We start from the raw sequence: 142,328 nt of genomic DNA on the forward strand, positions 1-142,328 counted from the left end.
GCCATGGGAATGGTAATGTATCTCCATCTGCTTTTTGTGCATACCTTTTAAATGCAGATTATGTTGTTTCCATTGTTAAGCACTATGCTGCTAAAATTGAACCTTGCTTGTCTACCTAGACCTGTTGCTTAACTCCTGCTGAAATCTTTAGAAATTAATCTTGCCTTGATACTAGTTGGTAATTTTCAGGAGATTGAGCCAAGTCTAATAAGTGCTTACTTCCAAGATAGCTAGAGTGCTAAAACGTTTGTTAGAAAGATCATAGCAATAATATCTGGTTATTTTTTTAAATGGCATAGTGGTAAGCACTTTGAATGAGAGTGTTTTGAGAGTAGATTCTTGCAGGTGTAAAGCCAAGCTTTCAGGAATGTTCTGTGCATCACCAGTTTTCAAAACCATTATCTCCTATGCTAATAGGCTATAAAATGGGTATGGTAATAGTGAGTATGCTAAAATGAGGTCAGCTGATTTGCTTAGGAGGTAAAGAGCAAAGAATCAGTGGAGGTTATGCTTATTTATTTGATTTTTTTATATATATTTAATTTAAAATTAAGCTTTACTGCAGAGCTTTACAATAGACCATGGCTTCTGTGGCATCTGTCACTCCTCTCTGTCATACAGAGTATCGATTCTCTTGCAGTGTCAGCACTTCCAGTCGGCAGCAGAAACAGCAGCAGTCACAGTCGAGTTTGTCCTGAAAGTTCATCTTCCTTTAGCGGTTTATATCAATTGGTCTAATAAACAGTTTTCCTGCAAACCTTCCTACTTAGACTTCTTGATCTATCATGACTGCTAAGTCACAGGAATTTTTGTGTGATAAAGGACAGTTTTATTTGGCTATAAGCTTTTGTACTTAGGGACAGTGGAGCAGCTGAGGTTAAGGGAATGCATACTACACAAGGATATTAAGGGGAAAGATGAACAGAGGAACGGAAAGGGGAGGTGAGTTCAGATCAGTATGATGAAATAATACCATTTAGACCAAAAAGCAATAAGTTATTTCTCTAATGGCCAGAAATACGTATAGTCTTTTTGGAAACTATTTATCCTGGCCATGTGCTTCGTTTTTACCTTTTCATTCATGTAGGGAGCAGTTACTTTGCATGCTTCCTCCAGCTGCTTGGAGTGATTGCAGTGTCCTTCCCTGTGGTGTGTCCTACAGGATAAGTTCATGATTACTTGGAATTTTTCATCTGTAGGGAAGTGAAAATGTAGGAGTGCTGTGTTACTGCTAGTGCCTCCCCTGCACTGCCAACAAAGTGAGCATTGAGAGTCCCTGGGACCTCCCCATTGACAGTAGAAACAGGCAATACCATGGAGTCCTCTACAGTACTAATACCAATTATGATGTGCATATATGTGTATCATTGCTGTAAACCTGTGGACAAAGAAAAAATGGAACCCAGGAGCCTGGTGTAAAGCAGCTCTGCTCTCGGTAGTCACTTAGCCCCAGTCTGGGGCGAAGGAAGAGGTGTGGTTGCCTCCAGTACCTTCCACAAAGGAAGCACCATGTCCGCCATGAGGACATTCAAGCAATGGAGCAGGTTGCCCAGAGAGGTTGTGCAGTCTTCATCCTTGGATGTTTACAAGACCCGCCTGGATAAAGCTGTGACTAACCTAGTCTGACCTCATAGCTGACTCTGCTTTGATCAGGAGGTTGGACTAGAGACCTCCTGAGGTACCTTCCAACCTGAATTATCCTTTGATCATCTCTCTGCTGGAAGGAAGAGGCTGTGCAATAGCACTAACCCAGCTGAGAGAGGGGTGAGCAGAAGGAATGGAAATAACAGGGTATGATCAGGGCACAAGACTAGTACTGCAGACTTACTTTGGAATTGGAGTATTGTGTACACCTGGATTCTGATAGTGCTGTAGTATCAGTATACTGGTCCTCGCTTGTATTCAGTTTGGGTGAAGGAATATGGTGGAAACGTGAAGTTCTCCTTTCCCAGGCGGCATTACTCACATGCTCCACAGCAGGGCACTAATCTGTGAGATGGTGCAAACTGTATTCCAGTATGCTTGACTACAAGTTAAGTGGGGAAAAAGGCTTGGACTGCAGTGGTCTTGTCAGTCCAGTTTTGGGGCTTTGGGGTTATTTTTGGTGGGGTGAAGGTTTGTAGCAAGATCAGCTGGAATTGTGGAATCCTGGTATAATTTGAATCAACTCAAATGGCTTTTAATTGCCCTTTGTTGTTCCTTGTTTTTCTTTCTGCCTCTTCTGCATTTGTCCTCATTACAAGACTCCACCACCGCCTGCAGATCGTTTTGGCCAGGGTGGCGCGATGGAAGGCCTTGGAGCGATGGGAGGGAACCCACCTGCCTTCAACAGAGGAAATCCAGGGGGTGATTTTGGCCCTAACAAGCGTCGCAGATACTAACAGGATTAAGCTACCCCCTGCACGTGCCCCAAAGAGGAAAGGAATCTTGGCAGGCCATACACTGTTCAACTTGGGTGTGGGGGGGAGGATATTAAAAATAGTTAATTAGGGCCTGTTTTGGTAAAGCCACTCTAGGACAAGGGGAGTGCAGTCTGACTGGTAAAGGTTTTAGAAAATTTCATGTGGTGCATTCCTATAATTTCAATGTGAAAAATGGATTCTGGGAGGCTGCCATGATTGTTCAGTAACGGTAAAATCTGGCAAGGACCCTAATGCCTTGACCATTCCAGGCTTCGTATTTGCAGCTGGAATCCTGAGACTAAACTAGATAAAATTGCAGTATGTCTTGGCATTTTTTTAGTGTAGTGTACCTTGCATAAGACCACAGGGAAGTCTCTGGAGAACTACAGCAGCATCTGGGTACTTTGCAGCTCCCATGATTCTGTAAATTTATATAGCTCCAAATGATCCATCATGTAGTGAATTGGGGGAGATTTTATGTTCGTTTATTTCTTTTTTTTTTCTTTCTCCTAACTTGTAGTTACTCTTTTTATCTGGACCATCTGTTTCTTTAAAGTAGTTGACCGTCATCTGCAGCCTGAATGGCTGAGAGGCTCTTGTTTGGATGGAGTTTTTGATAACGTGTTGTATCGCTGTTTATTTTTACTGGTAGTAAAGTACAATCTATTGGACAAAGATACTGTATCTCATGCTGAAGATTTAACTGAAACAAATGTTTGTATAATCTTAACCTTGCCTGTCTTACGTGTAGAAGTACTACAAGATTTTTCATTTAGTGTAAACTGTTTGAACACGAGCTGTAATTGTCCCACTAACAAGTTTGAGTTTGTCTGAGGAATGTTACAGGAATGCATTATTAAAGTGGATTTTAAGCCTTTTTTATCTGGTGTGCTTTCTCTTCTGTTTTTTGAATAAAAATGTGTACGTATGGATTGAAGTAAATCAAGCTTCAGATTAGGGTGCAAAAGTTGTTCTTGCATAGCTCTATAAAGAGGGTGTTCAACCCCTGAGTATTTTCTAACAGTTCTTGTCACAGAATGAGTTTTATTTGTTTGTTGGAATGAGACCTTCAACTTCAGCATTTCAGAATACAGTAAGGGAGCTTCTGATGCGCCTAGGATGTGTTTGTTGTGCATGCAGAGAAACGAGACGCAAGACTTCTTCAAGTGTCACTGGGAGCGTGGAGTTTGATTCATGTCTCATCTGCATAGTACAAAGTTGTCTGTCTGTGCCCTGAGTTGCCGTTGTCTCTGGCCAGGATGCAGACCTTCCTGCAAAGCTCTGAACTCCTGTGCTGGGGCAGGAAGGAGTTGTAACTGGCAGTGGCAACAGTAACGCTTTATCTTGTGTAATGCATGAGGGAATCTGTAGGGACAGGAGCCTTCTGTAAGTTGTGTTCTCGCACTGAAGCTCTTGAGTTGAAACTGGGGAGGGAGGAGCAGGGGGGGAAGCTTAGAAAGAAATTTAGGTGGGAAAGGGAGAGAGAAAGAGTTACAGCCTAAGACCATAAGGAGCTGCCTTACAGACTTGTGAAATAATAGGGAAGATAAAAACATTTGAAAATGTCTAATGTTACCAAAGCAATAACCTTAAAAAAATTAGGGTTTGGTCCTGTAGGTACTCTGTAAGTAGGGAAGGATGAAATGATCACTCTGGAGGTTTTATTGGTTTACCCCTGTAATTTGATGGCTTATAATTAGCCTGGAATGGGATGATTGATAAGAAGCTCTATTGAAGAGAGACTGCAGCTGATGCTCTTGTTTCTTTTGCTTGTTTTGTTTTGTTTTCCACATTTGAAAGCATCAGCACTAGTAGCTGGCTTGCTGAGGTGATATGGTATTTAATGGTGATTATCAGGGGGATTGACTTACCTGTATCACAGAATCACAGAATCAGTACGGTTGGAAAAGACCTGTAAGATCATCGAGTCCAACCTGAAAAAAAAACAAAACAAAACAAAAAAAAAAAAAACAAAAAACCCCAACACCAAAAAACCCACAAAAAAAACCCCACAAAACCCACGCCACACAACAACAATAACAAGCCACAACCCACCCAACACCACACAGCACCATGTCCATCAAGCTACATCCGACAATGCCACATCCACACGCTCCTTGAATACCTCCAGGGAGGGTGACTCTACCACCTCCCTGGGCAGCCTATTCCAGTGTTTCACCACTCTCTCAGTAAAGAACTTTTTCCTAATGTCTAGCCTGAACCTCCCCTGTCGCAACTTGAGGCCATTTCCTCTAGTCCTGTCACTAGTCACTTGGGAGAAGAGACCAACACCCACCTCTCTGCAACCCCCTTTCAGGTAGTTGTAGAGAGTGATAAGGTCTCCCCTCAGCCTCCTCTTCTCCAGGCTAAACAACCCCAGCTCCCTCAGCCACTCCTCATAAGACTTGTGCTCCAGACCCCTCACCAGCTTCATCGCCCTTCTCTGGACACGCTCCAGCACCTCAATGTCCTTCTTGTAGTGAGGGGCCCAAAACTGAACACAGTATTCGAGGTGCGGCCTCACCAGAGCCGAGTACAGAGGCACGATCACCTCCCTACTCCTGCTGGCCACACCATTTCTGATACAGGCCAGGATGCCGTTGGCCTTCTTGGCCACCTGGGCACACTGCTGGCTCATATTCAGCCGGCTGTCGATCAACACCCCCAGGTCCTTTTCTGCAGGGGAACTTTCCAGCCACTCATCCCCAAGCCTGTAGCGTTGCCTGGGGTTGTTGTGGCCAAAGTGTAGAACCCGGCACTTGGCCTTATTGAACTTCATCCGGTTGGCCTCAGCCCATCGATCCAGCCTGTCCAGATCCCTCTGCAGAGCCTTCCTACCCTCAAGCAGATCAACACTCCCTCCCAACTTGGTGTCGTCTGCAAACTTGCTGAGGGAGCACTCTATCCCCTCATCCAGATCATCAATGAAGACATTAAACAAGACCGGTCCCAAAACTGAGCCCTGGGGGACTCCGCTTGTGACCGGCCGCCAGCTGGATTTCACCCCATTCACCACAACCCTCTGGGCTCGGCCATCCAGCCAGTTTTTTACCCAGCGAACAGTGTACCTGTCTAAACCACGGGCCGCCAGCTTCTCTAGGAGAATACTGTGGGGAACAGTGTCAAAGGCTTTGCTGAAGTCCAGGTAGACAACGTCAACAGCCTTCCCCTCATCCACTAGGAGGGTCACCTGGTCATAGAAGGAGATCAGGTTAGTCAAGCAGGACCTGCCTTTCATGAACCCGTGCTGGCTTGGCCTGATCCCTTGGGTATCCTGCACGTGTCCCGTGAGCGCCCTCAAGATGAGCCTCTCCATAACCTTCCCCGGCACCGAGGTCAGGCTGACAGGCCTGTAGTTCCCCGGATCCTCCTTCCGACCCTTCTTGTAGATGGGCGTCACGTTGGCAAGCCTCCAGTCGTCCGGGACCTCCCCCGTTGACCAGGACTGTTGATAAATGATGGAGAGCGGCTTGGCAAGCTCCTCCACCAGCTCCCTCAGCACCCTTGGGTGGATGCCATCAGGCCCCATAGACTTATGAGTGTCCAGGTGGCATAGCAGGTCGTTAACTGCTTCCTCCTGGATCATGGGGAGCCTATTTTGCTCTCCATCCCTGTCATCCAGCTCAGGGGGACGGATACCCTGAGGATACCCGGTGTGGCTGTTAAAGACTGAGGTGAAGAAGGCATTAAGTACCTCAGCCTTTTCCTCATCCTTCGTGACAATGTTCCCCGCCGCATCCAGTAAAGGATGGAGATCCTCCTTGGCCCCCTTTTTGTTGTTAATGTATTTATAGAAGCTTTTTTTGTTGTCCCCTACCCCTGTAGGTACAGTATAAAGAGTTTGGTGATGTTTTTTGCCTGGCTTATTTACTAGGCTAGCTAAATATTGCAAAACTCAAGTTGGTGAGAATGCTGATTAGCTTCTCTGTTGCCCTGCAGAGAGGATGTATCTGTTCTTGTAGCTTGTGTCTGGAACATGGCTGGCAGACATTCACTAATGCTATGAGTGTTTGGTAAGTACACCATTTAATTCCAAAGTGTGAAATATTAGGAGAAGAAACTGAAGTTGCACACAGGTGTCTGTATTGTCTCTCATTCTCCTGCCCATTGCTTAGCTGGCTTGCTTGTTAGGGAGCAGTCAAAAGAGAAGTTGCTGCCTTAAGGAAATGGCAGAGCTCAAATGTTCAGCAGTACTCTGCCGCTGCCTCAGTCCTATTCAAGTGTAAGATAAGGATGGGTCTGATTACTGCCTTTGCCTGGGAGAGTAAGTATATAGTAACAGGGTGTGTAAAATCATGGGGAAGGAGGGATTTAGCACTGCTCAAAGTCCATCTAACAAGACCGGTACAAGGTGAAAATTGAAGATCCAGTGACAGCAAAAGAAGAAAACTACCACTACAAGTCTGGTGTGAATGTTAGAGGTAACTATTCTCATTTGCTTTAAAGGAGGAGACTGAAATCCTGTGACTGAGGTTCTAGTAAGGAAACTGTAAAGCAAACCATTACTAAGGTTTTCAGAGGCATGCAGCAGGAGGAAATAAATGGCACAAGGGACTGCTTGTAGTGCAGAAGCATTTAAGGCTGGCCACAGGAGCAATCAAGGCTGCCTCACTCCAGAGCACTTCCAGATGCTGGAGTCACTTTGGGTTTTGCTGTTGGTTCTTGCACTGCTTGGATAAGGTAGCGAGTGCAGCTCCAGAGGCTGGCCTCTGCACAAGCACTGTTGTGATGTGCTGAGGTTCAGCCAGTGTGCAGAAGGGAATGCTTTCCTCTGCATGCTTTTTCAGATTGCTGGCTATTACATAGTTGCAGACTGATGAAGTATTTTGAATATCATGAAGAGACACCCTTGCCTTTTGCTGTCATATCTGATCAGCTTGTTTCAAATGCACTTATGCAGTATCAGTTCGTATCAGGCCAAGGACTGATGAACAGTCTGGTTCTTATCACTTTGCTCTTAGCTTTAAATCCCTGTCATTTGTGGGCTTCAGAAGTTACAACTTGTGCTTTACGCAGCTTCCCCTTAAACAGCAGTGACTGCATTTGTAAGAATCAAAGATGAATCTGAAAATTCCGGCTGGTACCTGGATAATTTTGTCACACCAAAGCAGTATACAAACATTTCCTTTTTCTTCTGGCACAGTGTTATCTCACTAGAAGCTGTCATTTATCATAGAAACCTACAAGTGCTGGAATATGCTAAACTACTTCTCTAGTGAGCTGCCTTTGGGAGCTGAAAGAAGGAAGATGTGATTTTCTGCTGCCTTGCTGAAAGGAGCCATCATTCCCTCTTCTGTCTTGGTCAGGGCTTGGGTACCTGCTTGTCTATCCGGTGAGTCACTCGAGCGTCAGAGGTAGCCAAAAGGAGAGGAAGCAAGCAAGGAGCTCAGTCAGGCACAACACTGCCTTTGGGATACTTTCCCTCACTACAGCCTGGCCACTCTGCTCTACCTGAGCTCATAGTGACCATGCTTTAAGGCAACAGGACCCTTCAAAGGAAAACCTGTAAAATCCCACGCTCCCTGCCAGTTCAGGCTATTTCAGGCAGCAAGTTTTTATTATGGATGCCAGCTAATGACAAGAACACTGAGTCTTAGGAGTAGACTGAACTCTTCTTTTTGGACTGGTTCTTGTTGAGGACTGAAGTGCACTTTTTGGTGAGGAATATTACATGCATTTTCAGATCAAGCACCAGATTAAATGGGCTTCTTCAGCAGCTCAGCTCCGAGGAGATGGAATTATCTCTGGGAACAAGACACTGCCTGAACTACAGGGAGAAAATCCCCAGCAGCTGGGCAGCTGATTCCAGTTTGAAGGTGTAATTATTCAGTGAGACCAGAGTGTTGGGGCAATAGCCCTGTAATAACCCAAGCTGTGGAAGGGTGGTGTTCTTGAATGGAGAGAGAGAGATGAAGATTGCCCACATCCCCATTTCTGATGGTTTTATGGTCTTTTTCAAACCTGTTCTCTGAGCTGTTGAGTACAATCAGTGCAGACCTCTTGGCCAACAGCTGGTATGTAACCCCTGAGCAGTGCTGTCAGAAGAAGAGCAGCCAGGCAGAACTTCTGCTGTAGAATTGCTCAGCACATATTCTTATGGGGAAGATTTTATTTCCCAAATAATTAAAACATGAATCCCGCCTACTAGCTTTGTGTAGCATACATAGCAGTAATACGTATGTCGGGGATTTTCCTTCTCCTAACCATCCTTTTGTATGGAGGAACTACTCCATGCTTTAGAAATGCACTCCCTTCCCGCTACCCCAGGCTCCACGGAGCATCCTGAATGACCAAAAGGTCAGGGGTGAGCTGTGTTTCTCTCCCCAGAGGCATCCAGCATGTTCTCCCCAGGACTCCGGGGGGGGGGCTGTTTTCCACTGACCCTGATGGTTCAAGGGCAAACACATTAGGTTGGGTTTTAGAATCATTTGGTCCTCTTTTTCTACCTCCTTTTTGTTCTGTTAGATATCAAATTAAGTACACATACAACAAATGGGCTTTATTTTTAATTCTCAGCTGTCCCATTCCTTGCAAGCTGTTTCAAAGGTGTTGGTCGTGACTGTCTCTGCTCAGCCAGCTCGTACGGTGACTTCTCCTTTACTTGGAGCTCTGCCCCGGAGGAGGGCCAGACTCAGCAACGCAGCCCTGTGGCCCAAATGCAACTATCAGGAGCCACAGCTTCAAACTAGATGCTGTGTGATGGAGGTGTAGTCCAGCATGCTCTTTGCCATCACCTGAACCTCATCTCCTCTTTTTCCTAATTTTTAGAGCACCAGCTCTAGCAGGGCCTTGAGTCTGCTGGTGGCCAACTGAGCAGTTCCCCTGGAGCTCATCTCTGTTTCATGGTGGATGTCTCGTGTCTGTCTCCCAGGCTGCACCCCCTCACCTTGTCCTACCTCGGGAGCCTCCCCTTGGGCCGGGAGCTGTGGACACCCCAATTTACTATATGTCACTGTGCTATGTCCCCAGTAGGTACTGTCTTTTGAGCCACCTCATTCCCTGCAGACATTTGCAGTGGTGCAGCAGAGGAGCGAGGGCAGAGCAGTGCCACTGCATGCTCTTGGCTGCCTGCTGCTGCCCCTCGGGTGCTGAGGGGACTCTGCTTGGCTGTGCCCCCTCCCAGCTACCTGCTGGTCCCTCTGCAACGAGCCTCGGTGTGTGGGTCAGCCACAGCATCCTCTTGGCGTTTCTTCCGAGGCGTGCGAGGCAACCCGAGCTCCAGATTCTCACTGGCACGGGGATGGTGACAGCTGCAGCCTTGCTGACAGCTCGTGGAAAGGACAAGGAGATCTGATACCCTATAGCTCTGCTCAGCCCACAGGACTGCAAATTTCCCTGTCACAGGGCTCTGCTCGGGTCCTAAGATCCCTCCCAACTGAGCAGAGGCTCTGGATGCCAGCAGCATTTCTCTACCTACCTTTGGGACCGTTGGGTCATTTATTGTGTCTTGAGGCACTGAAGTCCTTCGAGGGAGGTATCAGCTTAAAGCCACGTGGCTCATGCTGGTGTGACGGTTCCCCAGTGCCCTCACATTTCCCTCCTAGCTTTTGGGTTGGGTATGGGTCTATACACAGGCTACCCAGGTATCAGGAGGCGTGATGGTGATACATGTCCTCCCCTTCAGCGGGGCCATCTTCCTTGCTAACGAGAAGACAAGGAAAAGCCCGATGTTGCTGCTGGCCGGGGCGTCTCAAGGTGGGGATGGCAGAACTGAGCGGGAGGTGGAACAGCAGGGCAGTGTGAAATGAGTCTGGAGTCACCTCCCTGGTGAGCTCCAGAAGTTTGGCAAGGGTTCATCCTAACTCCGGACTTTGGAGATCCCCTTGGGGTGGCAGCAGATCCTGCAGGTTGTTGTAGGGGGATTAATTAGGTTAAACAAACATTGTGGGACAGGGATGGGGTTACATCAGCCACAGCGGACTCTGGAGGTTCTCCTCCCGAGTGGACTCAGCTGCTGCCTGCAGGGCCTGCCCTTTGCGCTGTCTGATAGTGCCAAGGGCCTATGTCGAACCCAGTTCCTGAGCAGAAACACTCTGCAGGTGCTGTGTGCTCTGGCAGGTCAGGGCAGCACCCAGGAAACAGCTGGCTCTGCAAACAGGAACAACAAAAAGAAAATAATATTTGTTTTAGATGCTTGTAGGAATTAAGTAAAACCTTTGATCTCAAGAGGGTTTCTTGTTTGTAGAGCAAAACCCTTGGGTCCCAGAATGGGAGCAGGGAGTCTGAGCAAACCCCTCCTGGGTACGGGGGGGCCCATGTAACATTTTGCGCTCTTCTTCTGTGATGACGATCTTACAGGGGACAGATTTCATCACTGGGTTGCACAAGACCCTGCATCAAAGGATGTCTTGGCCACACGCACCGCTTTGGTCTGCTGGTGCCTCTGTCTAGCAGATGGTTGTGCCTTTTGGGACTGGGGGAGATCAGCACAGGTTTTGCCCTGGGACGCTGGGAACTCTCTTCCCTTCTTTTGCAGGAAACTTTCATCTGCTTCTATAAATGCTAAAGAAACTGAGAGCAGTTGGTCAAGAGGAGTTGCAGGTTGCCCTAAGTCGAGTGTGAGCACCGGGGTGGCACCGATGTGTCCATGCCAGATGCTGGTTGGACGGCATGCGCTGGGAGGTCCTCTGCCCACCCTGGGTGCAGAGCCACCCCGCAGCGCCCATTCCCTCTGCCGAGCGCAGGGGCAGGACAGAAATGCCTCTCAAGATAACGTGGATGCCGGGTCCCGCCAGCTGCCGAGCTGCTATGTCCATCTTTAGCCTGCTCTCCAGTTACCAGCCACCTCTTCCGGCTGCCTCCAAAGATAGGCAAAGCCACCTCCTGCTGCCTGGGCTGGAAACTGCGGGGAAGCAGAGGGGGGATCACAGGCAGTAATGAGATTGATGGGATTTTTGTGGAAGGAGTGAAGGACACCACGAATACGCCTGAGCTATGGCGTCGCTGTGCTACAACAAGGGCTGTGGGCAGAGGTTTGATCCTGAGCACAACGCCAAGGGTAAGTGGGCTTGTCTGCCTTGCACCAGGGTGAGTGGGAACGTGTGCCACTTTCCCGGTCTGCAGCCTCCGCCACCACACTGTGGCCTGAGCTGCCAAGCAGGGCTGAGCCGAGCCCAGCACAGGCAGCCCGCATGTCAGCAGCTGGCTCAGGAGCTCCGGGGCGTCATGGGTGGCTAGTGGGCAGGATTGCTCCTCCTGAAAGGTTCTGCCTGATTAACCCTTTTCAGATTCCTGCCTGTATCACCCGGGTGTTCCCATCTTCCACGATGCCCTGAAGGTGAGTGGGGCAGGAGCTGGGGCTGCAGCTGCAGGGAGGGACCTTGTGCCCGGCGGGATTGCCCACATCTGACCAGTTTGTCGTCTCCTGGTGCCTAGGGCTGGTCTTGTTGCAAGAAACGTACAACAGACTTTTCTGAGTTCCTCTCCATAAAGGTGAGCGACCTGCCAGCCCAAATGCACCTGCTTCTCCTTCGTCCTCTCCTCCTTGCCCCTGCCCTGCCCTGCCCTGCCCTGCCCTGCCCTGTCCCCATCCTGAGCCAAGGCCACCCCCTTCGGCCTCCTGGCTGGGGATTCCCTATCTGCTTCCAAGGAGCCTGCAAGCAAGGGTGCTGCTCCCAAAGTGTGGAGCACGAACTCCTGGAGAAGGGTGCTGGAAGGGGCTGGGATCCTCCACCAGGATCCTGTGGGATGAATACAAATGTCCCAAGTGCCAGCACAGCTGTGAATGTCTGAGATGTCCTAGGGGGGAAGGAGGCAGCAGAGGCCTGGGAATGTGTGGGAGACTCTTGCTGCCCTTCAGCTGCCAGGCTGGGGTGCAGCAGAGCTGAGACCTGTCTGCTATGGCCCCGGTGAGGCTGCCACACTGTCTTGTTCCCGGGAATCCCTGTGGACCCAGCCCCTGCCCTGGTGCAGGGTCAGAGCCCATCCCTGCAAGACACAGAGCCACCAGAGCACAGAAACTCGTGGGGTTTGGGAGCAGCCGCCAGGTTAGAGAGGGCAAAGCGGGCATCAGGCTCGCCTCTGCTGCTCAGGGATGCACAAAGGGGTTCCACAGCATGGAGAAGCCCCCTGAGCCTTTCAGTCAAGAGGAGACCTCAGACGAGCCAAAGGCCAAACCAGTGAAGGAGCTCATCATCCAAGGACCAAAATCACCTGGGAAGATGCAGCAGGAAAGACCAAGGTGAGACAAGCTCAGCTAACAGTGTCACCCTGCTGTGCCACTTCTTCTAAACGTGCCCTGCCCTGCTGCTTCCTCAGGAGAGGCAACAACACTTAAATTGAAAAAAAAAACCACTCGTCCTTTACTGCTGCTGTTTCCCAGCTCTGATGAGCCAAGACAACTGCTGCCAATTAAAGTATCCAGGTCTCTGGAGCAGGCACTGGAGAAACTGAACCTGTCCTCCAAGGATGAGGCACCTGAGGGAAGTTGCACAGGTAGTGATGAGCTGATGGACGGCAGTGGGGTTGCACGTGGCAAGTTCAGCGTGAGGTTTTGCATGGCAGGTTCAGTGCAGGATGGCAGGTGCTGTGTGCTCAGCCACCTGCAAACCCACAGAGCTGCGTCTCTGAGGCGCGTTGCAATGGGCTGTGCTCAAGGGCCATACGTGCTAAGCTGGGGAGCTGGCAGTGGGGCTGCAGGGAGGGTTTGGGGGCAGGTGCAGGTGGCATGTGCCCCGGGGTGAAGTTGTGTTGCTCTCACAGGGGAGGCGGCTGCCCAGGTGAGAGCTGGCACCACCTGCAAGAACGCAGCCTGCAAGGCAGTGAGTATCTGGCAGGGTTCCGTCTTCGCATGGTCTGCGCTGCATGGCCAGGAGCATCGCAAGTCCATCCTGGGGGCTCGTGGCCCAGCTGCCACCAGGTGTGGGGCAGGGTGCCAGGTGGATGGGAGGTGGCAGTGCCCATTGGCTCCATATGCTCCTGTTCATCCCGTCCCTGGAGTGGCTGCCTCTGTTGCCTCTCAGCCATGTTCCTGCAAGAGGCTTCCAGATTCCTGGATTGGTGGTACATTTGCATTTCACTGCTGCTAATTGCTTGCAAGGAAATATAGCTCATATTCAGGATATGGTCATATAGGTAAAATGCATGTGGAATAATTCCCGCCTACATTTAATTAATGCAGCACAACCCACTTTTTATCTTGCCCCAAGGCCGCCTTGTGCAGGACTGTCTGCCTGCCTCGAGGCGTGCGCGAGAGGGCCCAAGCTGCGGGAGGGCTGACACGCTTGGAAAGCAGCAGAGAGGGGAGCAAGCAGGGAGCAAACGGCTGGAGGTGGATGAGGACATGAGACTGGCACACTCTGGGAAGGAGGGGAAGGGACAGGATGGACGAACAGCCCCTTGCACCTCGGAGCAAGTTTCTGTGGTGTCCAAACTTGCCCACTGTCCTGGTGCTGCCCAGCCCTGGGCTGGGACCGGGCTGTGTTTGGGAGGGATGACACTGGGGTCCCGGCGAGGCTGGGGTGGCTGCCCTGCTGGCAGGGAGCAGGGACCAGTGCCGGGCTGCCGGCTGGGTGTAGTCCCAGAGTAAGTCCTCACTGATGCTGGACCCGGGGAAAGGGTGATGCTGGGCATCATGCTGTGCCCTGTGCAGGGGTGGGCACCGATGGGCTGGCGCCTGGCTGTGCCATGCCTTGCTGTGCCAGGGGCATAGCTGAAACTTTCCTCTGCTTCTCGCTCCACAGATCTACCAGGGCCCAGAGAGCAATACAGGGGTTTGTACTTTCCATCCTGGCATTCCTGTCTTCCATGAAGGGTAAGTAACAACCCTTTACCGGGGAGCAAACTGACCCTGCTGAGGGCTGAAACTGCCGCATCGCAAGGTTGTGTGGCCTCAGCAGCAAGGCCAGTGCAGTCGTGGGTGACACCCCCCCCCGCCACGTGACAAGATGGGCAGGGGGAGCTGCTGGTTCTGAGTCCCTCTCCCCCAGCACCCCAAAGCCCGCTGTGGTCCCCTCTCCTGCTCCTGCAGGAGCTCCCCACTCAGGTCACCCTGTTCTCCCCAGGATGAAGTACTGGAGCTGCTGTGGAGTCAAAACGACGGACTTCAGCGCCTTCCTGGAGCAGCCAGGCTGCAGCAGCGGGCGGCACTGCTGGACGGGGAAGGGGGTAAAGGGGGTCTCGGAGGGGGTGACTTGTGTGAGCAAAGGGCCATTACAGGCACCCGAGAAGTGCTCCTTCCATTGCTCCGCATTCACATGGGTTTCCGCATTTAATTCTCATAATTTTCATAATTACTGACAGATGACTGCAGTTCGAATGCCTAGTCTTCACCCATCTGCTGTTTAAAATGCTGCTCCTGCATTCACAAATCTTGTCAGCTCTCACACCCAACAGGCAGATGTGCAATAGGAAGCTGAACGAGGCTGGAGCTGGCCCTGGGCACGGTGTAGCTAGCACTGCAGGCTGCTGCACAGGGACAGGCAGCTGAGCACGAGAAAAGCCCTGCAAAAAAACCCCCAAAAGTTTTGACAGGTGACTGCAGATGACTGAATTTGGGTTTAATGAAGCTTTGCCTCTGCAACTGCTTCCCAGGAGGAACCTCATCTACATAGCAACATGGTGTTGTGGCAGGGCAATGGGAAGAAGATCCCAATTCCCAATATTGTGTGTGTTTATGTGTAAGTTTCCCCAGGAAAGCTCTTGGCGGGAAGCAGGCTTAAGCTGGGAAAGTTGCACCAAAGCGACCGAGGGTATGCATGAAAGTGCATCATGTTCCTCTGAGTCAGCACTGCTCTGAGCAACCCCCTCTGAGCCCAGTCTGTTCTTTGTCCTGGAGCAGAAAACATAGTGGATGTAAAGGAGGATGCAATGAATGAACCGTGAGATTGTGATGCAGATGCTTTGTGCTAATTGTCACCAGAGTTTGGGGCTGGCATTCCTCCTGGGGCACTTCTTTGGCTGGCAATGCTGAGGGCTGCAGGGGGTCTGTCTCCTGGTGATGCTCAGAAATGTCTGGTGGGGCCAAAGCTGCCTGTGGCATGGATGAGGTGGGGATCCTGGGGGAGAAAGGTGAAACTTGGCCAGTTGGGGCTCATCTGTCTCCCAAATTTAGCATGGTGGCATGATCCATGTCCAGCAACAGCTCCTGCACTGCCCTCCAGACCGAGTTTCATGACTGTGCACAACACGTATGAGCTTGGGCACAGCAGAGTGACCCTGGAATAAGAAGGGGATGTCTCTGGCTTTAACACGACCTTCTGGAGCATCCCAAGCACACCACAGATGCCCCATGTTGTATGGGACAGCCTGGCAGGGGCTGCCCACCTTTGCATGAACCACCTCCCCTCAAAAAACTACACAAAAGACAGGGTTTGATCTTGCTTAGCTAATGCCGACCTCATCCGGCACTCTGTGAAGGAGATATGCAAAGGAGCATTCTCTGGCACAGACATCCCCTCTGTTTGGGGTGTGCTTGGGCTAGATGCTGTGCTGTGATGGGTTCCTCTCCCTGGCAGGACAAGAAGGCGGTGTCGTGCCGGCAGGACTGGCACCAAACCAGCAGCCAGGTGGTGGTGACGGTCTATGCCAAGAATCCCCTGCCCGCCCTCAGCAGTGTGAAAGCCAACCGCACCGTGGTGAGTAGGGCGGCAGAGCTGGGCTGGGGATGCGTGCTTTCATGGCACCTGATGTTCATGAGCCAACAGTCAGGAGCCAGCTGGGTTCCTGGCACTTTTGATGGCCTGTTTGGTCTGTTGCTGCAGCCAGGGTTGGCACTGCCATCCCCGAGCTGAGAGCCCAGCGGCTTTGCTGCTGCAGCAGCATCTGTCCAGCCAGTCTGGCTCAGTGGCTTTCAGCCTCAGCGGGTGGCTTTGCTGACCTTTAATCCCTCGACTGGTGGCAGAGGTGAACCCAGCATGCTCTGAAGGGGGTGAAATGCTCGCAGGTGCCAAGGGGATCGCCAGGCCGTTACACCAGACCCAGGACATGGGATGCGTTACAGTGCTGGAAGGCAGCTGCACTGTCCAGGGGAAGAGCTCTGGCAGTGCTGTGCTACCCACTCAGATAATTTTCTGTTGATATTTCAGCTTGAGATTCACGTCATCTTTGAAGGGAATAAGATTTTCCAGGCAGAAGTGGATCTCTGGGGGGTAAGATCCTTTTAGTTTGATTTCCCTATTCCAGTAGCCAGTGTGGTGCTGGGCTGCAATGCTGCGAGGCAGCCTGTGCTCTGGGAGAAGTGTTTGCAGTCCCAAACACAGGCTTCCAGTAAGGAAAATTACACTCTGTGTTGTCAGGATTCTCAGACTTTCGAAAAAGCAGGAAAATGGTTGTTGCTGCAATTTCTGCACACCTCTTCCCCAGCTGGCACATCTGTGGAACAAACAGCCATTTCATAGTCCCTCCCTCTGTGTGATTCATTGCCAGCTCTCAAAGCCTTGCAGAGAACACAGGTCCACCACGACTGTCGCAGCAAGGAGGACCCATTTATCTCCAGAGCTCCAGTTTTCTATAGCAGCAAAGGCTGATGGGGAAATTAGGTTTTTCTCTATTGATCCCATAGTAGTAGCACTCCCTGGGAGACATGCCAGGACTGTGCCTGGGCTTGGTGCCCATCTGACTGCTCTGCAATACCTGAGGCACCCTGGCTACTCTCTTTTAAAGGCTGCCACAGCGCTGGCTGGCTCTTGTTGCGATCGTCTGGGAGCCAGGTTGCCCAGTTACTGGCATTTATAGCCATCTCTGCTACGAAATGCCTTAGGGGTTGTGAGGAGGGCTGTTTTGGAGGCTGCCGGTGGCTGCACTGATCAATGCTGGACTAAGAGCAGAGCTGGAAGTCGCTGCCAGCTCTGTAGGTGTTCTGGGTTTGGTACCAGACTTCCCCAAAGGGTCTTTGGCCCAGCAGGTCCCTGTCTTCCCCTGCAGTCCTGCTGTGCCTGTGGGCAGGCAGCGGTGTGAGGGGAGAGACGCGCCCTCTGATTTCTCAGCTGCTTGCTGGCAGCGGAGGAGCAGTGAGACTCAGGAATTTGCATGTGCATTTCTTGCCTTTATTTCTGGTGCGTGCTGCCTGCGCATGTGGGCAGCAGAGCGTGCTGCCGGGTGTGGGTATGCCTGCGTCTCAGCGCAGCTCAGGGCTGTGGGGAGAGGGCTGTACCGCAACCATGAGCGTGGCTGTGGCTAGCTGAGCTCTCCTGAGCTCTGTACCCGCACTGCGGTGCTGCTTAGATGTAACACTGTGAATCTCAGCTGGAGCCTAGGTTTCATCCTGCTCTGTCTCCTGTTGTATGAGGAGAGGAGATCTTTCCTCCCTTCTCTGGAGCCGAGGCCGGAGAGTCGTGGTGAATGGAGCGAAATCCAGCTGGTGGCCGGTCACAAACGGAGTCCTCCAGGGCTCAGTTTTGGGACCGGTCTTGTTTAGTATCTTTATCAATGACCTGGATGAGGGGATAGAGTGCTCCTTCAGCAAGTTTGCAGATGACACCAAGTTGGGTGGGAGTGTTGATCTGCTGGAGGGTCGGAAGGCTCTGCAGAGGGATCTGGACAGGCTAGATTGATGGGCCGAGGCCAACTGTATGAGGTTCAACAGGGCCACATGCCGGGTCCTGCACTTTGGCCACAGCAACCCCATGCAACGCTACAGGCTTGGGGACGAGTGGCTGGAAAGCTCCCCTGCAGAAAAGGACCTGGGGGTGTTGGTCAACAGCCGGCTGAATATGAGCCAGCAGTGTGCCCAGGTGGCCAAGAAGACCAACAGCATCCTGGCCTGTATCAGAAATGGTGTGGGCAGCAGGAGTAGGGAGGTGATCGTGCCCCTGTACTCGGCTCTGGTGAGGCCGCACCTCGAATGCTGTGTTCAGTTTTGGGCCCCTCACTACAAGAAGGACATTGAGGTGCTGGAGTGTGTCCAGAGAAGGGCGATGAAGCTGGTGAGGGGTCTGGAGCACAAGCCTTATGAGGAGTGGCTGAGGGAACTGGGGTTGTTCAGTCTGGCAAGAGGAGGCTGAGGGGAGACCTCATCGCTCTCTACAATTACCTGAAAGGGGGTTGTGGTGAGGTGGGTGTTGGTCTCTTCTCCCAAGTGATGAGTGATAGGACAAGAGGAAATGGCCTCAAGTTGCACCAGGGGAGGTTAAAACTGGATGTTAGGAAAAATTTCTTTACTGAGAGAGTGGTGAAGCATTGGAACAGGCTGCCCAGGGAGGTGGTGGAGTCACCATCACTGGAGGTGTTCAAGGAATGTGTGGACGAGGCATTGTGGGACATGGTTTAGTGGGCATAGTGGTGTTGGGTTGATGGTTGGACTTGATGATCTTACAGGTCTTTTCCAACCTTAACGATTCTGTGATTCTCCTCTGGCAGGGCTCTGCCAGTAAGGGGAAGGATGAGTGTGTGCTGCCTGCTGTCCCCTGCCCAGCTCACTGCACCTTTCCCTCTCTCTAGGTCATTGAAATAGAGAAGAGCTTTGTGAGCATGGTCCCTGCCAAGGTGGAGATCACGCTTTGCAAAGCCAGCCCTGGCTCCTGGGCCAGGCTGGAGCTCCCCCAAAGCAGGTCACGCTCCCACAGCGAGCAGGAGAAGGAGGCTGGCAATGCAGAGGAGCCCAGGGCAGCGCAGGGGGAGGACTCAGATGACAGCTTGAGCTGGTCAGAGGAGGAAGCCGAGGAGCTGGAGATGGGAACACCGAGCAACTGACAGCAAAGTGCTTCAGCAGCTGAGCAGTGCCAGCTCCTGAGCTGCCGGGGACCTTGGCACCAGCTCCAGAGGAGCAGACCCAGCCCAGAGCTGTGTGCAGGCTGCAGCACGCCCTCTCCCCTGGTCAGAAGGGGCATGTAATAAAAACCCAGAGCAAAGGTTATACTCTGAAATTCCTGATAGGCGCTTAAGAAACACCAGTGGGCTGAACCCTGCCATCTGTCTCTCCCTCTCCTGTGCCCAGCCAGGGCAGGAAAACAGGAGGAGCCCCCTTGTCTGCACCTCATGCAGCCTGTGCCTGTGCCAGGTCTCCTCGGTGCCAGGGTGCTCATAGCTTGGCGTTCTGCCTGACCCTGGCATTTCTGGGGGGTACAGAGCCCCGGAGCAGCAGGATGAGCTGAGCTTAATCCCCCCCACGCCACCTCACTCCCCCTGTGGCAGGGAAGGGGAGCAGGGCCTGGGAGGTGTTAGGAGGGAGACGGCGACTGCAGGCACGAAGGGAATGTCATCGCTGCCTGCAGCTCCAGCAGGGACTTACGGCCTCCTCTGCAAAGACCGTTATAGGCGTGGAACCGCCCGGGTGCGAGAGGTCGATGCCAACAGTCGATGGGAGCCACGGACGCTGTGGAAGCGGGAGATCCCCGAGGGGGTTTCCCTGCGTAACACCTCCCAGCGCAGGGACGGGGGGCGGAGGGCGACGCACACCATTTGTCAACGCTACTAAAATATTTAGGTATTAAAACCCGACAGCAGGAGCAGGCAAGGCCCGCAGGCCCTCCGCCCCGCCTGGGGCCTGTCCCCGTTTCGCCGGCCCCGCCGCTCTCTATGCTGGGAAGGGCCGCGCAGCCCCGCCCTCCCGCGGCGGCGCCCCCTGGCGGATCCTCCGGGGGCGGTGGCGGGGCAGACTGCGCCTGCGCGTGGCGGGCGCGTGCGCGCGGCGGTGGCGGCAGGGGCGGGCGCCGGGGTGCGGCCGGGTCGAGGGTCCGCCGCCTCCCGGGGAGCAGCGGGCGCCGGCGGCGCGGGAGGTGAGCGCCGGGCTCGCGGGGCGGGAGGGTGGCGGGGGCGCGGTGCCCCGGGCTCCCCGCGCTCTCCGCGCGCGGCGGTGCGGCCTGCGGCGGGCCCTGAAGAGCTGTGAGGTGAACTGAGGTGCGGTGGCCGTGGGCCTGGCGGCGGGGGAGCGGCCTCCGCGGGCTCCTGGCACCCGCGTAGCTACTGGTGTTTCTCCTCAGCCTTGCCGGCGGGCGGAGGCCGGGGCAAGGCGGCGCGCTGGGGAGGAAGATCCTCCGCGGCGCGCCGCCGCCACCCTCGCTGTCAGCGGGGCGGCGGCCCGGGGCCGGCGCCGACCTCTCCTGGCCTGGGAGCTGCGGCAGTCGCGGTTTTCTTCCTGGGGGAGGCTCTTCGCGCGCTGCCCGCGGCTCCTCAGCACCAGCCCTGCTGGGGAAGCAGCCGGCTCCGCAGGAGGGAAGGACGAGCTTGGGAGTAGCGCGGTAATCAGCCCCCCAGCCGCGGGGCGTGTTGTTTTCTTAGTTTCCAGAGGTTGCAGGAGATGGGATGCAGGTCCCGGCCTCTGCACTTAGCGGTGTTTGTGGAGGTGAGTGTGCTCATCTGACGGCCCGGATATGCTAGAGGCGTAGGTGAAGGGGGGTGTTTTGGAACAAGCTTCTCTCTGGTTCCATTTTTCGCTCAGGAATGTGCGGGAAGCGGGAATGGCCCCGTGGGCAGGTCTTGCTCTTCCGCTTTCCACAGTGTCTGAAGGCTGCGCTGTTCTAAAGTCAGACTGATGCTAACCCACATTAGGAGTACCGTGACAAATTTAAGGTGACCTTTGCTCCCAGTGGATATAGTAAAAGGTTGGCATATGATGAGTTAGCCTTTTTTAAAGGTCTCTTGTTTCAGTGCTGAGGGTGGATTTTCCTTTGCAGGGATACGTAAGAGTAGTTGTATTTGATCTACTCTCTAAAAACTGCCGAATTGTTGTCTCAGGAAGAGTAGAGTAAGGTAGTGACCTAAAATATTCTGAGTGCTGAGGGGTTTCAGGAGTCACAGGTATTGTCTCATTTAGCAGCTGCTACAGAGCTCTCTCTCAATAAGCTTAACAGTTCTCTTCTTGAGTCCTATAAACTTTCAGTATTTGTAACATCATGTACTGAGGAATTCCTAGCTTAACCTCAAACCCTGCGAAGCAATGCTACCTTTTATTCTGAACCTCCCTCTTTCTGATTTAATATGATGTCCCTTTGGGTATTTTTTTTTTTGAAAGAACCAATGAATAATCGATATCTTTTTACTCTTTATAAACACTTGTGATTCCCATCATATTTACTCCGAGTTATAAAAAAAGTTTTAAATGCTTTTGTTCTTTATGTGTACCCTATGCTTGCAACATGTGTCCTGTGCTGGAGTGTGGTGCTCCTTGTGTCAGCATCATTAGCTGCATGCTTTTCGTCCCAAGCTTATTTTTTGATTTTAAAAAGCTTACATTCTCTTCTGTGCCAAATGCAAAATACATAGCATGAAGGCTCTGTTTGGACAGCTTGCCAGTGTTCAGCTGCACACAAGTTTTTCTATAGGGAACGTAAGCTTATGAGACATATTTGGCATTTTAGCTTACTATTTCCATAAAAAAAATGCTTTAAATGTTCTTTTTAGAAAGAACTTTACGGAGATCTTGGAAAAACAATGAAATATGCAGTTTGCAATTAGGAGGAGGAAACTGAATGTGCAGTTTGATTTGCTTACATGATGAGGCTGTGATTCTTTTGGAGTCCAAAGTGCTTTCACACAATTTGGTATCATGTAAAGATCCATACCTTTATAGGTAGTATTTTAATTTTTTACATTACTTTCCTATGCCTGTATGTGTAAATCTGATAGACTGCTGAGAGACTCCTTGCCACTGGTAAGTTCACTTTTTACAACTGCAATACTTGATGCAAACGAGACTGGCAAATACTGCAATATTGTAGTGCACAAGCCATGATCCAGTACACACTGAGTGCATGCTTTAACTCTTGTTTCAATCATATAAAAACTGTTTAAAGACACTTTTGAAAACTGCTGTTGATTGATAAAGTGCAGGTTTGTGGTTTTTTTTTTAAACCCTGCAGTGAAATTTGGGGGTGGAGGAGGAGAAATCAAAGAGAATGAAAAGTGTCTGTGGGCTTTTTTCTCGAGGAAAAAGCTTAGATTTGCCCGGTGTACACAATGCCCTTCAAATACAACAGTGGCTTTGTTACAGCTTTTCTTAAAGAGCATTTAGAGTGCCAATGAATGCCAGGTGACAAAAGATGATAGGAAGGTAGACTAACAGGGTTTTTTTTTCCACCTCAAATAGGAATCAGGGATGCTTTAACTGGATTTATCATTCATCCTGCAATGTGCTTAATATGCTTCTTCACAGAACCTCATGTCTGAGGTACTGTCTTTTTTTTCTTCTAGCCAAGAGCAATGAATAAGGCCTTGCCAGAATCTATAAAAGGTAGGAAGGACATATGTTACTCACTTCTTATGAACTGACTGTGATACCCAGGTCCTCTGCAAGTTGCTTGTAGGTGCACTACACACCCAGGAGGCGTGTAGTGGATTTGGGCAGAGAACCCTGCAGTCCCAGTGTCTAGTCTTAACGCCTTTACTGTGCTCACCCTCAAAGCGTGTCAGGGTCTCTTGTGTTCAAATAAATTGTTAAGGGTACCTGCCTTGACGAATCCATGCTTCTGCATGTGGTTGCAGGAGGAAAATCAAGTTTGATACTCTGCAGCTTTTGATTATGGCAGGATACATGTCACATTCGTATACTGGGGATTCAGATATCTACTGAAGTCCTAGTTTTTAGTTCCTATATGACTGTGCAGCTGCACCTTGGTGTAGTGTTATTTCACAGCTGTGCAGCTGTTTCATGAGCTTGTTTCTAATGCTCTTTGGAAATGCTTGCTATCCAATAAACATAATCCTGGATTCATAGAGTGTAAGGTCATTGATACTCGGTCACTAATATTGTTGCTCTCATATAAAATTTGGAGCATGAGTGCCTGTAGTAAGAGTGTTTAATGCACTGAGGTTTGTGTGGTTGAGGTGCCCAAATACCTCATGCAGACCATTTTGTTTTCACTGTGGTTCCCTAAGAAATACTGCTTACCTGGTAAAGCTTATACGTGTTTCATCCCTGAAAAAAAAAAATCTTTAAATAGATAAACCGATTTCAGCCTAATTTGACGGAGGTAGAGGTTTTACAAACATTACAGGAAAGGTTTTGGGTGGTTTCTTTTATTTCTTTGAAACAACTTTTTGTGTCAAAAGGGGTAAGGCCTTTCTAGCATTCACGCTGAGGGAACAACCAGTGAGAATTGCACTCTTGTAGGCATCAGTAATATGTGCATGGGAGCTGAACCTCCAGGCAGAGAGCTCTGCGGAAGGCGAGCTTCCTCAGTTCTGCTGTTGATGTGGAGCTCTGGGTCGTTCCTGCTGTGCTGCAGGATTGGCTTGTTGATCCGCCCCCCCCCGCCTCCACTGCCGCTCCGGCTTTTTCAGGCTTTTGCGGTGTGTTTTTGTTTCTCGAGCAGGTAAATGGCAGGACAGAAAACTTTGAAAGGCACTGAGAAGTCCAAGTAGGTCATTCATTGCTGAAGCGTATTAGGGATGAGGTCTCCTTTTTAACTTTTTTACTCTTTCTTGGCACGCGTTCTAAAAGTCTGGCACTTGTCCATTCATTTGGTGCTTGTCTAAAACAATGGCAAGTAAGCTGAGCTGTTGTGGAGTAGTGACACAGTCTTGATTAAATTGTTGAGAGTCCCTTTCTCCTCCCTGTCAGGTCTGGTGGCTAAGGTGCACACATGAAAAGTCTTTCAGCTCCTTTGCATGGATGAGGATGGTAGGATATACTTAGAACTGCCTTATCCACCCAATTCATTGTTGAAAGTTTGTGCCCAACTTCGGAGTGAATCATCTCTGATCTAGTTTTTGTTACTGCAAGATAAGCAATTAAGTTGTTCAGATTTCTTAAGTTCTGCTTGCTCCTGATAAAGCAGTATCAAACTTCTGAGCCTGCAAAACAGGGAGGGATAGGTCAAAGGTGGTGGCTGAACAGAACGACACAGCTCAGTACAGGTGATTTCAACTGAACTGCTAGTGCGTTTTCTGCTCATTTTTGGCCAAAATGGGTTCCTATCAAACTGGAAAGAGAGATATGGAAGACCTGACAAACTCTGTGAAAATGAGGTTATCGAAGAGTGATACCACAGCTAAAACCCACCTAACAAAGAGGCATCTGGTGTTAACGTAGCAAGGGCAGAGACATATCCTGCTAAGTAGTTCCTCTGCCAAGAGTTTTTTGAAGTGCAGGAAGTATAAAAAGCATAAATCTAGAAAGCCCCAGAAGAATTCAGGGTTCATGTTTCCACTCTGTTTTCTGTCACTGTTTTTTCCCTTTTCTCAGCAGACAGGGAACTTTCCTTCAGAAGTATTAAAGGGAAGATCTAGAAGTTTTTTCTCTCCCACAAAAAAATTTTGATGCAACATGAAGTTATTCTGTGATTTCACTTATGATAGCTTTGTGGGTAGGGGGAGTGCAATCCAAATAGTGAATTTCCCCAGGAGAGCAAGCTGTCCATGTTAATGTTACCAGAAAATATGTAATCAGGTCAGAACGGGAGCAGCTCTCCAGATGATGTCTTGACATGTTGATTGAAATCTTGCACCTTCTAAAGGAAGTGCCAGGTGTGCAGGCAGCGAAGGCAGACTTTGCAGCATCTTCTGAGAAGGAAACTAACCCAAAGAGGAATGCCAGTTTTCTAATGCAAAGGCACTGATGGACAAGGTAGAAATAACTCTCATCTATGTATGCTAAGAAGCACAACACCTCTTTGTGGGGTGGTTGGGTTTGGGTTTTTTTCTATTCTTTGAAAATTATTCCCATCCTGCTGTAACTGCTAGAACTCTTCAGGTTCTGATGATCTTCCACCTTAACTGTAACGAAAGTCCTTTCTCTGGCAGGACTAAGCAGCCCAAATTACCTCTCACAACTTTGGACTTTCCATTCACTCCTTTCTCTTGCCAAGTAACCTTTAAACTTGGCTTTGAAGCTTGTGCCCAGCTTTCTGTTTCTAAATTCTAAGTCTTGTTTTTGATGTGTTGACGTGGTAATCTGTATTTTTGTCTTTTTCAGTTCTTGTTACTTGTTGTACTTGGAGTTTTTCTCTCTCTGTTTTCCCCAAAAAATCTTTTGAAGCTCACCAAAAAACCCCCAAACAAACCCTAAACCAATTTTCCTGCTCTTGGTAATGTTTGTTGGTAATTTTGTTTTTGGAGTATGGGTTTTTTTTTTTTTCAACCTTTATTTATATTCATATAGCATGCAGTGCTAAGTTCAAGGATGCTTGAGAAATAATAAGAATTTTCCATGCAAATTTGAACCCCAGCTTCTTGCTATCTTGTGAGAGTTTTATTGCTAAGCAAATTGTTTGCAAGAAAAAATAAATAGAGACTTTATACATTTTGAACAAAGCAATATGTGGTTTTAATAGAAAAGGCCTGATGGAGGTAATATTGTTTGCTTGGTTGCGGCTTAAATTAAAAAAGCCTTTGTCTTCCATATGTAAATCTTTAACCAAACTACACCTGCTTACAACATAACAGGTTTCTGGAGTGTTGGAGCTTCTTTCTACTCTTTTTTTAATTAATTTCTCTAGATTTTGTGTTTCGGTACTAAATCTTGTGTATCCTGGTGTGTGTTTGTTTTTCTGTATTGCATATGCCACACATGATTCCTTTCAGCTAAGACAACCTACTTTAAAGGAGCCCTGCAGAGAAGCATACTTAAAAGCCTACAAGCTCTTTAGTTGTGTTTGTGTAGTTCATACTTAGCCTGATGCTTTGGCCTGTTTGCATGGAGTTACTTCCTGTTGCAAATGTTGCTCTTATAAAATCCAAGCCTTAGTCAGGTAATTCAAGATATTAATGCTGTGAAAGAGCATTTGTGTTCTGTGCTTTTTTGTTACCTTACTACTATTCTCCAAATTGAAAGCTCTAATGACCTCTTAAATAAAGCCCCAACAAAATAATCTTTGGGTAACACGCTTTCATTAGAAATTTTAAATCGGGTTGAATCAAGCTATTTTAACTGCTGATGGTACGGGATGTACGTGGCTTTGTATTTTACCAATATATGAAACTGCCTGTATTCTCTTACAGTATTGGTGTGATGATCCTCCAGATATCAGTGCCTGATGCGTGCAGGTAGGGGTGCAATTCTGGGATACCCTGTCTTTCTGTGAAAAGCTCTGGACGGAAATGCATAGAGGTGTAAGCCCTTGGGGGAGCTTGTAGTTTGTGTTTTAGAGAGATTTGTTTCCAAGTCTTTGTAATTTGTTTATTTTAGAAACTAGAAGCTGGGCATATAAAAGGCTGTGTGTATCTCGTTCTCCATGAGACTTTTGTAGCTATAGTTGAGTTTTTATTGCATATATCCAACTGACTTAGTTCTGCCATCTCTGTGATGTTACTTGTTACTGACTGATCAAAATAGCAGTCTGTTGCATAAGTAGTTCATTTGGAAAAAAAACTTTTGCTCTGGAATTGTTGGTCACCGCTAAGGTTTCCGGCACAGCATCTTCTAGTACTTCAGTGGTTTGAAGTAAGTGCAGGAATAAGCTTTAAAACCTGTTCTCTGTGCTGCAGTCCAGTGATAACTTCAGCAGCAATAGCAGCGTATAGTGTTCCTCCCCATGATTCATTCCCACCATGTGTTACCACTGGCTTGATTGTAACAACACAGTTGATTGTGGTATTACTCGGTAAACTGGATGAAACAACTCCTCACCCTTTCTCAGTGTGTGGTGTGCTACCTGGGTGGGAAGGGAAAACAGGGTTTGGAAATGTGTGAAGGCAGCCTCGCTGCTGGAGAGAGCGTGGCAGTGTCTCAAAGCAAGTAGTGATCTGCCCTACAGGGAGAGCAGCAGTAGAGACTAGGATGGTGAGTTACGGTTGCATCTTCAGGTAGAACAGTGTTATGGTATTAAAATACATTGGCTCTTCTGTCACTGTTTCCTTGTAGCACTTAGACCCTTTGTGTTCAGAAATATTATGTTGTGTTGTATGCTGCCAGTAATAGTGTTCAACCTCTATTAATAATATAATGCTAAAAATGTTTAATTTGTAATGTTTTAAGTAATTTTACATTAAAAGGGGTTTCAACTTTGGGGTTTGCAAAATGCAAGAAATGTTTCTAAGCCTCTAATTTGACAGAGCTTACCTATTTTTTTTTCTTTCCCCCCCTCCAGTCCTGTTAAATGAAAATCTTGGTGCAACTGTTCTGGAATAATATATGCAGTCCTGCTGTCAGCTTTTGCTGGTCAGTGCTGTTCTTCATTTTACTGATTATCTTTACAATACGCAGTTGCATGCACATCTCTCCTTACAGTTGACTGGAGCCTTGAAATGGGATGACTTTTTTTTTTGGATGTAGGATGAAACACACATGTATGCTTTTTCTGCCAAAGCTCAAAAAGTACTTGCCAGATTTCATTTCGAGTGATTCATGTTGTCTTAGAAATGTAATTCCTGCCATTTTAAAAAAGAATAAACTGCTTCTGCATCTTCCTGCTGCTTGTTTTCCTCCAAAGTCTTCCCCTCCGATGTCCTGCTGGGTCTTTCTGGAGCAAGGTTTCTGCACTGCTTCCCAGCACTGAATGGTTTTCAATAGTGGGTGTGTACACACATTGATACTTCCTTAAGCACTGTATGTTGTAGTGACCACATTGCCTATTGCAGCTTTGTGCCAAAGCTTAAGGTAGTCTGTTTTCACTTAGTACAGAATAATCATGTGTGCTCCCAGTGGGACTACATCAGTATGTGGATACAGATAAAGACTTTGTCAAAAAGGACAAAACTGAGAATTAAATGGTAATGAGTTGTTAATTTGTTTGGATGGTCTTGAGGAAGTTGGAGGGAGGGTGTTTTATGACTTTTATAAGTGAAGTACTTCACTATTGCTTATTTTCATATGTTCCCTTTGCTATTTTGACGGTGTTGGAGCTGTGATCTTTCTGGAATATGCAATATAGTTCCTCCCACTATTTGTTTCTTCTGTTTGAAGCCGCGTATTTGCTGCTGGTTGCAAGTTGAGGATTACTGACAGTAATAGTGATAGTACTCAAAGGCATTTGGGTGAGAAGGCAGATGCAAGTTCTTTCTTGTTCAGGCTAGCAGTGGAAGCTCCAACATGCAACAAATGTACAATAAATGACTGCTTGTAGTTGTTCCATGCTATTTTCAAAGTTCCTGCTGTTCATGTGATGAAAGTTTAGAATGAATTGAGTTTTAGGCTGTATCCATTTGATTATCAAACCTACTCTTCACGTGTCAGGAAAAGGATAGGGAAGCCTGTAACAATTCCCCAGTCTGCTTAGGAAGACTGTTTGCTGATCTTTTACAGCATGTATTTTTCTAATGCTCAGTATAAGCTTTCTTTATTGTAGCTCAAGCCTATTAAGTTCTGCTTGTTCTGTCACTGATTAGTGAGGATAATCTGTTCTTGGCTTCTTTAGGAGAATTCTTTACGTATTCTAATCTGGGTACTATGGCTAGTTATATTTCAAAGAACAGCTTTTCTTGTACGTACTACTTTCTGAACCTTTTTTGTGGTGTCCTCTAAATAATGCAATTGCTTGAGGTCTGATTGATCCTGGGTTCAGTGAATTACTACAGTAAACAGTAGCAGTGCAGCCCAGCAATGGGTATCTTGGTTAATTATATAATTTTTGGACCTTTCTTTGTAGTAAACTGCTTAGGCAGTAGACTATGTAAACAAGAAGCGTGCATCTTGGAAGAAGGTGTGTGTACAGAGGTGTGTGTATGAACCTACAAATGACAGAGTGTCTTGTTACTAGGTCTGAGGTTACGATTCCTTTCCACTTGCAGGTACCTCTAAGGACTTGTCCCTTTGTCTGTGGGAAACTGTCTGGCAGTAAGGCAAGACTGTGGGAATTTGGCTAATTTGTACTTACATGGTTGGAATGCAGCCAGTTGTCACTGAGGTCTCAACTCATTGCATCTCCATTTCACTATTGTTTTTCTAGCCTGTGAGCTTCATAATGGCTTCTGACACACCGAGTGTGTCTAGCTGTCATAAGAAATCATTAGCAATATTAAAAACACTTGCTAAAGCTTATCTTTAAAATTACTATCGTTGAATGTGCGTTTCCTAATTTCTTTTTCTTGCTTTGTGCAGGACTTTGTTTCTGGGTAAAGAATGCAGACTATAAAGTGTGTAGTTGTTGGAGATGGCGCTGTGGGAAAAACTTGTCTTCTCATCAGCTATACCACCAATGCCTTCCCAGAAGAGTACATCCCTACTGTGTTTGACAACTACAGTGCCCAAATGACTGTTGATGGCCGGACAGTTAGCCTGAACCTCTGGGACACTGCAGGCCAGGAGGAATATGACCGTCTGCGCACACTCTCGTATCCTCAAACCAATGTATTCGTCATCTGTTTCTCCATCGGTAGCCCCTCTTCCTATGCAAACGTGAGGCACAAATGGCATCCTGAAGTTTCTCACCACTGTCCAAATGTTCCCATTCTTTTAGTGGGCACGAAGAGAGACTTGAGAAATGACCTGGAAACAGTTAAAAAGTTGAAAGAGCAAAGCTTGGCTCCCACTACCCCACAGCAGGGGACTTCGCTGGCTAAACAAATTGGAGCAGTCAAATATTTGGAGTGCTCAGCGTTGAATCAGGAGGGTGTTCGGGAGGTGTTTGCTGAAGCTGTGCGTGCAGTTCTGTATCCTGTGACAAAGAAGAACACAAGAAAGTGTGTCTTATTGTAGTTACCTCGGGTGATGGATGTTCAAAGTTGAATATTGACTAGAATCTTGGAGGGCTCTTTGAGTTAAATTGAAGATTTGCATCTTGCACTAACAGCTCTAAGCAGAAATGGTTTATGCAACGAATATTCTTGTACTTTTATTGCTTCAGGGAAACTGAAACAGAACGTTTTTTTTTTCCGAGAGGTCAAATACCTACTTTATTTTTAAAGTTCCAGTCTCCAGCTTTTCCACGGATCACTTGGCTTCTGTCCTTATTTAGTGGAGGAAAGTAAAAGATGGGACTTCTTTGAAGCCAGACTTCTTTACTGGATAGCCATCAGTTACTAGATTTGCTGAAAAGCACAAATTCTGATAACTTTGCTTTAAGCGTAGCTGCTGCTTTTCCCATCCCTTATTTACTGATTGAATTTGTTTTGCAAACAGAAGTCTGGCTGTCCTGTTGTTTTAATTTGTCAATTTAAAGCTTGAAAACAATTTGTTTACATGCAAAAATGCCTGAAATGTTACTGAGATTCACCTTACAGTGAACTGTGATCGTTTATATGAAGAGTTAGCATCAGGCATGTTTAATGTAATGAGCAAGACCCAGGGAACACCTGCAGTGATTTTATTAATAGAAGCAGGAGCTGATTTCTCCTAATGTAAGGAACTTAGGATAATGATGAATCACTCAAATGAGTGATTTTCATACTTTTGAATTGGAGAGGTAGAAGAGTAGTTTAGATGCAAGTCTTCCATAATCTTCTAAACTGATATTTTATTTCACTCTCCAAAGAGACTTTGCACCCTGAGAATAAAGTTAACACTTAACCTTCTCGGACTGACTGAGGTAGTTGGGACGACACTTCTCAAAACGAGATTTTTTTTTTTTCAGTGCGATTCCTTTGATGAATCCCAGAGACTTGATAGCAGCCTGTTTGCTCTTGAGGAATTCATTGCTTCACTTCTTAATGTTCTTGGGGCCACCACCTGAGATTTTTACAGCAAATTCCTTTGTTGTTCTTCTGGGAGAACACTGACAGAAAATTTGGAGGTTCTATTTACAGGATCCGGGAACCCTCGTTTCTTCCTGGCAACTCACTGATGGTTTCAGTTAAACTTGTAATAGTTAGCCAGTCACTGGATAGGTTTACCTGGGCAGTTTTCTCCTCTCTGCTAGGTGATCAGTTATAAACTTTTTTAACTGAAGTTCTACTTACGTACTTTTTAACTTTCTTTAGCAGCCCTAGTGAGTGGCAGCTGGCTTTTATTTTCAGGATGTGCACTGTTCTTTATGTGTGATTCCGGGACCAGCTGAGGAGTGAGCACATGAAACCTTCCTTAGACTTAACCTTACAGCTTGGTGGTATGAAAGCAGCATGCTTCAAAGATACTTTGTGTGAAACCAATGATGCTGGACTGGGCTTTGTTGTCTGAAGTTGACAGTGCTGTCTTTGTCTGGATGCAGCCTCAATTGGTAATTCAGAACTTGCTTTCTTGTGATTCCCACACATGCAAAACTGCACTGGTGTATACCCTGGTCAGAAAATAAGCCTCATTTTAGCAAGATACAGACAATACATCAACAAGGTTATTAGGGATCTTGTGTTAATTTGACCTTGCTTTATCTGATATGGGCAAAAATACCAGGTGGATAGAAACATTTGTATTTGTGCCCTAATTCCCCTCTTTGAAGAGGATGTGCCTTTCTTCAGCTGGTGTAACTGATGCTAACACTAACTGCAATTTTTGTATATCTGAGGTATGCTCATGCTGGTACTGCTTTAGCAAACTGCAACCCATAGATTATAAACTGCAGTTAATCCAAATACTGGTCTATGTGGGTTAGTGAACCAACACCATGTTCCAACCATTGCCTCATTGCAGGCAACACCAAAACACCCGTTACATATGATGTTTGCAGAAGCCTAGAGACTCTGCATATTTTTTCTTCACCAAGTGCCATTGCCTGGAGTGTCTTTGTGCCTTTTGCACTTGTAGAAGAAGTGCTGTTCCAGATGTGGCTCCTACCCAGTGCCCTGCAGGCTGTGAGGGTGTAGGAGTATTTCAGTGAGGTAACCTCTACTCACCATGTTCTGCCTTTACTTTAGTAGTAGGCCTTTAGTGTGGGCTTGACTTGCAGGCAGCAATTAACTCTGTGCCTTCTAATTCAAGATTATTTTCTGTAGGTAAATTTCAGTAAGTGAGTAAATAGAATTTATCATGTTTAAAATGTATTTATTTAAGCCAGTGCACATGTTTCTTTTGATGCTGGTCAGGCCTAAATCAACTGTCTAGTTACCCCGGTGCAAGCCCATAACCTTTGCTTCATTCAGAGATGTACTTTAAAAAGTTTGTGATGTGTTTGAATTGCTCTTAAATAGACTTTTAATTTCACCAACAGGCACCTCTTTTTTTTTTCTACATATATTTGCAATTTTGTACTGAAGCTACTACTGTTTTAAAAAGTTTTTACTTTTTTACATACTGAAATCTTTTAGTTCTGCATCTTTTGTGGTTATTCCTAACTGGATTACAATAATTTTGTGGAGAAGAAATCCTGTGAGCAAGTATTATTGCACATCCCCCCTCGTTTCTGTAGGCTCACAGAGCAGCCATCCTGGTGTTAACTGGAAGAGAGTACGGTGAGATAAAATTCAACTACTTAATCAATTCAAATTGATTACATTATTGATTACATTATGCTAGAACACTTTATCCCCATCTGGATTACTTAATAAATGGATTGCACAACAGTACTGAGGAGAGTAACATGATAGTGATGAAAATGGGCAGAAAGTGAACTTTGAACACTGTCAAAATCTTTTTACTAACTTTGGAGTACCTCATTATAGTAATTTAGATGCCTTTTATTTCTGTCGCTTTCTGCCAGGAGCAAAAGTCCTGACAGCTGGTTTCCTCCAGCCTCTGCTTTTCATGAGAATGAGCTTCAGGAGCACACAGATCCAAGGAGCTTTTCCATTCAGTGGGCATTCTCTGTAACCTTCCTCCCTTCCCCCCCCCTCCCCCCCCCCCAATTCTTGGTGCATTTTATTGTAAGTAGTCCAGTGCTTCAGTCTACAATCAATTCCATTCCTTTGACATGTTTTTTTTTTCTGTGGGCAGGTAACAAATACAGACTTCATACAATCTCACGGCTGGATTTTGCTATTTTCGGGAGATCAGAAAGGCTGGGTTAAGCCATACGGGTTTCCTGAACTGTTCAAGATTCCTCAGTTTGCTACTGAATAGAAATGCAGTGTATATGTCTTAATTCACAGAACAGACTTTCTATGAAGAGACCGATTTTAATCCTTCAGTTTGTGAATGATTTTCAGAAATACTTCAGTGTTTTTTTTAAATATAGCTGAAGCCATCCACAGGGAGCTGAGCAGTTCAGGAATTCTGTGTCCGAAGGTGTCCTTAGATGTGTAAGTGCTTTCTCCAGTTTACAGCTGTAGCTATTTCTATGAAATTTAAACTAGAAGAGCCTCACCGTGCTTTGTCTCCGAGTTCTAAACCTTGCTCTGTAGAATCCTCGGTGCTGCTTGGGCTGACCCCCGACAAGCGGATGGATCTCACAGGGGTCCTGACCCCCTGGGTGGGCTGCGGGGAGTGCCCGTCAGCAGTGGGAGCCCAAGACTCTCAATGTGGTACTGATACATACACTGGCGACTTGATGTTATACTATAAAAGAATTTGTATTGCAGCTAACAGTTTTAAAGGATTTTTTTTTTTTAAATTATGTGGAATTAAGTTGTAATAAACCTTTCCTCATCTCTCTGGCTCTCGTTTTAACTCACCCTGCTGTTTGTAACGCACCTGTTCTAAACGTAGTTCTTTCCTGTGGAAAGCCAGACCCTGTTTCTTCAATCCAATAAACGATTTTTCGGTGAACGCCGGAGCCTCTGCACTTCCTTTGACATGTTCCCCACAGTATTCTCCTGGAGAAGCTGGTGGCCCGTGGTTTAGACAGGTACACTCTTCGCTGGGTAAAAAACTGGCTGGACGGCTGAGCCCAGAGAGTTGTAGTGAATGGGGTGAAATCCAGCTGGCAGCTGGTCACAAGCGGAGTCCCCCAGGGCTCAGTTTTGGGACCGGTCTTGTTTAATGTCTTTATTGATGATCTGGATGAGGGGATAGAGTGCACCCTCAGCAAGTTTGCAGACGACACCAAGTTGGGAGGGAGTGTTGATCTGCTTGAGGGTAGGAAGGCTCTGCAGAGGGATCTGGACAGGCTGGATCGATGGGCTGAGGCCAACCGGATGAGGTTCAACAGGGCCACATGCCGGGTCCTGCACTTTGGCCACAACAACCCCATGCAACGCTACAGGCTTGGGGACGAGTGGCTGGAAAGCTCCCCTGCAGAAAAGGACCTGGGGGTGTTGGTCAACAGCCGGCTGAATATGAGCCAGCAGTGTGCCCAGGTGGCCAAGAAGGCCAACGGCATCCTGGCCCGTATCAGAAACAGTGTGGGCAGCAGGAGCAGGGAGGTGATCGTGCCCCTGTACTCGGCTCTGGTGAGGCCGCACTTCGAATGCTGTGTTCAGTTTTGGGCCCCTCCCTACAAGAAAGACATTGAGGTGCTGGAGCGTGTCCAGAGAAGGGCGACGAAGCTGGTGAGGGGTCTGGAGCACAAGTCTTGTGAGGAGCTGCTGAGGGAGCTGGGGTTGTTCATTCTGGAGAAGAGGAGGCTGAGGGGAGACCTCATCACTCTCTACAATTACCTGAAAGGGGGTTGCAGAGAGGTGGGTGTTGGTCTCTTCTCCCAAGTGACTAGTGACAGGACTAGAGGAAATGGCCTCAAGTTGCGCCAGGGGAGGTTCAGGCTGGATATTAGGAAAAAGTTCTTTACTGAGAGAGTAGTGAAACATTGGAATAGGCTGCCCAGGGAGGTGGTGGAGTCACTCTCCCTGGAGGTATTCAAGGAGCGTGTGGATGTGGCATTGTGGGATGTAGCTTGATGGGCATGGAGCTGTGTGGTGTTGGGTGGGTTGGTTTTTGGTGTGTTGTGGTTTGTTGTTGTTGTGTGGTGTGGTTTTTTTTGTTTTTGTTTTTTTTTTTTTTTTTGGTTGGACTTGATGATCTTACAGGCCTTTTCCAACCTTAGAGATTCTGTGATTCTGTGATTCTGTGATTCCTTGGGACGTTGCCGGGCGGGGCCGCGCGGGGCCGCTGTTTGCCGGCGCGGGGTGGTGGTGGCGGCGGCGGCGGCGGCGGCGGCGGCTCCTTCAGGTCGTGGCCGCGGTTCCGGTTCCGGGTCGGCGCCGCCGCGATGTCAGACTCGGAGAGCGAGGAGGAGACGGATGGCGGCCGCGCTGAACCCTTTTTGCTGGCCGGATTCCTCTTCGGCAACATCAATGAGGCGGGGCAGCTGGAGGGGGACAGCGTCCTCGACAAGGTAGGGCTGTGTCTCTCGGGGGAGAAGCCGCTGCGGCCCGGCCGGCGGCGCGGGCTGAGGGACGGGAGAGGAACCGGGGTCGCAGCGGGGCGGGCCGGGGAGGCGGTGTTGGTCGGCCAGGCTCCGGGGCAGGACCGAGCAGGCGGTTAGGGGGGCTCGACCTGGCTGAGCCGGCGGAGCCTCCCAGCTGGGACGTGGCTCTGGTCTCTCCAGGAATCCAAGAAGCACCTGGCCGGCTTGGGTGTGCTGGGACTGGGCAACCTGATCACCGAGATCACAGCGAGCGAGGAGGACAGCCCGGAGGCCGATGGAGCCCACCTGGACGAGGAAGGTTAGGCACTGGGGTACCTGCAGTTAAACATCAGTGGGGCTGCAGGATCAGAGTTCTTGCTGGAGAGGAAGCAATGTACCCAGGTCATCTGGGGCTGCAAGGAATATCGTCATGTTATCTGGTCAGAGGTCCTCTGGCAAAGGCCTTGCCTTCTCCTTCTTGCCAGAGTGAATCCCGCGTTATCTCCTGGTCACTTTTGCACTTGTTCTCTTTAATTTTTTGTAAGTTTTTTTTTTACTTGTCTCTTCTCCCTCATAAATAAGTTTATTCCGTGTTTTCCCTTGTGTTACACAAGCCTATTTTGTGCACAGTAATATTATGTCTCTCTTTTATTTCTGAGAGTATTCAACAGTTTCGCTGGTAAGTGAAAGGTGTTCCTTGTGCTAAAGTTGGTTACTTACCATTCTCTAGGGGAAATTCAGAGCTCTCTTAACTTTTGGTTGGAATGAGGGGGAAAATACTCTCATGGGAGATGTTAATCAGATGTTTTTGTTCCTCTAAGAAAAGGAAGCATAGGAAAGGATTCATATGTACGTAATGAGTTTGAAGTTAGTAATATATATTAGAATAAAGTTGTGTGACTAGATTTCTGTTCTTCCTAGGCTGGGTTAAGAGCACGGAAGATGCTGTTGATTATTCAGATATTAATGAAGTGGCAGAAGATGAGAGCCGTAGGTATAAGCAGGCAATGGGGAGCCTGCAGCCGATTCGAAGACCAGGTAAATGGGATTAGCGTTACAGCTCTACCTGTAGAACGTATTTTGGGCTAATGGGCCTTGACAGCCTCTTATATGGGTGCCATTGTGCCTTTTCACTCCTTGCTTCAAGAGCCCAATATAAGTCTTTGTGAAACTGTTCACTGGATGAAGCCACTGCTTGATATCTTCCTTTTTTAAGGAATTGGTTCCTCATTAGAGTTAAACTATACTCCTCCTTTTGCTCTGGGATCCCCTGCAGAGAATACCCAATACCTGCTCATATTTCTTTAACCTGTGTTCTTAGGAGGAGGGTTATGCAGGAAGGCCTGGTGCTTCTTGGAGATACTCAGAAATAGAGATAAGGTTCTGATCCCTTAGAGAGTCACTTCAGTCTTAATATGTCTGTCCTGTTTTACCCTTGAGTTCTTTTTCTGAAATGACTTTCTGCAGAAGGCACTTCGGTTCTTTTGTCAGTCCCAGGGATCTCTGTCTGGTCTAGAACAGATTTTCAAAAACATTCAGCTTTTCCCTTTCAGTAGCTGCTACTGCAAATGCTAAATCTTTGCCTGTTCCTTAAAGCTGCTTTACACTTAACCTTTCTGTTGACATATTGTGGGTAGTGGGATGTAAAGGTGATTTGGGCTTTTTAACCACATTTTTCTTCCTTGTTTAGCAACTTTGTTTGCTCTGCAAAGCATGAATAAGGGAAGGTGATAGCAGAATATAGATATATATATTTTAAGTGCTTCAGTCATCTTTCTGTCAGTTTGCTTTTTTCCCTCCTTCCCACTCTTTCTTAAATTTCAATCTTGCAAATGAGTTTGTGCAGGAAGCCGAACTTTTAAGACTTTTGCATCCAGTTACAAAATGAGAATGGTCTCCTTACTAATGAGAAGACATGGTTTTATCAGGTTGGGACAGGTATGAGATAGTATAAATAGGAAGGGTGCATGGTTCCCTTTTATTGTCTGCTTAATACGCAGTCTTGTCTCCTGACTGGTTAGATGAAGATGACGATGATTACGATGCTGACTGTGAAGATATTGATTCCAAGTTGATGCCACCGCCACCACCCCCTCCAGTACCTGGAAAGAGAGAAGATGAAAAGGATGCAGCTGCCACTGGTGAGTGAGGACTTTCTTCTTCTCTCTGGCGATATGAATGTCTGAAGGAAGCAAACACTGCTGTGTGGCAGTTCATTCTGCGGCAAGCACCACGCGTCATCAAAATTCGGTCTGCAGACTGCATCTGAAGGTGGGTCTTTGTCCTGATATGCAATGTTACAGGATTGTCTGAAATGCAGGGTGAAATGTTATATTTCCAGTGATTGTTAAAATACTGATATTGACAATGAAACTGCTTTTTTATCTCATCCTCTCAGTTGTGGCTGGGAAATTCACCTGGAACACTTAGGATAAAATGAAAGGTTAAACCAGAATGGTACACCTGCAGAAGCTTAATTTTTGCATAACTCGGTATAAACAGTAGATGTGGCATTTTAGGGTTGTACTAGGGGACAGGGAGGAAACCTGTTTGTTTATAAGGTGCTTGTTCTATTGTAGTATCTGAAGATGGAGACGGTATCATTTTGCCCTCCATCATTGCTCCTTCCTCTGCTGCCTCCGACAAGGTGGATTTCAGCAGCAGCTCTGATTCTGAGTCAGAGATGGGACCTCAAGAAGCCAGGCAGGCAGAATCCAAGGAAGGCAAACTCACACTTCCTCTTGCAGGAATCATGCAGCGAGATGCTACCAAACAGTTGCCAAGTGTTACAGAGCTCTTCCCGGAATTTCGACCAGGCAAGGTATTGTAAGAGATATGTGGAAGTGACAGAAACTATATCATGTAAGCCCTCTAAATATGAATTGTATAGTATTAAGGGTATGTAGTAAGTAATTGCATAGATGTTCTTGCTCACCTCAATACTTTCTTTAGTTTCTGTGTGCTGCTGTTTCCAGATTGCTTAATATGTAATGCTTTGCCTGCCATTTGCAGTAGCCTCTTAAAAAGCATCATACACATCAGGGTGTGAAACAATGTTTTGCTGTTCTGTTAGACCATAGCACAGGCCTTTTGTTTTGTGAAAATTGTTTTTCTGAGGTGGTAGAGAATACTTTTGCTAGATGATTAAAAACCATAAAGCTAATCTGTCTGCTTTCTGGCTTTTATGGCAAATATTTGCTCCTCCTTTCGTGCTGTCCTGAACTTGGTGTGCTCTTCTTGAAACAATTTGTGATCTGTATCCTTTACTTAACCCTCTCTCAAAACTGCTCTGAGTATGGATCAGAAATTAGCTCAATAACAAGTTGGTTGAAAGAATGATCGTTTTTTGCACAAAGCAAATTCATTACAATACTTTTCTAAATGCTCCCAAATAGTAAATGTAGTCAATGTATTTGAATAATTATTTTAAAAGTTTTAAAGCTGTCAAGAAGAGAGGAAATGTGGGAGGGGAAAGAGAATAAAAATGGGCTTATAGTTGCCAAACAGATGGTTGTGAGCCAGGATAACTTGGTTTTATGTGCGCCTCCATCACAGCCTTTGTGTAAGAGCTGAGCAATTTGCATAACTAAATATCATGTTTTAATGATTTAGCTAACCTCTGTCTATTAGAAATCTAGGTGAGGCTCTAGCACAGAAGTTAGCCTTCTGGATGCTCTTGTGGCTTTTGCAAATTTGGTGTTTCCTGTGTTACTGTTTTGTGTATTGGTGCGTTCATTTCTTTGGTGCTCAGCATGTAATGTCAGGGACTGGTTCAGTGTTGAATGTGCCCAGTGCGTGCAGAAATCAGTGCAAGCTGTTAATGCTGAGCACTTTTCATAATTAATACATGAGCACTAGAGCTGGCAAAGCCTGAAATCCTGTAGATTTGGCTGTGAGGGTTGGTTTATGTCTGAGAATGTGCATGTTAATGTAGCACTGTTTTTCTTGATGAAACCACTTAAAATAGCACATGGAGAAGCAGACTTTGTGTTTCATTAAACTGTTAGCAGCTTAACTTTGTCCGAGACCTTTGCCCTTGGTGAAGAGTCATTAAAACCAGCCAAAGGGTTCAGATGTAATCTGGGGGAGTTTTGGGAAGAAGGATAACGTGGATGTGGGCAGAGATGGATAGAGTGGTTATAAACATTATTTCCTTTGGGGATCAGCGTAACAGATTAACAGGGAACATTAATAAGACATCTCTTTACAAATCTTTGGTTCTAATCCCTGTTTCCTACATCTGTCAGTTAATTTGGGAATAATGCTTTCCCTCTTTACAAGAGTGCTCTGAAGAAACAATTATCAGTGCTTAAAAAACAGCAGTCGTAATCATAGAAGAAACAGAAGAGAAAGTTTGTCATTGTCATTAGTGCAGGTTTTGGAGGTATGCAGTATGCGTATAGGGGAACTGCATTGTGATTGAAATAAAAATGAGTGTGTTATTTCTGGACCATGGTATTTGTTTTTATCTGGTTGCTTAAGAAATCTCTGCTTTATGTAACTGTCTTCTAGCTTTGTCTCTTTTGCTAGTAATTTTATCAACTCTTCTTCAATCTCCATGTGTCTTTCTGAAGGTTGTGGATTGTTCAGAATGAAAATAATTATTTCCAGGTGGTGTCTTACCACATGCCCAATATGTAAAGGCAATCTTTCTTCCCTCTGAGTTTCTTTGTGTCTGGAATTAAGAATAAATAATTTTGAAAAGGAAGGATCCATCTATTTGATGGATCAGAAACTTTTTTTCAAGTGTAACCAAGAGACTGTTGATTGCGTCAGGTGTTGGGATTATAGTACAGGCCAAGCTTCTGAATTTCAGAGTGCTCTCTTTCATTACTGCTCTAAGGTGAGGGAAAGACAGACAAGCATTCCACAGTGGTTTTTTTTGTCTGACCCTCTTGTTTTTTCCTATTCTAGGTGCTGCGTTTCCTGCGTCTCTTTGGCCCTGGAAAGAATGTTCCATCGGTTTGGCGTAGTGCCCGAAGGAAACGCAAGAAGAAACATCGGGAGTTGGCACAAGAAGTGCAGATACAGGAGGGTGAAGTTGTAGTTGAGAGTGGAATGGAAGGAAAATCTCCTTGGGAATATGAGTTTGCTGCTCCTCCCCCTCCTGAGCAGTGCCTTTCAGATGATGAGGTGGGATATCTGAGACTCAGAGAGGGTCACCAGCTAGCACTGGGGGTAGTAGCAGATCGGACAGCGACTTTTAGAGTAAAGAGCTTTTCCTCCAAAATAAAACTGGAGGACAGGGTTGGCTTATATTGCAGCTGTGCAGAAGCTCTTCTTCAGATACTAGTCAGTGACTTCAGGTGATTGCTTCTTACTGAGAAGGCTGCGTCTGTGGTACAGGATCGATAGGAGAGCTTATCCTCTTTGTATCAAGAAGAAATCTCTGTGTTCTTGGAAGTCTAATTGCAGAACATGCTTAACACAGCTAGTAAGTATGGAAAAGCACTTCTTAGAAATACTTTTCTCCTTCGGGAATAAACTGGGAAACATGGAAGGAAGAAACCTCTTACTGACACTTAGATAGACCATCAGTGTAACCATCTCCTCCTTCGCTGTGCTTCAGATTACCATGATGGCACCTGTGGAATCAAAATTTTCCCAGTCAGCTGGCGATACAGACAAAGTGACAGATACAAAGCCTAAAGTGGCAGAATGGCGCTATGGCCCAGCACAGCTCTGGTATGATATGCTGGGGATCCCTGAAGATGGCAGCGGATTTGATTATGGTTTCAAGCTGAAAGAGAAGAAGAAGGAGCAGGAGGTTAAAGGACACACAGATGAGGGGGTGAGAGGGGAACTGTGAGGGAAGGTGTGGAGATGGCTGTGGCATTGGGGATTGCTGCACAATGAGAGCCTGGTGGTGGGCTGGTGGATGGTTGTGCACCATGCAAAATGAGACTGCTAATTTTCCTCCTTTAGTTTGAAAGTATAAGTTCAATGCAGGTCTAAGCAACTATTCTTTCCTTCCAGGATGCAGGGTTGATGGATGAGAAGGATGATCTGCTAGCTGATGAGCATTTCCTTATGGTGACACAGCTCCAATGGGAAGATGATGTTATCTGGAATGGAGAAGATGTCAAGCACAAAGGGACTAAGACACAGCGGGCAAGTTTGGCAGGCTGGCTGCCATCCAGTATGACTAGAAATGCTACTGCATACAATGCCCAACAAGGTAATCGATGGTCTGGTATGAATTGTACTTGCTGTAGTTGCATTGCATGCTTTCGTCTCAAATACAGAACATAATTCTTCCTGTCAGAGAATGTTTTTGGCAAAATCACAGCTCTGCTCAGAATTCTGAGATTCTTACTTTCTTTCCAAAAACAGTGTAGGTCCCTTCTGTTAAAGAAAATATCAACTCTGACTTGCTTCTCTCCATGTGGAATACCAGATGCTAGACCCATCTACATTAGTATCAAGCAATGCTACTCTTAAGATGTCTCCTGTTTATAGGCCAAAGGAAAAGGAATTTTTTTATATGTTTTCTTTATTGGAAGAATTGCATAAAGGTCTTCTGAAGCTTCTCCTGAACTAATAATGGTATTCTGTTTTTTCTAGATAGGAAGTAACAATTCTTATAAGCCTCAGACTTCTTTTAGACATAGATGCATTTTAAATTTAAATTGCTTGTGTAGAATCAATGTTTATCATCTGTTTGTTATATCTTATCCTGCTTCTACAAGGAAAGACTAATGGGAATGTCAGATCTTTATTGCATACTAGTGTCAATCCTTTACAGCTATGAGTACAAGACACTCTGAGGGGTTGGGTAGGTGAATTTGAGATAGCTTTTTATAACAGTTTTCATTTCAGCACAGTTGTGCCTGAGCTGTCCAGGCCTGGGCTCGCTGTGGTTGAGTCCCATCAAAAGCTACAGTAACATGTTAAGCATGGTTGGTCTGTTCACATGCGTTAGGTCTTATGCCTTCCAGAAGCATTAACTTAAGTGACATAAGTGACACGTGAGCATAAGTGAGTTGGTCTGCCCTGGGAGAAGCTGCCTCCACAGAATGATTCCTTGAGGTCTGCTTGGCCATCCTTTTTTCTATGACAGTTTGACATAAGACAGGAAGCTGCTGGAGGCCAGACTAACTGTTCTGACAATAGCAACTGCCTGCTTGAGGCCTCTCACTTTTATAGGGACCATACAGAAATGCACCTTATGCATCGTCATGCAGCATATGCAAAGCAAGCCAAATGTAACTTTGAAGAGGCTGCAGAATCCAGCAGTAAGCTGTGGGTGAATGTGTTGTAAGTCTTACCTGTACCAATGACACATGACATTCTTTGTGACGCGAGCAGTAGGCCCATCCTGGTACAGGCTGGAAATCACTCTCCATGCAACCCCCAACTTCTGATTTAAGGCCATGCAATGCCCCCTAGCCCTCCCACTCAACTTAACCTTAGTTTTGTTTTCCTTTTCTCTAGGTTTGAACCGCAGTGGCTCTTTGCTTAATCCACCAATTCCACTAGCACAGAAACCAAATGTAGCAGGAGTCCTAGGTATAGCGAAGGGCAAAGAAAAGCAGGCTCCTGAACAGCAAGGTAATGAGGGTGTCAATCTTTGGTCTATGAATAGATGCATGTGACACGTGTTTCTGTATAGACTTGTGTTCTATGTCATAGCAGGGTCCTTTTTTGGCAACAAAGTGTAGATAAAAGGGATACTTGTTTGCTCTAAAACCTGATAGAGGCCCTATTTTATTCTTGGAGGTTCTCTGTGTTTCAATGGAGCAAAATCTCTAAGCATTGGTAAAGCTGAGACTTGGGGCTCTACGTTGTCTCTGCTTCCAAGATGAGTTTTCTTTTTGCCTTTTAGAGGTCCTCCCTCAGAAAGTCCTAAAAGATGGGAAAGGTTGAGAGAGTAAGATATGGGGATGAGCTCTGAAATGGTTTTCTGCCAAGGTAGTGTATAAACTCTTAAGGATTCTACCTTATGATTGTTGCAGTTTCTCTGGATGAAGACAAGCCCTGGTACTCTATTTTCCCAATTGATAATGAAGAGTTAGTATATGGCCGTTGGGAAGACAATATCATCTGGGATGATCAGGCAATGGAAACCTACTTGGATCCCCCTGTTTTAACACTTGATCCAAATGATGAGAACATAATTCTAGGTATGATTATGGCATTCAGAAATTTGACTCAAATGGGAAAAGACAAGTGGAAATGGAAGTAAGGATTTATAGTCACACTGTGACTGGAAATAAATGGACTGGGGCAATACTTATGGTTTTTCTTTGTTCTGGCTTTTGAAGATAATTTGCAAGTACTCAAAGGCCTAAGCAGAAGGCAGCAACGCTAATAACAGTAATGTATATACTTCCAGCTCCAAAGTTAAAAGCAGTAATGGGAGAGTAAGAATTAATGCTCTGGAACTTAAATTTAACATAAGTAATCTGACTTTTGGTGTGTTTTAGAAGTGACTGTCTTAATTTTATTTGTATGCATGTTGATTTGAAGAGAGAAGGTAGAGAAGTAAACCACAAACTAGCCCATGCCATTCTCAGCATGGCTTGTATTTAAAGCCTGAATAAGCAGATTCCTTAAGCCTCTTTCAGGCTGCGGTAATGGCACATGGAAGCAATGACTTTGCATATCTGTCAGCATTTTTGTTGCTGCTACAAACTTAATCAGTATTCCTGGAGTTTGATTTGAATGTAATCCCTGCTTATATTGCTACAAGCTGGTGATATTTTTGTCTTATTTGGACCACTAAAATCACCACTTTCTCTTAAATGCGTGTGTTGGTAATCTTCAAGCAGCCTTATGTAATTTAAGGATAGGCATATCTTGCTACACTTTTATATGGCCTGGATTGCATTTCCTTCCTCAGGAAAGTGGGTCAGTTCTAAGAATTTCTATATGAATTTATTGGAATGTTTTGGTATTATCCAGCAACTTTGAAATTCACTCTTAATTTGACCTTGGTTAAAGACAAAACAGACTCGCAGTATTTTCTTTCCAAGTCTGAAATACACCACAAAATTGCAGATATTTGTACAAATAGTGACAAAGGTGAACCCATTCTTATTTTATATAGAGTGACATGAGATCTGTGTGTGAAGCTGATATAGCATTTACCAAGCCCATGTCACTAGGCCTTGCTTCTCATGTGAAAATCTTACTTGGAGAATCCATGCTTCACAAATTGCTAACTTTTAAAATTCATGCTACTTTCCTGGAACTTTTCAGGAATCCCTTTCGGGTTCAGGTCCATGTTATCTTTGGATTCAGACTCACTTTTGTGTTGTATATATGTGGGGAAGAAAAGGATTATTAATACATGTAACTGGGAAACAGTATTGGCACTCCTGTCGCCTTGACTCTCTTTAGAATAACTTTGGCAGAACAGATGCTATTTCTTGTACTTTCATCGATCAGATTATTAGTAAATTTTGTGTTGAGCAGTGAATACCCCAAGCAATCCTCACAGTCACTCTCCTCACACTCAGATCTACTCACTGCTGAAGAAGGTAAGGTAGAGATTTAAGCATGGAGCTTTTCTCTGTTTCTTGAGCTTGTTTCATATTAACCTGTATGGAGGAAAAGGGGGAGGAGTGTAGAAGGAGGACAGTCACCCCAGAAACTGAACAAAAAGGCTAAAATGTCTGGACCAAGCTGCAGCTCAGTAGGAGGTTTTGGTACTGAAAAGGGAACCCTAGGACAAGTGCCCTACAGTGTGATTGCTTGTGTTTTTAGAAATTCCTGATGAAAAGGAAGAAATGACTTTGAACTCTCCATCCAAGGAGAACAAGAAAGAATCTTCTCTAAAGAAAAGTCGAATCCTGTTGGGAAAAACAGGTGTCATCAAGGAAGAACCCCAGCAGGTCAGCATAAGCTTTGGCACCTTGCAGTTGGGAATGACGTGGAAAGAGTGACAAGTTTTTTTTTGACACATCTCACTCTGTGTTTAAATTGAATTAGAACATGTCTCAGCCAGAGGTGAAGGATCCCTGGAACCTCTCCAATGATGAGTTTTACTACCCCAAACAGCAGGGACTTCGAGGAACCTTTGGAGGCAACATCATTCAGGTAGTCACAGCAGTGTTGGCTATAGAGTGAGAGATTAGATAGATTGTCTTGGTAGGAGGTTTCTAGCTGACAGTGTGATTTAGAATTTGTAAAAAAAACCAGAATTTAGATTACAGTAGGTCAGTTGAGTGTTCATGAGAGAGATTTTTAATGTTGTTTAATTAAAATGATTAGGAAGGAGTTTGAACTAACTTTTCTTGATTGTCCCATCAAACTGAAGTTTAGGTGCTAGGTTTTGCTGTATCATACTTGCGATGCTTTTGTTTGGTGTCTTTTTCTGTAGTACTCTTTCTGAAGTGGTAGTGGGGGGAGTGGTGCAGACAGTCAAGACGTGAGGCTGTACTTCTGCTACTAGTGTGTGCTTTGATCTGGATATCATAAAAATAATTTAGATAATAATGAATTTTAACTACTGCTCACTAGCCATAGGTGAAGAGGTGATACTTTTTTCCTCCTTCATTGTGGTATTCAGTGACCTCTTCTAAAACCTTATATGATTCTGGCCTCTTCTGTAATGGGAAGAATGTATGTCATTCCAAATGCACTTCTCTCCCACTGATAGCGATAATAGCTTTGCATGCTCCTAGTTAATAAAAAAAATCCTCTCATTGGGTACCATTTGAAATAGTAAAATTAAAGTTGTCCCTGTACAGAAAGGAACGATCTTATATATGGACCAAGCACTTTCTGTCAAAAGGCAACATGTATGATGACAAGTGAATTTCAATGCACTAGTACTAGTCCTAGCAGACCTAAAAATATTACTAGGTTCTGTTATATAAAGGTTAGCAGGATATGAGGTTGATCTTGGTTTTGAGATGATACGTGTCATTCTTAACACACATTTTGTTCCTGCGCTAGCACTCTATCCCAGCGGTGGAACTTCGCCAGCCATTCTTTCCCACCCATATGGGTCCTATGAAGCTCCGACAATTTCATCGGCCTCCCCTGAAGAAATACTCTTTTGGTGCCTTGTCCCAACCAGGACCCCATGCTGTGCAACCTCTGCTGAAGCACATAAAAAAGAAAGCTAAGGTACAGTTATTTTTCTCTGTGTCTGATGTCTGCTGTGGCTCCATTTGCACAGCAGATCTGTTTGATGTGCTGTTTGCCTAACACTGTCTTTTCACTGGCACAGATGAGAGAGCAGGAGCGTCAGGCTTCTGGCGGGGGTGAAATGTTTTTCATGCGCACACCACAGGACCTAACTGGCAAGGATGGAGATCTCATCCTTGCTGAATATAGTGAGGAAAATGCCCCTTTAATGATGCAGGTTGGCATGGCAACAAAGATTAAAAATTACTACAAAAGGGTGAGTATGCAGGTTTTGCTGTTGGGCAGTGATTTTCTTCTGCCTCTCACTGAGTGCTAATTGCATCTTCATTGCACGTTGCAGAAACCTGGCAAAGATCCGGGAGCTCCAGACTGTAAATATGGGGAGACTGTTTATTGTCACACTTCTCCGTTCTTGGGCTCTCTGCATCCAGGCCAGTTACTGCAGGTGAGAAAAGCAAGCATAAGAAGATGTTTCTATAAATACACTGTCGACAAAAGGAGGGCTAAGGAGAATCTTCATCCTTTACTGGACGTGGGGGGAAACAGTGACAAAGGATGAGGAAAAAGCTGAGGTGCTAAATGCCGCCTTTGCCTCAGTCTTTAATAGTAAGACCAGTTGTTCTCTAGGTATCCAGCCCCCTGAGCTGGAATATAGGGATGGGGAGCAGAATGAAGCCCCCGCAATCCAAGGGGAAATGGTTAGTGACTTGCTACACCACTTAGACACCCACAAGTCTGTGGGACCGGGTGGGATCCACCCAAGGGTACTGAGGGAGCTGGCAGAAGTGCTCACCAAGACGCTTTCCATCACCTACCAGCAGTCCTGGCTAACCGGGGAGGTCCCAGATGACTGGAGGTTAGCAAATGTGACACCCACCTTCAAGAAGGGCCGGAAGGAGGATCTGGGGAACTACAGGCCTGTCAGCCTGACCTCGGTGCTGGGGAAGATTATGGATCAATGGGCCGAGGCCAGTTGTATGTGGTTCAACAAGGCCAAGTGCTGAGTCCTGCACTTGGATCACAACACCCCCATGCAACGCTACAGGCTTGGGGATGCATGGCTGGAAAGCTGCCCAGCGGAAAAGGACCTGGGCGTGTTGATTGACAGGTGGCTAAATATGAGCCAGCAGTGTGCCCAGGTGGCCAAGAAGGCCAACGGCATCCTGGCTTGTATCAGAAACAGTCTGGCCAGAAGGAGTAGGGAAGTCATCGTGCCCCTGTACTCGATGCTGGTGAGGTTGCACCTCGAATGCTGTGTTCATTTTTGGGCCCCTCCCTACAAGGAGGACATTGCGGTGCTGGAGCGTGTCAAGAGAAGGGCAACGAAGCTGGTGAGGGGTCTGGAGCACAGGTCTGATGAGGAGTGCCTGAGGGAGCTGGGGTTGTTTAGCCTGGAGAAGAGGAGGCTGAGGGGACACCTTATCGCTCTCTACAATTACCTGAAAGGCGGTTGTGGTGAGGTGGGTGTTGGTCTCTTCTCCCATGCAACTAACGATAGAATGAGAGGAAATGGCCTCAAGTTGCGCCAGGGGAGGTTCAGGCTGGATATTAGGAAAAATTTCTTTACTGAGAGAGTGGTCAAGCATTGGAACAGGCTGCCCAGGGAGGTGGTGGAGTCACCATCACTGGAGGTATTAAAAAAAAAAGTGTAGATGTGGCACTTTGGGACATGGTTTAGTGGGCATGCTGGTGTTGGGTTGATGGTTGGACTTGATGCTCTTACAGGTCTTTTTCAGCCTTAATGATTCTGTGATTCTGTGACCATCTGCTTACAACATCCATGATTAAAAATAAATCAATCTCAGTTAATGCTAGCTGCTTTTGCTGCAGAAATAATTCTGTCCATGCTGTACCACAGGAAAAAAGTAAGGTGAAGGTTGATATTGGAGATTCATCACAGAACTGACAATTCTAATTGTTCAATTCTAAGAGGACTTCATAAAACAAGACTTCTGGAAAGCTTGAAGTGAGGACAGGGCTATCTCAGGGAAAGCTTTGCGATGTGGATGAGGGTAGTGTGGGAGAGTAGCAGTGCATGAGGCTTGTGGAAGCCCTATGGGTAGATAAAACCCTTTATAGAAGAGGATGGTCTTTCCAGTTCCAAGCAGTCTAGTGCCTCCTTGGTGCTAGTTTAAACTTTCTTACCTTTAAATGCTGAACTCTGCTGCTCTCTGCTTTTCTGGTTAGGTTCTTACAACATCTTGCTTTCCTGAGCAAAGTCTTCAGTCCTTACTTCTGTTGTCTTCTCCCGTTCCCAGACTCTGTGTATGTCCTGGGCTGGTTTCTGTAGTTACAGTGTTCTTCTGCATGTGTTCTTTCAGTCCCTTATTAAAGTACCTCCTCAAAGGTCAGTACAAAGAGCCCTTCAAACTCTTTCTGCATTTGTTCTAGGTTTTCTTATGCTTTTGTGCTTCATCTTTGGTTATTCTCTGCATAAGCAAGGGGTGTTCTGACCGCACATCTGCATATGTTGTGCTATAAATGATGGTGTACCATTGGAATGACTGGGGTGTTTTTTTAAGATCTTTTTTGTAGATTGAGTTACAGAAAATGTGATCAAAACCTGACTTTCAAACTTTTATTTGTTTCTTTTATTAGGCATTTGAAAACAACCTTTTCCGGGCACCTATCTATTTACATAAGATGCCTGAAACAGATTTCCTGATTATCCGGACACGACAAGGCTATTATGTTCGAGAATTAGTGGATATTTTTGTGGTTGGTCAGGAGTGCCCACTTTATGAAGTACCTGGTCCCAACTCTAAACGTGCTAACACCCACATCAGAGATTTTCTGCAGGTATGTGGTAAGACCGTTTGGGGATCTGAGGGGTCTTTGGAGAAAGCCCGTGGCATAGGCAGAGGCCTCATGTGGACAGCCTTGATTTGAGAAGCTCATTGCCCTACTATGGCTCCCTTTTTTTGGTGTTTGTTGTGAGGTTTGTTTGGTTTTTTTGTTGTTGTTGTGGTGAGGTGAGAGCACTACAAGAGCTGGATGTTAACCATACAGACCATTTTGGTTGTCATTTAACCAATGATTTATAGCATGCTGCTTCTGTTTACTTGCATCCTATCTGATAAGTATATGATAGAGGCTTTTTATTAGCCAAAATAAAAGGTTATAAGATTATATACAAGTGTAGGAAACTGAAGAAATTAGAATGAACTTTGAAGTGGTTATGCTGTATAAAATGACAGTTACATGGGTTTTAAGAGGCAATTAAGGGATCTTATTTCAGTCCTATTAGATAGCACAGAATTAGAGTTGCTTCATAGGTCTTTATTGATTTCCTAGATCTTGAGGCAGTTAAGTTTTGGGACTGTCAGTGACCATTCAAATAAATACCCCCAAATTTAGATTTTGGAGAAAATTTCTGGTAATTTACTGTCAATTTAATTCAAAATTGTAACTCAAGAGGTTTTTGCAGAGCAAGAAAATCCCTGCTATTCCCAGAGTTCAAGTTTCTGTACCAAAGCGTGAACATTTCTAAGGTGATAATACAAAATTTCAAGAGAAATATTTTTTCCACATCTCATTCTCAAAAATAGCTGAACCTGAAGCAGACATGTGGCTTGGAAAACTTTACTAAGTAAATTTATAAGAAACAATGGGTTTTAAGTAGGAAGTCTGAAGTAGTCATTAGAAACAGCATTGTCTATACTGTCTTTGCAGGTTTGTTGTATTCTTTCTTGGACATCACAGATGAGTCTTGTTTTGTAGGTTTTTATTTATCGCCTCTTCTGGAAAAGCAGAGACCGTCCTCGGAGAATTCGCATGGAGGATATCAAGAAGGCCTTTCCCTCACACTCAGAGAGTAGCATCCGAAAGCGGCTAAAGCTTTGTGCTGATTTCAAACGCACAGGTATTTAAAGATATTATGTGGCAGTCAGCCATTCTTTGCTGCTCTTGGAGTTCCAAAACAGATCAGGAGGAGGCAACATCTCCTCCTGATGAACCATTTTTGAAAACACCTATTTGAATAACTGAAATGTAATCTGCTAGTTTGTTGTTCCAGTTTTTATAAATGTGCACTTTCTTTTGGCACAAGTGTCCTTCAGGGTGAGAAATGACTACAGTTTGGACAGTTTTTTAGTAACACTTTGGGCAATGATTTACTCAAAGTAACAATGTGTGACACCAACACATACATGTTCCCTTTCCTCTGTGTATGGCTGTGTTTTTGCAAGCAAATACATGTCAGTAGAAGCTTGTCCCATCTTCATGAGTCTCATAGAGCTCTGAGAGTCTGAGTTCTGATTTTTGTATATGCAGAATCATAAACAGGTGGTAATACAAAGCTTTTTAGGCTAGCCACGGGTAAAGTAGTTTGAGGTGAGGAAGTGAAAGGTGGATTAAATGCTTTTGGAATGTATTTTATACATTTAATGAGCATGAATGTATCAGAGTTTGCTGATATAACAGGCGTTGAGTGGGGGGCGTTGATTTAGAGAAATGCAGAATGAAAAAACCAATCACTTTGAGTGGTTTCATTGTCATGGATTTGTCTCCTTTTGCCAGCATTGCAGCAGGGTACCAAATACTGAAATACATTTAGGATTATGATGGCATCCAACATTTGTGGGAAATTACTCAGTGTTTGATCTGTGCATTTTTCAGGGATGGACTCAAATTGGTGGGTTTTAAAGCCAGATTTCAGATTGCCAACAGAGGAAGAGATCAGAGCAATGGTATCCCCAGAACAGTGCTGTGCTTATTACAGCATGATTGCGGCTGAGCAGCGACTGAAGGTAAATGCTCCTTGTAGGCTATAAGGCAAATTACTGACAAGTAATTCTGTGAAGGGTGAGGGTAGGTAACACATTCTGCCTAAAGCTAATTTTGCTATAAAGTAGGCATATTAGTTCCCTGACTACTGGGCAACTTGCTAAGTTTTCTGCTGTGTAAAAAGGGAATTAAGCTCTTAAAGAGAGAGACATTATATTCTTATTACCTATTATTTAGATACTGAGTTATCTATGCTCAAAGGTAGCAAAGGGAAGGTATGAGAAAGGGCTTATGTTTCTACCTGGAGGTCTACAGCAGAAAGTAACCAGCATGTGGCTGTGAGAGAGACTGGTTATTTTTTTGAAGTTGAGTGCAATATTTAATTATGGAATTTGTCAAAATACTGGGCAGTCTGACATCTGTGATACTGTGCGTCACAGCGAATCTTGCAAGCAACTGTGTGTGGTAGTGTGCTTGTTCAGCATGACAAGTCTCCACAGGAGGTTCATAATACGCTTCTAGTTCTCTCTCCAGTAAACTTTTTCAGACGTTAGGTTCTCATTTTTTCATAATACTTCTCTGCAGGATGCAGGTTACGGGGAGAAATCCTTCTTTGCGCCGGAAGAGGAGAACGAAGAGGATTTCCAAATGAAGATTGATGATGAGGTACTGTCAAAGCGATGCATGAGCGTGCATGCCAATATATAAATCTGCATGGCAGGAGAGAAATGAGGTCTTTATATTTACAGGACATATTTAAAATAGGATTCAGTAGATCAAATGTTCTTGCGACTTTCCTGGGAACTCTGCTGCCAAGCTTATACCTGTGTTTGGGAATCCTTCTTGCCAGGTCCTTTCAGGACTAGGCTTTTTGCCTTAAATGCCTTTTGTGATTTATCCTAGCACTTTGGTTCTTCATAGAGGTTTTATTAGGGCAGCTGAAGGATCAAGAAGTGGAATTCACCCTCATTGTGTCAGCTGAAAATTTGTCAGTATATTTGAAGAATCCAAAATAAAAAGCTTGGAATTGTCGTCCATGGTAGCAAGATTGTGAGGGCATGTTTCTCTTCTTGCTGGCAGGTGCGCACAGCTCCATGGAACACCACACGAGCCTTCATTGCTGCTATGAAGGGCAAGTGCCTCCTAGAAGTGACCGGTGTAGCAGATCCTACTGGTTGTGGTGAAGGATTTTCTTATGTGAAGATTCCAAATAAACCAACTCAGCAGAAGGTATAGTTCCCAAAGTTGGGTTGGACAAGGAGCAATAACTGGAAAGTCATGTGGGAGAAATGAGTAAATATGGGGCATCAGGAAGAGAAAACATCAGCAGATGAGCCTAGGAAAGACCTTAATAGGCTGCCTAGGATGACATTAATAGGCTGCGTTTTCCTCTGAACAGGATGATAAAGAACCTCAGCCAGTGAAGAAGACAGTGACAGGGACAGATGCTGATCTGCGCCGACTTTCTCTCAAAAATGCCAAACAGCTTCTGCGTAAATTTGGAGTGCCTGAAGAGGAGGTGAGCATGAATTGGAGCAGGTTACAGAGTTCTCTTCTCTATTGGATTCAGCAGCTGATGGTGGAAGGGACGTATATGTTTCTACTTTGACTTTGTGTGGAAAGGAGTTGAAATCCACAGCCAGCTACCTCAATTGTATGTCTCTAAAGCCATTTCTAGTCTGTTTTCCTCTTTCCAGATAAAGAAGCTGTCCCGATGGGAAGTGATTGATGTAGTACGTACGATGTCTACAGAGCAGGCTCGTTCAGGAGAAGGTCCTATGAGCAAATTTGCACGTGGGTCTCGGTTTTCTGTAGCAGAACATCAGGAGAGATACAAAGAAGAGTGTCAGCGCATCTTTGATTTACAAAATAAGTAAGTTCTTATCTGATGTTTACAGCCTTGAACCCCACCCTGTCCCCACCTTAAAAGTCCAGAACTATGTATGCCTGGGGCTCACTGATATGTAGTGGTATAGATGCTGATTCAACTGGTTGGACCCACAAAATACAGCACTGAGAAAGAGGGCTTTGGCTGTTAATAGAAACTTATGAGTTAGCCTTAGTGTCTTGCTGTCATAGACCTTTTGGAAAGGTAGAATGAGTTGCATAGTCTGCCACATATAATGGCATGAGATGTTCCACTGTTCTACAGATCAGTAGTTCACCACCCTATTTCCTTTCTTTTGTTTTCTTTTGTTAACAGCAGTTTGCCATCTCTGTCTTGGGTAGTGGCTACCAATTTTTTGTCCTATTCTTTAGAACTGTCAGAAGAATTTATGCATTATTCCTTGTTCTGTCCCAAGACCTGAGATTGAGTAGGGAATATAGTACTGTTGATGATGAAGAGATCAACTTCAGATCAACTTGGAGAAGACTGGCTTGGAACAATTGATCTTTTGGACACAGGGGTTACAGGAGGACTGAGACGGGAATATATTATGCCTGTTCTTGTAGTAGTGATTTGCAACTTTAATTTTCAAACCTTTTTGTTATTTTTACCTTTGTATTTTTGGGAAGGTAATAGGCTGATTCTTTTTTTTTGGGGGGGGGGGGGGGGGGGGAGGGTGTTGTGGGTGTGGTACTAGCTGACTTTCAAGGTGCGTCCTGTTTCAGGGTTCTGGAATCCACTGAGATTCTGTCAACAGACACAGATAGCAGCTCAGCTGAAGACAGTGACTTTGAAGAGATGGGAAAGAATATTGAGAATATGTTACAGAACAAGAAAACTAGTTCTCAGCTCTCTCGGGAAAGAGAAGAGCAGGAACGAAAGGAATTGCAAAGGATGCTTCTGGGAGAAGACAGTGGCAATGACAAAGAGAGGGGCAAAAAGGACAGGAGAGACAAAAAGGGGCTGTGTAAGTAACTGCAACCATCAGAATGTGCCTGGGAAGGGACGCGGAACTTTGTGTCAGGCTGCAAAGTGTGCTGATCTGGCCTCTTGGAGGAGAGTGTGGATTCCTTACAGGGAGAATGTATAGACGTGCTTATCTGGGGCTTCTTCATTCTCCTGAGCAGTTACTGTCTGAAAATGCATTTAAAGTGTTTTCTTTGCCCCATAGCTTTTCTTATTTCGAACTATAAACTTACTCTGGTATTTCTTTAGTTATTCACTGCTGCTTGCTGCTTACGTGTCCCTTTTTTTTTTGGTAGTGGGGGGTGTTTTTGAGTAGTTTTTTCAAGATGTATTCACAGATAGTTTCTGCAGCCAGCTTATGGTACTCTAATTGGATCTTATTTGTAAACACAGCTATGTATGGGAAACAGGCACAATATGTAGGCTGATAGCAGTGTCTGTTACACTGTGTGCTGTAGCAGTGTGTTTGGGAGGTAATTGGGTAGCTGCCAGGTTTGGATCTCCTGGAGACATGTTTATTTTAAGTGCATTCCAACAGAGAACTTGACACTCTCTAACTGGCAGGTAAAAGTGTTTGACCTGTGAATGAACTTCTGTCTGTACAACTGTGCTCATGACCACTGTTACTTGTTGCATGTGTATGAGCAAAGTTGAGCTCTGCTGCATCTGGGTCAATATTATTGTTGCTGTTGGAAACCCTGATTGGGAATAAATTGCTAATCAAATAATTACTGGAATAATTTAGTAATGGTTATGTGGAAGATTTGCTGATGATTGTTGCCTTATGAAAAGATACCCAGTGTTATTTAGAACAAAATCTCTCAACCAGAATTATGGATGGTGCTGGAAAGATTCTGTGGTCACATGAGACAAGGCTAGCTCACTGGTTGTAACACTAGTTGGAGAACTGGATAATTGTTGACCTTCAGTTTCTGCCAGATCTCCATACCTATGATCAAACCCACTGTAATTATAAGCAATCTGCAGGGCCATGTTGCAGCTGCCTTACAGGTTGCACTTAGGCACCTGCGGGTCTTTGTGGACTGTAGCTGTTTCTTCTGGCTTTACAATCCATGTGGATAATTCAGTAGTTTACCTTTGTTTCAGATTGATACATGTCATCATAAGAGAACATGAACAAGCAGGGGAAAGACTTCTGTTGTTTAGGTTTTCCTGAATTTGTGTCTTGGAAGTTTTTAAGCCAAAACTATCTGCTGTATTTAAACAATGGTGTTTCTACAGTGTGAAAGAAATTATAAGTAAATAAAACACTCTCTTGTAGCATCAGCTTCAGGACCCTCAGCAAACTCTCATAAAGATGATGACACTGCCTCTGTAACCAGCCTTAATTCCTCTGCCACTGGCCGCCGCCTCAAAATCTATCGTACGTTTAGAGATGAGGATGGGAAAGAATATGTGAGGTGCGAGACAGTTCGGAAGCCAGCTGTGATTGATGCCTACTGCCGAATACGTACTACCAAGGATGAAGAGTTCATGTAAGACATTTAGGATTTTTTCTTTTTTTTTCTTTTTAACTTTGCCTGTAGACTATTTCATTCTATTGGCAGTAAGAAGAAATGTAGAATTGGGTGTAGAAGCCCGGCACTGTAATTGTGTAGAGAGAGAGAGAGAGAGATTTAATGGCTGTCCAGTTGGAGGGTATTAGGAATTTCATGCAGTGATTGACGTGGCAGAAGAGTACCTGGTAAATGATCAACTCAGATGAAAAACTTGTGTGTTTTGTTTTGGGTGTTGTGTTTTTTTCCGCCCCCCCCAGACGAAAGTTTGCTCTATTTGACGAACAGCACCGTGAGGAAATGCGGAAGGAGCGGCGCAGGATCCAGGAACAATTACGGCGTTTAAAACGGAACCAAGAAAAAGAGAAACTCAAGGGCCCTCCAGAAAAGAAGCCCAAGAAAATGAAAGAGCGTCCAGACTTGAAAGTAAGCATATCCATATGTGAAGCACGCTAACAGGTCTTGGGTATTGGAGAAGTTTTCTGTTCTAGTGATGTACTAAAGGTCTGACTAGGGGATTTTAATGATACTTTGCTTCTAAACTGGGAACCTATGTATGAATTCTGATCTGTTATCTTTCTTACATTTTTGCAGCTAAAATGTGGAGCATGTGGTGCAATTGGCCATATGAGGACTAATAAGTTCTGCCCTCTTTACTACCAAACAAATGCCCCACCTTCTAATCCTGTTGCAATGACAGAAGAGCAGGAGGAAGAGCTGGAAAAAACAGTCATTCACAATGATAATGAAGAACTCATCAAAGTAGAAGGAACAAAAATTGTCCTGGGAAAACAACTGATTGAGAGGTAAGGGAAGAAGCAGAGATACCTGTGGGTAGTAAGAAAAAACAATTTAGAGCTTAGTGCAGAATACTCATATGTATATTAATCACATGAATAAAGTGATAGGGCTTTACATAGACTCTTACTACAGTATTTCGATTGTGTATTTGATATTATGGCAGATGGGACTAGAGCCAATACTGGGGGACAAATGGTCTTGATTCACAAAAGGGCTGGAGAAAGTATTACACTTTTTTGTTTTTATCTAGTGCGGATGAGGTTCGCAGGAAATCACTGGTCCTGAAGTTTCCTAAACAGCAGCTTCCTCCAAAGAAGAAGCGGCGAGTAGGGACAACCGTCCACTGTGATTATCTGAATGTGAGTGAAGGTGTTACTAAGCTGATGGCAGCATTTCTGTTTCTGTTTGTACCAACTGGCCAGTTTCTTTACTACTCCTGTGCATCCTCCGCATGCAACACAGATACCTGCCTAGTAAATTAATAAACTAAATTGCCTAGGATTTCTGTGGGTAAATATTTTGCATCTTGGAACTGCCTTAATTTTTCTGCCTCTGATTTCTTTAGCGTCCTCATAAATCTATCCACCGACGGCGAACAGATCCCATGGTGACGCTGTCATCCATCTTGGAAGGCATCATCAATGACATAAGGGATCTTCCTAATGTAAGTTTAAGCTATGAGACCAAAAACCAGTGTCTTAAGCAATATAGTTGACATAGGTTATGTGTTGTAGACACCAAAATTAGGCTAGGCTTTTCTCAGATGAGTGGTGTGCCACTCCTTTCCCCCCTGCCCTGCACACAGTTGGTGTGCATTATTTCAGAAGTTACCTCAGCTCAGTATCATTTTGAGATGAAAACATCCATATCAGAAAATAATGCTGAATAGTTCTGTATGGATACCTATTCAAATCCTGGGGTGTGATTTCCGCCCGCCCCGACCCCCCCAAAAAATGGAAAAAGATGCATAACACTTGATGTAGCAATATGGAATAATTTTGTATATGTGGCACTGGAGAAAATTGTGTACTTCACTGTTTCTGACCAGATTTTACCAGAAACTTGCAAAATCAAAAGATTAAATGGAAGATTTGAGTTGAAATGAGAATTTAAAGTTCAGTTTCTTGACTTTTGTGCTGCATAACCAAAAATACCATCTGAGAATTCCTTGTGAGATTTTTCTTCTTACAATGGTATTAAAGAACATTTTGTAGAAGAATGTCATAGCCGCCAGGGGGGCTGAGCGTATCATATTTTCCCTGGTGCTGTTAAGGAACTGATTGTGTAAAGGTTTTATATGTTAGAGCCTATTCAACTGTGGTGGATAAACTGAGATTAGCTGTCCTAATACTGTGTTAATAAGCATTCATTTTTTTCTTTTCATCCTTAGACATACCCCTTTCATACACCTGTAAATCCAAAAGTTGTCAAAGATTATTATAAGATTATTACTCGGCCCATGGATTTACAGACCCTGCGTGAAAATGTTCGTAAGCGGCAGTACCCATCCCGAGAAGAGTTCAGAGAACATCTGGAACTAATTGTTAAGAACAGTGCGACATACAATGGTAGGCTATTAACAACTCAGGGAAACTGTGTTTCTGCTAATACGTTCTACATGTATGAGGTGTGGATCTTTTACTTCTAGAAATAACGAAAGCAACAGAAAAGCAGAATAAATTCACTGTCAGATGGCAACAATAAACATATGTTTTTCCAGATATACCCGAAAGACTATACTAACGTTAATGAGCTAATTCATAAATGAGAAAGAAGTGGACCCTAGCATTTAACAATAACTATATCATGACTGTGATGTAGTAATTGAAGTTCAATTATGGACCTATCAATGACTGAAGACACTGGTGCATATATTAAGTCAAACTGCACTGAAGCAAAGTCCTGCATATCCCCCTCATATAGGGTGAAGCTAAACAAAACATTGTTTTCAGTAGACTACATTATGAGTGTCCTTTCTTTTTGCTTTCAGACATGGATTGGTGGGGAGATATTTGTGAACTTACTTTCTCAATATTATTCTTTAGTGAATGAATCTTTCAATACAAATAGGAATAGTTCACACCTTTTGAAGCCACTGCCTTGGAGCATGCAACTTTGAGTATGCAACTTTGAGTAAGGTTTACTGTAATGATTTTGCGTATTTTGGTTCTTAGTTGCAATAAATGTTACCCCATTTGGGAGGGTCAAAAGCTAGTTTAAAAAACCAAAAAGCATAGATTCTGCAGTAGAGCATGCATCTGCTGGGAAGAAATGCTGATTCATTGAGCGACTATAGGTCAAGTGTATTCTGACTGCTGATAGAAAGGTCTTTGTCCAAAAAGTATGCATTTGACAGATAAAAAAACCCTCACAGCTGCATTGAGTCTCTGTGGGCTGTGCAGCATTCAGGGTGACACTAACAGCACTGGTTTTGTGCCTTTACTGCTTCCTTTATTATTTTGACAGCTAAGTCCCTGTTTTATCCTAATAATGAGATTTTTTTTCATAGTTCTTTTACAAATACTTATTTCCATGTCTGAGGAATTGTGAAATAATTTAAAGCTGTGGTTTTCTGAATATTTCTTAAATGTCCATCTTGCCTTCCTTAGCAGCTCTGCTTCACTGGCTGGATTCAGTGAAGGAAACAGAAATTTCATGACTTATACTCTGAAAGTTTGGCAAACGTGGAGGGCTTAGAGGCCAGTCTTCTACAGGCACGGCTGCTTTCCCACAGGGTTTCCAAAGCTTAACAGACTGTATACCAGAAATGTGAATATTTGCGCAAATAACCTTTTCTCATATAAAATCCATACTAAACTTTAGTAATGGTGTGTATTGAGATATACTCCCAGCTGCGCTAGAAATATAATTAGTGATGCTCTAGGAGTAAAGATTAATTCATATTGTGACATAATTGGCCTTTTTAATCAGGCTGGTGTATCTCACTGTGCTTGCTGTGTGTTTGCAGGGCCAAAGCACTCACTGACACAAATATCTCAATCCATGCTGGACCTGTGTGATGAAAAGCTAAAAGAGGCAAGTCTTGTGAATGAATTGTGATCAGAGTGGAGAGGGAGGGTTGGTCAGGGGTGATTGAGGAGTTTGAGGAAACAGGACGTGAGTAGGGAAAACACAGGGCTTTAAGGAGAGTAGAAGAATAGGGGAACTCCTTCCCACACCCTGGGGTGTATTTGAATTTTTACAGTTTTAAACAGTTCACATTGGAGTCTTTCTCAGAAAACAGATGCTCATTTGTTACTCTAGTTACTTTATCTTGTATGTAGGCTTATATCTAGGCTATTCCCGCCCGCCCCCCCCCCGCCTTATTTACAAGTGTCTTCATAAAAAGGTGAATGGGAGTCTCCTTGGGACAGAGTATCCTGATATTAACAGTTACTAATCTAAGGTCAGCCACTAATGTTCCTTACCTTTATTGCAGAAGGAAGACAAACTGGCTCGATTAGAAAAAGCAATTAATCCCCTCCTGGATGATGATGATCAAGTGGCTTTTTCCTTCATTTTGGATAACATTGTCACACAAAAGATGATGGCAGTTCCAGATGTATGTAGCTTGAGTAGATTTTGTGTGTGTGATGTGCAAAATGTGCTGATTATAGTCCTGTGGCTGTATATTTACATTGTGGTTGTTAGTGCACTGCCAAAAAAAGAGTGTGCTCTGTCACGGAGCTGGCCTTTGATTTTCTGACTGGCACAGACACACCTGTACTCAACCCCCCTTCACTGGAAGTCCAGAAGTGAAGGCTCGGTTCCAGGTTTTTTTCCTGCTGTTCTCACTCCTGGATAGTGCCCGTGTCAACTTCCCAGTAATGTGAAGTCACTGATTTTCATTAAGCATGATCATTATAAAACATACTCTTCTGCTGCTGCTTACAGCACTTGCTTTGTTAGGTCTCAAAGCACTCTGCAAAGGTACAGTTTTCAGGTGCAAACGAAACTGATTTCTAATTCATCATGTTTACCCAGTGTTGTACTAGTTCATTAATATTAAAAAACCCAACCCTTAAGCTTACCAAATAAAACTGCACAGATAAGGACTTCAGTGTCACTCATCTATATTGTGTATTGTGTCTGAATGGAGTAAGGAACAAGAGTCTGTAGTTGTTAGACTGAATGAGAGAGGGCTTAATGCCTCTCCTCTTTAAAACTTTGTTGGTTCCATTCTCTGTTGTCACCAAGTTCTCATTTCTGATATTTAGAAACAGATTTTAGAGTTTTTCTATGCCGTCACACCATGATGAACTGTTAAATTGGTATATATAGCCCCTGTTGTGAGATCAGGCCTAGGTTTATATTCTTTGTTTATTGTACAAGCAATGAGTGTTCTTGATGGAGACTGCAGTTATGTTGTGGAGGCAACAGTGATATTAAGTAGAAGAGTCCTTTGTATGATTATTATTTTGTGTTATATGTTCCTACTGTCAAACGGGTATCAGTAGGCCTAGTTAAAAATCTAACTGGTAGATCTTTTTTTTGTGTCTTTCCTGAAGCTAAGTGATTGGATTCAAGATGCCTTGTGATAAATACTTCCCATATATTTTGAGTGTTAATCAGTTCTGGAGACTTGCTTTATGAAATTTGTAGCTCAAACTGTAAAAATTTCTACACAGAAGCTTTCTAAACTTGTCTGTTTTCATTCCTTCAGTCTTGGCCATTTCATCATCCAGTTAACAAAAAGTTTGTTCCTGATTATTACAAGGTGATTGCTAATCCAATGGATCTGGAGACTATCCGCAAGGTGTGTAGCTTGAACTGAGCAGCCACTTGAGAGATGTTTAGACTTGATTACTTACTGTCTGCCAATCTCTTCCAGAATATCTCCAAGCACAAATACCAGAACAGAGAGATTTTCCTGGATGATGTTAACCTCATCCTTGCCAACAGCATTAAGTACAATGGTAGGTGGTCAAAATAAGGCTTCAGCTGCCTTCTGTACTTAAATGAATACATATGGGCACCTGTTCTGTAGTGCTGTCAAAGCCTGAAGCTGTGAATCCTGAGCTTGATTGTCGCTTTCCTTTCCTGCTGAGAAAAGAGATACTTAAACAGTGATGTTTTCACTCTCACGTGGTGCTTTATTTACCATCTTGTGCAGGATGGGGCAGTTACATTCTACTTGTTCAGTACGCATCTCTGCTTCAGTGATTTGTTTCTGGGAATTTCCTTGAGATTGACAGGGTACAACCTTCCTATCTCCTAAATCATATTTTTAATGCTTGAACAAACTGGTTGCTCTTTGTTAGCTGAATGTGAACCCTGCTTTGTATTTCTCCTTAGATCAGAAGGTGTTGGGATTTAGGGACCTGTGTCATGAGAGCTGTGTAACCAAAACCAGTCTTTCTGTCTCAGTAGCTGGAACTGAGCAAATGTCAGAATGCATAAAGAGATTTGTTTCTTACTACAGGGCCAGACAGTCAGTACACAAAAACAGCCCAGGAGATTGTAAACATCTGTTATCAAACTTTAGCTGAGGTATGTGGACAACTTTACTGTAATATTTTTGTATGTTTGAATTTTCTGTTCTGTAACCTTAGCAAGCTTCTTTGTTCTTAGTATGATGAGCACCTGACTCAACTTGAGAGAGACATCTCTACTGCTAAGGAAGCAGCACTAGAGGAGGCAGATCTGGAAAGTCTTGATCCTATGACCCCTGGTCCATACACTCCACAGGCAAGTGACCAAGCAAAGTTTTCACTGTCTTTCTTTTAGTTTCAGTTTCCTGGATGTTCGATTTAGAGATGCCTCTTTGTTTACTGTTCTCCACCTGTCTGTAGTTTGTCTTTTAGTAGAGTTTCTTATTGGATGGTGTGCTAACAGCTATTTTTTAAGGATAAATAAGAGAAGCGGTCATGATGCTTCAGAGAGTGAGATACTTAAGATGAAGGTAATTTCCCAAGCAACTTGCAAAACTGGTCTCGAGATGAGCTGGGTACAGTCAGGTACAACTGAGTGTTGGTTGGAAATTCAAAGACTGTGCAAGTGTAGCAGTTAGAAACCCTCAGAAGGCAAGCAGTGAAAAGGTAAGGAAAACATGAGGAAAAAACATCATTCCTGTAGTGCTGAGAAGATGCCAGAGAGCTGTTTGGTGGGGGTATTGTTGAAGAGGCTTATTGCTATGAGCAAAGAAACTGTCTAATATGGTCAGCGAAGTATGACTCCTCTGCATTCTTTGGTGGGATTCTTTAAATGTCTTTATTTTGGTTCTAATGGAAATAACATTTTTTACTCTTCATTATTATTTTATAGCAGACAATTGTGTGTGTCAGTTATTTTGTATGTATTATAGACCAAATAGGAAGCATAATTTATACTGGAGATTGTATGACAGACTGCTTTTTCAGTGTTTACAGTTTGGCAAAGTTTTACAAGCTATTTAGACTCCTCCCCCCCCCCCCCCCCCCTTAACTGCTGCTTCTTGCCTCGGGCTGTTTGGTTGTTTTTAAAAACATCAGTAAAAAACTTTCACCAGGAATGACAAGTTCATTCCTCAAAAAGAAAATTGCCTTTGGAATTTGCCTGATAAATTAGGTCACGATTCAGGGAATGTCATCTTAGTGTCTGAGATGTCCCTTTTGTTTGTTTGAAAAAACTGTTGAAGTTCCTAAGCCTTGGGAAAGATCTCTCTGCTAATAACTGAATGATCAAAATTCAAATGTTGTATACCCAGTGTGGGAAGACAGAGCAAAGCTTTCTTTGCAGTTTTTCATCCCAATTGTAGACCAATAGTTTTTCTATTATGTGCAAGTCTGGTGTGATTACATCTGGAAAGTTGCATTTAATTTTACTAAAGTCAGAGCAGAAAAGAGGGGCTTGAAGTTCAGGAACAATTTAAGATCTTATAAAGATTATTTTTAAGAGAAAAATGAGTTTAAAATTTGTTTAGGCAATAAGTATACAAAGATTGTATAGCTGGAGCCAGGATAGCAGGCTACAAACAATTTTAGGGCAATATTTATCACCCTCTGTCCATCTCTCCCCACAAAAAAAACCCCAAAATGTAGCATTTTAGGAAGCTAGAAAGAACTTATTAGGAATGAGGATTGAAATCAATGGGGTGGGAATACTGAAACTGAATATCACGGAAAAAGACCTTCCTGGCAATGGGAAGTGTCAGGCTGCAGGGGGGTCTTTGGAGATTAGTAGTTCAAACTATCTATTGACATATTTCAAGGAAGATTAGGTGGAATCAAGGATGATCCCAACACCTCAGAGAATGAGGCACAAAAATGTCATTCTTCTTTCTATCTGATGGTTTCCTTCCCAAGAGCAGTATTACCAGTTCTGATTTTTTTCCAAGTTGGTGATCAGAAGAGAGGAAAAGAGGCCTGAGCAGTGAACTGCCTATTAGTTGCCTGCTCCTTCTCTGTGCTTGCTAAAGGAGAGAGCTTCCCGAGTTCTCCCTTGAACTTGTCATCTGAAGGCCACCCTTTCCCTCTCCTTCTTGTCTGGAGGTACACTCCTGCTTCCCATACTCCCAGACTTGTCACAGGTGGTGGGTCTGGTGATGGTTGCTTGGCTTTAGTTCCCTTTATTTCAAATGCAGTTGTGATGACTAATATTTATCTCCCCATATGTGTCTTCAGGAGTTGGACTCCAGGATCTAAAAAGCAAATACAGCAAGTAGAGAGCCGTCTGTGGTTTACATGTCTGTTTAAATTCTTAGGAAGCCTGTTTTGCCTAATTTAAAGGGTATTGCTACTCCTCTTAACACTTTCAGGATTGTCATGATACATAAACTATGTAAAAGGGCATTTTATCAAAATCCTAATCTTTAGTTCCTCATCAACTCTTCAGAGGTCACATGGCATGCAAACTACAGATTGGCTTTTAGAACACTTTATCCAAACCCCCCTTTTTTCTTGCTTTTATCAGCTTTAGGGACTTTTGAGACAGTGATTTACATAGAATTGATTGAAAATTGAAGCTTTGCTATTTCCAGTTGTGAGAGCAGCATTTGTGGTTGCAACACTCTTTCCATTGTAGGAACGGAAGTTAAAAGGGCCATGCTGAGTCAAACCAAAGGTTAATGTAATAGAGTATTTTGTCTCTGGCAGGGAGAAGTGGATGCAAGCATACAGTGATCCTTCTTATGGTGAAGCCTCTCTGCTTTTGGCAATTGGCTGTTCAGGCACCTTAAACTGGTATTGCATTTGGACCATTGTATTTATGAGCTGCAGAGAGGCCTGTTTTCTATAAATCTGTCTAATCCTTTTGGAGTTCATTTATGATTTTGGCCTCTGTAGGATTGCACTGCATAGAAGTACTGACTTCTATTTTAAAATCTGGTATTTGGCAAAATTCAAACCTGAGGTTGTGAGCCGCTGCATTTTACCATGTTTGTTCTTTAAGAATAAATAGCTTATTTTGATTAAACAGTGTTTAATAATATAAACACCGTGCCAAAAAATGCGTTTTGCGTTTAGTCCTGAAATCCCAGTCTTGCTTCTCAAGATACTGTTCTATTCTCAGTTCAGTGCCTGAGAATCTTATGCCTCCTGTTTCCACATATACTAGCCACCTGATTTGTATCATACCGACACTTCCCTCAGTATGTTTCATGATGCTTTAGTCTATCAAGATGAGAGCAATTTGTCTGCTATGGACACTCCCATCACGACCCCAGAGAAGCAAGGAACTCAGGTCAGAATCCTCCATTTTATCATGTGGTTGAATAGTTGGATTGTGTAAGCAAATTACTGAAAGGAGGCAATTACTTTGTAGAAAACAGGTGACAAAGATCACCAGGTTTCCCAAGCAGAGAAGGGAGTCTATTTCAAAAGTTATGCAATTTCCTTCATTTTGACTGCTGTGAGGGAAAAGGAAAAATTTAAAGAGCACTGGGAATTGAGACACTGCAAAATAAAGAATAGAAAATCAAAAGCTGTAAAAGAATTTGCCTAAGGCCAGATATTTGTTTGCTTCACTACTTCTGGGATTAGAAACCTGGTGACTCATGCTACAAAGGGCTAATATGCAATCCCTTGTTAATTCTGAATAGGGTAGTGGTGAAGTATGTTCTTCTACAGATTTGGAAGGTGATAATTAGATTATTATGGTTGCATTCAGTGACGATTAGAAGCTGTACAGACACTTAGGAAGAGATGGTTGCCAGTGTAGATACCTTATAGTTGTAAAAGAAAAAAGAGCAGACAGGTTAAAGGTATTAAGTCATTATAAATTAACCTGTTACAGTAACCACAGAATATTTTTTTCTTAGTCTTTATTTTGTATTAAAAAAAATTGTTTGAGGAGAGGAAATAGCAGAAGGAGATGCAGTAATAGGACCATGAAAATAAATTACCAGGAGGAGGAAGAAGGTGGGGAGGTCCATGAGACTGAAGGTGGTACCAGAAAGACTAGTGACAGCTATTCGGAGCAATCCAGACAAACAGAGATTGAATATGAATAGTTCTGTCTGGTATGGTGGCTGTCTGTAGCTTTGAGAATGCATTCTAGATTTGGAAGTCTTCAAGCTTTCCATAGACTTTCAATTTATAGCCTTTGGGACAGAATCTGTGTGTCCTCTCTACCTTGGACTCATGGTGACTGAGGGAAGGACAGGAGAGAGAAGGGCAGGAGATTTGTTGGAAGCTGCTGTCTGCTTTTAAAATATTTTGTGAAAATAAGCACTTTTTAAGATCTAGGGGTATTTTCCAGAAATAGCTAGGTAAACGAACTCTGGTGCTGTAAGGCTGGAGACTCCCTTTTCAAGGATGAGCACATCAGGATAAAAGTGTGTGGAGACTATGTGCTCTCTGATCTTGGAATAAAGAGAGAAAGGATCCTTGCTCTGAGAGTGATAGAGATTTTTCTTTTTGTCTTTCCTCCCCGTACTCCTGCACCCATCATTGTGGTCCAGATGTCAGTCTGGTTTGTGCCCAGTAGTGCCTTCCTCAATGGTATTGCTATTTGTGTTCCCTATTCAGATGCGCCAGGGACGAGGTAGGCTGGGCGAGGAAGACTCTGACGTAGATATTGAAGGGTTTGATGAGGATGATGATGGGAAACCTAAGACTCCAGCCCCAGTGAGTATATTTACAGAAATCCCAGCCACAGTCTACATGTTGACTTGCATTGTTGTGGTAGGAGTCTCCATAGTATAAGGGTTGTCTGCTGTGTCTGTCACCCTGAAAGACAGCAGTATTCATAGCAGTAGCTAGACTCTTAAATGTAGTTTTAAAAAGTTAGCATTATGAAATGAGTGAATACTTCAAAATGAACAGTGTGATAAATATATTATTTATGTGCTGGAAATGGCAGCAGTAGTTTGTATGTTGTTTGATCTTCACTATCCCTGTTCTGTATGACCTAGGAAGTTGAAGATGGAGACGGTGACCTTGCTGATGAAGAAGAAGGATCAGCCCAGCAGACCCAGGCCAGTGTCCTCTATGAAGATTTACTCATGTCGGATGGAGAGGATGATGATGATGGGAGCGATGAAGAGGGAGATAATCCTTTCTCATGTAGGTATCCTTTTTTAAAAAAGGTTGAATAGGAACAGGTTGTTCACAAATTCAGCTAATCTTCTCATGCTTCCATCACAAAAGCGTGCAGTAGAGAGTGTAGAGCATAATTGGGATATGTAGGCCAGGTGGTCTAGTAGTCAAAAAAGGAAGAGAGACCAAAGGGCAAGATGAGAAAACTAGATGAACATAAATGGATCTGAAAACGAAGTGGAATAGGAGTGCTGAAAGTACGGACACAAAAGAAAGCAGAGTTAAGACAAGATCTGGTCAATTATATTTCATAAAGTGAAATTGCCAATGGTTCTGAAAAGACTGGGACTATGATTTGCTGTGCAGGAGTGGGCAGTTTAGTAAAAGCACAACATTTATTTTGATATGAAACAGTGTGGTCAGTGTTATCAAGAACTGGAAGAGGTGTCTGGAGGTTCTTCAGAATGTTTCCCTGTTTTACTAAAAACCTTGCCACGCAAAAGAACTTAGTATTATTTAGTGATGGCTTGTGAAAATTATTACGGAGGAAGAAGGGGGAATTACTCAGAGTGGACAAGCAAATAAGGCCTTTTTGAGTAACGGTGGTAATGAGATTGCTTTTGAATAACATCAGAATTGGGTACTCAGTACATGGTTTCACCTCACAGATACCCTTTCTGCTACCTTGTGGAGACACTACTTTGTATACATTCCTTACAGTCAATATTGTAGCCTTTAAACAAAGACAATGGGTATGTAACTGACAGAACAAAACTGTTGATTTGTGACCAAATGTTGGTTTATTACACAGCTATCCAACTGAGTGAGAGTGGCAGTGACTCAGATGTGGAGCCCAATGCAGTGAGACCTAAACAACCTCATGTTCTTCAAGAGAACACACGAATGGGCATGGACAATGAGGAAAGCATGATGTCTTATGAAGGAGATGGTGGGGAGACATCTCATGTTATGGAGGACAGTAATATCAGGTAATTAGAGTTGAGTCTTGTTAAAATAATTCTTCAAAACAAAATCCATTCTCTTAAAGATTTCGGAAGTTTTTATCATAAAAAGCTTGAAGAATATCTCACATTTCTTCTTTTAAGTTATTTTGTCCCTGTTTTTAGTGTTGCAACCATAATTACCATTGCAATTTACTTGTTATTGACAGAAATTTGGGTTTGCTGTTAGATTTTCACTAATAAAAATGTTAGTTAAATTAAAAAAAAGTTCTTTCTTGTAAGTTAGATGATTTCCTGAACATAGTGTTTTTTGAAGGCAGGACAAATAGAGGTTTTTATAGGTTGCCTTGGAAACTACAAGGTGCATTTGAAGGTGAAAGATGATTTAGCTGATTAACTTCATGGGTTTTGGTTTTTTTCTCTAAGAATAAGCATTTCCTTACTTGAAAGGAAACTGCTTAGTTGAAGTCCAAAAGAATAGGAATATGCATATTCTGTATTTTGGAAGGAGTTCCATTATTAGAAAATGACAAGTACAGCAATATCAGCTTTATTTTTTTGCATTCACTTGAGAGAATACTGACCTACTCTTCCTTCTCTGGCCATTTGGTGGAGTATTAGCATTAGATTCTCTGTTCTTTTTCTATTCGTGGAATTCAGTCCCTTAATACTATTATTGATACTTGCCTAATAAAATTATTGTGCAGGAAGCTATGCTGGGTCAGGCAAATGGTCGGTCCAGCCCAGTACCTTGACAATAGTCAACAAAATGCTAGAGAAGATGATGAAAATGAGCTGTCTGCCTTTCTTTCTGCAGTAAAGGTGACAGATGGAAGGTGTTGGAGTAATCTGTTTTTCCTGCCCTGAGTATATCAGAGTGGGATGAGGATGCTGGTAGACAATTGTTTCATCAGGAGAACGTTTTTTTTTATTTTAAAAAGCTGGCCATTGGCAGAATTGAAGTGCACAGTGGTCCTCAGTGTTCCACAAGGACTTCAAGCCAGGGACCTTTTACAGGAGTTAAATACAGAATTGTCGGTATCAGCAGGTGATTTGAAATGATGGTATAGTAAGAGTATCTTCTTTCTTCTAGTTATGGCAGCTATGAAGAACCAGACCCAAAATCCAACACAAGAGATACTAGTTTCAGCAGTATTGGAGGGTATGAGATCTCAGAAGAGGAGGAAGAGGAAGAACAGCAGCGCTGTGGGCCAAGCGTATTAAGTCAGGTCCATCTGTCTGAGGATGAGGAAGACAGTGAGGACTTTCATTCCATTGGAGGAGACAGTGACCTGGACTCTGATGAATAAACTCCCTTTCCTGAGATGATAGTCATCCTGGGCTACTCTTGGCTCCTGAATTTCTTGTCCCATTTTGGTATAAGGAACAGTGTAGTGTGGACTGTGTTAACAAGAAGTAGATTTTTTTTTATATATAATATTTTAATCGGTTATAAAACATGTTATGTGACTGAGTAAATAGTGAAAAATAAGCTTCAGACAAGCATGTCCTGCTGAAGTTTTCGGTTGTTGTAGCCTGTACTAGTTCCAGAATCCAGATGAAGATTTGTATGGTTTAGTCTTCAGTCTTCATAGATGCAAAGTAATTTCTCATGAATATTGGCCTGTTGGATACATGCATGTTTTTCAGGAAAAAAATGCTTGCTCAGAATAAGATACCTGCTGTTGATAAACAACTATAAAACAATTTTCATTTCATAAAGGGAAGGTTTTTCTCTGGGACCACAGGATGAACGCAGTGTCTGAAGTCTAACCCCAGACTGGTTTTGATAATTGCCTAACTATGTTGAATACTTCAGTGAACAGCTGCCCTATTTTTTTTTTTTTTAAATTGCAATTAGTCGCAGAAATCAGAATTTGGTAATTTGAGTCTTCAGGAAGGCTCATGATTCACAGGAGAGTCCTCATTTTCAGTCACCCGAAAAGCGTGTGTTCTGTATGAAATTCTGCTGTACCGGCAACTGAGTTCATGTAAATAAAACTCCAGAAGGTTAAAGACGCGCTGCTTTTATTGCCGTTTGTCGCCGCCCTGGCATGGCTCCCGCGAGCGCTGGTGCCGCGGCCCGGCCCGGCCCGGGGGTCCCCGCTCGCCGCCGGCTTTGCCTTCCCGCCAGGGCCCGCGCCGCCAGCACCCGGATGTACCGCGGGCACCATGTGCGGGGAGGGGGGGGGGGGGGGGGGCGGCCGCACCACGGAGGGCAGTGGCGCACGCGCAGTTCCGCTGCGTTTGTCGCAACGGCTTTGCGCGGAAGAATACCTGAGGTGATGGAGCTGGATCTGCGCTGGGTACACGCCTGCCTGCCGGAGGGCGGGCTTGGCGGAATGGGACGGAGAAAGTTCCGGTAGGAGTCCATCCGCCGCCCAGGGGCCCCATACGGGCCCGCTGGCTGGCTCCGCCCGGACTACTTGCCGGGGGGAGCTAGTTCCGGCAGCAGCCATTCGGCAAATTTGCTGCCTCCGCCACCGCCATTTCGGGAGCCGCTGCCTCAGCGCGCCGGGACCGTGGGCAGCTCGGTCCTGCGTCGCCCGCTTCAGCCGAGTGGGCCTCTCCGCACCCGCGGTCCTTCTGCTGCCTCCACTAGAGCCTCACCGGCCTCCTTTCCCGATGGCGACCTCCGTGGGGAACGTGGCTGACAGCACAGGTACTGTGGCCTGTGGCGCGGGGACGGGGGTGCCGGCGCCAGCAGCGTCGCAGCCGCAGCCCTGCGGAGGCCGGGCCCTGCCCTCTCCCAGGGCCGCACGGCGGCATGCGCTTGGCTGGCCCCAAGCGCGATGCTCCCTGCTCTCTGGGCCCGCTCCCGGCGGAACTTTCTAGAAGCGGCGGCCTGGGCGAGGCGGTGGCTCCCGGCGCGGCCCCCGCCGCCTTTGTGCTTTTTTCCTCTCTCCTCGGGGCGCCGACGGGCCCGGGCTCCTGTCAGCGCTGCCCGGCCGCAGCCTGCGAGCCGCTCCTGGAGGAACACGGCGTGATTAATTCTTAGTGCGGTGCTCTCTTACTGCTATATTTATCTGACTGTCAGGTGACTGCGTTTTTGTAGACAACGAAGGAGGGTAAAAACCTGACCCAAAATGTACGTTGACTGGTCGAGAATATCTCGCTACACTTAAGGAGCAGATCTTCTGAGGCATAGTCGAGAAGTATAGTGCTTTTCTGGACAGTAAGATAGCGTGCTCTAGCTAAGAAAGATCCTGTCCTACGTTTAGTTTACAGATCCAGAACTTGAGGGATGGGGGAGAGAAGAGAAATCTCGCCTTCCCTGTAAAGCAAGAAAAAGAAGTATTATGCTTACTGAAAGGATGAAAGGACAACATAGCTTTATCCCCCAGATTTTTGGGTGTTTCTGTAACCAGAGGGAAGGAAGAGTATGAAAACCTGAAACGGTGTCTGGGAAAAATAGGAGAACAAATAGGGTCTATGGAGAAAGAGATGGGATAGCAACGTAGAGATAGGGATGTGAAAGGAAATGGTAGTGATACAGAAGTGGAGATGGAGAAGCTAAGTGTTGCAATAAGGTATTGCCTTGCTCCTCAGCTAGAACTGTGTGTCCGGTTAGCGAGGCTGTAGCATTCTCTTGCAGCCTTGGTCTGTGGAGGTGAAAGAATGTGTGCACGCTTGGGGAGAGTCCCGTGCTCCTCCTCACCACCACCTCCCAGATGGAGGTGGCAACTGCTCCTGTCTGGGCCTAGATCTTATCTAAATGTAAGGTTGAGCATGATCGTATGGTAAGTGCTTAGGATGTTATTTCTGGGGAACAAAATAGCCTTGGGTACATTTGTGATGCTTCTGTGTGGGTTTTTATTGTGCTTGCATGCTGTAGAAGTCTCAGGAAAGGTCATTGTCATAGCACTTACTAGGCTTTTCCAAGGTCATTGTCAAAGCGTGTAGCACAAGTTAGTCTAGGTACATAAATTAATGTAGGCGAGACTTGATCAGGGATTCTTCTGTCTGTGACTCTTCACTGCAGTTATTTTCTTTAGAAATGGATTCAGTGAGCAACCATAGCTGTCTTATGGATTCTTTGGGTTGTAGAACTTTCCTTCCAGCCAACTTTCTATTAAAAGTTTAACTAATTTTGAACTTTGTGATATAGCTGTCTGCTTCCTACTTTTCAATGCACTTCTCAAGTATCATTGCTAAAGTACTTGTTTGGACATAGATGACTATTTTACGCAGAGTGGTTTGCTTTATCTCTTCTGGGGGGGTTTGTTTTGTGAAAAGTCTTGATAAATGAAAGAAAAATTTTAGTGTTTCACTTATTCTGTTGCTTTTGTTAGCAATTCTTATTCCCAGGTGTTAAATAACAGTATTTCTGCACCGCCTTCTCTCTTGCCCTGGGAGTTGCAACTTCAGTTTCACTTCTTGCTTAAGTAGGCAAAATGTAGCATTTAGATAATGGTTGGAAGCTTCTTTGCAAGTGGTTGTAAGAATATAGGTCTAAACTTCCAGGTTCTCTTTTGCTTTAGCTTTGAAATTTAATAACACCATTGAAATTTATTTGAAGAAGAAATTACTCAGGTCCATGGGACATGCTCTTCCTCTCTCTGGCTTCCCTATGTTTGTGCCATCAGCAGAACTTGAAAATACACCGACTGCCAGAGGGACTAAACCTGTGTGGCTGTGAATGGCAGAAGGAGGGAGTGAGGAACAGTGTGTTGGTACTCCAGTTTACTGTCAGCACCTTGGACTTTCATAAATGGTGCTGTCATTCTCATGTCGAATAACAGTTGTATCTGTTTATTGCCAGTAGGTTTAACCGGATACTGAAGTCCACTTTTCCCTTAGTCAGGGTTTGGGAAACTATTAAGCTAGGTTCCTAGAAAACAGGAATCTAATCTGGATGAAGATACTTGATTAGTAATCTGCCAAGTATCTGAAAGCGAGTAGCTTTGCTAGTTCTAACTTACTGTGAAACAGGTAAAGTTTTTAGCATTGACAGAGACAATCTGGAAAAACGACTTCAGTTACATCATGTAGTGTTTGCAATCTTATCTTCAAAACTTGCTAGTGCTAAAAAAGCAATTTTGAAAAGAATTTAAATAATTTACATCAATCCCAATTTCATAAAATAAACACTAGATAGTAACACTGTACCTAATCTCTTTGTGATTATTTTGCTATCTTTAAAGTTCTCACAAAAGAATTAGAGTGTCAGAGGATTTTTGTAGTATGTAATTGCAAAAATATGTGTACTCAGATATTGAGGTGCTTCCTTGTATTAGTAAGGATTTATCTGTTTCATTTAAATTCAAAATTTATCTGTTTAATTTAAATTAAAAATCTTAAAACTCTGTAGGTCCAGGTGGGAACTGTTTCATGAATGGAATTAAGTGACTGCAGAGTACTGGAAATGCTGGACTTCAGGAGTTAAAATAAGAGATACTTGCAGTAATCAAACCTTTTAATAGAGTCATTGGGATGAAGACAGAATTTGAAGGCTGACACTTCTTTCTACAATGAATGGTTGTGTTTTTTTCCAAGCTGAACTTGTCTGTATTTTAATACAGAACCATGCTTTGCAAATTCTATTTGCTTTTCACACTTAAGGTTGTTTTGTCTAAAACAGGTGGTGTTTTATTTAAGTATTTTGTTCTCCACAATTGTATCTTAAATACTAAAACCATTTTGTCACTCCCGTTCCAGTTAAGCCTTCAGAAGCAGTAACTCTTTTCCTGCACCCTGTCTAATGGTTCCTTCTGTAGGCCAGTTGCATAATCATTGAAGTGTGTGTTTGTCTCTCATCAGATATTGTTCCAAGGCCAACTTTTTTTTTTCTGTAAAGGAATTTTTACTCATTATAGAAAAATGTAGTAGTATAGAGGATTCAAGGAATGTTACTCATTGCTTTTTTTTTTTTTTAAAGGGCTTTTACTACTGGCACAACAAAACTTTCTTTTGTTCAAGTCCTTTTATGTCTGTCTGCTGTCCTTCATTTCCCTATTAAGTTTTTGGAACTTGTTTTTAATAGTACAAAGCATAAGATTTATAGCCTTGAGGGAGAGCGAGCAAAGTCATTGTTCTGTTCGCAACACTTTTACTGTTATGAACCAAAGTACAATATCGTGTCAGGAATCTCTTTTACTATATTTCAGGTTAATGGAAAATGATTGACGTACAAATATTAACAGTCATTACAGTCTACATGTTTCCTATTTTTAGCTGATGAAGTCATGGACTTACACAGATAAATGTTAGAAATACCATAGTAATAGGTTGGGGCATGAAGATCTGAGAGTTCAAGCTGCCACGTGCTGTAGTGTTTGATGTAATTTCAAACATTTTCGTCCTTCAGTTGTGTACACTTTGTTTCACATTGTTTGTTTTGGTTTTTGTTTTGTTCCCATTATCTAACTTGTTGTTTTCCCCCCTTAAATGTTTTGGTGATTCTCCAGAACCAACGAAACGTATGCTTTCCTTCCAAGGGTTAGCGGAGTTGGCTCATCGTGAGTATCAGGCAGGAGACTTTGAAGCAGCAGAGAGACACTGCATGCAGCTTTGGAGACAAGAGCCTGATAACACTGGTGTGCTTTTATTACTATCGTCCATTCACTTCCAGTGTCGCAGATTGGACAGGTAGGAGACTTGAGGTGTTCTGTTAAGCTTTCTTTATAGTTTGCACCTCTAATACTACTGAGCATAGCTGACAAAAGTTGTATTCTAACACTGATCTCTCTTTTTAATCACTGAATGCAAATACTGACTAACTTCATGGCAGCAGTAAGTGCTGGTCAAAAATAACATTCTTCCTTTTTGAATTTTGTTAGCGTAAGAGAAATACAAATTGGAATTGCTAGCTTTACAACAAACAACAGATCTTGCTATTATTCTCATGTTACTTCAATATTGTACACATTAATATTGGAGTGTCAGCCACACTTGTGTGTACTGGAGGTATTTACATGTGTAAACAAAGGCTTTTGTTTATTTATTCCACCTGCATTGTAGGGGTTTGTGGTTTTGGTTTTTTAAGTTGCAAGACTGATTGTTTGCTGTGAAATGGCATGATTAGTTAAGGATTTTTGTCATCTGAAAGTTGTCTCTATATTCTTTCTGCTTGCCTGTTACTCATCTTGCTTTCTGTGCCTCTTGCATTTTGAACTTGATTTGTTCTAGCTGTAAATCTTGTGTGTGCTGGTGAAGGAAGTAAGAACTTTTGACTGAATTTTATTTTACGTAGGGTTCTGAATGAAGTTGTAATAATAATTCAGATATGGGAAAATAAAATGGGGGACGATATAACAATTTTACATCTACATCTGTCAGCTATGTCCCGCTTCTTGAAAAGGGTATTGAGTGGAACATTGCTTAAAGCATACAAATGTTGGAAGAGGCTTCACAGGATTTCTGTTGTATTTTCTCCAAGTACGTTGAGTTCAGGTTTGGTGAGGCAACTTGAACCCTACAGATTGTAAATGAGAGTTGTCTTTCTTCAGTAGAATCTAAAATAGGAACAGGGGAGAGATGATAGTTTAAGCTAGGAGAAGCTAAACATACCGGACAGCTCTGTAAGTCCAGATTTGTTGGCTGTATGTTTGGCTCACTGAAGCGTGAATGTTCATTCAGTAACTAGGTAAACAGGAAAACACTGAAAGTCAAGGGTGCGAGGGTGGGGTGTTGTGGGTTGTTTTTTTTTTTTTTTTTTTTTGCTAACTTACCTAATTTTCTCCAGGTCTGCTCACTTCAGCACTTTGGCTATTAAACAGAATCCACTGTTGGCCGAAGCTTACTCGAATCTAGGCAATGTGTACAAGGAACGTGGACAGCTTCAAGAAGCAATTGAACATTATAGACATGCACTACGCCTCAAACCAGATTTCATTGATGGATATATTAATTTGGCTGCTGCGCTGGTAGCTGCAGGTGATATGGAAGGAGCAGTACAGGCATATGTGTCTGCCCTTCAGTACAACCCTGTAAGTAATGCTTTATTTTATAGAACTCCGTACTTCACTGCTGTCCCAGGACACACAAATAGCAGGTTTCAAAGAAGGAACAAGTGATAACCCTTCCCTCTAACATGTACACCATAAACTTAATGATCTGCTTAATACTTTTCTTAAGGATCTTTGAAAGACTTCTGTCTCAAAAAGTTTTATATTGCAATACACTAAGGGCTGCTGGTTGTGTACTTACCTGTATTGTTGAGATAACAGAAAAGCAAGGAATTGGAGTTTGTTTTTTTTTTTTTTTTCTGAAGTCAGAAGTTTCAGTGAATAACCTCATATTTAGGTTTGTGTGCTTTAAGGCGGTATTACTACTGTGAGAGAATCCCTGCTCAGGCTTGGATGTGAGATTTTGAAAAATCGTCAGGTGTTATGTCATTTATGAAGTCGGAAATCTCATGGTGATGAGAGTTGCCTTGGTTAGATTTCCACTGTGGACTGGTTTACAGAAGCATAATTTTTATGTTTTTTAGGCTGAAACTGAGTATCTGTCTGTAAGTGACTCCTGTCTGGTGTTTTGGTTGTAGCTGTTTTGAATTGACATTTTTAGCAAACAGAGTATCAGACTGCTATCTTCTGTTTTTTTTGCATAGTACTCAAATAATTTGTATAGTACTACTCAGCATGATGAAGGTTTTTGCTTGCTATTTGGTCATACATTTTGTCAAAAAATACTTAAAATGCAGCATGGGTCTGGTGTGCGTATATCCTTTTTCCTTTGGAAAAGCAAATGCAAACCTAGTTCAATAAGAGCTCAGAATCTTGTTTCACTGTGTTCTTCAGCCTGGGTGAACTTGTCTAACTTACTATGCTACGTGGTGTGACTAGTGGAGTTTATGTGCTGGTTAGAAATACTGTAAGATGGTGTTTTCTTACAGGAGATGAGTTTTGTTTAGGTTAGAAACTTCTTTTGTTGGTGTTGACAAAAATGTCTCCATTCTTTGTGGTCTTTACTGCTAGATAATGCAGTTGCAGCCTGTGCCGTGGTTACAAATGAAAGAACAAGAACACGTGGCAAGGCTGTTGAAAATGGATGGATTAGTGGGAAAACCATGGAGAAAAACTGCTTTGGGGATACAGGAAGCAAAATCAGTATATATAATCTATTTAAAAGCCATAATGGCAGTGGTGTAACTTAAGAATACAGGTTTGCAGTCATGCTTTAAAAAAAAAGGGGGGGGGGCTTCAAATACTTCAGTATGGCAAAAGAACTTAAGTTGCTTATGGGAGGGGGGATTTGGTTTTGGTTTTCTTTCATATTTCTTTATAAGAGGAACTGTATGCAATGTAACTTTGTTACTTCTTTCTACTTCTTTACGGTTGTATTTTTACAGTACTAAAATCAGTAAGATTATCTGTTGGCTGTGATGTTAGGTCATGAAAAATAATTTACATTTGTGACATATTTATTAAGAATTTAAAATAAGCTGTAGAGGCCTGGGGCATTCCTTTGCAGGTTCTCTGTGAAGACCTTTGGGGTGTCTGAACTCCTGAAGCTGATTAGTGTGACTTTGATTTTTCAGGACTTGTACTGTGTTCGTAGTGACCTGGGGAACCTGCTCAAAGCCCTGGGTCGCTTGGAAGAAGCCAAGGTAGGTGTTGGGTAGAATACATGTAAACGTCAGTGTTTTGAAAACTTGAACTTTGCACCAAGTCTTCAAATCTGCGTTGATCTACAGACAGTCTGAGAAACTGCTGAAAACTGAAGGCACTGAAACACCCCAGAGTAGTTGCAGGGCAAGATATGGCATATCCATGTTTAAAAGTTGGTTTAAGTCAAGAAATGGAACATTACCAAGCCTTTCTGCTGAACCAGACTATCTGATACCATTCTGAAGTTTTGGGCAGGGGCTCCATCATGCTCTTATCTGGAAATAAGTTAACAGTCCTTCAAATCTGAGGCTTGCCTGCTGGTGCCAAGCAGAGAGCCTGTGGTTAGCTCGAGATCCCTGTACGGTGCAGGTGCTATTGAAAATGCTGCTCTTCTAAAGTCCTTTGTGGCTTGTAAGTGGAGAAGAAATTTATCCAAATGTTACCTTGTAATATTGGCTTTTAAAGATTTTTATTCTTTTAACTTTTCCCTTCCCTTGATAGTGGAAGAAAGGCTAGTAAATGATCAATAGCTGCAGTATGCGAACCCCCCAAATATCTTCATGTCTTCCCTCTCCCCTCCCCCAAAATAAAGAAATCAGAAGGACAAAGCTGGTTTGTTTGGGAAATGAACTGATCGAAAGAAAACTTGCTGTAGTGGAAAGGTGGCTTCTAGCAGTCTTGTGTTTCCTAAACTGAGAATTCGAACACCAAGATGAGTTTAAAATTCTTGGCATGTTAAAACTTGGATTGCACAAAGAAATTGTCTTGTTACAAGCCACCTTACGCGTCCGCGCTGCAGGGGTGAGGAGTGTGGAGAAATCGGAAACACTCTGGACTCCATGTCTGTCACTCCAAGCCCCACGCGCATGCTAAAAAGTGGAGTGTATGAACAGCGTAGCTGTCTGTTTGGCTGCAGCACCATTTGGGGAGGGTTATGATCATTATGGGGTAATGGGAGTGAAGGTTCAAAGTTCATTATTTCTTTGATTTCTCTTAACAACTTGGATGTGCATACCATCCTAGGGCAGCCTAATTGATTTGGTCAGATCCAGGTTGAAAATATTTTGTAGCAGCATTTTGAGTTTGAACAGTCTTTGAGACACTTGGTTTTCAGCCCACCAAGCGGACAGCTAACATGAATTGCACTTCACTGCAGCTTTAGTGTGACTGGTATAGGCCAAGACACTGCGCCTGCCTTAGGTTGCTGACTTCTTTGTTTCAGAGCTCTGGAGACACCTAGTTTGAAAGTGTTATTCCGTTTTGTGAGAACTTAATAAATGAGGAAAAACATCTTGAGTAAATTGCAATGTGTTTCTTTGGTTATCAGTCCATTTGAAACATCAAGCCAGCAGATTTCTTACAGTTTGAACTAAAATTTAATTTCTTTGTAGATATTTCAGAGCCTTTCTTCCAAAAAAAAAAAAGTCCCTGCTGTATGCAGTTGCCCTGATTAACCCTCTCCCTTCTGCATGTCTCCCTTATTACAGACAGATTGTCCTCATTCCCATGTGTTAAGACATATCCAAAAAAATGCAATTGCTTTGTTGAACTCTTACTAATGATCTTGTTTTATTTTCTCTCTTGTTTTTGGTTTTTCACCACTGATATTGTATTTAGAAGGTTTCAGGTGGGTGAAACCTCCTATTCCATGCGTAAGGTGCCTCGCTGAAGGGAGCTCGAGGCCTGGATCTAGGGCAGACACACACCTCCTCCTCCTCTTCCAGCAAGGAACGCACCGAAAAGTCACATGATGAGAAATATGGTAACGGGTTTGTAACTGCCACAGCAAAACCATTTGCCTCCATGCCTGAATCTTCTGTCTTGTGGCTTCAGAAACAGCTTAAAATATTTAATTACAAGCAAGTAATGTAAGAATATTTTATACTAGTAGCCACAAGTTCTTTCAAAGAAATAAAGTAAAAGTAAATTAAAATATTTTTGTAAAGAAATAATTGGAGATAGTTAATAGTAAAAGCTTCTAACTCTTCTGGTTGTTCATTTTTTTTCCTTTTTTCTTCTTTGTTTGGATTGCAGCGTTCTGCTCTTCTGATGATGCGCTGTGATCCTGCAGTAGCGCAAAGGCTGCGCAGCGGTAACGCGCATTGCGTGCGATTAAGCCCTTGTGAACGGTTGACTAGATGATTAATCTCTGATTGGGTGACTGCCCAAGCTCCAGGCTGTAGCCTTTTGGATAAAATTGGGTTGTAATCCATTTAGAGTCCAGCCATCAAATTTAGTATGTGAGTTTCTGTATGGGCCTGTCTGGTAGATTAATGATTCTGGTTGGCCGTTCACTGGACCTAGGGGCAATCAATATAGCAAAGCAGTTCGCAGCGATAGCGTGGCGCCGTGCTGTTTAGGATGCGCAGCGATTTCTTGCGCTTGCATTACAGGGACCTAAACCTTCATGCAATCCTGTCATTTGAGGTTTTGAAGCTGCAGATTGAATGTATTTGAAGAAACCGGGGAACAAGATAAGGATTGGGTGTGTCATCTCACTTGACAAGGACAATGAAAACCGAAGAATGGCTTAATCTTTTTCAGTAGTTTTTCTGGTTTTTTTAAAAGTAATTTCTATCTGTTTCAGAATGTTTCACAATAATTTTATTTCACAGTGAAGTTGTTTTTACGTAGTAATTTTTTGGTTTTTATGCACTTATGGGTGGCAGATATTTCCGCTGAACTACTTGTATTATTTCTAAGATGATTTCTGTGGTGACCTGGTGTCTAAAGGCATGTTAATTTGTTATCAGCATAACTGAAAAATGGTGGGCTTGCACCTGGGTTTTGGTTTGCGCTGGCGCAGGATCAACAACAGTTTGCAGCGCATTAGTTTTGGCGCAAGCTAGCCTATACTGCAGGGTCACTTTTGGCTGGTTAGAGAAGGCATACTAACAATTATTTTTTCTCATTTTTTTCTTTTTACAAATATTCCCCTTCCCTTGTATCTCTCTTCTTTAACTGTTCCAAGGCCTGTTACTTAAAAGCAATTGAGACTCAACCAAACTTTGCAGTGGCTTGGAGTAATCTTGGCTGTGTTTTCAATGCCCAAGGAGAAATTTGGCTTGCAATTCATCACTTTGAAAAGGTAACTATCTAAGCCAGTCAGCTTCACTACTAGATTTTAATGTACATGCAGTTGTCTTCTTGTAAATAATAGAAATATTGTGGCTCAGCAGAGAACTTCTTACGATCCTGTTAGTTAACATCTTATGTTAATCTTTTTTTTTACTTCTTGATGTTTCAGACTGCCTGTATGCCACTAGAGAGATATGTTTAGAATTGCCCTAAGGACTTCACACACATGTCAAATATAAGAAAATTTGTTAAGTTGTTTTACAGTCCTTTTCCGGAATAATTTTTTAAAAAATCTAATTTAGTGGGAATAATGTTTTGCGTGTTTTGTGTGTGAGAGGGAGAAACAACTTTCTGCTTAAAATAATTTTTCACTGTGATTTTGTTTCAGGTATTACTGTCCTTTGAGTAACTGAGGAGAACAATTTTAAGTGACGCACTAATTCCTCTTCTCCAGGATTATTTTTCACCACTATTGTTTTAGACTTCTCTAGATTGCTGTCATTAACTAGTTGTCTGATACCTTCTAGATAGTATATTAATTCAGTTTGTACTCAACTCTTAAGTTTCTAAAGTGACCTGAAACCGGATTTGAGATATGGTGGACAGTTTCTTCCTGATATTTATGACTTAAGATCTACACAAATAATTTTAAGTGCTCGAGATTGTTTTTGGATCTGTGTCTAGTCAGTGATAGATTATAAAGTATTTTAATTTGGAAATAATAGTTCCCGTGAGAAGGACTGTAAGAGGGTGGCCTGTCAAATACTCACATGTAGCTTATTACTGCATCTTCTGTAACTTTATTGGTTCTTAAGATTTTTGCATTTTACTAGTTTTGAAGGGAGTGAAAAGGTTTTCTTTTAGTTAAATGGCTGCTGAATTTTTCCTATACACATGATGTATTTGCTCTTTTCTTGCTCTTGTGAAACCATCTGTTTTCCTGGGCTGCTGAAGTTTTAAAATGGTGTCTTATTTTGCAGTAGATGAAGGAGATGGATCAGGGGCTTTTTTTAGGGTTTTCTCCCGTAAAAACAAATTAAAGGCACCATAGTATGGGTAGGCAGGAGCATTAAGTATGGTCAGCCTAACGTGGAATAAACATTAATGCTTTATTCTGCAGTAGTTGTAACTGACTAGGAAAGCAAATTGATAAATTTGAAGGTAGTGTATGCTGGCTACAGATAAATAACTTTGATGTTCTGTGATTGATTTATGTAACTTAAGTTTTCCTTCCTTACTAGGTCATTGATAAAGTCTTAGATGCTTACAGATTGGGTTTGTCAAATTTAAAAAAACCCCAAAAACAAAACCAAAAAACCCCAACTAGGTTTCATAGAGAATGTTTTTGTGTTAATGCTCAAAACTGTTACTTCAAAAATATTTTCAGGCTGTAACACTTGACCCAAATTTTTTGGATGCTTACATCAATCTGGGAAATGTCCTGAAGGAGGCAAGGATATTTGACAGGTAAGTAGATAAGTGCTGTTGCTCTGTCAGTGGCGTATCAGATATATCAAGATACAAATTAGGTTCTTGATGTAAAATCTCTTTGGACAGTATAGCAAAGACTTCTGCTGTAAGCTGAGCAAGTAAATGGCTTTGAAGTGCATACAGAGCAGGTTACTGGAATTAAAAAAAAAAAAAAAAATAATTCCTGTGGAATGTATCCCTTTATGTTACTTTCCTGTACTTAATAAAATGTTAAAAATGAGAATTTCTGAAGGTATTGATGAAAATAGATTTGAAATTAAGACTGGGGACGGGTAAAGATAAGATGTCTGAGAAAGGTATGAACCCTTCAGTTCTCTCTTTTCATTATGTGATTCAGGATATGATGTACAAGTGTGTCTCTTATAAAATTTTCCTTCTATGTAATACAAGCTGAAATGCTGAAATTCAGCTAAGCATCTGATTGAATATTCTGTATTTGTTATGCATCGCATCATGTTATTGCATGGGTTTGCAGTACTGATGCTGTCTTTTTGAACTAACTAACCAGACCTCTAATCTGGTACATGAATGAATCTTAGTTTTGTTTCTGGAAGAAGATCCAGGCTGTGTTGTTTATATGCAGTCTACCATATTGTGTCTGTTAATTGGATTATAATTTCTGGTAGCTGTGGTTTGTGGCTCCAAATTTAATAAAAGTTTGCAGGGAACAGGTTAATTACCTAGTTGCATTGCACGCAGTGTAAAAGATTCAGTGATTTCTGTTTTAACCACGAATGAATGGGCCAAACAGGGGCATGTTTCCTCATAATTTTAGATATTACATCACCTTTTTGATAATTTACTTACTATGTATACCATTGTGATTTTTCTAGAAATCGGATTTGAATACATCAGTCATTTATATAGTGCTATAGGAACGTATAATTAAAGATCTCACTTTTGAACAAAGTGAAGTTTGAAGTATAAGTAAAACATGATACATGTCTTAGGTTAGTGGAGCGAATAAAGACATGTAATATATGGTACTGTTTATATTGTTACAATTGAATAATAAACTGGGAAAAAATGGAGCGAAGGTCTCATGCTCATCCTAGTAATGAAGAGTGTTTTTAAAAAAAAAAGTAGACAAAAGCTTTACTTTTTTTCCAGAGGACTTACATTGATCACTGTACAGCATTGGGTGGGAGGAAAACATTCATGTTTTAAGAAGTGTTCCTTCTAGTCTGCTAGTCATTACAGAATTGAGCATAGCTTTGAGATAACATGAATAATAATAATTCGTCCCTTGATTGGGCTTTTAATTCAGGCAGTACTCTTCTGTGTTTTCAGTAACATCTTACAGGACAGATTTGTGTGTGCTAATGATACATACCCCATGAAGTTTGGTTTTTTTTATGTGGGTCGTTTTTATGACCAAGATAAATATAATTGCTGCTCTGTGGATGATTGTTTACCTTCTTTTTCTTGTTACAGAGCTGTAGCAGCTTATCTACGAGCCTTGAGTTTGAGTCCAAATCACGCAGTTGTGCATGGCAACCTTGCCTGTGTGTATTATGAGCAAGGACTAATAGACCTAGCAATAGACACCTACAGGAGGGCTATTGAACTCCAACCCCACTTCCCTGATGCCTACTGTAACTTGGCCAACGCCTTGAAGGAGAAAGGCAGTGTAAGGAGTCCTTTTTTTCCTTTTCAAAATTTTTAAAAGCACAGTGAAAGTTTATTTTAGACACTAGGTGTCACCAACTTTATTAAGATGGGATGTTACCCTCATTTAGTTAGTCGTAAGGAAGGATAATTCAGGAAATCTCCACCTTGAACCTGTTAAAAGTGATTGTATAATGACTTAAACAGTGCTGTTACAACAAATATTATAATACTAACAGTATCCCTTTTTTTGAAGGTGGTAGAAGCAGAAGAGTGCTACAATACAGCTCTTAGACTTTGCCCCACTCATGCAGATTCTCTCAACAATCTAGCAAACATCAAGCGGGAACAGGGGAATATTGAGGAAGCTGTCCGTCTTTATCGAAAGGCTCTTGAGGTACTGTTGAATGTGGTGAGGGAGAGGTGGGGAGTTAAAGTTGGGAACGTGTAATACGATACAGTTCCCCCCCGCCCCGGTCATAAGTGGAGGAATATCTGCTCAGAGACCTGTGTCATATAAAAAAGAGAGTGAGAAATGCACAAGTATTTTTTTTTTTTATATGGTCTATGTGGGGCACTTCAGAGACATATTCTACTTCTTTTCTTCCAGGTGTTTCCAGAGTTCGCTGCTGCGCATTCAAATTTAGCAAGTGTTCTGCAACAGCAAGGAAAGTTACAGGAAGCTCTGATGCATTACAAAGAGGCTATTAGGTAAATGCATACTATCTGTAATAGTCCCAGTCTTTCATAACAGGAAAGTGTCGTAGATTTGTACAGAAAGTGACTTATGGTAGCGTATTTTAATTCAGATAGTTGCTTTGCAAACCAAAATGTATGGCTATGGTTTCTCATTGGAGGAGGAGCTTTTATTGTTCATGACATGTATTATCTTTATTTCTCAGAATCAGCCCCACATTTGCAGATGCTTATTCTAACATGGGAAATACTTTGAAGGAGATGCAGGATGTTCAAGGAGCTCTACAGTGCTATACCCGTGCCATTCAGATAAATCCAGCTTTTGCTGATGCCCACAGCAACCTGGCCTCTATTCACAAGGTAGCACATGCAAGTGATTCACTCTTAGAGTATGGTGGGGCACTGTGAGTCCTTGCCCCGAGTATATTTTTATCTGCTGACTCATTTCTGTGTCTTTACAGGATTCGGGGAATATACCAGAAGCCATTGCCTCTTACCGCACTGCTCTGAAACTGAAACCTGATTTCCCAGATGCCTACTGCAACTTGGCCCACTGTTTGCAGGTGAGGAAGACGAGGCTTTGTAATTCTTAGCATTTGCTGCATAGGAATCTTAAGCTTTACCACCTCAACCAATCACTAATTCAAATGTAAAGAGTAGACTTAAGTCTTAAATCAGAAGATAAGTTTATACAGTCATCAACAGTAATTACTGAAGCTCTTGCTTCCATTTTTGGAATAAGCATTAGTCTCAACTTGTGAAATATCTGATATAGATCAAAGGAAGCTGTTGTACTAATATTCTTTCAATTTTCCCTTTTTCTAGATTGTCTGTGACTGGACAGACTATGATGAAAGAATGAAGAAGCTAGTTAGCATTGTAGCTGATCAACTGGAGAAAAACAGACTGCCTTCTGTCCACCCACATCATAGCATGCTGTATCCCCTTTCTCACAGTTTTAGGAAGGCTATCGCTGAGAGACATGGAAATCTGTGTTTGGACAAGGTAGGAAGTTTTATACAGGCCAGTTGTGATTGAAGTGCTTTGTGGTTTTGCCTGTTCGTACTGAAAATCTAATACTCACGTAGTTAGTATTAGCCTTTGTAAGGTTTGTGAGTCACTGACCTGTAGAGAGATAGGACATAGTGTTACTTACCTAGTTTTACAAAGTACATGTGAGGGGCATTTTGGAAAAGCAGAGTGAGTAAGTTACTCTTTCCTAACAGTAAAACCGATCCAGGCAGCTGTGTGATAGTACTTCTCAAAATCTGGTCCTTTCCAGCATCCGTAGCGCTTGGAACGTGACCTTGCCTCTGGTGAATCCTTGCTGGAACGTGTGAGCTTTATGTTTGGTTGGCTCTGGGATTTCCAAATGTACTCGATTTAGTGGTGATGGCAGCAATGTTACAGAGGCAATGCATCGCAATAGGAAATAATTGAGTATTCGTTGTGATTCTGTTTTGGAGTGCTTTGAGTACAGTAGAATAGATTCTTCCAAAAACATATCTTCTCTTGCTGTAATTACTTAACTGTGTGCCATTTCCACGAGACTGCATAGCACCTCAAGCTGCCAAGTGTGCAGTTGCAGTTGATGGCAAATTCCTTAACTAAAATTTGCTGCAAGTTCTTTTTCTCTTCAACCAGAGAGTCATAGCTGTTGGCGCTTGTGCATGTTGAGAGAGACTACTTGAGCAGGTTGCCAGTTATAATTGAAAATATGCTGTCAGCCAGTGGAAGGGTCTGGTTAGCTAATGTAAAGTTCTCAAACTTCAGAAGATAACACTTAGCTTTCAGAGTGGCTTGTCTTAATAGCCTGATAATCCTGCCAGTGATAGTGCCTACAAGCTGATGTTCGGGGAATATGGCGAGCATAAGAACAGAAAGCATGCTGTGGTGCTTCACAGGAGTACTGTTCTGGTCACAAGTGGCTTGTAGTTTGAGAACTTCCTGTTCATAATGGTGTAGTATCAGTATATTTGATAATTGGGGTGGAATACTTAGAAACTGGTAAAAAAGCAGAAATGTCAACTTGCAGTAGTGCTATCTGTCTTTATTTGGCTGAATGTAGGTATGTGACATCTCGTAACACAGTTTGTGGACATTTCACTTGGCTCCAATGGAATACATATAATGCAGGTTTGAAACAACAGATGCCCACAGACCACTTACTTGAATGTGGGATAAGGCTAATTCTACGAACTCAGGGAGGTTTTTTTTTGTCCCTCTGTTTAGCATTTGGTTTTGGTTCCTGAGTTTATAAACAGTTGTGTATGTTTTCTTGACAGATCAATGTTCTTCACAAGCCACCATATGAGCATCCCAAGGATTTGAAGGCCAGTGAAGGTCGACTTCGTATTGGCTATGTGAGCTCTGATTTTGGAAACCATCCAACCTCACACCTAATGCAGTCAATCCCAGGCATGCATAACCCAGAAAAATTTGAGGTAAAAATATAAATGGCATGCTTAAGGCTTTAAATACGGCTGTAAGTGGCACTTTCTTTTTCTTGGTACAGGCAGGTAAACTAGGGAAGGGCAATTTTTTGTTTCTAGGTTGCTTTTTTTTTGTTAGTGGACTTCTTTTTAATGGGTTGAAGAGTTGTTCAGCCTGAGTCATCCTCCTTTACCAATATGAAGTGTTATTTAGAAGGTAGGCAAATTAAGATACCTGTCGTTAGAATTACTGTGGGTAGGATTTATGGCCCATGGAAAACTTTTTTTTAAGCTTCAGCTGCTGTTCTTTGAGTAGATGTGTTTCAACATCAAGCTACTACTGCTTGGTTCCTTCTGATTTACAGATACTCGTCTGTTTTTTGTTCACTTTCTGCTGCTGGTATTTTTACATGTATTTTTCTCTGGGATACCTGAATCACAAACGTGAACTTCAGATTGGTCTGGCTACTGCTTTTTCAAAAGGAAATGATACACTACGCTTGCTCCAGAAGGAGCATATACAATTTAGCAATGCTAAAGACAAGTCACGTCTATATTTATTTGGGTGTTATGTTTAGGAATTGAGGCTGTAAGTAGAACTAATTTCCAGTTACCTTTTTTGCCCCATGACTGTTTAAATTGCCTCGGTTTTGAGCTCCTGTTTTCCAAGACATGAGAATTTGCTTATCTTTGTAAAGGGTTGTAAGTATTTCGTTCTTGCAAAAGTGGTTTGGTTGTGTTTTGGTTTTGGGCTTTTTCCTCCTACCTTCTGGTCATGAAGTCTTTGTAGTCTGAAATCCTTGTGGCAAAGCTGCATGCTTGAATTGTTATCAGAAGTGTGACTATGAAGCAGGGTTTTTCATGAAAATGAAATTGGTGGTCTGAGTACATGGGGTGTGGGGAGAATATACCATTTAACCTTGAATCAGCGCAGGAAAAAGGGCAGTCTTTCTTGTTCTGGATTTATAAAGCTCTACGGAGCTTAATTTAAATACTAAATAGAAGTTATCTATTATTTTACTGAAACCATGCTTTTGTCCTGCAAGATAATAAATTCTCTGCATACTGGTTCTATTTGTACTATATGTGCTAGATTAGCTCAAGATGCGTGTTTACATTACCTGTCAACCTTGAGTTTTTCAAAATATATTTGCAGTTTCTTAATTGGAGAGAACTAGTCACTGTTTAGAGAATCTGTTAAAAAGCCTCCCTAAGGCTTAGCTTGTCTGTTCAACCTGAGTCATAATTATGATTCTCACTAATTACAAATTCAAAGGTGTCTTGTAAAAGGTGTTCTTAGAGAATTTAATGCTTATGCAAATCCATTTGTTAAAATTACTTTATCTTGCACTGATGAGAACATCGTATGTATGTCTATGCAAGATGCAGTGCCATACTTTAGCACCAGAACTAGATGAAACTGGGGCCTGGTGCAAATGTGTCGAATGCCCAATGCTGGCCGCCCCCCCCCCCCCCTTTTTTTTTTCCTGACTTCTTTCTCAACTGGTAAATGCCACAAAATAAATATAATACAATTTGTATGAAATTAGACATAATTTTGCTAGTGTAACTTAAAATTGCAATACCATATGTTTTATATCAAAGTTATTTTGTTGGCAAGTTGTAGCAGATACTCAATTTTTGGTGCCTCATATTCTAGGTATTCTGTTATGCCCTGAGTCCTGATGATGGTACAAACTTCCGTGTAAAAGTGATGGCTGAAGCAAATCACTTCATTGACTTATCTCAGGTGAGCTTTTTTGATGCATTGACCTTTTAGCAAACCTAAATGAAGAAAGAGATCAGCCTGTAGTTTGAGATTTTTAGTTGCAGTCATTTCTTGAAGTAGGCTGATGTTAGTCTTGAGAATTTGGGAGTTTGTACATGTATTGGTGTTACGCCTTACCTGGGATGCAGAGGGTATTGCTTGACCTTTGTGTGATTATTAAAAAGTAAGATTAGCAATATTGAATAACTGTTCCATTAGGTCTTAAGATAATAGTCATGTCAAAATGTCATGGCTAAGTCAAGATGCCACGACTCATCAAGAGGGCTTTAAACTAGATTTGAAGGGGGAAGGGGACGAAACCAGACTCCCTAGTGATGAGCCTAGGGCCGGCATGCCGATGTTGGGGGCGAAATCGATAGCCCAGCTCAAGTGCGTCTACTCCAGTGCACGCAGCATGGGCAGCAAACAGGAGGAGCTGGAAGCCATTGTGCAGCAGGACAGCTATGACGTAGTCGCCATCACAGAAACATGTTGGGATGACTTGCATGACTGGAGTGCTGCAATGGAGGGCTATAAACTCTTCAGGAGGGATAGACAAGGAAGGAGAGGCGGTGGGGTGGCTCTGTACATCAAGGAGTGTTTTGATTGTATAGAGCTTGACGATTGTGATGACAAGGTTGAATACTTACGGGTAAGGATGAGGGGGGTCTGTTATAGACCACCCAACCAGGATGAAGAAGCTGATGAAACATTCTACAAGCAACTGGCAGAAGTCTCACAGTCACAAGCCCTTGTTCTTGTGGGGGACTTCAACTTGCCGGATGTCTGCTGGAAATAGAGCAGAGAGGAAACAGTCCCGGAAGTTCCTGGAGTGTGTGGAAGATAACTTCCTGACACAGCTGGTAAGGGAGCCTACCAGGGGAGGTTCCCTGCTTGACCTGCTCTTTACAAACAGAGAGGGTCTGGTGGGAGAAGTGAAGGTCGGAGGCCGTCTTGGGCTTAGCGACCATGAAATGACAGAATTCTCAATTCTTGGCGAAGTAAGGAGGGGGGCCAGCAATACCACTACGATGGACTTCTGGAGGGCAGACTTTGGCCTGTTCAGGACGCTGGTTGAGAGGTCCCTTGGGAGACGGTCCTGAAGGGCAAAGGGGCCCAGGAAGGCTGGACCTTCTTCAAGAAGGAAATCTTGAAGGCGCAGGAGCAGGCAGTCCCCATGTGCCGTAAGAAGAGCCAGCGGGGAAGACGACTGGCCTGGCTGAAAAAGGAGCTTTTGCTGAGACTCGGGGGGGGAAAAAAGGAGGTTTTATCACCTTTGGAAGAAGGGGCAGGCAACTGAAGAAGAGTACAGGGACCTCGTTAGGTCATGCAGAGAGGAAATTAGAAAGGTGAAAGCCCAGCTAGAGCTCAACCTGGCCACAGTCATGAGGGACAACAAAAAATGCTTCTATAAATACATTAACAACAAAAAGAGAGCCAAGGAGTATCTCCATCCTTTACTGGATGTGGGGAGGAACATTGTCACGAAGGATGAGGAAAAGGCTGAGGTACTTAATGCCTTCTTTGCCTCAGTCTTTAATAGCCAGACCAGGTGTCCTCAGGGTATCCAGCTCCCTGAGCTGGAAGACAGGGATGGAGAGCAAAATAAACTCCCCATGATCCAGGAGGAAGCAGTTAACGACCTGCTATGCCACCTGAACTCTCACAAGTCTGTGGGGCCTGATGGCATCCACCCAAGGGTGCTGAGGGAGCTGGTGGAGGAGCTTGCCAAGCCGCTCTCCATCATTTATGAACAGTCCTGGTTAACAGGGGAGGTCCCGGACGACTGGAGGCTTGCCAACGTGACGCCCATCTACAAGAAGGGCCGGAAGGAGGATCCGGGGAACTACAGGCCTGTCAGTCTGACCTCGGTGCTGGGGAAGATTATGGAGAGGTTCATCCTGAGGGCGCTTACAGGGCATGTGCAGGACAACCAAGGGATCAGGCCCAGCCAGCATGGGTTCATGAAGGGCAGGTCCTGCTTGACCAACCTGATCTCCTTCTATGGCTAGGTGACCTACCTAGTGGATGAGAGAAAGGCTGTTGACGTTGTCTACCTGGACTTCAGTAAAGCCTTCAACACTGTCTCCCACAGTATTCTTCTGGAGAAGCTGGCAGATGGTGGCTTAGACAGGTGCACTCTTCGCTGGGTGAAAAAAGTGTCTGGACGGCTGAGCCCAGAGAGTTGTGGTGAATGGGGTGAAATCCAGTTGGCGGCCAGTCACAAGCGGTGTCCCCCAGGGCTCAGTTTTGGGATGGGTCTTGTTTAGTATCTTTATCAATGACCTGGATGAGGGGATTGAGTGCTCCTTCAGCAAGTTTGCAGATGACACCAAGTTGGGTGGGAGTGTTGATCTGCTGGAGGGTCGGAAGGCTCTGCAGAGGGATCTGGACAGGCTGGATCGATGGGCTCAGGCCAACTGTTTGAGGTTCAACAAGGCCAAGTGCCGGGTCCTGCACTTTGGCCACAACAACCCCGTGCAACGCTACAGGCTTGGGGACGAGTGGCTGGAAAGCTGCACGGCGGAAAAGGACCTGGGGGTGTTGATTGACAGCCGGCTGAATATGAGCCAGCAGTGTGCCCAGGTGGCCAAGAAGACCAACAGCATCCTGGCCTGTATCAGAAACAGTGTGGGCAGCAGGAGCAGGGAGGTGATCGTGCCCCTCTACTCGGTGCTGGTGAGGCCACACCTCGAATCCCGTGTTCATTTTTGGGCCCCTCCCTACAAGAAGGACATTGAGGTGCTGGAGCATGTCCAGAGAAGGGCGATGAGGCTGGTGAGGGGTCTGGAGCACAAGTCTTATGAGGAGCGGCTGAGGGAGCTGGGGTTGTTCATTGTGGAGAAGAGGAGGCTGAGGGGAGACCTTATCACTCTCTACAATTACCTGAAAGGAGGTTGCAGAGAGATGGGTGTTTGTCTCTTCTCCCAAGTGACTAGTGACAGGACAAGAGGAAATGGCCTCAAGTTGTGCCAGGGGAGGTTTAGACTGCAGATTAGGAAAAATTTCTTTACTGAGAGAGTGGTGAAGCATTGGAATAAGCTGCCCAGGGAAGTGGTGGAGTCACCATCCCTGGAGGTGTTCAAGGAATGTGTGGACGAGGCATTGTGGGACATGGTTTATTGGGCATGGTGGTGTTTGTTGGTTGATGGTTGGACTTGATGATTTTACAGGTCTTTTCCAACCTTAGTGATTCTGTGAACTGCAAATGTATTTAAGCTTGCTTTACTCCAGTGAAGCAGGACAGAGGCTTAATGATTAATGGGGGGATTTTGCCCTTCTATCAAAAGGCTGTTTGGGTAATATTTATAGGTGGTTTTGGTGTTTTAAGTTCTATGTGAAAACTGATGGGGGTTTCAGTATACACAGAAGTCAAGGAGTTGTTATGCTATCTGGAGATAACTGGCAAAACCCTAAAGCAACATGGGATAATCAGTGTACGTTAATGGAACTGGATTGGCATGTGGACAGTCCCAGATTAGGTGATAGGTAAAACTTGCATGTAGTTTTTAAACTCATCATGCTGTTCAGAACCTGCTCTCATAAGTAAAAATGCTAAATTGATGTCAGCAGAATTGCTCTTTGAGATGGATTTTGCAAAGTTGATCTTGTAAAATGTTCTTTTAGAGTAATGAGCTTCAGTTACGCTTGTGGAAAGCCGTCCATCAGCATAGCGATTTCATGTTTGTTGTTGCACTTAACAACTATCTAGGAAAAATTCTTTCCTTTGCCCACCGTTATACACTGAGTTTTCTTATTTAAAATTCTTGAGGCATCAAACTTGTATTTTTAGGTTACAGTGCAACTCTTAAAGATTTGTACAGGAGGGTCAAACAGGTAGAAGCAGTTTGCTGTGATCTATTGCATTAGCAGTGTAACTTAGTGAAAGTTAAACTAAGATGAGAACTCGTCCACTCAGAGATATAACTGCTTATGTGCATGTGTTTACCCTGCTATAAAATGTGAAGTAGCTTTCCCTTTTTAGAAAAATGAAGTACTTCTATGGTGCATATTAATTGTAGAGTGAGTTAGCATTAGCAGTAGCTGCGGAGTATTTAATTGGCTTACACTTGATCTTCAGTTTGAAGTAATTTCTCTGTTACCTTAGTTTGGGAATCTACCACTTGCCCTACATGAGCTTTGATTATTATAGGAGTGGTGGTGGTGGGTCTATAGTGGTTTGTATAGCCTCAGTTTCTAGCCTTTGGTTTTAGTTTTACTGCTGCTGAACTAGACATCTATCAAATACTTTCTTTTATCTGCTTGTAGGTAATGACTAATTATGTAATTAATTCTTGGAGGAATTTGAAACTGTTGAAAATTGTTTACCTTTCAGTATTAAGTCAGGAAGAGACATAGTGTAATTTCTAAGGCTTTGCTGCTGTTCTTGAAAGTCATTGGTAATACCCTGTGTGAAGTTCTGCTCTTTGGTTTTGATTTAGCCAAGAATTGAAGCAGTTTCAGTGTTGCTTGAAGTTTCTTCTGTGGTCCATTTGTGATATTTTTCTGCATGACTTGCTGAGCTTGGCAACGCTAGGTATCACTCCTCTGATTTGAATGTGCAGAGGCAATCTTCCAAGTACCACATTTACAGTTTCTGTCAGTAATTGCTTCCATTGTGTCTGGCAAACTTATGTTTTTCTTGGCTTCAAGAGGGTTGTTTTTTTTTTTTATTGAGTTGAGGACTTACACCTGTGTAAAACCAGGAGTAATGAGTTTTAAGTCTCATCTAAATGAAATTTATGCAGTTGACATTTATCCATTGGTACACTGATGACTAACCACTTTTATTACTGAAAGACTGAAACCAAAAATAACTTATGTATTTATTTATTCTTCAGATACCATGTAATGGAAAAGCAGCAGACCGCATCCATCAGGATGGGATACACATTCTCATTAATATGAATGGTTACACTAAAGGAGCCCGAAATGAATTATTTGCTCTGAGACCAGCACCTATTCAGGTAACTAAGTCAGAGGGCTCTGTATCTCCAAAAAACCGCTGTGAGTCGGAAGAGTTTCTCTTTTTTTTCTGGCAGTGTGGGAAAAACGTTGAAGGCTCATGTTAATCAGTAAGCGAGAGAGACTTTTTAGGGCTTAGCATATGAGGCAAATAGGATCATTCTGTTGGAACAGGGTAGTTTGGTTTTTTCATGTGCTTTATGGTGAGTTACCTATGTCCTGAGAGAACTCCTTAATTCTATGAGTTTCCTGTACACCACTGGCTTTCTTGCATTAGTGAGAACAAAGAAAGGGCATTTGATTCAGTTGTGGAAATGAGTTGTTGCGTTTTAATCTCTTTAGGCTTACTGAAATTCTGCTTAGAATAAGTCAGAATCAATGTCAGAGTTATTTTTTTTGACTAAGGATTTTCTAAAATGCCTATAGAAAGTGAATGGGAGAAGCTCAAGTCATTCTATGCTACAGAAGTTGTCTCAGCTAAGAGAAGCTGTATCACTGATGGTTAGTATTCTGGCTATAGCTGCACATAGGTTGATACTTTGGTCTTTTGCTTGAGGGATCAATTTTAGAACATCCTTGAACTGTTCACTGTCTCAGTAGTGAAAGTTTGGCGTTAGGGGTTGCTCTTCAGTTGATAAAGCACAAGAAGGAACTTGAATTGGTAGGTGGAAGGTTTAACTTAAAATGTGTTGATTTTTAATTTCCTTTATTTTTGCAATGCACCTGAGACTGGAATCTTGCTTTCTTGTTTTTTAGGCAATGTGGCTAGGGTACCCTGGAACCAGTGGGGCATTGTTCATGGATTATATCATCACAGATAAAGAAACTTCCCCAGTTGAGGTGGCTGAGCAGTATTCAGAGAAACTAGCTTACATGCCGAACACTTTCTTTATTGGAGACCATGCCAACATGTTCCCTCATCTGAAGGTAGGAAGATAGGGCAAGAAAAGTAGGTGTTTTCCATAGCTGTCTTTATAAAATGACACTTGGTAAGGGTTCTCCTAACTTTTTTAAAACTTTTTTTTAACAGAAAAAAGCAGTCATTGATTTCAAATCCAATGGTCATATTTATGATAACAGAATTGTTTTGAATGGTATTGACTTGAAGGCTTTCCTTGACAGCCTCCCCGATGTCAAGATTGTTAAGGTGAGAGCTACTCCTTTGTGTGTTCAGTCTTAAGGACTGAAGCTAGTACTTTCTCTGATGCTTATGTGGTTTATCTCAGATGAAGTGTCCTGACAGTTGTGACAATGCAGATGGCAATGCGGCCCTCAGTATGCCAGTCATTCCTATGAACACAATTGCAGAAGCTGTGATTGAGATGATTAATCGTGGGCAAATTCAGATAACTATCAATGGATTCAACATCAGTAATGGATTAGCAACTACTCAGGTGAGGCACTTTAAGATGTTGTTCTCTTGGATTTTATGTTGTATCTGTATGTTTTAACATAACAAAGGAAGAAAAACCTCCAAGGAAACGGCTGTCTTCTGTCATGCTGATTTGTTTAATTCTCATACTGAAGGAAACACGCAAATGTGTTGCAAGCCACAGATGTACTGGAAGATGATCTTTCCCCCCAAAGATGGGTTATATCAAGAGGTATCTGAAGTCCAAAGAAATTGAGTCTTGTTGCATAAAGACGACACTTGGTTGTTCAGAATTTGAAGGCAAGATTTGCTCGTTGCCTGCAACCTACAAGGCGTTTGTGAGCTGTTACCCAGTTTCAGTGGTGTTTTTCCTTTAGAAAAAAAGTGATGGGTAATACAGACAAAGTTATTCCACTGTATCTCAGCAATGTTTATTCATCTCCTTACATATTTTTGAACTATGCACTGTACCACCACCTCTTAGTGCTTAACAGTTCATGGGAATTTAGTGATAGGGACAGCTGCTGGTTTTGTTTAATACTTCTTCCTTTGCAGAACAGTTCTGTTTTTAAAATACCATATTTTGGCATTGGCATAACTCTTCTGACTTGTGAGTTTTATTCAGTTTACAGTCCTTCAGGAGGCCCTTTTACATCATTTTGAGACCTTTTATTATCACTGCTCTATCCATAATCTCATGCTTTGGTTTCTTTTTACGAGTTCTTTTGTTCACAGATGAGGCTTTCCTTTTAGTTTGGTCAGTAAGCTTATTAGCATTTTTTTCTGAAATTGTTGTCTCCTGAGAATGGTAGAGAATTCTTGTCTTAGCACTCCACCATCAAGATGAAACAATCTAAACTCTGTCAGTGCACTTTTAAAACAGGATTTCTATCTTTTGATCACGCTAATGTAATCATTCTTTGTGCTTGTTCTAATTTGCTATCAGCTACTTTTGGGCATAGGTCGACTAGAACTGTGCATTGTGTTTTTTGTGGTCTCCTCAGTGACCTGGATTAGTAGCACTTTTACCAACTTTTGTTGAACTAAGTTATCTTGTGCATCTTCTAATGGAGTCAATGACAGAGAGTCATTGTCACAGCATGCTTATTTTAGCTGGCTGCACTGCCACTGAGCTAAATTTTAAATAGATGTGTATGTAAAATAAATAAATATATATAAAAAAAGAAAAAGGCTCTAAGTACCTGTTTTGCCCTGTCTGTACTGATGTTTCTATCTGTCTCTGATACCACCGTTGCCTGTCATTATTAAAAATAAATTAAAAAACATATTTCCATTTTACTAATCCTCAAGACTCTTGCATGGTATTCTGATTATCCCAACTTCATCCTCTGCTGGGTTTTGTTAGCAGATTCCTATCCTTTGTGAAGGCTGTAAGATCCATTCTTTTTTGAAAGTCCCATGAATAACTCTTCTAGTCTAATTCTCAGCATTCCCATTATTTCCTTGTCAGCTAGTTCCATACAGTCTATCAGTTACATATTAGTTTGCATCTTCAGTCTTGACTATCTGTTCTGTGCCTATTGTCTTTTATCTTAAAAAAACCCACCAAAACCCAAACCACAAAAACACAAATAAACTAAAAAATCCCTTTGCTTTCGAAATACTTTTTTATTCTTCCTTGAAGTCTTCATTTCATTTTTGGTCTCAAGGAAATGAAGTGACTTTAAGGAGGGGAGGAGTCCATGTGTAATGCCTCTTTATATGATTCTTCTTTCTAATTATTCCAGTTACTTGGAATTTCAGGGAGATAGAGCAAGGGCATGAAAATGCCCAGTGTTTTGTGCCTTGGTGGTTGCAACATTGTGGCATCCACAAGCCTGTATGCATACCAGTTAAATTCTTGTTGCGGGTAAGTTGACAATTTTGTTTTGGTATAGTAAAACCAAAGATATGCTTACAGTAACTTATGATGCTAACAAATGTTGCAGTGTGTCTCGGGATAATTCCACAGGGCATCGTCTTGCTTCCTGCAATTTCAGTGTTGGCAATAGCTTTTTTTTTTTCTTTAGATTAACAACAAAGCAGCAACTGGCGAAGAAGTTCCACGAACTATAATTGTTACTACCCGTTCTCAGTATGGTTTACCAGAGGATGCTGTCGTATACTGTAACTTCAATCAGCTGTATAAGATTGATCCTTCCACTTTACAGATGTGGGCTAATGTGGGTATTCTGTATCTAATACGAAATCTAAGGTCAGACTTCTGGAACATAGCTGTTCTGTTCAAGTTAGCAGAAACTTCATTTAAGTTAAAGCTGTAACTTTTCTGTGGAAAACATTGATCCTGAGCCGTTTGAATCCTTACAATGATCATGTTGCAGGGTTTAGTGTTAATAGAACATAGAATTTTTTAGAATCACATCTGTGCTTCTAGCCAGTGAAAAATTACATCTTGGACAGCTTAAGTATGCTGGTACTCCATCGTGAAATAAGTTTGGTCTTCCCTAGTCTGCACAACTAAATCATAACTGGCCTTGGCAGTTGATAGATTGATAGATCTGAGCACTGAGCGCCTGTATCAAGGTCCGGTTTATAGCGTATTGCTGAGAGTCACTTTTGAGAGCTAACTTTTTTATATTCCATAGCATGGGCCTATAAATAAATGAGATCATAAATTTCAAGACTTACTCTGCAAGTACTGCTCTATGAACTATTGCTCAGAGTTGCTGCCTCTTTCAGTGGGATTAGAAATGCAATCCTAGTTATTCCACTGTTTTTTTCCTGCTCTGTACCTCAGAAGATTGAAGTACTGAATGATTATGCCTTTTGCTTCATTTTGGTGTGTGGTAATTTCTTGTTTGGAAGAGGAAATGTTTCTGACCGAACTTTCTGTATTTGCTTCTTTATTTTTGTTATAGATCCTAAAAAGAGTTCCGAACAGCGTGCTGTGGCTGCTACGTTTCCCAGCTGTAGGAGAACCCAATATTCAGCAATACGCACAAAACTTGGGTCTTTCCCAAAACCGAATCATTTTTTCTCCTGTTGCCCCCAAAGAAGAACATGTGAGGAGAGGGCAATTGGCTGATGTTTGTCTAGACACTCCACTTTGCAATGGGCACACAACTGGGATGGATGTACTCTGGGCTGGGACTCCAATGGTCACTATGCCAGGTAACAGAACGGGAAGCCTAGATAGATCAGCAACCTCAACAAATTTTGTTGCCTCTTGTAGAGGCAGAAGGAAAGTAACTCATACTCTGCAATATGTTACTTGATAAGGTTACTGCTGTTACCTTTTTTATTTATTTATTTTTTTTTAAAACAGGCGAGACTCTTGCATCACGAGTTGCTGCCTCCCAGCTTACTTGCCTGGGTTGTCTTGAGCTCATTGCAAAAAGTAGACAGGAATACGAGGATATTGCTGTGAAACTGGGAACTGATCTGGAATAGTAAGCAAACTTTTACTGTGTAATGTGGTAACATGAAGAATGTAAAGTATTTGGGCACAGTGCTGAGACCAGTAGTTCAAAAGTAAAGTATTTTTAAAAATAGCTAGGCAATCCTAGTCTAGAGGCTTTTTCTCTTGCAGTTAACTCAGCTTCTGCTTTTCAGTAAACTTAAGAGAGCTCTCAATTGAGTAACAATGCTACCTGTTCTCAAGAAATTGCTCATGTGCAGGCTCTTACCTGGTAAAAAGTGCAATATAGTTCATCTTTTCTTTTTTTTAAATTGAAGATAAAGCAGTTTGTCACTTACCGCAAGTTAAAATTGTGCTGTAAAATGTTACCGCAGGTAATGTAACAAGTTAATGCGTTGATGTCGCAGCTCTTCTGAGTTGAAGTGGTCATGCTGGTCTGTATCAGAAATGATGAGAGGGGATGAAACAGCAAAATGAGTTTGGTGGAAGTGGGGAAGCAGATATTTTTGAAACAGTTGTATTGGCAGTTCTGGGTTAGCTGAAAATAGTAGATTTCAAAAGTAAACAGTATTATGAAGTGTTTGGAACTTCTTGTGACGGCTTTAACTCTTTTTGTAGCCTGAAAAAAATACGTGGCAAAGTCTGGAAGCAGAGGATATCCAGCCCTTTGTTCAACACGAAACAGTACACAATGGACCTGGAGCGGCTTTATCTTCAGATGTGGGATCACTATGCTGCTGGCAACAAACCGGACCACATGATTAAGCCAGTAGAGGCCAGTGAGTCTGCATGAAGAGAGACTGACTGTGTGCCCACCCAGAACTCTCCAGGAACTGAGCGCCTCAAACTTTTCTGCAGAGATGATGAGCTAAAAACTGTTCATTTCTACTTAATCTGCCTGGTACTCTGTGGCTGAAGTAATACATGATGGTGATTAAAGCACAGCCAGACTTATTTCTTGCATGATAGGGAAAGACTCAGTAGAGCCTGGGATCCTTTCATTCCATGAGGAATTTGAATGGGATTGAGCCGTGTACATGTGAGCCTGTGTGTATGAGTGACATAGTGGTTGCTGGGGGAAGTTTGAACTGCCCAACCAATTATGATTTCATGGATTGATTTAATCTTCCTATGAATCTCTCTCCTTTTATGTGGATTGGGAATTGGAGCGTTTTAACATTTGATTTTGGGTACTCCTGTTGGTATATGTGTGGTTCTCCCATGACAAGATTTCCAGCTAGCGAGTATTGCTCCCTGCATTAATTTCTAAACTGTGTGGACTGAAAGGGCATATTTGCTGGTGTAGTCTTTTTTTATAGGTTTTATAAACCACTTGAGCCTATATCAGCCTTTTAATGTTTGACCTCTGTTTGGGAGCTCTCTGTAATGTATTGGTTTAGATAAGAACTTCATTTTTTTTGTGTTGTTTTTAAGCTTCTCCAATAACTCAGCTAATTGGCTTCATGATGGCAGCTCCTATTCTGTTGAAAAACCAAATTTGATTTTAAATTAAACCTCCCCACAAGTGTTTGAGGTAAACATAAACTGGTGCCAAATACAGATCTTTCAGGAATGATTGTTAATTATGTATAGAGGCACAGTCCTAGGTACTGTAGCAAAGACTTTAAACAAAAAATAAAGCTTTGGTTTGCCAGTTTGACTGATTTGATCAACGTTTCACATTTTCTGCTGCCCTTCTTGTGCTACTGACAGAAAAGTATTCTGAACTCCTGGCCTTTCATGTTCTTTTCTGTAGTTTTGTTTTAAATATCGCTATTTATTTCAGCATAAATAATCCCAGGTAAGCGTAGATCTCGTACATAGATGTTTCTGTGTCCACTAGGTTAGACTAAACCCCTCCAAACATCAAAGCTCTGCTGTGTGTGTATGCTTAATTTGGAAGTGTTTTGGGGCCTCACAGCAGCTTGTTTCTTCTGGCCTTCATGGTGCTGTCATCTCGGGTCATACTCTGTAGTACCTCGAAGGTCATGGCCTATGTGTAAATTAAGGTTTTTGTTTTGAATGAGCAACACTAGCATTCCCCAGCTTCTAAATCTCTGGTGGGTCAAGGCCTGCAATTTGAAACTAGTGTCAACCTTGCTAATGGTGCTGGGGTGGTGCAGGTGAGTTTGTCTCCTGGTTGTACTTAACTTGAGGCTGCAGTTTCTGCCGGGTGCTGCTGCTTGCTGCACCGGGGTCACCCGGTCCCTCCTGCTCCTCGGTGTACCCTGCCTGATGAGCACCCACTGGGGGGGCGCCATCGCTGCCTGCATGCCCTGGGCAGGAAGCCTGGCTGTAGTTACTCTCGCACCCGCTCCTGTTGGCAACAGCTGTCTGGTATCACCAGGGGGGGTTAACAACCCTTTCACGATCTACCTCAGCGTTTGCCGTTCAGCTGGAGCCGGTGCCAATTCTCCCGTCGCCAATAGCGGCGAACACACAGGGGCCTCCGCGGCCTGTGCCCGCCCGACTCGCTCATCCTTCTGCGCAGGCGCGGGGTGGCGCGCATGCGGCCTGGCCCGGTGACCCGGAAGCGCTGCGGCTGAGCGCGGGCGGTTTGAAGCGGCATGGAGCAAGCAGCGGTGCGTCGGGGGCCGCCAGCCCCCTTTCCCCCCCACACCGTCCCGTCCCGGAGCCCGGCGGGCCGCTCACGCTCTCTTTCGTTTGCAGCTCGAGAAGGCAAGGGACGGGGCCGCGCCGCAGCAGAGGCGCCCGCAGGCCCCCCGGGGCGGTGAGGGCCGCGGGGAGCGCCCCGCCGCCGCCGCCATCCCCACACATGGTCAATGCCGGGGGCGGGCGAGGAGCGGGGCCGGGGGACGCCCCGGCGGCAAGCCCTCAGGCTCGTGCGATGGCGGCTCTCACTGCGGTTTGGCTTCAGGCGGACGCAGCCCGAGGAGTGGGGCGGCAGGGAGCCAGGGCCGACGGGGCGGCAGGTGAGGTGGCGCTCGGTGCGGCAGCAGCCCCATCCTACGCGTACTTACGTCCTTCGTTATTTTGATTGATCATATCTAAACATAATTTTACATTACGCCCTCAATTGTTTGATGATAACTGGAGGTATTAGCATGTTTCTTTAAGGTTTGGGTAACTTTAATGTAATTAACAGAAGCTGTCTTTACATTTTTAAGCAATTGCATAGTGTATTTTTCAAGCTGTTAATGTTTTTGGGTTTTGTCAGAAAATGAAATAAATAATTTAGGGAGAGCATTATGGCTTGCCTCTACGTTTGTGTGAGAATTGCAGTCCAAGTGGTAATGCAGCTATTCTACTTCTTAAAATAGCTTTATGAAAGTTACTGTAGCTTTCATATTAATCGAATAGCTTTCACATTAATTAAATATTAATGGTAACCATATTAAAATGTACTTTATACAAAAGCACTTGTTTCTCATTGTTGTATGTTTTGAGGTTTCAAACTTAATACAATACAGCATTCTCTACCTGTTCATATACCATGTGTAAGGTGAGAAACAAGCTTTCTATTCCTTCTGAGTTCTGATACCCAATTTGAACTTAAACCAATGTAATGTCCTAAGCCTGTGTCTCCAAACGGTTAAGTCTTTCAGATTTTGACAGCAGTTGATTACTACTTGAACATTGAACATATATGGTTGTTATAAATTTTAATATACAAGTTCTAATATTTCTATTTTAAATAATTGAAAACAGTTCATCCTATTTGAGATGTTCAGTGTTTTTTCAAGTATATATTTGGTTCTCAGTATTCACAGGTATTTCAGACCAGTAGAGGTGCAGATCTACTTTCTGTTGACCTAGTGTTCTTGATACTATTCCGCATTTCATTTCTTCTAGCCATGCCCTGTACTTCTCTTCCAGCAGTGATGATGAATTTGAATTGTGTAAGTAACACGTTTGTTCTCTGAAGGAGTATGAAAAAGGCACATTTCTATGTAGTTATAGTGCAGTAGTTTTTTTGCATGTTTGTCTTTCATTGCTCCTACTGCAGAGTATATTTTTTCCTTGCAGTGTAGTGTTGATAGGTATATGCCATAGTGAGTGTTCTTGAGTCTCATGTCTCAATCTTGGATGCTTTTTGCCTTGCATTATTTTTTCGTGTTGCCTCAGTTTTTTCTGTTCCCTGTCACTCACATGCTTCCTTCTTAGTCTACGGAGCGTATTTGAATAAACATTTTCTCTAAGCAGTTACTGTTCCAGACACGTGTCTAAACTACTCAGAATTCCCTCTTACGGTGTCAGGGCTTTTGCTGCATGAGTCTTGACCAGTTGGAGGGATGTTTTTGGCTTTTCATAGTGGCTCAAGGTGTCTTGGTAAGATGGAACCGAATACTAAATTTTACATGGTGGTTTCTGCTGTGCATAACTTCCTATCTTTATGTTTAGCCTGTACATACAAAACCCAGTATTTGTTTTTTTTGGTTTTAGCCATTATGACTATCATTTTGTGCTAGGGTAGTTGAGTACATGGTGGTTTTTTTTTTTTTCCTGTTGCAAGAGTCCTATTTAGCTTGTTCCTTAGATGGACTTATCATGGCTCTATCACATCTCAGGTGGGTTTCAGCCTGGTAAGTAATTTAAAGGTTTGTAAACTTGAAATATGTTCCTCATTATGTATTCAATATTTGAACAGAGATGGTGGTAAGGCAACGAGTTGTATCTGTTTATTTTGCTTTTTGCATATCACTGTTGTGTTAGTCCAGCTACTTTTAAAGCAGATTTCTCGTTACTTTAGCCTTTGTGCTGTGTGTCAGCTCAGTGCCATGTGAATGATCTTAAGCATTGTCAAGCCTTACTGCTTATGTCCAGTTGAATTAAAATGTGCTGTATATAGTTCCTGCACTACCTCTGGGCTTTTAAATCTGATAAATATTTCAATACTTTCCATTCATTAGCTCATTGTTCACTTTCTTGTAATTTTTTAAACTTAAATATTTGGAAGTCTGCTCTTTTTTTTCCTACTCTTTTTTTGCCTCCTCCATCCAGGAGGCTGTTGAGGCCAAAGTCATGGAACACTGTGGTTATGACCATCTAGGAAAGCTTCTGGCTGCTGGCCATTTGTGCTTCAGTGACCCACTTTGATGTGGTGGCTTGGAAGGCAGCAGATGCTGTGTTTACTTCTTTTGTAATGAAGGTAGTGGTGAAAACTACTGGGTGCTAAACCAGAAAATAACGTTGCTCTACATACTTTTTGAGCTTCAAGGTCTTGAATTCTGCCCCCTGCCCCCTTGTGCTCTTTTTAAGAGAACGACACTCAGTCCCATCCTATGCTTTTTAACTTATAGTGTGCTTTCAGGGTAGCATTTGGGTAGCTCAGCTGCTTTTCCTGGTACCAGAATCTACCAATCAGCCATAAAAGCTTTATCAAGCAAACCTATCTTCTTGTTTTGGGCTTATGGCATAGTGCAAAAGTTTATAATCCCATTGAAGTCATGCATGCAGCTTCAGACTGTGAGAACAAACACTCCTTAACTGCTATTTTTGCTCATGATGTTCTGAAGAAGGGACAGTTGTTTCCCTTCTCCCCAGCCTGATTTATGCTTTAATGAAGTTTGTTCTCCTTCACCTTTCCTGAATCTCTCATAATGATGAAAGCGTGTGAAATTTTTATGGCATTTCTGATAATCTCAAGAGTCACTACTTCAAGCATGTGCAGTATTGCTGCCTGAACTGTGTTTTCGTATTTAGCAGTCACCACAGTATTCCTGGAGTGATTAAAAAGCATTTATTTCAGAGAAGTTGAATTGCTGTTCTGCAGTGGGGTATTATTGTTACCATTTTGTTTGAACGTTTTTTTTTGGAGTCACTTAGTGGAATAAGCATACGGACATCTCTCTGCAGTAGGAAAACTACTACCTGCAGTCACTGAAATGCTTGGAGAAGATACTGATAAACCCATTCAACTCCACCGCCAATGATTCACATATATGAGCAGGCTATACTGGATACTGCAGGATATATGACAGCACTTCTTATCTGGCTTTGTGCTGGGCAAGGATTGAATAATGAAGGAATGCTAGACAGCTCCTGTCAGCTTTGAGGAACTGAGTGTTGGAATTATATGTAAAGGATTCTTATGTTTGTGTTTTTTCTTAAAGACTTTAGACCGAATTTTTACTAGTTGCAAACTTTTCTCTTAAAAATGCATAAAAAAGAAACAGAACCTTGTTCTTAATTAGCCTTTTATTGTTTCAGTTTTAGCTAGAATGAAAACTCCCAAATCCGTTTCTAAAAAGGTGGATGCAAGGTGGGTGCTGTAATTAATGACTTTTCAATGTTTCTATATTAGTTTTCTGTATCACATTTACTATTCAGAATACAGAAAGATGATCAAAAGTTTTAGTGATTCATAGGCAGATACGTGTATAGGAGTGAGTGCAGACAGAAGAACTCTAATGTGTTCAATCTGTATGTTCAGGTCAAGTGTAAAATGGGATGTTTGGGAGTGTACGTGTTCTATTGCCATTCCTATTAATGGACGTAGTTGGTAATATTTGCTGTGAGCAACTGATAATGTTATATTGGGTGGCTATTTTTGGTTTGCTTTTTTAGTGAGGCGAACTTACTCTTCTATTTTACTGCTTATGCCTACCTTTTTTCACATAATTGCTTATTTTACAGTTTGAAGGACTTAATTGATGACTCAGATGATTTCTTCTTGGACTTTAAAGTGAGAAAGAGCACAACAAAGAATGGCAAGTAATTGTTGCACAGCAAATACGAAGCAGGAATTTTAATGGGTGGAAAGATAGCATTCATTGCTGAGCTCATAAATTTCTGAGAGAGCTTGTTAAACATAGGATCACTTTGCCTATTCCTTGAGGGTAACAGAGGAGAGGCTTTTCTGTTTCCTCTGGGGGTGACAGAGGAAAGCATGGTCATACTGTTCTGACAAGTGTACATTTTGAAGTATTGCTGTAGGTCTGCAGATACTGTGGACTCTCTGCTAGTATTTGGGCCTGTGAAGAGTAGCAACTCATGGTGGATTAGACTGAGCTGCAAATATGGGATGATCACTGTGTTGAGAGGACTTGGGAATGCTGTTTTGCACATCCTGTAGCTGTACCAGCTCATTCTGTGGCCAAAAGACAATGAGTAAAGAAAGAAGGTAACTGTTGTTTAGCTAGATACCTTTAATTTGATGCAGGTGTTGGCAATCAGGCCAGTTTTGCTTATGGGTGTTGCAGAGCCACAGATAGGGTCCTTTAATTTGGAGCGTCTTAAGCCAAGGTCCTATGTGTAATCTTGTTAACACTGGCTACAAGATGCTCTGGCAAACCATGACTTGAGGGGTTTCAGTGCTTGTCTGAGCAGAGGATCCCTGTTTTCCCCCAGGGGATGGAAAGTGCCTTGGTTTGCTAACATTCAGAGCCTGACTACAGCTGTCTGGTGCACTTCTCACTGATAAAAGCAAACTGGACTTTCCTAGAAGGAGTGAAGAGGGCTCTGGAATTCTTGACACAACCACTAGGCCAGCAATCAGGTGATGGAATTCTAGTAGATGAGATCTAGTGATCTCGTGTGAACCTGGAGAAGCTCTGACCCCTGATCAAGAAGGGTGGGATTGCTTGCAGCTGGTGTGAATGTCAACCCTGAAACATGTATGCCAGCTGCAGACTGTAAAAAGCTAATGGAATGGTTTCTGGAGAGTAAATGGGGGAAGCAAGTGGACGAGAAAAAAGTCACCAATAGATCTGACGTGATCCCTTCAGCTTGATAGGTCAAATCTGAGATGTCAGAAGCCTTGTTTGTTGGCAAGTGCGTACTTTGTGCTGTAGGCTATGGTACAATCAGCTAAGGCTGAGCGTTTTTTGAGTCACCCTTCACTTGGTGGTTTTATAAAAATTAATATGAAATGTTCAGCCTTACTCTTACATGCACATAGCTTTTTTTACTGGGAATGAAAATTATGCCAGAGCTAGCTACCTATTCAGGATTGTTAGACCTGATGACTGATGTATACATAGATGGGTTTTAAGCTACTTTTTTTTATACATCTTGCAGTGACTTTTCATTTAGTATGATGGCAAATGAGCAGGGTGTAATAAAGAAAATGCAAAGATATCTTTCCATTCTTTGTGTTCTCCTATCTTTCAAGGGAATTTTTTGTGCTAAGACAAAGGCAGGTCTCCTAAATGAAATTACCAAAACTTTAAGCTGTTTATTTTGAATTGCAGCACAGAAGGATCTTCAGACCCCGAAGAAGTTGATGACTTCTGGAAAGAAAAACACTTGCTGCCAAGAATTGCAGTATCCAGAGGCTTCAAGTGACACTGAAGATTCTGTCTTTGTAGAAAGTTCATGGCATGACTACCAAAAAGGGGGAGTGAAAGACTTGAACGAGAGTTGGAGGCGCTCAAAACTCCCATCTCCACAAAATCTGAAAGAATCAATTTCTAGAGGCAGTCCAGACTTTCTTGTTAGAAGGAAAGAAAGCAGCTGTGAAAAGAGTACAGAAAATAAAGTGCCAACTGTGGCACTGCAACAAAGTACAGAGGTAGAATCAGATAGCTCAGATGACGAATTTGAATCGTTAATAGAACGGATAAGGAAACAAAGTATACCCCGAAAACCAATCTTAAGCGCAAGTAAAACTGTCTACCAGCCAAGCACAATATGTAAGCAATTGTTCTTAGCTAACTTGCAAGCTACTTATTGGCAGTGCTAATTGCCTAATTCTTTTCATTTGTGTGGCATATGCTTTGGAAGTGCAACCCAGCATCTTGCAATTGACTTTGATGCAATCAGAAATTATTCCTCTGAGCATTCTGAACTGTGATTCTGCTAGTCTTATGGTATGAAGATTTAAGTTATCCACTATTGCTTGGTTTTATAATTCCTATAATTGTAGGCATTTTTAGTTTTTAAAATTGTTCTGAAAACAAATCTAACTGGTGTTTTTGAATGATGTTAACTATTTTTTTTTAATGTATGATAGCAGTTAACGTGAAGCTGTAATTTTGAGCAGATTAGATGCTGTTAATTTAGTATTTGGATTTATTATTGACTTTATTTTATTTAAAATACAGTTTATAATGAGAATTTCCTAAATCAGTAGCTCCTTCTCTCCTTTGACTAACTGAAGTGAGCTCCAAGTGAAAGATTGTATAGGGGGAAAAGGGCTGTTGCTGAGTAAAGAGCAGGTGAAAACAAATCTCTTTCTAGAAGATTAAACACAGGGTGCCTTCCTCACTAACAAGGGCTACTTCAGGGCAAGGAGACCTATAGAAGAGGATGGGTGACAGCATAGAAATATGCCTTGGGAAAGAGCAAATTTTTTTTATTATTGGAATATATCAACGTGGTCTAGAAAACATTCTAGAAGTGAGCTGGCAGCTGCATTGCCTTATCTGTATATGGTTGAGTAATGAAAGGAGGCAGGTGGCCCAAATAGGGGAATGGTTATGGAAAAACTGTCAGAGAGGATGTCTACTGAAACTGCAAACCTTGAAGTGGTCCTTGATTTCTGGTGTGAGGGTCAGTCATTTTAGCAATCTGTCCAGACATGGACTGGGGAAATAGGCAGCTGTCTGATCAGAACTTGCCTGTGAAACAAACAGTGTGACTTATGATACACGACAGAAGGTTAGAATGATTTTTTTGTTCAAATGGTGTCTCAGCACTACTGCTCCCAATGTACTGTTGATGTATTTTGGATTGGTGAAATGTCACAGAAATGCCTGGGTGAGGTTATAAATGCTTTTCCCTCCAGTTCCTCCTAGCTGAATGTTTGAAAGTTTGGAGTCTGCCACTCCTTCACTGAATGTAATTTTTGTAGTATATAACAGCAAATTACCTTTCCATCAGTTGTAAAAGCCTTTGCATTCAAGTATGCACAGTAAGAGTGTGTATGCTGAGGTAGAATATTTGACTTTTTTTCACCGTTGACTGTTACCTGGTTGCTGACATCTGTACTCCCGATTCTTTGACAGTGTGTAATCCTGTGACTCTTTCTGTTGAGCTACAAAACATCAAGCCACCCTGTGAAGATGCCCAGCCCTTGAAAGAGGAGGGAGTCAAGACACCAAGGCCAAACTCCATTTCACTTCAAGAAACACCTTCCAGGATAATGGCTTCTGCAAGAGTTCCTAGGAGTGAATTGGTCAGTTGCTCACAATCAGCAAAGACAGAGAAAAGGTAAGTGTTTCTCCGTCTTTACTATGTTCTAGGACCATTATAGATGGACAAATTTGCCTAGGATGACATTCAGATTTTTCTGGTACCTAGAAACTTCTGCTACCAATTCAGCATTTGTTAATGGTTAAGTAGCTGGAAATCAAAGCTTTCAGTCTCAGGTATGACAGGGAGAATATAAACTACTCTCCAGTTGGAGGAATTGATGACAGATAAATCTGACATGTCAAATCTCTTTTGTAAATGTTAGCTCTCTTGCTATTCCTTGTCTTTGCACAGCATACTTCTAACGTGTGCTGGCACTACAGACTCTATCTATCCAGCTGCCTGCCTCTGAAAATATATCAAAACTGATTCTATTAGTAATTCATACCTTTTAACAAGCTTTCTTGATATTTTTGACGTGTATCCTTATAACTTGCAGAATTCATGTTTCTTTTTCTATACATGGATGCAGCTTAAGCTTGTCAAAAGAATGTCTTTTTCATTTTTAATAGCTGCCTTTATTCTGCTTTTTAGCCATGTGATGTTTCCTTCAGTCATTTTATAATTGTGTGTACCAATACAAAACCTTTAAATGATGTCTTCAAAGCTGATGCTTTGTCAGAATGCTGCAGTATTGGAGTTAGTCATCCTAGTGAAATATCTACTTCCCCTGAATGAATTCCTGAGGATTCCCAGACATCTTTGGCTATGTTTCTGAAAATATGCCTTTATTGTGGGTGATCATGTTAGGGCTGTTCATATATTGATCAAGTTTTGGTATAATTGTGGCTCACTGTGTCACAAATATCTGAGCCACCCTATTTTCCTGCTTAGGAGTCCTCATGTTCTGTGAATTAATGAAATAGTTGCAGAACTACTGCAACAGCTCTGCCCCTTCATGCCCCTGAAGTGGGAAGAAGACAGTATAAATGTGTGCGCCCCACTGACCTTGTGAGGGCAAGCTAGTGAAAAGAATCAGGAGAAGTTTATGCCAGTGGCGGCATGCCAGAGACATTTATTGGCTATAAAGTGGCCGTTATTTTTCAATGTGATATCTCTGTACTTCGATAAACTGCTTTATGGCTTTTCTTGCAGGCTCAGGGTGTGCTCAGTGCCTGGCTGTTTCTTGCAAGATCTCTCAAATCCGGCTTCCCACTATGTGAAGTACTTCAAGAAAAATAAAGAGGAGCTGGCACAGAAGCTCTACTCTCTGTATAATAGTACCATCTTTGAGCAGAAGGTTGGCTTCAAAACAAAAACTACAATTCTAAAATGCTGGTTAACATGTTGCTCCTCACTTTTTGATGTGATTGCTCTTTATCCTCTTCAGTTAGTAGAAGTTAAGATTTATAGCAATGGCTTATATTTGAGTTAGTTCAAGCAATTTCTTTGAGAGGGGGTTTATCACCACTGTGATGCAGTGGTTTTCAGCTTGGCTTGCTTTCCCAGCTGTAATGGTGTACCATCCTTAAGTGAGCAGTCTGGATGGTGTCTGAGAGTCCTTCATGAGAGAAGCTGCTACATGAGGGGCCTTGGATCAGTTTAATCTTTGAAGAGGTGACTGATACTTACCTTCATGTATTTTTCTAGTACCTGCATGATCAGCAGCCTGGGAATGTTTCTGTTGCTGCCTCTGTGGTAGTAGACCCCAGCAAAGGCAGCTATGGCTTTCTGCTGCTGAAAGAAGCTGAAGGTTGCCTGCCACCATTGCTCATTCAGCTTTTACTGAAGTAATATGTGCTAGTGAACTCTGCAGCATTACCATAGTCTAATAACTAGTTATAGCACAGCTTTCTTGCCTGCAGCCGACAAAAGGCAAGTGGCGGGACTGTACGTTGGGGAGCAGGGAGCTGATGGATAAAAGCATTTCCTTCTGTTGTTAGGGCCTGTTGCCACATGCTTAGTCATGCTACATGTAGTCTTCATTCATTCTTATTGCATGTTTGTGTCTACCATTCTGGAACAGATTAAAAAGCTGCTTATCGTTTGAATAACAGTTTTGGGTGAACCTAAAGCTGTAAGTTGTGTTTCAAATTGAAGGTTCAATTCCAGAGAATTGCTGTCTTGACCTTTACATCTTCTGCGATACTGGAGACCCTCCTCTGGTGAGAAGCATCCTTGAAAGGAAGCATGCTGCCTTTAGTAATTCCAATAGAATTTCCTTCAGGAAGGAAAATGTTTCTGTGCAGTGGAGACAATGCTGTTGATCTGACCAAGGACAGGCTGAGGTCATGATTTCACATAAAGCTGTGCTGAACAGGCTCACTACTGCTGAAAGCAAAATATCTTGCTCCTCAGTCCTTCAGCCCTGTACCTATGCTAGCACTTACTACTGTTGGACTATTTACTTAAGCTCATTAATTTAGATGACAGAAAGCTGTTAGTAAAAGAACAGAGCTAACCAAGACAAATATAATGAGGGCTTATAAAATCAGGAGCAGCACAGGGGATAAGCAAGGGGTGATTATTCACCCTCTTGCAGTGTGAAGGTGCATCAAATTAAAATGGCAAGTTGCAGGTTCAGAACAAACAAAGCAGATAGTACTTGACCTGTAAATTATTAAGCTGTAGAACTTCTGATCATAGACTATTGCGGATGCTAATAATGCATATGTATTCTTAAACATACACACACACACTCTTTCCCCAAAACAACAGAAAACAAGTTTAGGGGCTATTTAATGCGAAGGAACCATGTGTAACTCAGTGAGGTGTTGTCTTGCAAATGACTGGCAGTTGGGAAGAGTACTTTTTTTGAAGAGGAAATTCTGTTTTATGCCTGACCTGTCCTTGTATTTCCTCTTAAGCAGCATGTGTTAGCCACTGTTGGAGGCAGAATAGAGGAACTAAGGGACTTTGTCTCATCCTGCATTGTGAAACTCCTAATGTTGGTTACGGAAAAACTGATGATGGGAATAAGCCATGGAGGGTGGGTTTGCATCTTAAGTGACAACAGTGTTAAGGGCACTAGCGGAGACATCCTATACTGGCTTTGCAGGAAATATAAGGAGAAGCCAGAGGGCCAGAAGAAAAGAGAGGTAGGAGAGGGCAGATTACATGTAGTGTTTTGTTTTTCAGTTGCCAGAGAAAATGGTAATAATCTGGAATAAGAAAATGAGAAAAACAGCAGGATATTGTGTAACTGGGCAGACAGAAGGTCCTGAAGCAAAGCGTTATGCTCGCATAGAACTTTCTGAGAAAGTCTGTGACTCTGCAGGTAGGTAAAAGAAAAGATATGTTGATTCTTCTTCGAGAAGGTGAGTTCTGGAGATAAAAAAATGAATCTGAGGCCTAAGAGATCTGGAACTGGACCATGCTTTGAAATTTTATATTACCTTGAATAAATAAATCCATTAATGGTAGAACTTGTCCTGACAACCCTTCAAGAGGCTGGGCAAATTTACAAAATGTAAGAACAGACATGTATTCATGCTAACTGCAGTATTTTGTTTATATTTCTTATTGATTTGAAGACCTATAGGTTACTCTTAATTCTCTATGTACTGTAATGGTGTTGTGGCTTAACTCCAGCCAGCAACTAAGCACCACACAGCCTCTTGCTCGCTCCCACCCTGCCCCAGCGGCATGGGGGAGACAATCAGAAAAGTAAAAGTGAGAAAGCTTGTGGGTTGAGGTAAGAACAGTTTAATAAATGAAATGAAATAAAATAATAATAATAATTGCAATGAAAAGAAAAATAACAACAAAAAAAACCCCCAAGAAAGACAAGTGATGCAAATGAAAACAGTTGCTCACTGCCCTCTGACCCATGCCCAGCCTGTCCCCAAGCAGCAGTCTACTGGCCAGTTTATATACTGAGCATGACATCATATGGTATGGAATACCCCTTTGGTCAGCGGGGGTCAGCTGTCCCAGATGTGTCCCCTTCCAAGTTCTTGTGCACCCCCAGCCTACTTGCTGGTGGGGTGGTGTGAGAAGAGAAAAGGCCTTGACTCTGTGTAAGCACTGCTCATCAATAACAAAACCATCTCTGTATTATCAACACTGTTTTCTGCAAAAATCCAAAACTCAGCCCCATACTAGCTACTAGGAAGAAAATTAACGCTGTCCCAGCCAAAACCAGCACAAATGGCAATCTAAAATCTGACTTCTTCCATCATAGCTAGCTGTATTGTTGGTAGTATTTAAAGCTAGAATAAAGACAGGTTCATGCCAAACTAAGTTCTATTATGTGGTGGGTACTGTAACTTGTTATCTCTCCCTCATCCCCTCCCAATTTGGGGAAATGAATGTTGCAGCTACTGTAGGAGAACCAGTTCTGTAATTAATAGAATACTTTGAAGTAAGCTTAATAGATTTGATTTGAGTGATACAACAGAGTACCCTGGGAATCTGCTTTTGAGGGCTTAGGAGTCCAAGAGTGCTGGACCTTTTAGAAGCACAGGAGCTGGCAATCCCATTGTGACATAAGTCAAGCAAGTGGGGCAGAAGACCAGCTTGGCTGAACAGGGAACCCCTCGTGGAGCTCAAGAGGAAAAAGAAATTGTATGACCTCTGGAAGTGAGGTCAGGCTTCACAGGAAGATTACAGAGCTGTGGTTCATATATGCTTTTAAAAGACACGAAAGGCCAAAGCTCAATTAGAGTTGAAACTGGCCAGTGTTGTGTCAGATAACAAGAAGGGCTTTTTTAAGTATGTTAATAGGAAGAGGAGGGCTAAAGAAAACATTGGACTGATGCTTGTTGAAGATGGTCATTTGACTAATAGGGATGAAGAAAAAGCGGAGGCATTCAATGTTTTTTTTTGTGTCAGTCTGATAAAACTGACAGACCTTGGGCTGCCCAGTCCCCTGAGTCAAAAGACCATGAGTGTGGGAACTGACTTTCCATTTTTGGACACTGAAATTGTCAGGGACCAGCTGTGTCAGCTGAATGTTCACAAGTCCATGGGGCTTGATGGGATTCACCCCAGATTACTGAAGGAGCTAGCAGATGTTATGGCAGGACCCCTCTTGGTCATCTACCAAAGGTCTTGAGAGTCTGGGGAGGTCCCTGCTGACTGGAAGCTAGCCAATGTTATTCCAATTTACAAGAAGGGTGTGAGGGAAGACCCAGGAAACTACAGACCTGTTAGTCTAACCTCATGTCGTGGTTTAAGCCCAGCTGGCAACTAAGCACCACACAGCCGCTCGCTCACTCCCCCCCTGCCCCAGTGGGATGGGGGAGAGAATAGGAAAAGTAAAAGCAAGAAAGCTCGTGGGTTGAGATAAAAACAGTTTAATAAATGAAATGAAGTAAAATAATAATAATGATAATAAAAATTGTAATGAAAACAACAACAAACAAGAAGGCAAGTGATGCAAACGAAAACAATTGCTCACCACCCTCCGACCGATGCCCAGTCCAAGCAGCGGTCCCCCAGCCAGCTTTCCCCCTAGTTTATGTCCTGAGCATGACATCATATGGTACGGAATATCCCTTTGGTCAGTTGAGGTCAGCTGTCCCGGCTTTGTCCCCTCCCAACTTCTTGTGCACCCCCAGCCTACTCGCTGGCGGGGCGGTGTGAGAAGCAGAAAAGGCCTTGACTCTGTGTAAGCACTGCTCAGCAGTAACTACAACATCCGTGTGTATCTATACTGTTTTTAGTACAAATCCAAAACACAGCCCTATACTAGCTACTGCGAAGAAAATTAACTCTATCCCAGCCAAAACCAGCACACCTCACTTCCTGGAAAAATTACAGAGATCATCATACTGGGAACTATTGAAAGGCATTTAAAGAATAATGCAATCACCAGGCATAGTCAAAATGGGTTCACAAAGGGAAAGTCCTGTTTAATTTGGTGTCCTTCTATGATAAGGTCACCCACCTAGTGAATGAAAGGAAGGCGGTGGATGTTGTTTTTCTGGATTTTAGTATGGCTTTTGACACTGTCCCTCACAGCATCCTTCTGGACAAGTTGTCCAACTGTGGGATGAGCAGGTTCATGGTGTGCTGGGTGAAGAAGTGGCTGAAGGGCAGAGCTCAAAGTGTTCCAGCGAATGGGGCTACATCTGGCTGGCGACTGGTCACCAGTAGTGTTCCTCAGCATTCAATTCTAGGGCCAGTCGTGTTCAATATATTTATCAACGATCTGGATGCAGGAGTTGAATGCACCATTAGCAAGTTTGCTGATGATACCAAACTGGGAGGTGCTGTTGACTCTCTTGAGGGTCAAGATATCTTGCAGAGGGGTCTATATAGATTGGAGCACTGGACAATAATTAATGGAATGAAATTTAACAAGTCCAAATGCTGGGTTTTGCACCTGGGATGGAATAATGCTAGGCACAAGCATAAATTGGGAGAGGAGTGTCTGGAGAGCAGCCCTGCAGAAAAGGATCTGGGGGTGCTGGTTGACAGCAGGCTCAATATGAGTCAGTAGTGTGCCCTGGCAGCCAAGAGGGCAAACCACATCCTGGGGTGCATCAAACACAGTATAACCAGCTGGTCAAAAGAGGTGGTTATCGTGCTGTATTCAGCATTGGTGCAGCCTCACCTTGAATACTGTGTGCAGTTCTGGGCCTCACAATTTAAGAAGGATGTGAAGGTACTTGAACGTGTCCAGAGGAGGGCACCACAGGTGGTGAAAGGGCTGCAAGGAATGTCCTATGAGGAGTGGCTAAGGGCTTTGGGTTTGTCTAGTTTGGAGAAAAGGAGGCTGAGGGGTGACCTCATTGCTCTCTACAGCTTCCTGAGGAGGGGAGGTGGAGAGGGGGGTGCTGATCTCTTCTCCCTGGTATCCAGTGATAGGACACATGGGAATGGTTCAAAGCTGCACCAGCGGAGGTTTAGACTGGACATTAGGAAACATTTCTTTACTGAGAGGGTGGTCAAACACTGGAACAGGCTTCCTAGAGAGGTGGTCAATGCCCGAAGCCTGTCACTGTTTAAGACGCATTTGGACAATGCCCTTAATAACATGCTTTAACTTTTGATCAGGCAGTTGGATTAGATGGTCATTGTATGTCCGTTCCAACTGAAATACTCTATTCTAATTGTGAAGAAAATTCAGTGCTCTGCTCTAATTATTTCTGGATGAAAAATATCAGTTACAAAAGTAATCAGTGAATCTTGGTCCAAATAAAGGTGTTTCAGGTCTCATAAAAAACCCCACAACAAAACAAAAAAACCCCAAACAAACAAAAAAAATCTGAATGGATTAGGCATGCAGGGAAGTAACTAGGATGCAGAATTAGGACTAGCCACAAAACTGGAAATGCACTGACTGAAACCTTGGTTTGGGGCATTTTATCTTATCAAAACATTGGTAATTCCAACCTCTAAAGTAACTCTTGCATCTTAATAAAGAACGTCAAAGTTCTGAAGCAGTGACCAAGGATGAAAGTCTGTACTTCCCCATACCTGACGGATCTTAATGTCTTTTTTTCTTACCGTAAGATCGTCTCCGAGACACGCTAGTTCATGAGGCTTGCCATGCAGCTACTTGGCTGATCAATGGTGTTCGCGATGGACATGGACGATTCTGGAGATTCTATGCCAATAAATCAGCTGTGATTCATCCAGAGCTGCCAGTAGTAACACGATGCCACAGCTATGAGATTAATTACAAATTCATCTATGAGTGTGTTCTGTGCAAAGCTACGTGAGTAATATTCTTCATCTTGCATATGACTATGTATTAACTTTGTCTCTAACTTGGCAGTCTCCTTTGTCTAGTAATCATGGATCTCTTAAACTGTGAAGCAATAGGGATACTCTCTGAGTTGTCACTTCATATTTCCTGAGCCCACAGAACCTCACTACGTGGTTCCACATGTTTATTTCTGGATAGTTTCAGTTCAGAGGTCAGGACAAGCAGAAGTGTCTTCTGAGGACCATTGGTGATGATGGAAGGTCTTTGGGAAGCAATAAGAGATCAGAATACATGTCTCAGCTTTGAAGGTGATCATGCCTCTGTACTCGGCTCTGGTGAGGCCGCACCTCGAATACTGTGTTCAGTTTTGGGCCCCTCACTACAAGAAGGACATAGAGGTGCTGGAGCGTGTCCAGAGAAGGGCGACGAAGCTGGTGAGGGGTCTGGAACACAAGTCTTATGAGGAGCGGCTGAGGGAGCTGGGGTTGTTCAGTCTGGAGAAGAGGAGGCTGAGGGGAGACCTTATCGCTCTCTACAACTACCTGAAAGGGGGTTGCAGAGAGGTGGGTGCTGGTCTCTTCTCCCAAGTGACTAGTGACAGGACTAGAGGAAATGGCCTCAAGTTGCGCCAGGGGAGGTTCAGGCTGGATATTAGGAAAAAGTTCTTTACTGAGAGAGTAGTGAAACATTGGAATAGGCTGCCCAGGGAGGTGGTAGAGTCACCCTCCCTGGACGTATTCAAGGAGCGTGTGGATGTGGCATTGTGGGATGTAGCTTGATGGACATGGTGCTGTGTGGTGTTGGGTGGGTTGTGGCTTGCTGTTGTTGTTGTGTGGCGTGGGTTTTGTGGTTTTTCTTTTTGTGGTTTTTTTTTGGTGTTTTTTTTTTTTTGGTGTTTTTTTTTTTTTTTTTTTTTTTTCTTTTTCAGGTTGGACTCGATGATCTTACAGGTCTTTTCCAACCGTACTGATTCTGTGATTCTGTGAAGGACATGGCAGGGAAAGGTCATACCCCATGTGGCTGCTCTTGTTTTTCAAACATTGCTCAAATGGTGTAAATTCGGATTCACCTTCTATTGTAGTTAATATTGAGTGAACTTGTGAAAGTTTTTGATCACTTACCTCTGATTTAATGTTCAACACTGAACCTATTATAGGCTTTTTGATAGGGGGTGGTATTTCCAGTCTTAACTAAGTACTACATCAGGAGTAATACTTGTGAGCCTACACTGATGGAGCAATGACTGGATCTGGCACATACCTGTAGAATGCATGTAAGCAAAGTACTAGCATGAGTTGCAGAAATAAGGCAATCAAAGTACTTTTGAAATCCATACACATTTAACATTTTACAAAGTGTAACATCTTTGAATGTGCCATGACAACAATATAGGTTTGACAGGGGGCAATGGCAAGATGTTCCTGTCCGACGCAACAGGCACTGCAGGTGCATCTGCCCAGTGACTACCTCATCTTCCCAGGTGCCATTGCAAAACAGGTACAGTGCTCTGCAAGGGGAAGTGGACAATGGTGAGGTGTTGGAGGTGTTGTTGAGGTCTAGTCGGACCACCCGCCACCTCAGTGAAAAATAAAAGATGGGTCATTGTCATAGGTGACTCGCTTCTGAAGGGAGCAGAAGGCCTGATATGTAGACTGGACCCACTACATAGGGAAGTCTGCTGCCTCCCTGGGGCCAAGGTTAATGATGTAAAGAAGCAGCTTCCTTTCCTAGTATGGCCCTCAGATTATTATCCCCTTTTGATCTTTCAGGTAGGCAGTGATGAAGTAGTGAGAAGTCCAAGGGCAGTGAAGAGAGATTTCAGGGCCTTGGGACAACTGATCAAGGGATCAGGAGCACAAGTCCCCCTCTCCATTTGCGGGGAATGATGAGGGGGTAAACAGGAAGAGCCAGCAGATCAATGCCTGGCTCCGAGCCTGGTGCTACCGGCGGGACTTTGGATTCTTTGACCATGGCCTGATTTACCAGACACCAGGCCTGCTGGTAACAGATGGGAAAAGCCTATCTCACAGGGGGAAGAGGGTTCTAGGACAAGAGTTAGCAGGGCTCATTGAGAGAGCTTTAAACTAGATTTGAAGGGGGACGGGGAGGTAACTGGGCTTGCTAGAGAGGTGCCTGGGTGTAGTAGCTCAGCACTTGTGGGGCAGCGTGCTAGTATTTTTGAGAACCAGAAGGCCTGCCACCCCTCAGGGGTGAAAATTACACATGTAACTCCCTCCCTGAAATGCTTATACACTAATGCATGCAGCATGGGGAATAAACAGGAAAAATCAGAGATCTGTGTGCGGTTGCAGGGCCATGATCTCATTGCAGTTACTGAGACATGGTGGGGTAGGTCACATGACTGGAGTGGTGTCATGGATGGCTATGTTCTTTTTAGGAAAGACAGGCCAGCAAGGTGAGGTGGTGGAGTTGCTCTTTATGTGAGAGAGCAACTGGAATGTATCGAGATTTCCCTGGGGGCGGATGAAGAGCAAGTTGAGAGCTTGTGGGTAAGGATTAAGGGGCAGGCTAATATGGGAGACACTGTTGTGGGTGTTTATTACAGGCCACCTGATCAGGATGGGGAAGCTGATGAGGTCTTCCACAGACAGCTGAGAGTTGCCTCACAATCACAGGCCTTGGTTCTCATGGGGGACTTCAGTCACCCTGATACCTGCTGGGAAGGCTACACAGCCAGGCATGTACAGTCCAGGAGGTTCATCCAGTGTTTTGATGATAACTTTTTGACTCAGGTGGTGGAAGAGCCAACAAGGAGAGGTGTACTACTGGACCTAGTACTGACAAACAAAGAGGGACTGGTGGAGGACGTTAAGGCTGGGGGCAGCCTTGGCTGTAGTGATCATGAGAAGATAGAGTTTAGGATCATGTGCAGTATGCACAAAACAACAAGTGGGATTGCAACCTTGGACTTCAGGAGGGCTAACTTTGGTCTCCTCAAGGAACTGCTTGGAGAAATCCCATGGGTTAGGGCTCTAGAGGGTAGGGGGGCTCAAGAGAGCTGGGTGATATTCAAGTCCCACTTGCTCCAAGGTCAGGATCGGTGCATCCCTAAGAGCAAGAAATCAGGCAAAGGAAGCAGGAGACCTGCATGGTTGAGCAAGGAGCTTCTGAAAAAGCTCAAGTGGAAGAAGGACATTTACCATATGTGGAAGAAGGGACTGACCACTTGGGAAGATTACAAGAATGCTGTCAGAGTATGCAGGGATGAAATGAGGAAAGCCAAGGCCTCATTGGAATTAGACCTGGCAAGGGATGTCAAGGTCAACAGGAACGGTTTCTTCGAGTACATCGGAGGCAAAAGGAAAACTAGAGAAAATGTGGACCCACTGTTGAATGAGACAGATGCCATGGTGACAGATGATGCAGAGAAGGTGGAGTTACTGAATGCCTTCTTTGCTTCAGTCTTTACTGCTCTGGCCAGCCCTCAGGAGTCCCAGACTTTGGAGGTAACAGAAAAAGTCTGGAAGAAGGAAGACTTTCCCTTGGTTGAGGAGGATCAAGTTAGAGACCAGTTAAGTAAACTGGACATCCACAAGTCTATGGGTCCTGATGGGATGCACCCGCGAGTGCTGAGGGAGCTGGCAGAAGTCATTGCTGGGCCACTCTCCATCATCTTTGAAAGGTCCTGGAGAACAGGCGAAGTGCCTGAGGACTGGAGGAAAGCCAGTGTTACTCCAGTCTTCAAAAAGGGCAAGAGGGAAAACCCAGGAAACTACAGGCCAGTCAGCCTCACCTCCCTCCCTGGAAAGATGATGGAACAGCTCATTCTGGGCGTCATCTCAAAGCATCTGGAGGAAAAGAATGTTATCAGAAGTAGTCAACATGGATTCACCAAGGGGAAATCATGTCTGACCAACCTGATAGCCTTCTATGATGGCATGACTGGATGGATAGATGAGGGAAGGGCAGTGGATGTGTCTACCTTGACTTCAGCAAGACTTTCAACATCGTCTCCCACATCATCCTCATAGACAAGCTTAGGAAGTGTGGGTTAGATGAACAGACAGTGGGGTGGATTGAAAACTGGCTGATAGATAGAGCTCAGAGGGTTGTGATTAGTGGCACAGAGTCTAGTTGGAGGACTGTAACAAGTGGTGTTCCCCAGGGGTCAGTACTGGGTCCAGTCCTGTTACAAATCTGTAATATAAAAACTCATCTACACGATGTATGTAGGTGAGCAGGCACTTCTTTATTGCAGCGCTGGATGCACAGGGGATCACTCCACTTAGTGTGCGTGCTTAGTTTCTCTGCTAAAAAGGTTATATACAATCAAAGTATACATATTCATCATATTTCCAAGAAACAATTAACATATTCATACAGTTTCCACGAACTCATTAATATATGTAAATGCTCGTGACGCATGCGTCTCCAGGTACACAGGTGGTCGTCTAAGGTCCTCTGGTGGTTGTCCATAGTCTTCCTCATGGTGTCCGCTAGTTGAACCCAATCTTTGCGCATGCTCAGCTTAGTTGTAAAATTCCATTCTTGGAATCTTCCTAAGTTTTCCTGGCCAGGTTTACTGGCCAGGCCTACAACTTATCATTCTCTTGACAAGCAAATCCTACCTATTCACAATGCTACATTGTTCAACAGTTAGTTTATGATTAAATCACAGACAAATCATACCTAGTTATCATTACACAAAATGCATAATTTAATTTTTCATTAATCGCTCTCTTGATTATACCATTCTATCAATATCCATACTTAAAATAATCAATGGTTACTTCTATTAATATCTATTGATTGGCATTCTTGATATTCGAATCAAGATGGGAAAGGTAAGGAATTTTCCAAGCAGCATCACTGGTGCATATCAGGTCACATTGTTACAGGACTCAAACAAAACTTCTCTATTCGATTCTTCATTGTTCCATCTCGTTACGATTAGTTCCTTAATACGGAACAATGACTATCTGGTGAGGTTCCTGTGGTTATTGTTTCAAACTTAACAATCCTAACTTATACATTTGTATTTTTTTATTTTATTTATCAATCAAACTTAAACTTTCTATATGATCAAATCTGGATTATTTAAAAATCAGAGTATTTTCAACAGTCCTGTTCAGTATATTCATTGATGAGCTGGATGAAGGGATAGAGTGTGCCCTCAGCAAGTTTGCTGATGACACAAAACTGGGAGGAGTGGCGGACACAGCAGAAGGCTGCGCTGCCATTCAGCATGACCTGGACAGGCTGGAGAGTTGGGCAGAGAGGAACCTTGTGAAATTCAACAAAGGCAAGTGTAGGGTACTGCACCTGGGGCAGAAGAACCCCATGCATCAGTACAGGTTAGGGGCTGACCTGCTGGAGAGCAGCTCTGTGGAAAGGGACCTGGGAGTCCCAGTGGACAACGGGGTGACCATGAGCCAGCAATGTGCCCTTGTGGCCAAGGCGGCCAGTGTCATCCTGGGGTGCATCAAAAAGGGTGTGACTACCAGGTCGAGGGAGGTTATCCTCCCCCTCTACTCTGCCCTGGTGAGGCTGCATCTGGAGTACTGTGTCCAGTTCTGGGCTCCCCGGTTCAAGAAGGACAGGGAACTGCTGGAGAGGGTACAGCAAAGGGCTATGAAGATGATTAGGGGACTGCAACATCTTTCTTATGAGGAAAGGCTGAGGGACTTGCATCTTTTAGGTCTGGAGAAGAGAAGACTGGGGGGGGATCTTATTAATGCTTATAAATACTTAAGGGGTGGGTGCCAGGAGGATGGGGCCAGTCTTTTTTCAGTGGTGCCCAGTGACAGGATGAGAGGTGACAGGCACAAACTTGGTCCTAGGAAGTTCCATCTAAACATGAGGAGGAACTTTACTTTGAGGGTGGCAGAGCACTGGAACAGGCTGCCCAGAGAGGTTGTGGAGTCTCCTTCTCTGGAGATATTGAAAACTCGCCTGGACACACTCCTGTGCAGTCTGCTCTAGGTGAACCTGCTCTGGCAGGGGGGTTGGACTAGATGATCTCCAGAGCTCCCTTCCAACCCCTATCATTCTGTGATTCTGTGGTAAGGAAAAACAGTCCACAAGGGGGTGCTAGACTTGGCATGGTGGACAGAGTTACTTTTTATATGCTCATCCTTGTAAAGATACTGAGGACTATCTGATGCTGAAAGAATTCAGTTAGTAGTAACTGGAATTCAAAAGCAGAACAGGTCCCCGTAAAAACTGGGCACGAAATGTGTGACACTAATTAGATATTAGAAGAAAGTATCAGAGGAAACTTTCTGGGTTTTGTATCTTGATGACTTTGAATTAAGACTAAACATTTTGACTAATCTTGTATCTTTGTTATGGTAGTACTAAATAAAATGTAGAGACCAATAATATAATGTTTTTTATTGGTTTAAAACTCTATAAAAGCTATAGTCAGTTTTCTAGTTGATCTTTTACCTGATGGACTCTTTCAGCTTCTGTATATATTAAAGGAAGAATAGAATCATAGAATCATTTAGGTTGGAAAAGACCTTTAAGATCATCAAGTCCAACCATCAATCCAACACCACTATGCCTACTAAACCATGTCCCAAAATGCCCCGTCTACATGTTTTTTGAACACCTCAGTGATGGTGACTCCACCACCTCCCTGGGCAGCCTGTTCCAGTGTCTGACAACCCTCTCAGTGAAGAAAATTTTCCTAATATCCGGTCTAAACTTCCCCTGGTGCAACTTGAGGCCATTTCCTCTTGTCCTATCACTTGCCACTTGGGAGAAGAGCCAACACCCGCCTCTCTACAACGCCCTTTCAGGTAGCTGTAGAGACCGATAAGGTCTCCCCTCAGCCTCCTCCTCCAGGCTAAACAACCCCAGCTCTCTCAACTGCTCCTCATAAGACTTGTGCTCCAGACCTCTCACCAGCTTCATCACCCTTCTCTGGACACACTCCAGCACGTGAATGTCTTTCTTGTAGTGAGGGGCCCAAAACTGAACACAGGATTCGAGGTGTGGCCTCACCAGTGCCGAGTACAGGGGCACAATCACTTCCCTGGTCCTGCTGGCCGCACTGTTTCTGATACAAAGATGTATATATTGCGATACAATAGATGTCTGTAGCCACACAGATGTGAGCAGCACTGTGATGTGAAGGACTGAAGCTAGGACACAGACCTACTGACAGATTGCATCATTGGTCATCAGACTTCTGTCTTGCTTACTGCATTTGTGAAATGAGAACTATATATGTTGCTGAGATCAAGCAGAAGAAATAGTTGCTATAGTGATTTCACAGGTTTCTTACCTTTCATGGGTATGGAAGGTGTTGCCTTTTTTGGAATATCGTAGCTGACCACAGACTTCTGTATGTAATGACCTCAGTCTCAGTGGGAGAGCATGAAGTTTTGTGAATTCAGTTCTGCATAGCCCAGGAAGTGGCTGACAATGGCATGATTTTAAAATTTTTTTAAAAAATTATTTCCCCCCCTAACTTTAGGGGCTTTTTTTTCTCAGGATCATATGTGCCACTTCCAGAAGCACTGGAAGGAAACAGTATTTCACATATGAAAGAATCTTCCTGAAGTGTTTAATATGACTATACAATGCATTAGTTGCTTAAATACAACAGAGCATTGAGAAGATTTGATGGTGATGGCTTTGAGGAGAAACTCCAAGGGGCAGTAGTTGATACGTGGGTTGTGGAGGTGTTTTGAATTGTTGTAGCGCTTCATACTACTAGGCTGAGAGTAAAAGAGACAGAGGAAGGAACCAGGCTGAAAAGGCAGTGGAAGAAGTTCTAGGGTAGAGAAATGTGTAATACGGATTTGATTGTTCTACTGTGAAGTATGTAGTCTGTTTCCTGTTCTAAAACGCTAGCTTAGAAATTGGACCTAAGTAGCCTGGCAGAAGAGAAAGGAGCCCTTTCCCACAAGTACTGTCTACCACAAGTGTGAAATCAAAGTACTTATTTTTCCATTTCAGGATTGGACGTCATTCCAAGTCTCTGGACACAGAGCACTTCGTGTGTGCATTCTGCGGGGGGCAGCTGGTCCTGAGTCAGCCCACTCAGAAGGATGGCACTCCTGCTAGGACATATCTAATGCCCTTTGCAAAGTATGTGAAAGAAAACTATGGACTTACTAAAAGACAGCAGCATGGGCTGAGTCATGCAGAAGTCATGCGGAAACTCAGTGCTGATTTTGCTTTAAAAACTAGGCTTCAAGATTCCTTGTAATATCTCAATACACTTCCTTTCTTGATGCCACTTAAATTTTGTGTGTAGTAGTAAATGAGTCTAACATGAGTTTAAGAATGTGTTTCGGAGGATTCCAGATAATTTTAATATTTTAGCATTAAATACTTCTAATAAAGAAGACCTTAAGGCCTTTTCTAAAATGGGCAAGAGTGAGGAAGAAGTAATGGTGATAGAAAGTCCATGGTGATGCACAAGTCAGTCAGGGTATCCTTCTTAGACTTCAGATAAACATCACCTGTGCCTGGGAAGATGCAGTTCTAGGCCCTTTATGGGGCTGACTCGCTATGTTTTTCTGGAATTTCCTGAATGGTATTTACGCATAGTGCTTCATAGCATGCCTTCAGTGACTCCAGTGAGTAATGGATTTATGCTTTTATCTGGGTAGCTGATATGCTATAGACGCTGTATATGTGCTGAAGAACTGCTAGGTGTACGTCTGTCTGGGCTTGCCAGATGCAAGAAAAAATCCAGGCCCACAAGGCAAAGTCCTCTTGATTCTGTCTGGATGACTTCCAGGCAGGAAAAGGGGCAGACCTGAGGAGGGCTTCAACATGGGTCAGGCATTCTCCCAAGGAGAGTTTCTTGAGTGATCTGTAGCTGTTTTTGTTAAAAGTAAATGGTAAGTACATGATGCCTCAAATCTGTTAGAGAAAGCGTGAGTTTCTGCAAAGCCCTCTGGCCCTTAATGAGATCAAAGCTCTTTCTGATTAAATTTTGATTGCAGTTGTTCCTCTATCACTGAGATTTCATAGAAGCTAAAATAGGTACAAAAGGTCAGGTTGGGAAAAGCAAATTCAAAGACTTTCCACCATAGAATGAGAAGGTCTAGTCAGATGACTTAAGTCTTTCATGTAGAACATGACTGAATGTGTTTTATAGTGTTTGTGTCTGTTATGAACAAATTGCTAAGGGGATTAGTGATTTTGAATAATCAATAAATGCCAATTTATACCAACTGTGGGAATGAACCAGGCTTCTTTGTGTCAATTTAACCATGGCTGTGTAGGTATAGTATGTAAAAGCTTCTGATTTCTCCTAGCAAGTTTCGAGTTTCATGTGCAGCAGGTCACCCTGCTTGCTGTAGAGAATACCTCTCCCTGCTCCCACCTCCTGCCCTGCCTTTGTCAATACTGTTACACTCCAACTCAAAAAGAGCTATTAGCAGCATATGAAGGAATTTGAGCTGCTTCAGAAACAGTTAGTATTGAAGCACCGCTCCTCTTGGCACCTCGGTTGCCTGTGCTGGGCTGGATGTTCAAAGGGAGGGCCCCCTCCACGCATCATGCAACTGATGCTACATGGAGTAAGTGGGTTGCACTGCTAACACAACACGCTCGCATGGGAAACCCTAACTGGCCGGGAATCCTGGAAGTGATCATGGACTGGCCAGAGGGCTGAGACTTTGGAGTGTCACCAGAAGAGGTGACTCGTGCTGAAGAGACCCCTCTGTATAATAAATTGTCAGAGGATGAGAAGCAATATGCCCTGTTTACAGATGGATCCTGTCATATTGTGAGAAAACATCGAAGGTGGAAAGCTGCTGTGTAGAGTCCTACATGACAAGTTGCTGAAACTGCGGAAGGACAAGGTGAATCGAGTCGGTTTGCAGAGGTGAAAGCCATTCAGCTGGCTTTAGATATCGCTGAACGAGAAAAATAGCGAGTACTTTATACTGACTCATGGATGGTGGCAAATGCTCTATGGGGGTGGCTACGGTAATGGAAGCGGACCAACTGGTGGCGCAGAGGTAAACCCATCTGGGCTGCTGAACTGTGGCAAGATAGTGCTGCTTGGGTAGAGAACCTGGTCATAAAAGTATGTCGTGTAGATGCTCACATACCCAACAGTCAGGCCACTGAAGAACATCGAAACAATAAGCAGGTGGACCAGGCTGCTAGAAATGAAGTGTCTCAGGTGGATCAGGACTGGGAACACAAGGGTGAGCTGTTTGTATCTCGATGTGCCAATGACACAGGAAAGGATGCAAAATACAAACAGGTTCGTGATCGAGGAGTGGACTTGACTATTGATGCCATTGCACAGGTTATCCATGAATGTAAGACGTGCACCATAATCAAACAAGCTAAGTGGCTAAAACCTTTTTGGTATAGAGGACAATGGCTGAAATATCAATATGGGGAAACCTGGCAGATTGATTATATCACACTACCACGAACTTGCCACAGTAAACAGCATGTGCTTATAATGGTGGAAGCGGCTACTGGATGGTTGGAAACATACCCTGTGACCCTTGCCACCGCCCAGAACACTATCTTGGGCCTTGAAAAGCAAGTTTTATGGCAACACGGCACCCCTGAAAGAATTGATTCTGACAATGGGACTCATTTCTGAAACAATCTCATTAACACCTGGGCCAAGGAGCATGGCATTGACTGGGTGTATCACATCCCCTATCATGGACCAACCTCTGGGAAAACTGAACAATACAACGCACTGTTTAAAACTACGCTGAAAGCAATGGGTGCTGGGACATTCAAGCATTGGGATACACATTTAGCAGAAGCCACTTGGCTAGTTTAACACTAGAGGATCTGCCACTCAACCTGGCCCTGCCCAATCAAAACACCTGCGCACTGTGGAAGGAGATAAGATCCCCACAGTACATATAAGGAACTTGTTGGGAAAAACTGTCTGGGTTATTCCTTCCTCAGGAAAGGGTAAACCTATTCATGGGATTGTTTTTGCTCAAGGAGCTGGGTGCACTTGGTGGGTAATGCAGAAGGATGGGGGAGTCCAGTGCATACCTCAATGTGATTTAATTCTGGGTGAAAATAACCTGTCATTTGAATTGTATGATGGTAGCGTTACATGATGCTGCATGTCACCACTGTTGTGGCTGCCATATATCAAAGGTAGTATAGGAGGAACCCCTTGCTGCTAGCCAGATTAGGGGCAAGGAGAGGAGTTCATTGCATTGTTAAATCCTATAACCTGGCCCAAAGGGACCAGGAGTGGAAATTGTAACTGATATACATTTAAATTGTTATAAGGAAGTTAGCAACCCCCGATCCAAAACTGAAAAAGTCTAACAAGGATTCCCACACAGAACGTGCCAGTAATGAAAGCTCTTGCTGGTGGTCACCTTCCCTTGGCAGCCTCTTCAAAGCCCCACCAACACTGGGGCTCTGAGCTTTCTTTGCCCCTTAACAATCCCCTCACTCTTCCAGTCTAGACAGAGCCCAGCTCCAAAATTGAGAATGTCTAGCAAGAGCTTCCAGTCAGAAGTGTCAGGACTGAAAGCTCTTGCTGGACCTCATCTTCCTGTGGCAGCCTCCTCAAAGCTCCACCAACACTAGGGCTCTGAGCTGCCTCTGCCACCTAACACTTTATCTCACTCTAGTCAGAGTCAAGCTCCAAAACAGAAAATGTCCAGCAAGGGCTCCCACACAGAATGTGCCAAAACTGAATTCTCCTGCTGGCCCGTACGTTCCCTTCGCAACATATTCACATGCCCAGCAATACTGGTGCTCTGGGTGGTTTTTTTTTTTTACCTAGCTAGCGAAGCCCTCACTCTCTCTTACTCTAGCCAGAACCCAGATCCAAAACTGCAAAGGTCTAACGGGAATTCCCAAACAGAAGGTGCCAGGTTCGAAAGTTGTTACCGGCCCTCACCTTCCCTTGGCAAGCTATGCAAACTCCCATCAACACTGCTGCTCTGCACTTTCTCTGCCACATAATGATTTATTTCTCTCACTATAGGAAGAGCCCAGCTCCAAAATAAAAGAAAAACCAAACCAGCAAGGGCTACCACACTGAACTTGCCCAGAATAAAAGCTCTTGCTGGCATACACCTTTCCTTGGAACCTCTGCAAAGCCCCCACCAACACTGTGGCGCTGAGCTTTCTCTAGCACTTAATTATTGCTTCACTCTAGCCAGACCCCTGATCCTAAAATGGCAAAAGTCTAATGAGGATTCCCACATGGAAGGTGACAACAGTAAGAATTTTTCCTGGCTCTCACCTTCCCTAAGCAGCCTTTTCAGGGCCCCAATAACTCTGGGGCTTTTCACTTTCCTAGCCACTTCATGGTCCCAACATAATATCCCACGCTCGCCAGAGCCCAGCTCCAAAATTTATAACATCCAGAGATTGCTCCTACATGGAAAGTGCTAGCACGGAAAGCTGTTGTTCGATCTCCCCTTCCCCTGGCAGCCCTTTCAAAGCCTCATCAACACTGGGGCTTCTCACTTTCCTAGCCACTTCGTGGTCCAAACATATTCTCCCGGTGTTGGCAGAGCCCAGCTCCGAAATTTGAGATGTCCAGTGTAGGCTCCCACATGGAAGGTCCTAGCAATGAAAGCTGTTGCTGGCCCTCAGCTTCCCTTTGCAGCTCTGTCAAAGCCCCATTAACACTTGGGCTTTTTACTTTCCTAGCCACTTCATGGTCCCAACATAATCTCCATGTCCTGCCAGAGCCCAGCTCCAAAATCTAAAACATCCAGAGATTGCTCCTACATGGAAAGTGCTAGCAAGGAAAGCTGTTGCTCGATCCCCCCTTCCCCTGGCAGCCCTTTCAAAGCCTCATCAACACTGGGGCTTTTCACTTTCCTAGCCACTTCGTGGTCCCAACATAATCTACCAGTCTCATCAGAGCCCAGCTCCGAAATTTAAAAAAGTCCAGAGATTGCTCCGACACGGAAGGTGCCAACAATGAAAAATTCGGCTGTCGCTCACATTTCGTTGGCAGCCCTATCAAAGACCCATCAACACTGGGGCTTTTCACTTTCCTAGCCACTTCAAGGTCCCAACACAATCTCACAGTCTCGCCAGAGCCCAGCTCCAAGATTTAAAACATGCAGCGATTGTTCCCACGTATAGTGTGCTGGCACTGAAAACTGTTGCTCACCTTCCCCTTCTCCAGGCAGCCCTTTCAAAGCCCCATAAACAGTGGAGCTTTTCACTTTCCTAGCCACATCATGGTCCCAAAATAATTTCCCAGTATTGTCAGAGCCCAGCTCCGAAATGTAAAATGTCCAGTGACTGCTCCCACGTGGAAGGTGCTAGCAATGAAAGACGTTGCTGACCCTCAGCTTAGCTTTGCAGCTCTGTCAAAGCCCCATTAACACTTGGGTTTTTTACTTTCCGAACCAATTCATGGTCCCAGTAAAATCTCCCAGGCTTGTCAGAGCAGAGCTCCAAAATTTAAAACGTCCAGCGATTGCTCCCAAATGGAAGGTGCTAGAAATGAAAGCTGTTGCTGGCCCTCACCTTCCACTGGTAACCTCTTAACAGGACCACAAAGACTTGGGCTCTGCACTTGCCTAGACTCTTAAAGGACCAAAAACGATCACCCTCCTGCTGAATCTTGCCAGAGCCCATCACTGAACATGAAAACGTCCAGCGATTACTCCTACACTAAAGGTGCCAGCACTGAAAGCTGTTGCTGGCCCTCACCTCCCACTGGGAACCTCTAAAATGAACCACAAACTCTTGGGCTCTGAACTTGTTTAGACTACTAAAAGTTCAAACATACACTTGCTCTCCTGCTCAATATGGCCAGAGTTAAACAGCGAAATGGCAAATGTCCAGCGTTTCCTCTTACTGTGAACATGACAGCAGTGAAAACTGTTGCTGGCCCTCACCTCCCACTGGTCACGTCTAAAATGAACCACAAACACTTGGGCTCTGAACTTGTTTAGACACTCAAAGGTGCACACGTATGATCACTTGCTCTCGCTAATTCACGTCAGAGCTCAACACCGAAATTGCGAACGTCCAGTGATTGCTCCTCCACTAAAGGTCCAAGCACTGAAAGCTGTTGCTTGTCCTCATCTCCCACTGGTATCCTCTAAAACGAACCACAAACACTTGGGCTCTGAACTTGGTTAGGCTGCTAAAAGTTCCAACATACACTCGCTGTCCGGCTCAATCTGGCCAGAGCTCAACACAGAAATTGCAGACGTCCAGGGATTGCTCCTACACTAAAGGTGCCAGCCCTGAAAGCTCTTGCTGGTCCTCATCTCCCACTGGTAACCTCTCAAACGAACCACAAACACTTGGGCTCTGAACTTGTTTAGCCTATTAAAATTTCCAAAATACACTAGCTCTCCTGCTCAATCTGGCCAGAGCTGAACACCGAAATTGCAAACGTCCATCTATTGGTCCTAATCTAAATGTGCCAGTACTGAAAGCTGTTGCTGGCCCTCACCTCCTACTGCTAAAGTCTAAATCGAAACACAAACACTTGGACTCTAAACTTGTTTAGGCTGCTGAAAGTTCGAACATACACTCGCTCTCCTGCTCAATCTGGCCAGAGGTGAAGACCGATATTGCGAATGTCCAGTGATTGCACCTACTCTAAAGGTGCCAGCCCTGAAAGCTCTTGCTGGTCCTCATCTCCCAGTGGGAACCTCTAAAAGGAACCACAAACACTTGGGCTCCGAACTTGTTTAGACACTCAAAGGTCCAGACGTATCATCGCTTCCTCTCGCTAATTCGCATCAGAGCTCAACACCGATATTGCGAACGTCCAGCGATTGCTCCCAGTCTAAAGGGGTGTGTTGGTTTTGGCTGGGACAGTGTTAATTTTCTTCATAGTAGCTAGTATGGGGCTGTGTTTTGGATTTGTACTAAAAACAGTATTGATACACACGGATGTTGTAGTTACTGCTGAGCAGTGCTTACACAGAGTCAAGGTCTTTTCTGCTTCTCACACCGCCCCGCCAGCGAGTAGGCTGGGGGTGCACAAGAAGTTGGGAGGGGACAAAGCTGAGACAGCTGACCTCAACTGACCAAAGGGATATTCCGTACCATATGATGTCATGCTCAGGACATAAACTAGGGGGAAAGCTGGCTGGGGGACCGCTGCTTGGGCTGGGCATCGGTCGGAGGGTGGTGAGCAATTGTTTTCATTTGCATCACTTGCCTTTCTTGTTTGTTGTTGTTTTCATTACAATTTTTATTATCATTATTATTATTATTTTACTTCATTTCATTTATTAAACTGTTTTTAACTCAACCCACGAGCTTACTCGCTTTCATTTTTCCTATTCTCTCCCCCATCCTACTGGGGCAGGGGAGGAGTGAGCAAGCGGCTGTGTGGTGCTTAGTTGCCAGCTGGGCTAAAACCACGATAAGGTGCCAGCCCTGAAAGCTGTTGCTGGTCCTCATCTGCCACTGGGAACCTCTAAAACGAACCACAAACACTTGGTCTCTGAACTTTTTTAGGCTGCTACAAGTTCCAACATACACTCTCTCTACTGCTCAATTTGGCCAGAGCTCAACACCGAAATTGCGAACGTCCAGCGATTGCTCCTACACTAAATATGCCAGCCCTGCAAGCTTTTGCTGGTCCTCATCTCCCACTGCTAACGTCTAAAATGAACCACAAACACTTGGGCTCTGAACTTGTTTAGCTGCTAAATGTTCCAACAGACACTCGCTCTCTTTCTCACTCAGGCCAGAGCTCAACACCGAAATTGCGAATGTCCAGCGATTGCTCCTACACTAAAGGTGCCAGCCCTGAAAGCTCTTGCTGGTCCTCATCTCCCACTGGAACCTCTAAAACGAGCCACAAACACTTGGGCTCTGAACTTGTTTAGAGTATTAAAAGTTCCAAAATACACTCGCTCTCCTGCTCAATCTGACCGGAGATCAACAGTGATATTGCAAACATCAAGTGATGGGTCCAACTCTCAAGGTCCAAGCACTGAAAGCTGTTCCTGGTCCTCATCTCCCACTGGTAACCTCAAAAACGAACCACAAACACTTGGGCTCTGAACTTGTTTAGACACGCAAAGGTCCAGACTTATGATTACTTCCTGTCGCTAATTCACGTCAGAGCTCAACACTGAAATTGAAACATCCAGCGACTGATCCAACACTAAAGGTGCCAGCCCTGAAAGCTGTTGCTGGTCCTCATCTCCCACTGGGAACCTCAAAAACGAACCACAAACACTTGGGCTCTGAACTTGTTTAGACACTCAAAGGTCCAGACGTATCATCGCTTCTTCTTACTAATTCACGTCAGAGCGCAACACTGAAATTGCGAACGTCCAGGGATTGCTCCTATTCTAAAGGTGCCAGCCCTTAAGCCTGTTGCTGGTCCTCATGTCCCACTGGTAACCTCTAAACCGAACCCCAAACACTTGGGCTCTAAACTTTTTTAGGCTGCTACAAGTTCCAACATACACTCGCTCTCCTGCTCAATCTGGCCAGAGCTCAACACCGATATTGCGAATGTCCAGCGATTGCTCCTAGTCTGAAGTTGCCAGCCCCGAAAGCTGTTGCTGGTCCTCATCTCCCACTGGGAACCTCTAAAACGAACCACAAACACTTGGGCTCTAATGTTGTTTAGGCTGCTACAAGTTGCAACATACACTCCCTCTCCTTCTCATTCTGGCCAGAGCTCAACACCGATATGGCGATGTCCAGCGATTGCTCCTACGCTAAAGGTGCCAGCCCTGAAAGCTCTTGCTGGTCCTCATCTCCCACTGGTAACCTCTAAATCGAACCACAAACACTTGTGTTCTGAACTTGTTTAGGCTACTAAAACTTCCAACATACACTCGCTCTCCTTCTCAGTCTGGCCAGAGCTCAACAATGAAATTGCCAAAGTCCAGTGATTAGTCCTACACTAAAGGTGCCAGCACTGAAAGCTCTTGCTGGTCCTCATCTCCCACTGGGAACCTCTAAAACGAACCACAAACACGTAGGCTCTGAACTTGTTTAGACACTCAAAGTTCCAGACATATCACCGCTTCCTCTCGCTAATTCACGTCACAGCTCAACACCGAAATTGCGAACGTCCAGCGATTGCTCCTACTATAAAGTTGCCAGACCTGAAAGTTGTTGCTGGTCCTCATCTCCCACTGGGAACCTCTCATACGAAGCACAAACACTTGGGCTCTGAACTTCTTCAGAAACTCAAAGGTCCAGACGTATGATCGTTTCCTCTCACTAATTCGCGTCAGAGCTCAAGACCGAAATTGCGTACGTCCAGCAATTGCTCCTACACGAAAGCTGCCAGCCCTGAAAGCTCTTGCTGTGGTAACGTCTAAAATGAACAACAAACACTTGGGCTCTGAACTTGTTTAGGCTACTAAAACTTCCAACATACACTCGCTCTCCTTCTCAGTCTGGCCAGAGCTCAACAATGAAATTGCCAAAGTCCAGTGATTAGTCCTACACTAAAGGTGCCAGCACTGAAAGCTCTTGCTGGTCCTCATCTCCCACTGGGAACCTCTAAGACGAACCGTACACTTGGGCTCTGAACTTATTTAGGCTACTAAAACTTCCAACATACACTCCCTCTCCTGCTCAGTCTGGCCAGAGGTCAACACCGAAATTGCGAACGTCCAGCGATTGCTCCGACACTAAATGTGTCAGCCCTGAAAGCTCTTGCTGGTCCTCATCTCCCACTGGTAACCTCTAAATCGAACCACAAGCACTAGGGCTTTGTACTTGTTTAGGCTACTAAACTTCCAACATACACTCCCTCTCCTGCTCATTCTGGCCAGAGCTCAACACCGAAATTGCGAACGTCCAGCGATTGCTCCTACACTAAAGGTGCCACCCCGAAAGCTGTTGCTGGTCCTCATCTCCCACTGGTAGCTGTGGAATATTTGCTTGAGGTAATTTAGGAATTAAATTTATATTAAAGGTACAGCTTTGAAGGTACAGCATTGAAGAAATCTTCAGGGTGGTATGTGGCAAATATGCAAGGAATCCATCGTACAGAAGTTCCTTAGGCAACCTTGGATGTTGGCAACACCAGCGGAGCTTGGTGCGCTGTCTCTAAGAGAAACTACACGGAGGGTGGAGCGGAGTGAAGACACCGCGGCCAGGCTCTGTGATAAGACGGGAACTGGAAGGTACTATGGAACTGACAAGCTGCATATTTACTACCCTGAGGTGCATATTTACCACCCTGAGCCAACAGTCTGTCATTTTTTGACAAAGTACTATCCTTTGGGTGAACTTTGCTCATTATAATCTCATTATAATACCAGAGAACACACCTCCATCCCAAAGCTACCCACCTCCAAGGTGCGACCACCCCTCACTGAGCTTGCGCTCTGAATTTTTCTTAGTCTATACCTTTAAAAGAGAACGAGAAACTTTTACACCAATTACAATAGAGGTATGTATGACTAGAGTCACTCAAGCTCCACCTGTAAGGACAAATAATATAAAATAGCTTAAGAGAGGAAGGATGCCAGGGAAGATACCATCTCAGACCACCTTTGACACCTGGGATCAGTCGACGGGCTGAGCCTCTCTTCCCCCCCACAGGGACGCCTTTGGGTAAGATTCGAACACTTGGTTATACCGAGTGCTTCCCCGGGAAACTTAGAAATCTCTATAGAGTTGCTTTATAACTTAATGCGTTTGTAGCCAGGCTATATTACTCACATTCTTGGTATTTGCACATGCTTTGCAAGCAGTAATTTTATCACCGGCAATCCAAAAGAACTTGTGTATCTGTTGCTTCAATAAACTGCACTATTCACTAATCTAGCCGTGAGAGTTCTCCTTGAACGCCACCAAATCCCTTAAGTGTGGCTGTGCTAGTTCATGGGACACGACGAGACTGAAAGTGTGCAGTGTTACGAGTGTATGCGTAATCATGAGAGTTCAATACATTGAACGCGACCGGACTTGTAACATCCTGGCGGTGTTACGAGTGTATCCGTAACCGTGAGAGTTCAATACATTGAACGCGACCGGACTTGTAACATCCTGGCGGTGTTACGAGCGTATCCGTAATCGTGAGAGTTCAATACATTGAACGCGACCGGACTTTTAACACAGAAAAATCGGGCATCACTCAGAATCTAAGCCTAGCCGCCCCCAGCCCCTCTGATATCTGAGGACAAGCTGGAACGCAAGTGGGTTTATTTTCTGCCAAATTGCCTTGCCCATTAATGCGACAGTAACCTCTAAAAAGAACAACAAACACTTGGGCTCTGAACTTGTTTAGACACTCAAAGGTCCAGACGTGTGACCCCTTCCTCTTGCTAATTCGCGTCAGAGCTCAACACCAAAATTGCGAACGTCCAGCAATTGCTCCTACACTAAAGGTGCCAGCCTTGAAAGATGTGGCTGGTCCTCATCTCCCGCTGGTAACCTCTAAATCGAACCACAAACACTTGGGCTCTGAACTTGTGTAGGCTGCTACAAGTTCCAATGTACACTCCCTCTCCTGCTCACTCTGGCCAGAGCTCAATACCGATATTGCGAACGTCCAGCGATTGCTCCTACACTAAAGGTGCCAGCCCTGAAAGCTCTTGCTGGTCCTCATCTCCCACTGGTAACCTCTCAAACGAACCACAAACACTTGGGCTCTGAACTTGTTTAGCCTACTAAAACTTCCAACGTACACAGCCTCTCCTGCTCAATCTGGCCAAAATTCAACACCGAAATTGCGAACGTCCAGCCATTGCTCCTACACTAAAGGTGCCAGCCCTGAAAGCTCTTGCTGGTCCTCATCTCCCACTGGGAACCTCTCAAACGAACCACAAACACTTGGGCTCTGAACTTGTTTAGCCTACTAAAACTTCCAACGTACACTCCCTCGCCTGCTCAATCTGGCCAGAGCTGAACACCGGAATTGCGAACGTCCAGCGATTGCTCCTACACTAAAGGTGCCAGCCCTGAAAGCTCTTGCTGGTCCTCATCTCCCACTGGGAACCTCTCAAACGAACCACAAACACTTGGGCTCTGAACTTGTGTAGGCTGCTACAAGTTCCAATGTACACTCCCTCTCCTGCTCACTCTGGCCAGAGCTCAATACCGATATTGCGAACGTCCAGCGATTGCTCCTACACTAAAGGTGCCAGCCCTATAAGCTCTTGCTGGTCCTCATCTCCCACTGGTAACCTCAAAAACGAACGACAAACACTACGGCTCTGAACCTGTTTAGACACTCAAAGGTCCAGACGTATGATCGCTTCCTCTCGCTAATTCACGTGAGAGCTCAACATCGAAATTTCGGATATCCAGCGATTGGTCCTACACTAAAGGTGCCAGCCCTGAAAGCTCTTGCTGGACCTCATCTCCCACTGGGAACCTCAAAAACAAACCACAAACACTTGGGCTCTGAAACTGTTTAGACACTGAAAGGTCCAGACGTATCATCGCTTCCTCTTACTAATTCACGTCAGAGCTCAAGACGGAAATTGCGAACGTCTAGCGACTGCTTCTACACTGAAGGCACCAGCCCTGAAAGCTCTTGCTGGTCCTCATCTCCCACTGGTATCCTCAAAAAGGAACCACAAAGACTACGGCTCTGAACTTCTTTGACACTCAAAGGTCCAGACGTATAATCGCTTCCTCTCGCTAATTCACGTCAGAGCTCAACACACATATTGCGAACGTCCAGCGAATGCTCCTACACTAAAGGTGCCAGCCCTGAAAGCTCTTGCTGGTCCTCATCTCCCACTGGGAAGCTCTAAAACGAACCACAAATACTTGGGATGTGAAATTGTTTAGGCCACTAAAACTTCCAACATACACTCCCTCTCCTGCTCAGTCTGGCCAGAGCTAAAAACCCATATTGCGAACGTCTAGCGATTGCTCCTACACTAAAGGTGCCAGCCCTGAAAGCCCTTGCTGGACCTCATCTCCCACTCGGAACCTCTAAAAGGAACCAAAAACATTTGGGCTCTGAGCTTGGTTAGGCTACCAAAACTTCCAACGTACACTCCTTCTCCTGCTCAGTATGGGCACAGCCCAACACCTATATTGCGAACGTCCAGCGATTGCTCCTATACTAAAGGCGCCAGCCCTGAAAGATCTTGCTGGTCCTCATCTCCCACTGGGAACCTCTAAAATGAACGCCAAACGCTTGGGCTCTGACCGTGTTTAGACACTCAAAGGTCCAGACATATCATCGCTTCCTCTCTCTAATTCACGTCAGAACTCAATACCGAAATTGTGGACGTCCAGCGATTGCTCCTATACTAAAGGTGCCAGCCCTGAAAGCTCTTGCTGATCCTCGTCTCCCACTGGGAACCTCTAAAACAAACCACAAACACTTGGGCTCTGAACTTTATTAGACACTCAAATGTCCAGATGTATCATCGCTTCCTCTCTCTAATTCACGTCAGAGCTCAACACCGAAATTGTGGACGTCCAGCGATTGCTCCTATACTAAAAGTGCCAGCCCTGAAAGCTCTTGCTGGTCCTCATCTCCCACTGGGAACCTCTAAAACGAACCCCAGACACTTGGACTCTGAACTTGTTTAGACACTCAAAGTTCCAGACTTATGATCGCTTCCTCTCGCTAATTCACATCAGAGCTCAACACCGAAATTGCGAACGTCCAGCGATTGCTCCTACACTAAAGGTGCCAGCCCTGAAAGCTCTTGCTGGTCCTCATCTCCCACTGGGAACCTCTCAAACGAACCACAAACACTTGGGCTCTGAACTTGTTTAGCCTACTAAAACTTCCAACATACACTCGCTCTCCTGCTCAATCTGGCCAGAGCTCAACACCGAAATTGCGAACGTTCAGCGATTGCTCTTACACTAAAGGTGCCAGCCCTGAAAGCTCTTGCTGGTCCTCATCTCCCACTGGGAACCTCTGAAACTAACGCCAGACACTTGGGCTCTGAACTTGTTTAGACACTCAAAGGTCCAGACGTATGATCGCTTCCTCTCGCTAATTCACGTCAGAGCTCAACGTACATATTGCCAATGTCCAGCGAATGCTCCTACACTAAAGGTGCCAGCCCTGAAAGCCCTTGCTGGTCCTCATCTCCCACTGGGAACCTCTCAAACGAACCACAAATACTTGGGATGTGAAATTGTTTAGGCTACTAAAACTTCCAACATACACTCCCTCTCCTGCTCTTTCTGGACAGAGGTCAACACCAAAATTGCGAACGTCCAGCGATTGCTCCTATACTAAAGGTGCCAGCCCTGAAAGCTCTTGCTGGTCCTCATCTCCCACTGGGAACCTCTAAACCGAACCCCAAACACTTGGGCTCTGATATTATTTAGACACTCAAAGGTCCAGACGTATCATCGCTTCCTCTCTCTAATTCACGTCAGAGCTCAACACCGAAATTGTGGACGTCCAGCGATTGCTCCTATACTAAAGGTGCCAGCCCTGAAAGCTCTTGCTGGTCCTTATCTCCCACTGGTAACCTCTCAAACGAACCACAAACACTTGGGTTCTGAACTTGTTTAGACACTGAAAAGTCCAGATGTATCATCGCTTCCTCTCGCTAATTCACATCAGAGCTCAAAACCGAAATTGCGAACGTCCAGCGATTGCTCCTACACTAAAGGTGCCAGCCCTGAAAGCTCTTGCTGGTCCTCACCTCCCACTGGGAACCTCTAAAACGAACCAAAAACACTAGGGATCTGTACTTGTTTAGGCTACTAAAACTTCCAACATAAACTCCCTGTCCTGCTCAGTCTGGCCAGATCTCAACACCGAAATTGCGAACGTCCAGTGATTGCTCCTACGCTAAAGGTGCCAGCCCTGAAAGCTCTTGCTGGTCCTCATCTCCCACTGGGAACCTCTAAATCGAATCCCAAACACTTGGACTCTGAACTTGTTTAGACAGTCAAAGGTCCAGACGTATCATCGCTTCCGCTCGCTAATTCACATCAGAGCTCAACACCGAAATTGCGAACATCCAGCGATTGCTCCTACACTAAATGTGTCAGCCCTGAAAGCTCTTGCTGGTCCTCATCTCCCACTGGTAACCTCTAAATCGAACCACAAGCACTAGGGCTTTGTACTTGTTTAGGCTACTAAACTTCCAACATACTCTCCCTCTCCTGCTCGTTCTGGCCAGAGCTCAACACCGAAATTGCGAACGTCCAGCGATTGCTCCTACACTAAAGGTGCCACCCCGAAAGCTGTTGCTGGTCCTCATCTCCCACTGGTAGCTGTGGAATATTTGCTTGAGGTAATTTAGGAATTAAATTTATATTAAAGGTACAGCTTTGAAGGTACAGCATTGAAGAAATCTTCAGGGTGGTATGTGGCAAATATGCAAGGAATCCATCGTACAGAAGTTCCTTAGGCAACCTTGGATGTTGGCAACACCAGCGGAGCTTGGTGCGCTGTCTCTAAGAGAAACTACACGGAGGGTGGAGCGGAGTGAAGACACCGCGGCCAGGCTCTGTGATAAGACGGGAACTGGAAGGTACTATGGAACTGACAAGCTGCATATTTACTACCCTGAGGTGCATATTTACCACCCTGAGCCAACAGTCTGTCATTTTTTGACAAAGTACTATCCTTTGGGTGAACTTTGCTCATTATAATCTCATTATAATACCAGAGAACACACCTCCATCCCAAAGCTACCCACCTCCAAGGTGCGACCACCCCTCACTGAGCTTGCGCTCTGAATTTTTCTTAGTCTATACCTTTAAAAGAGAACGAGAAACTTTTACACCAATTACAATAGAGGTATGTATGACTAGAGTCACTCAAGCTCCACCTGTAAGGACAAATAATATAAAATAGCTTAAGAGAGGAAGGATGCCAGGGAAGATACCATCTCAGACCACCTTTGACACCTGGGATCAGTCGACGGGCTGAGCCTCTCTTCCCCCCCACAGGGACGCCTTTGGGTAAGATTCGAACACTTGGTTATACCGAGTGCTTCCCCGGGAAACTTAGAAATCTCTATAGAGTTGCTTTATAACTTAATGCGTTTGTAGCCAGGCTATATTACTCACATTCTTGGTATTTGCACATGCTTTGCAAGCAGTAATTTTATCACCGGCAATCCAAAAGAACTTGTGTATCTGTTGCTTCAATAAACTGCACTATTCACTAATCTAGCCGTGAGAGTTCTCCTTGAACGCCACCAAATCCCTTAAGTGTGGCTGTGCTAGTTCATGGGACACGACGAGACTGAAAGTGTGCAGTGTTACGAGTGTATGCGTAATCATGAGAGTTCAATACATTGAACGCGACCGGACTTGTAACATCCTGGCGGTGTTACGAGTGTATCCGTAACCGTGAGAGTTCAATACATTGAACGCGACCGGACTTGTAACATCCTGGCGGTGTTACGAGCGTATGCGTAATCGTGAGAGTTCAATACATTGAACGCGACCGGACTTTTAACACAGAAAAATCGGGCATCACTCAGAATCTAAGCCTAGCCGCCCCCAGCCCCTCTGATATCTGAGGACAAGCTGGAACGCAAGTGGGTTTATTTTCTGCCAAATTGCCTTGCCCATTAATGCGACAGTAACCTCTAAAAAGAACAACAAACACTTGGGCTCTGAACTTGTTTAGACACTCAAAGGTCCAGACGTGTGACCCCTTCCTCTTGCTAATTCGCGTCAGAGCTCAACACCAAAATTGCGAACGTCCAGCAATTGCTCCTAAACTAAAGGTGCCAGCCTTGAAAGATGTGGCTGGTCCTCATCTCCCACTGGTAACCTCTAAATCGAACCACAAACACTTGGGCTCTGAACTTGTTTAGCCTACTAAAACTTCCAACGTACACTCCCTCTCCTGCTCAATCTGGCCAAAATTCAACACCGATATTGCGAACGTCCAGCCATTGCTCCTACACTAAAGGTGCCAGCCCTGAAAGCTCTTGCTGGTCCTCATCTCCCACTGGGAACCTCTCAAACGAACCACAAACACTTGGGCTCTGAACTTGTTTAGCCTACTAAAACTTCCAACGTACACAGCCTCTCCTGCTCAATCTGGCCAAAATTCAACACCGAAATTGCGAACGTCCAGCCATTGCTCCTACACTAAAGGTGCCAGCCCTGAAAGCTCTTGCTGGTCCTCATCTCCCACTGGGAACCTCTCAAACGAACCACAAACACTTGGGCTCTGAACTTGTGTAGTCACTCAAAGGTCCAGACGTATCATCGCTTCCTTTCCCTAATTCACGTCAGAGCTCAACACCGAAATTGCGAACGTCCAGCGATTGCTCCTACACTAAAGGCGCCACCCGGAAAGCTCTTGCTGGTCCTCATCTCCCACTGGGAACCTCTCAAACGAACCAGAAACACTTGGGCTCTGAACTTGTTTAGACACTCCAAGGTCCAGACGTATGATCGCTTCCTCTCGCTAATTCACGTGAGAGCTCAACACCGAAATTGCGGATATCCAGCGATTGCTCCTACACTAAAGGCGCCAGCCCTGAAAGCTCTTGCTGGTCCTCTTCACCCACTGTGAACCTCTAAATCGAACCACAAACACTTGGGTTCTGAACCTGTTTAGACACCCCAAGGTCCAGATGTATGATCGCTTCCTGTCGCTAACTCACGTCAGAGCTGAACACCGAAATTGCGATGGTCCAGCGATTGCTCCTACACTAAAGGTGCCAGCCCTGAAAGCTCTTGCTGGTCCTCATCTCCCACTGGGAACCTCTAAAACGAACCAGAAATACTTGGGATGTGAAATTGTTTAGGCCACTAAGACTTCCAACATACACTCCCTCTCCTGCTCATTCTGGCCAGAGCTAAAAATCGATATTGCGAACGTCCAGCGAATGCTCCTACACTAAAGGTGCCAGCCCTGAAAGCTCTTCCTGGTCCTCATCTCCCACTGGTAACCTCTCAAACAAACCACAAACACTTCGGCTCTGAACTTGTTTAGACACGCAAAGGTCCAGACGTATCATCGCTTCCTCTCGCTAATTCACGTGAGAGCTCAAGACTGAAATTGGGAACGTCCAGCGATTGCTCCTACACTAAAGACGCCAGCTGTGAAAGCTCTTGCTGGTCCTCATCTCCCACTGGGAACCTCTAAAATGAACCAAAAACACTTGGACTCTGAACTTGTTTAGACACTGAAAGGTCCAGATGTATCATCGCTTTCTCTCGCTAATTCACGTCAGAGCTCAACACCTAAATTGCGAAGGTCCAGCTATTGGTCCTACACTAAAGGTGCCAGCCCTGAAAGCTCTTGCTGGTCCTCATCTCCCACTGGGAACCTCTAAAACGAAACACAAACACTTGGGTTCTGAACCTGTTTAGACACTCAAAGGTCCAGACGTATCATCGCTTCCTCTAGCTAATTCACGTCAGAGCTAAAAACCGATATTGCGAACGTCCTGCGATTGCTCCTACACTAAAGGTGCCAGCCCTGAAAGCTCTTCCTGGTCCTCATCTCCCACTGGTAACCTCAAAAAGGAACCACAAAGACTACGGCTCTGAACTTCTTTAGACACTCAAAGGTCCAGACGTATGATCGCTTCCTCTCGCTAATTCACGTCAGAGCTCAACACACATATTGCGAACGTCCAGCGAATGCTCCTACACTAAAGCTGCCAGCCCTGAAAGCTCTTGCTGGTCCTCATCTCCCACTGGGAAGCTCTAAAACGAACCACAAATACTTGGGATGTGAAATTGTTCAGGCCACTAAATCTTCCAACATACACTCCCTCTCCTGCTCAGTCTGGCCAGAGCTAAAAACCGATATTGCGAACGTCTAGCGATTGCTCCTACACTAAAGGTGCCAGCCCTGAAAGCCCTTGCTGGT

The 142,328-nt window shown here is 43.9% G+C and overlaps 5 protein-coding genes across 8 annotated transcripts in view; all 5 read left to right on the forward strand.

The window, feature by feature from the left end:
- The window catches only part of NONO (non-POU domain containing octamer binding), a 15,145-nt gene extending 11,863 nt beyond the window's left edge, over positions 1 to 3,282 (forward strand). For all 3 annotated transcript variants that reach the window (XM_059824289.1, XM_009819874.2, XM_009819875.2), the window contains 2 exons: positions 1 to 12; positions 2,244 to 3,282. The exon at positions 1 to 12 is cut by the window's left edge and continues 98 nt beyond it. In XM_059824289.1, the coding sequence (XP_059680272.1) occupies positions 1 to 12; positions 2,244 to 2,381 (150 nt within the window). In that variant the 3' untranslated portion in view covers positions 2,382 to 3,282. The remainder of the gene's footprint in view (positions 13 to 2,243) is intronic.
- Positions 3,283 to 11,243: 7,961 nt separating this feature from the next.
- ITGB1BP2 (integrin subunit beta 1 binding protein 2) lies at positions 11,244 to 19,192 on the forward strand. The gene is made up of 11 exons (XM_059824306.1): positions 11,244 to 11,400; positions 11,630 to 11,679; positions 11,778 to 11,834; positions 12,434 to 12,582; positions 12,724 to 12,836; positions 13,104 to 13,162; positions 14,084 to 14,154; positions 14,405 to 14,507; positions 15,857 to 15,976; positions 16,427 to 16,489; positions 18,780 to 19,192. Exons 1-11 carry the CDS (start codon positions 11,337 to 11,339, stop codon positions 19,029 to 19,031), a joined length of 1,101 nt encoding a protein of 366 aa, XP_059680289.1. The 5' UTR covers positions 11,244 to 11,336; the 3' UTR covers positions 19,032 to 19,192.
- A 10,065-nt stretch (positions 19,193 to 29,257) lies between these two features.
- Positions 29,258 to 32,839, forward strand: LOC104253328 (rho-related GTP-binding protein RhoG). The gene has a single exon (XM_059824417.1). It carries the CDS (start codon positions 29,275 to 29,277, stop codon positions 29,848 to 29,850), a length of 576 nt encoding a protein of 191 aa, XP_059680400.1. The 5' UTR covers positions 29,258 to 29,274; the 3' UTR covers positions 29,851 to 32,839.
- Positions 32,840 to 35,104: 2,265 nt separating this feature from the next.
- Positions 35,105 to 69,662, forward strand: TAF1 (TATA-box binding protein associated factor 1). Its single transcript, XM_059824416.1, is given in 38 exon segments — positions 35,105 to 35,230; positions 35,444 to 35,561; positions 36,164 to 36,280; positions 37,264 to 37,383; positions 37,822 to 38,063; positions 40,157 to 40,375; positions 40,812 to 41,057; positions 41,240 to 41,420; positions 43,174 to 43,365; positions 44,951 to 45,078; positions 45,176 to 45,283; positions 46,145 to 46,318; positions 46,422 to 46,595; positions 46,680 to 46,784; positions 48,938 to 49,138; positions 50,060 to 50,201; positions 50,957 to 51,087; positions 51,650 to 51,730; positions 52,145 to 52,294; positions 52,464 to 52,583; positions 52,762 to 52,937; positions 53,678 to 53,865; positions 55,201 to 55,414; positions 55,696 to 55,861; positions 56,030 to 56,241; positions 56,487 to 56,595; positions 56,802 to 56,900; positions 57,627 to 57,804; positions 59,205 to 59,272; positions 59,676 to 59,798; positions 60,900 to 60,992; positions 61,068 to 61,152; positions 61,659 to 61,726; positions 61,808 to 61,924; positions 64,769 to 64,894; positions 66,567 to 66,717; positions 67,502 to 67,679; positions 68,746 to 69,662. Coding segments are annotated over 38 exon segments (5,643 nt in total). The 3' UTR covers positions 68,963 to 69,662.
- Positions 69,663 to 70,157: 495 nt separating this feature from the next.
- OGT (O-linked N-acetylglucosamine (GlcNAc) transferase) lies at positions 70,158 to 99,656 on the forward strand. Of its 2 annotated transcripts, none has more exons than XM_059824603.1 (22): positions 70,158 to 70,314; positions 74,060 to 74,240; positions 75,337 to 75,580; positions 77,134 to 77,202; positions 80,175 to 80,291; positions 81,669 to 81,748; positions 83,207 to 83,402; positions 83,637 to 83,777; positions 83,991 to 84,091; positions 84,283 to 84,436; positions 84,538 to 84,639; positions 84,902 to 85,081; positions 86,362 to 86,520; positions 88,169 to 88,258; positions 93,118 to 93,243; positions 93,998 to 94,168; positions 94,272 to 94,388; positions 94,468 to 94,635; positions 96,644 to 96,796; positions 97,493 to 97,745; positions 97,900 to 98,023; positions 98,611 to 99,656. In XM_059824603.1, the coding sequence occupies exons 1-22, from the start codon at positions 70,278 to 70,280 to the stop codon at positions 98,783 to 98,785; spliced, it is 3,138 nt and encodes a 1,045-aa protein (XP_059680586.1). In that variant the 5' UTR covers positions 70,158 to 70,277; the 3' UTR covers positions 98,786 to 99,656. The 2 variants fall into 2 exon arrangements, with proteins under 2 accessions (XP_059680586.1, XP_059680587.1); XM_059824604.1 differs by having other exon boundaries at positions 74,090 to 74,240.
- The last annotated feature ends 42,672 nt before the right edge of the window (positions 99,657 to 142,328 follow it).

The sequence above is a fragment of the Gavia stellata genome, chromosome 14 (genome assembly GCF_030936135.1).
Source record: "Gavia stellata isolate bGavSte3 chromosome 14, bGavSte3.hap2, whole genome shotgun sequence".
In the NCBI taxonomy this organism is placed as follows: domain Eukaryota; kingdom Metazoa; phylum Chordata; class Aves; order Gaviiformes; family Gaviidae; genus Gavia; species Gavia stellata.

Bases quoted from the DNA above. Each gene is read 5' to 3' on its own strand.
- ITGB1BP2 (XM_059824306.1), top strand. From the start codon at position 11,337: ATGGCGTCGCTGTGCTACAACAAGGGCTGTGGGCAGAGGTTTGATCCT. The intron at 11,401-11,629 runs GTAAGTGGGCTT...AACCCTTTTCAG, and splicing joins TCCTGAGCACAACGCCAAGG to ATTCCTGCCTGTATCACCCG. The intron at 11,680-11,777 runs GTGAGTGGGGCA...CCTGGTGCCTAG, and splicing joins TCTTCCACGATGCCCTGAAG to GGCTGGTCTTGTTGCAAGAA.
- LOC104253328 (XM_059824417.1), top strand. From the start codon at position 29,275: ATGCAGACTATAAAGTGTGTAGTTGTTGGAGATGGCGCTGTGGGAAAA.
- OGT (XM_059824603.1), top strand. From the start codon at position 70,278: ATGGCGACCTCCGTGGGGAACGTGGCTGACAGCACAG. The intron at 77,203-80,174 runs GTAGGTGTTGGG...AACTGTTCCAAG, and splicing joins GTCGCTTGGAAGAAGCCAAG to GCCTGTTACTTAAAAGCAAT. The intron at 97,746-97,899 runs GTAACAGAACGG...TTTTTAAAACAG, and splicing joins TCCAATGGTCACTATGCCAG to GCGAGACTCTTGCATCACGA.